General features: G+C 39.3%; 1 long non-coding RNA gene across 5 annotated transcripts; it reads right to left on the bottom strand.

Annotated features, from left to right (window-relative positions):
- Positions 1 to 10,069: 10,069 nt before the first annotated feature.
- Positions 10,070 to 89,199, bottom strand: LOC112148890. 5 transcript variants are annotated; one of them, XR_002919708.2, is made up of 6 exons: positions 89,086 to 89,199; positions 88,690 to 88,892; positions 78,175 to 78,264; positions 42,005 to 42,232; positions 22,605 to 22,666; positions 10,070 to 12,556 (listed from the first exon to the last, which is right to left on the bottom strand). It is a non-coding gene; the product is annotated as an uncharacterized LOC112148890 (long non-coding RNA). The 5 variants fall into 5 exon arrangements; XR_004948445.1 differs by lacking the exon at positions 10,070 to 12,556 and having other exon boundaries at positions 20,728 to 22,666; XR_002919709.2 differs by lacking the exons at positions 10,070 to 12,556; positions 22,605 to 22,666 and adding an exon at positions 35,635 to 37,467.
- Between the last annotated feature and the right edge of the window lie 24,174 nt (positions 89,200 to 113,373).

Below are 113,373 nucleotides of genomic sequence, written 5' to 3' on the forward strand. Positions count from 1 at the left end.
CAGAAAACAAGGCTCCTGCCAGGATGAACTCCCCGGAGACAAGACCTGGACATGACGGTGTGCAGTCTGGGAACAAAGGAAAAAGGGAAGAACTGGGGGAAAGACGAGAGGCTGAAGAGTGGGCCTATGACAGCACCTGCAGAGATGGAGAATTTGATTATGTGTGTGTGTGTGTGTTGTGTGTGTGCCGGCATGTCGGGATTACTGTCTTGTGATTGCACATGCCCGTCAGTAAAGCATGCCTTTAGTAAAAGCTGCTTGATTCCATGTAACCCCAATCTGACGATGTTTTTCTTATTTGCTTCAAATCCAGAATCATTTTCCACCAGTATTATTAGAATATTCATCTGTCAACAGTATCCCTCCAAGGCTGCCTGGTTATCTAAACACATCTCCATAATACTCTTTATTGAGGCTGCGCAGCATTAACTGTTTATGCTAAACCTACAATGCACAAGTGAACACATACAGAACAAGAAAGCTTAAAAATGAACGTAATTAAGTCGAAATGATTGGATTTTTAAGTTGATGCTCACAAATAAAACAGCTAGGCTCTCTGGATTGGTATTTATAATAATTAATAATGCAATAAAACCCCAGTAGATGGAATCTTGAGGTTGCAAAGGTGCAACTTTCCTCCATAATCTGACATAAAAGAGGCTCCTCGTTGTCTGGTGTCATCGTTAACTGTCTTGCTTAAGTGCACTCTAATGAAGAGACTCTGACCTGTCTTTACTAATTTAGTAAAAGCACCTAAATTCTGTAATTGTACTGAAGACTCTTAAAAAAAAAAGAAAAGGAAATGTGCGTTGAGAATGAGTGTCTGTGTGTGTCGGTGTGCGTGAGCGAAAGACACAAAACTTGACCCTGCAGTCTTTTGCCAGCCTCATTAGTGGGAGGACTTGGTTCATTAAATGATGTGCGCGAGTGGTGTGGGCTAAACACAGATCACAGGCTGAGAGGCTTCCACTGTTTTGCTTCAATTAACTTGTTTTCTTTTCTCGCGCATTAGAAAATTACTCTGGAAATGACATTTCTTCAAGAGTTTAGGCTCAGGGGATGGAATTATTTAATTTCCCTCCCCAAAAATATTATGACATGGCAACTATTTTTCAGTTTATAGCATGAAAAAAACATTTTTTACCCTACAAGACTAAAAATAGTTTATCATATAATTTGCACTGTTGGACAAGTTCATTATTAAAGACTGCCACCTAAAAGCAAAACAAAACTAATGAACAAAACTGTAAACAAGCTTGTTTTTGATCAAAAATCAAACTTTTTGATATGGTGAATAAAGGGAGGTTTCTCTCTTTAAAATCTGCCCCCAGTGGTCATTTCAGGAACTGCAATGTTTAATTCAGGTTTGCCTTAAACAATAGGGAACAGAATATGGGGATTTGGTCAAAAACCAATATTTGACATTGTTATTAATTCATAAATATTGTGACATTTAAAGTAGTAGAGGATTTATATAAAAAACATTTACAATTGAAACTGCGTTTGTGAGTATTTCTTGATTCAAATTGCATTGGATCAGAAAACCAGATGCTTGAAAATGCTCAGACAAATGACGCAGCTACTGAAATGGGCGTTCCAAAGACTCCCCTCCCCCTGCTGCACCCTGACCTGCTTACGCTTAAGGTGTGTGAGACATGATGAGCATTCAACACTCATGCTGTAGCAAATTTGGATTCTGGCTCAAAACTGGAAGACTGGATTGATCCAATATTGCTCATTGTTATTTTTATCGCTGCTATTGCTAGCTTAAGGCTATAAGCTCACAGAGCTCTCATGACAGGGAGGGGGCGGGTTACTCTGTGTCAACAGTCCCGCCCACAACCCCGAATTGTATTTCTAATGAGCTCCTACTGCTGTACATAAAATATGTCTTAAAAATGACAAAGGCTTTTTGATTTTACCAAAAAACTTCCCAATCATAAATATAAAGATCACAGGGAATGATTTCATGAAAGGAAAAAAATGTGGTTTGCGAGGGATTTTAAAGAACGCATTAATGAAAAGTTGGTGAATACTTTTTATATGGACAGCCACTAATATGTCTAGAGACTGACAGGATGACATGTGAGTCTAGGCTCCACCTGTTGCACTCGATACAGGAAATGCCTACTCACTTTGAAAAATTAATTGATGAAACAAAGGAAAGCTTTGAAGCTAAAGGAAGAAAATGTGAAGTGATGATACAAAAATATATGTAGAAATATTGCTTCATGAAAAATGAATCGAAAAGTGCAGTGACAAATGCTGCTCCTGCACGGGCCTGTGCATATGCTTTCCCTCCGCTAACATATTCTCAGCCTAAGGCAAGAAACACATTTCCAGGAAATCCATTTTCATCACTGTTCCCTGGACAGGTTTGGGTTGTCCCTTCAGAGTCATCAGAGCCATTTTGGAAATTATATCAATATTACACCACGGTCTTGAAACAACAGTATGCGGGAGAGTCTGTCTCGGTTGACGGCTGAAGCAGAATCGGCTTGTTTAGCTCAGCAGGTTGCAATGATTTTGAGTCATCCGGGTTGGGGGATTCTAATTAGGACAATTTTGTCCTATTTAGAATGTAAACACATGCTGCTCCCAAAACCCCAGACTGCAAGAGAGAGCCTTTTGTGCTGCTGAGTCCACCGGCCGGGGACTGTGCAATCTTTAACTCCTACAAATGGAAACTGCTGTTGTGTGCAAGAAGATTATTTTTGAAGAACAACAGCTATTTATATATGATTAGATTTCATGTGTTAAGCGTGTGGAAGACTGATGGATCATTAAGATTACTAAAACATGGATCTGATCATCTTTTGATCCAGTCTAAAAGCCTTCCTTGTGGTTTTTGGTTGTGATTATGCAGATTTTTGCAAAAATCATAAAACCTGTGTCATTTCTAGAACACAGTATCTGCAGAGATGCAGGGGTTCATTAGAAATTCAGCTCTGAGTTGTGGGCGGGACAGCTTGGGTAGAGCAACTCCACCCCCACTCACCGTCATCCATCTGTTTTCTCTTCTGCTATTATACAGATCCTCAAATCTCTAACATAAAGTTACCAAAGCAACAAACATTTAATAGAATAGAGTAGAATGTCTTATTTCTATTGTACTCCAAACATGCTTTACATAAGATAAAAGAAGGATATAAGAGCTATCCAGCTGTACAGTTTTGGGCCAGACACCAGCTCAAATGAGGAATTCAAAGACGTACATAGATCTAGATGTCTATTAGCTGCATCAGAATGGAGCAGAGCAGGAGACCTTGGAAATGCTGAATGAAGCACCTACATCTTAGCTACAGGCTTTTTTCAATGTTATTTTTCCATCTGCTCCTGATTCACAAGAATTTAAATAAAGAAATACTCAGAAATGCAATTTTGAGCATAATTTTCTTCATAAATGTCCTCCATCATCAGAAAAATAGCACAAAAACTGGTCTTTAAAATATTTTTTTTTCTCAATTTTAATGTCAGACTTTTGCAGCTAAATGCATACAGTTCCATTTGGAGATGCGTTCCTGTTAAACAGCAACATAACACTTTGCACATCAAACTGACTCCTGAATGCACTCAAGCTGGTCAGACACAAATTTGCAAGAACTTTTCTCAGAGTTATTGCCATCATACTTCTAAGAAAATGTGCATTCCAATTTGTTCAGAGCACTCAGCTCAGTACTGTAAGAAACAAAACAGAGGTTCAAAGAATTCAGCACATTCTGTGCTTTCTGAGGTAACTCACATGTGCAGTTTATTTTCTTGATAAGCCAAATTGTGAACTTTAAATCAAGTTTGGGGATGGTTTTTACTTAGTTTACATACATTTAATGCTGAATTTTGTAGATCAGAATTTTTACATTAAAAAAGACACTTTTTTTGTGATAGTTTGCTTTCATTATCCTCAGAATGAGCACAATGTGGCTGCAGCATGTGCAGTATGCACACATTCATCACCTCATATGGACTAACCTTTGATAATTTACCTATAGACAGTGATAAATCTTTTCCATCATCTCCTTCTTTGACCTAATGTGTTTCTATTTCTGTTTGTTTATTTATTTAAATGGACAGAACTAAAAAAAAATTAAAAAGTGCAGACTAGTTCCCCGAGAGTAATCAAAACAGTAACAAAACAACAAAGAGAAAAATATTAATATATAAAGTACATGTTATGTCATAAACTCTATAGCTAACATGTGTTAGCAATGTATTAGCTCACAAGTAGTAGAAATGTTAGCTTTGATTTTAATCCCCCACATCTGTCATGGAATATGTGGCAAAGACAGAAAGACATAGAAATCTGAAAGAGTCCTAGACCTTCATCTGCTGAGGATGCTGAGGAAGGAAGCTCAGTCAGGACACGAGTTGCTGTTCTTTCATCCGTCCATCCGTCCGTCCATCCATACGTCTGTCTATCCATTCTACCTGAGCTGATCTTGGCTACTGTTGGGCGAAGGCAGGATACACTCTGGACAGGTGGCTATTCTGATGCAGGGCCAATCACACATTCTCTCAGCTATAGACATCTTTAGAGTCCTAACATAACCTGTGAAGCATCATTTTGGGCTGTGCGAGGAAACAAGAGTGCTCAGAATTCAAGCTAAGGCTTCTTGTAATAGGCTGCTCTGTAATGTAGTGCCAACCACTACACTACAGAGCAGCCTGTACAAGTCAGTTTTTTCATTTAAAATTGAGTGTAATTAACAAAACCTTTGGTTTCTATTTTCAATGACAAAAATATTTGCTGAAAATAGAAATAATCTTAACAAATCACAGAAAAAAATGACCTCGCAGTGTTCTCTTTATGACGAGCTGCACTTTAGAATCCTACATACAGAAAAGTGAACATTATTATGTATCAGTATGTTCTTTTACCTATCATTGGTTTCTGTAAAAACAGTTGGCAGTTGAACATTGGTATGATGAGGGGGTAATTGTATCTACACCTATTCATCAGAAACTAGAGCGATTACACTACTCTGTGGCTACACACTCTCCCCTAGTGCCACATAAGCAACCTAATTGTCATGCCACTTCCCATTACACACGTCATTCTTCTTGCCATGCTCCTGTGCCCATGTGCCAGCGCAGCTGCTCATACGCAGGTGGAAGGTAAAGACAGGACAGGGTGTCACAGTAACCCAGAATCTCCCACCATTCAAACCTTTTTAAAAGAACAGCTAAATATGCATTTGTGGTTTCAATAAAGTTTTATTAAAAATGTGATGAATACATATGCACATCTCTTAAGTGTGTGACATATGGGATTATTGATGCAAACACCTAGAACTGCTTGTATTTTATATATAGTTTTGGAATTTGTAAAGAAATTGTGTCCTTTGTTTTACATTTTTGACCACATCACGCTGTTTTACAAAAATCCTGTTTGTGATTTTTTTCTTCTCCTCTCCCAGGAAAAGTAAATTAAGTTTAGATAAAAAGCCCATGAGCAAGAGTATGTGGAATTTGGCATTAACCTTGAAATAAATTGGAAGATTAAAGTATGTAAAGCTAGATATTTACTATTTTCTTCCTATATATATTTTCTTTTTATATCAAAAAATCCACTTTTTAGCTTCATTTTAATTTCTTCTAGCAACCTTTCTCCGCCTTAAGGTGTCGTGTGGACAAACACACGAGGGCTTGTCAGGAATGAACCAGAGAGAGCAGGAGAGAGGAGTCTGAAACCCTGACCTGATGATCTCACGTCCTGCAAGGTGGATCCTGTCGAGAGACGAGCGATGCTGCTGATGAAAGAATTGCCTCAAGCAACTACAGAGACAAAAGGTCTGTGGTCTGATGTTAAGATAAAGGTGTAGCAGGTATGACCAAAAAAGAAAAAAAAAAACAGACTTTAAAAAAGCCTGTAATCCTATTTTTCCTCAAAGCATCACAAAACTGTATAACCAAAGAACAGACAAGTATTTTAGTAAACTAAATAGATCATTGCATTAAAGTGTGTGTGTGAAATGCTACAAAAATCTGCTCATTTTGATGATTTTTTTAAAATAAAGATATGCAAATCCTATCAGTTTTCATTAGTCTCTGATATTTCTTTGCAATTTCTATGACATACAATTTCCATGTTTGTACAAAAATATTACTTTTTAATGTCTCTTACCATTTTAGCAGCCCATTTCTTGATATTTTGTTTAAAAAAAAAAATGTATTTTTACAACACTCATCAACTGCAGTTAAGTTGAAAAACCAAAAAAAAAGAAAAGAATTTTAAAGCCTTGAATAACATTAACAACTTTCATTTGTTCAGCTTTTTTTTGTGATTCATTGTTCAGACAAAACACATACACAACTTTTCAGTTTTAGATAACCTTACCCTTTTAATTTTTTTTTTTGCAGTTTATAATTTAATTGTGTACTATTTTCAGTTGTTTATTGGACTCAAACACCTTAAACTAAAAAAAAAAACTATGGCCAGCACTGTATTAGAAGACAAATGGTTCTGGTTGTTTGAAAGCTCCTTTATAACTGCAGAGAATTTGTTTTTTACATTTGTTTTTCCATATTCAAAGATTTTTATCCTCTGCTGCATCAACGTTAGCTCAGGAACCCCTGGAATAATATCTTATTTGAGTGAAAAACATCTTAAGATCAACTTCCAATGAGGTGTTTGTGGCCTCTGTGAAACTAATATTCAACTTGACCTTTTCTTTGGGTCTTAAATAGTTTAAAACCAAAGTCATAATAATGTTTTTGACAACATTATTGTTCAAACGCACATGCTTGACCTTTGGGAACAACTCTTCGTACTCTTCGGTGACAGATCTAGGACAGTGACATCAGCAGATGAGACTTCTTTAAAAATCTGACCTCAAATATTGAAACATTAGCTTTATGAAAGATAAATGTGGTCTTCAATAGTTTTTAAAAATAAAATTGAGTTGTGAACAAAATGCCTTTCTGACCATGATGCCTATAAAATCTATTATAAATATTCATTGGTATACACAGATATCCGTTTTCATTTTTTTAAATATATATTTTTAATATTCAGTCTGTTCACAAAACAGAGATGTCTGTATTGAATCCTGCACCAACGAAAGTCAAATCCTGTCTATAGGCCTTTCTGTGTAAAGTGTATGATTTTTTCTTGCACCTCTATAGGTTCTGTGCCTGTGCTTGACTTTCATTTTCTTTTTTTTTAAATATGAAAAGGGTTTGAAACTAAAATTGTGCTTCTTCTAAAAACAGACAAAATATTGTATTGTGAAGACTTTTTGCAGTTTGTTTAGTTGTGCTCTGTCTTCAGGATTTCTACTTTTCCCGTGGTCACAACAGGTTTCAGTCATCCATCAACTCATCTGCTGTGTTAGTTAATTGACCTTGGAATGGACCATGTTTTTTTTGTTACTCTCTGTCATGACATATTATTTTGTTACATCATATGTCATGTTTTTCCATATTTGAGTCTGTTTTGTTTTGATCTGTCTTATCTCCTGTGTTTGAGATAACATCAAGAACCATGAGTTCACATCTCCTTGTGGAGTAAGTCCATGAGAGTTTTTGCTTTCTCTAATGGATGTTTTTTTTAAGTATATCAGTGTCCCATTTTGCTGTTATAAAACACTTTAAAAAAAAAAAAAAAATTCTATTGCAACTTTTTGGGCTTGGCTGACTTTTAAATGACAGCATTTTGATATGTAAGTTAAGTTTTTGAATTGCAACTGAAAAAAAGACCAAAACCAGCTTTTTTTCTGACAGTCACCATTCTGGAGGTGAGAAAATGATGAGAGAGATCTGTAATGTTCATCCCAGGTACATTCCAACTGTGGGAAACAGAATTGAAGAAAAAAAAGAATCCAGGAAATCCCATTGTAAATGGGACAGAAAATAAGTATTTAGCTCCAACAAACAAGCAATAATTCTATCTCTCACAGACTTATTCCTTCTTTAAGAAGTTTTTCTATTCTCCACTTGCAACCTATATTAAAGTCACCTGTTTGAACTGGTTATCTGTATAAAATACATCTATTCACACCCCAAAGCAGTCAGACTGTAACCTCCCCACCTTGACCAAGACCAAAGAGCTGTCGGAGGAAACCAGGAACACGATTGTAGACATGGACAAGACTAGGCTAAACAAATCTAAAATAAGCAAGCAGCTTGATGAGAAGACACCCAATCTCCCTTCAGCTGGGGTTCCATGAAAGGTCTTGTTGAGGTCCATGACCTGAAAAGAACTGGAACCTTAGACACAAAGGTTAGTACTAGTAACACAATCTCATCCTGGGCTCAAATTCTAAAATGGTCCAAGGGTTCACCTGCTTAAGCCAGCACATGAATCCTTTAGAGTTTGCCAGAGACTATCTGGATGATCCAGAGGAAAATTGGAAAAAGCTCCTGCATGTGGTCAGATTAGACCATGATGGAACTCTTTGGTAAAAGTGTCACTTGCCATTTTTGAAGGAGGAAAAATGCTGAGTTGCATCCCCTAAACACCATGCCCACTTTGAAGCATGGGGGGTGTAGACATCATGCACTGGGACTGCAAATGGTACATAAATGAATCTATATTGAGGGAAAGATGGCTGAAACAAAGTCCTAGCCAGCAAGGCCAAGTGGACCCCATACAGTTCAAAAGTGGGCCACCTCAGACACAATCGGGGGCCAACATTTTCTGCCCACTTTTGAACCATATGGGGCGCACTTGGCCGTGCTGGCTGGGCGTATGGTGAGAATTTGGACCTTCCATCAATGAGAGCACTAAAACTGATGAAAATAATCCCAAACACATTACCCAGGCAACAATGGAGTGGCTGCGTAAAAAACATCCCATGGTTCTGGAGTGGTCAAGCCAGTCTCTGGACCTCAATCCAATTGAAAGTCTGTTACTCAGAAACAACCCCAAAACATCACAACTCTTGAGAAGATCTGCATGGAATAATGGACAAAAGTAGCAGGTACACAGTCCTTTGATCAAATGTTGATCTCCATCATTGCCAACTAGGGTTACATTATAAATCCATTGAGGTGAACTTCTGCTTTTGACCAAATACCTACTTATATTCTGCCCCATTATTTATATAAATACATTCTTTAAAAATGATAAACAAAGTGATTTCCTGTCACAGTTGAAGTGTAATTATGATGAACATCAGAGATTTCTTACATTTTTTTGAGTGATACAACTTTCAGAATTGATAACTGACAAGTACTTCTTGTTCCACTGTACATGCAGAAGTGATTGACAGCTGTTCCTGGTCTAAAATTGGAATAATTCTCATAATTAAGGCCAATTTGAGGTAAAAAAAAAAAAGACTAATAAGGTAAAAGTCAACTGACATGATCTCATTTAACACAATAATCAGTGAATTGGCAGCAATGATTGAGCATCACAGATTTGTCAGGTCCACATAAACTGTTATTCATCTGAATTATTATCTATTTGAATCCGTAAAAAAAAAGAAAATCAAATTATCATTATAAAAGGCATCAGTGAAAGCATTGTGTGAGCAGGGGATAGATTATGGACTGAGAGATCGTTGAAAAGGAGGAGCTGCTGTATGTAAAGCTTTCTTGTGCGGCTTCCTCTTTTATGGAATGACCTTTCTCTTAATTGGCTGCCATGTCTTTATGCTCAGATTCTGTTGGTCTCCCAGCCAAGTAATTTCTTCCCTTCTTCCTGCTAAAGTGTCTCCCTCTGACCCATAAATTGGAAGTGCTTTAACCTTTCCTGAGTGTTCACTTTATGGTGTGCTCTTTATTCTTTTATTATGCAGATGAGATGAATTTTCAGGTTGGAAAAACGGACTCATATCAGTCACACGTTCTTTTCATTAAGGTCTTTTCTTCTCAAAGGTGTGTAGTACAGCTGGATCTAAAATAATACAGAAGAGAGAGAAAAAATAACATAATATCTCCTATTTTTAAGTCTTTTTTGGTTTAGAGTAAATGTATGCTTTAAATTAAACCTATTAAGGTGAAATGAACGGACCTATATTGAATCTAAAGATGATTTCTGATTGTCACTTCTTCAATGGTACATGCAAAAGCCATTGCATGTGCATTAATCAGCCATCTACTCAACTAAACAAGGCTCATAATGCATGTGTGAGAGTGCATGTGTGCTCATAGTGTAATATACTTGATGTATTGATATGTTTATTTCAATTTATTTCAGGACCTCCTCCTGCAACTGTGACCCCAAAATCAATGCTTTCATTTATGGTCCACCGCCTTCAATCAATTCTGCCCCGTCTCCTCTCCACTGTGAGCCGCTCCATGAGAACTGGACACATGTAAGCGGAGCTCCTGCTCTCTCTTTTTCTTCAGAGTCACCGTGCGATGGAAGGCAGTAGGTCACTCAAATCTAAGGTTTTCCACTGCTCATCATCCTGCAGTTTTTTTTTGTTCTATTTCTTCTCTGTCCTTTCACCTCCCTCTCTATGCGCATGACTGGCAGCTATATGGCTCAGACTCATGATAAACACAGCAAGGTGAGAAAAGCACATGGCGAACAAATGCAAATGGATCTTCGTTCTGTCATGAGCTCTCCCCGTTCCGTTCTACTGTTCCTAGCATATGCATAAGCAGAAATGCATCATCTCCCTCCACTGAAATATGGACAAATGCTGATATGTCCTGCATGCTTGTGATGGCATTGCAAAGCTGTCTTCCTACCAACAAAAGCAAAGTGGCGTGGGCCTTTTGATGGAGATTTAGCCTCTTAGCCCCAGTCACCTCCTCGAGAAAAGGATGAGGTTGAGAGGAAACCAGGAGTTTTTATCCTACTTAAAAAGCATGCACGAGCTTGCGGTATTGCTCAAACAGCCCTTTGCCTCCTCTGGATTTATTAGCCAATTTCCACTACCATTGTCTTTCACTTCAATCTCAGAAGTGAGGGTGCAGCAGGGAGAATATAGGGCTGCAATCATCCGAGTGTGTGGCGACAAAACCTCTTGCGCTTGCACCTGGAACTCAATAGATATTCATGAATGTTCTCGTATTTAGAGAAGGAAATAACTTAATACCGACAGTGTCGATGGAATAATAGCCATTTCCTGCCTGACTTGCAGCCCCTCAGAAAATGAGATTGCGCCGGCCGTCATTTTTCTTGTCTGCTGGGTGTTTCCACGCACAAGTCTATGGCTTCGGCTATGCTCCCTGCATTGGAAATGAAGTACAGATAGAGCGCGGCAGAAGAAAGGGGAGAAAAGGGAAGGAGAGCAGGGGTGACTTCAACAAAGAAACAGAGGGTTTGTTGTCAGGTTTATCATGAATAAATATGGAGGTTAAGCAGAGAATAAAGCTGTAAAGTTGAACAGAATTCTAATGCAGAATTTTTGAATCCTGCCCTTTGTTCTCCTTCTGTTTCTGCAGGTAAATGACCTCAAGCTGTAGCGCAAACAGGACACAAGTGAAACCCACATCCTTTATTAGAAGGCAAATACTATACGGGCACATTGATTAGGTCTGATTTATCTAGAGAGGGAAAAAACAAGAATGTCTTCTGTGCAAGAGAGACAGTAAAAGAGGAAACCGAACTGTGTGACCAAAAAGACAAAAGAATCCTTCAAACTACTTCTAACCATTACTCGGCCTGTCACATTACCTCCACCACAGGTCTTATAAATTAACCATCTTCCTGAGGACCTCACTTCTGCAACCCTCTCCTCTTCCACAATTAGGTTTCTCCTCTTTTCCTTATCTCTCTCCCTTACCTCAGCCTTCAACAGCAGAGACATGCATCATAATTTTCTTTTCCAGATTTTCAACCTCACAGGTGCACTGCATTTATCATGGCTTTGACTAGATTAAAGCGGGAGGCTCGTACGACTATGGAAAATCCATAAACATACGTCCAAGAAAGAAAGTGTGTGCAAATCCAGAAGGTATTTTAAGGATCTCCCTGGCCATAATTTGTCATGTTAAAGTCACCCTGCTCAAATGCTGCGAAATCATAAAAAATGACCAAGCAGCAGCAGCACCAGTGTACGGCTGCTGTCCTCTGGAGTGCACAAGTGTGGTGATTCCCTTTGTGTGTCAGTGCAGAGATGGAGTCGGTTGAGCAGATCCAGGAATAGGTGCTTTTCTCCCTGCTGGACACACAGACAGCAGTCTGAGGAGTCATGCTATTTTTATTTAAGTTGAGAGACACAAAGTGGGTTTCTCTGTGAGAGGTAGTGATGGAGAGACAGTGTGTGGTAGCTTTTGTCGTGCAGGGAGCTATTTTGATTTCTAGAGTTCAGAGTTGCAGCTAAGGGGACAAAAGAGAAGCGGTGGGAGCGCTTTGGGAGTTGGGGGTGCTGCTTGGGCTGCTATTTAAATTAATTTGATCTTGAATGCCTTCATGACAGAGCTGGTGCGAGGTAGCCGTGGACCCGGGCGGAAACCTGAGCAGATTGCACCACTGTTTTGTATTCCAAATTAATTGGCCTCTGAAGATCGCCCTCTGCTCTTCACAACACTACTGATGCACATTTTCCTTACCTCAATTAAAGACTGTACCCCACGTGCAGCTCTCCACCGGTTTCAAATGACTTCCCTAACTCCTTGTTACGGGGAACAAACCGCTCCCTCATATCACAGCGCAGCATGACTGTGGAGAAATAGAATAAAATTAGAGGCTTGAAGAATTATACAGACTCTGAACTCTGCAGAGACAGAAAGTCAAATGAAAAGAATCTTATGTTATACAGACTGTATCTCCTGTTGTCTAACACTGACGGTGTGTTTTACACAATTCGCCCGGCATAGGCGTCATGTTTCAATGGTAAGTCAATGTACAGATGCTATCTGAGGTCCTGCAGCAGAGTTGGGCATTGGGTGCGCCAAGAAGAGTTTGACGCAGTGCATCAACCAATCAGTGACTTAGCTCTTGGCACGTGACATTTTCAGTGACTCGATCAATGGGTTGAAAAAAAATCCAATATGGCTTCTTAATGTGAGTATTTTCGTCCTGAACTTCCATCCATTTTCTTAACCCACCGGGACACAGTGAAGCTCTCTTCACTTTGAGTTTACAAAAATGCATTTAAAAAAAGTGTGTTTTTTTATGAATAGCAGTGAACCTGAGCTCTTTGGTGGCAGATAAATATATGTTTTTTTGTAAGAAAAGAAACATATTGCTACATACAAAAGATAGTTTAAAATTATTATCTTAAAACATAAAATTAAAACACACCTGCTCATATGTCTCTGAGAATATGTCAAGCTGTATTTGGCTTTTCTGTGCAAAGCTTAGTTTAAGAATCTCCAGCAAGTCCCTCTTAATGGTGTTGTTATTTTAGTAATTGTTTTCTCTACTTACAACTGTGAAATGGGCCCACAGGGACACCACTGACTTGCAAAACGCAATTAATTAAAATCTCCTAAATGGAGAAAATAGCTAAATGAACCACATGAGTCATTCCATGTCCATGGAAATGGCTCATGTGGTAGGTAGGAATATTTTGTGTAATGTGATCTGGACATTCTCAATATTTTGGTGTTTTTTTCAATCTTTTATTTGCTATAAAAGCTTTTAGATCAGCAAAATGTGCTTTATTGTTTCCCTCAAAATACATGCAGCTGTTATCAACATCATATAACTTTTAATATCTGCACAGAAACGATATCTGCTACAGCAAAAAGGAAAGATGAGCCCACACAGATGCAAAAGAAAGTAAAAAACTGTCTTACATTTGTGATTTGTTTGATGCCGTATAGCATAATCTTCTTTGTAAAGTCAATAAAGTGGAAAAGTAATTTGTCTTCAGGAAAAAGGAAAGCTGGGAACAAAAAACCCCTCACATCTGACATATTTATTTATAAAAGCTTAGAAGTTTTGAGGGGAAATAAAAATGTAGGATGAATCTATTTATTGAACAAAGGACAGCAAAACACCACAACAAACATCAGGCACAAAACACAGAAGATCCAAGTTATTTCAGTCAGGAGAGAAACAAAAATGCTCTCAAAGGAGAATTGCCCCTGCGGACAACAAATGCCAAAACAACTCTGACAAAGAAAGAAAGGAGGAAAATATGAGCGAACAGAAGGAACAACAATTATTTATGTAAATAATGTGCCATTGCTGCTTATAATTAGTGGGAAAATTAAGCAGGAAAAGAAAAGCAGGGGGTGAAAAACATCATGCATGTCACCCAACTAATTTTTCTTATGCAAATTAACAATTGAAATTATAAATGGAAATGGTGTTGTTATGATCCAGGGAGAAAAAAGTAAGCGAGCACTGTTTTTTTTTTTTTTTTGCTCGCTCTTTTCTTTTCCTAACTCTGTTTGGAATTTATTTGCCAGAGAAGCAAACAGACGCAAATGCGCTTCGACACAAAGGGTGAAGATGATGGTAGCGGCATGATGAGAAAACTTTAAAATTATTGTTTCAGACAGAGCGGTCTTAAAAATAAATCAGAGAACGTTTTTCTTAGAAATCTTGACCCTTAAAGCTTTGACTTTAATGAAGCTGAAGACAATTTTAGATGTCAGAAAATAGAAATAACAGGAAATTTGGATTTCTGCTTTAGTTTTGGCTCCTTTTCTATTTTTAAGTTTAATTTTTAGAGGCTTACTTGTGGTTTTGGAGTGTTTTTTTTTCAATCTCAAGCAGAACAAATTAGTTTATATGTAAATTATTATGATTATTTTAAGGTTCACTCTTGCATAACAAGGAATTTTAGTAAGCATGTAGGAAAACAACATTTTATCTTGTTTTAAAGATAAAATGAAAAGATTAACACATAAAACGGATAATGTTTATTATAAAGCCAGTTTAGAATGGTCCGACAATTCAGGAGAGAGTTTCCACTCAAAGTTGGGAAATCACAGCACATGCGAGGAGTAGACTGATTGCATAGCTTTGCATCATAGTAGTGTGACTGTGGCAAAAGCAAAGCTATCGACAACAACAATGAAGGTCATCCAGCAGCTCGTCTTTTAATTGCTTTACTTTTTGTACATCATGTACAGGAATTTAATGTTGTTTGAAAGAAGATTGCGGGCGGCTAAGAAGAATACTGCCGTGAAGAGGACCTACAATGAATGGGAGCCCTAAAGAGGTATGGGTTGGTACTGTTTAATTGGTATATTTTATGATGGAAACGCTCACAGTACTGTGGCATACCGGATCGGTCCGGACGGTATCGAAATGAGTGGAAATGAGGCATTTTGGTCACTAGTCTATATTGAAAACGCCTACAAACAACACAAAAGGCCTGTTGTTTGTAACAACAATGACCTCCATTGTTGCTGCTTTTCTATTCGTCACACTACAATGACATTATTCAGTGGTCTACATAACACATGTGCCACAAAAACAAACCGCTCAGTGGAAGTGAGGCTTAACTGAATGGAAACGCTCACCAGAATTAACTGGACCGTACCGTACCACTCCTCACCGTTTTGGACCTCATTGAAACAAAGCTTTATTCAGGCATTTTTTTCCTGATAAGACAAAAAAATGAAATGGGTTTCCTCGTGTGACAAAAGTCGCTCTATGGACCTTCAACCAGTAGGGGGCCAAAAAATGGTGCAATTCTATTTCATAATGGAAACGCTCAAAATATTGTATTGCTCCATTCAGTGGAAACGATGTTTAAGAGACCCTTCTTTGTCTATCCTGACCAAAAGCAGCCAGCAAATAAATGTCCCAGAGCTTTTTTTATTATTTTAAATGTTCTTTTATCTCTTGTTCCGTCGATTTCTAAAATACATGGTAGATTAGGCAAATGAAACCCGTTAAAGCGCTTGCGTCTCTCCTCACCAGATGGTCGTGGCTGCTGCTCTGTTTAACAGCCTACACAGACAATTAAACCAGTAAGTGTTGTTCACCATGTTAACCCAATATTTGTTAATGTCATTCATATGGGCTCTGGTGTCCTGGAGGAGCTGCGGCTCAGGAGGTGGAGCTGATGTCTGTTAATCAGAGGGCTGATGTGTCCTTAGGCACTTCACCTCACGCTGCCTTCTGTGAGCGTTCAAAAAACACACACACTCCATTTCCCGTGTCCTGCTTTTGGTCCCACTGCGTGTCAAATCTAACCCGTGGTGTAAGTCTGTGTCCCCTCAAACCCTGATGTGGTCAAATGGGATTGCGTTGGAGTTTTCAGATTCAACCCCCCCACTCTCCCCTGTTGCTCTCCCAGTCAGAAGCGCTGCTTGCAGGGACTATAAAGGCTGTGTCAATGAGGGTGTGATAGCTGCGAAGCGTCTGTCTACACGTGTCTCCTGTCGGCTCATCTACCCCCGTGCCTCCTGCGTTACCGCCGGCGTCTCACACACACGCACCGTGACCTGCTTTTTGCCTCCCCTCTGTCACCGGGAAGTGTTTTTAAAAGAAGGAGCCGGGATCAAACAGAGTCGGAAAAATGCCTGTCTGGCATTGGAACGACAGCTTGAACCCTTTTTAGTTGGTTGGGATGAGGGGGGGGGCACGGAAGAAGAAAGCAAAGGGGGAATATAGGACATGTTTCGCCCAATTTATGCAGCTTAATTTTCCAGCCCCCTTTACCAACTGTTTGCGGTCCTCAAACTTGCTTCTCTTATTTTCTACCTCTCCCTCCCCAACATCCTATTTCCCCTGTTACCCCCCACCTCTCTCACGGTGTAGCTTGCATTATTCAGATTTTTTTTCATTTTTTGCCTTAAATGCCTTTTTTTGTGTCACAAGTGAGAATTCACTCCCTTGGGGTGGCTAAATTAGCCGTTTTCCACACAACAAACAAACAAAAAAGGCAAATATCAGATATGAGTAAAAACAAAAGGGGTCAGAAAGGGGCTGTCGATGTTAAATAATGCACAAAAATGGAAGAGTAAATCTTACAGTTTTATATCTTAGAACTTGAAATAGTCTGCATCCATTCATAGCTGCAGATATTAAATTACATTAAAAAAACACACAAAAAACATGTTGAAATAGAAGTTGTTTTCTAAGGTCTGAAGAGCTTGTATGCCGCGGTGGAGAAGACACTCCAGTGGAAGCATAACCTGAACACCACAGCACAGTGCCACCTGTCATCTCCCTCCAGGGACCAACATCCAAGTGAAACATTCAAGCAGGATAGGAGTGTGGGTGGCTGCACATTTGAATGCCTGCCAGAGGAGTAACTAACCTGCACAACTGCTCCTGCTCCTCCCAACACCAGTCTAAAATAAAAATTTTCAACTCTAAAAATGCATGTGGAAACAAAGCCAAGCGGAGCAAAGTTCTGACAGTTCTTGTAGTCGCTTCGGCTCTGTGCAGGCGGCACGGGTGAACACAGAAGGCTTCGGCAAGCGACGGGCCGGCGTGCACGTGGAGGCAGGTGTCTGTTCCCTAATATGTGGCGGAGATGTGGGAGGACGACTCTGCACAGGAAGAGGGGGATTGATCAGCCCCTTATCCATTGTATGTGTGTGCATGCTCATGTGTTGATGGTTGTGACATGAAGAGGGGCCCTGCTGCGCCTCAGCACGTCCTCTCTGATACATTATTAATTAGGCAGCATTTAGAGTAACGAGCAGAGCATTTGAGTCCCCCTCTTTCCCGCCCTGGGTGACATGCTCCCTGGGAATCCGCTGTTTGACTGCAGATCAGAGGAAGCGACAACACGACACCGCAACGCCGCCTTCCACCAGAACTAGGGAGCCGGGCTCCTACGGCCCACAACTGCAGAGGGCAGGAAGTACTTGAAAACCCCCAGCGACAATAGCCTTCTAGATATTTTCAAAGAAATGATGCAATGTTTATTCTTGTTTTGAGTATGCAGAATAAAGGCGAGAGAACATTTATTACATTGCTTTTCAGACTGCATTTTCACTGCAGTGTGCTACAGTTTTGTAGCAAAGACATATGTGTTTTCAAATTATTGTCATCAAAAAAGAAAAAAAAAACTTTAATGATACTCTTGATCACTGATGACAATTTGAATGAATATTTACACAATTTTACTAAAAATCATCCATCCATTTTCTTCTTTATATCGCTTTTCACCAGGGATGTCAAACTCAATCACACAGGGGGCCAAAAACCAAAACACACCTTAGGGTCGCGGGTTGATCAGGATAAACATTTATTGGACACACAAAAACTACATTTTTAAAACTATAAAAACTAAACCTTTTAACGTGGACCAAACTTCAGGATGTGGCCAGTACCGGTACCCCAACCTGGTACCCTAACCCCGGGTTCACTGGCATTACAGCTCAGGTGTGATGCGGTCTAGCTACACCAGATACAGCACCACTGGATGGCTGCAACCACAGGCTCTGCAAAACTCCGAACTCACGTAGGTTCACATGATTTATATACAGTAATCCCCCCCTTATTCAAAAAGGACACAATACATATGTCACTACCAAATCAGAGTCCCTGATTGGTCAAAGTTCAACTAGTTTAACTTTCAAAACACAGCAATGCAATCGTCTTGAATGTGGAAGCTCAAAACACACATTTCCATGTGTTTACGTAGATTTACTTAAAAATGGTTGCTGAAGCCGGTGGGAACATAGCATGAGGTCATTGCCATCTTGACAGTATGTGATGTCACCAAAATGTTGTGTCTTCAAATGGGCAACTGGGAGAGACTAACAAAGCTGTTAGTTTATGATTGGAGGTGGATTTTTTTTGTCTGGAGCAGTCCAAGGGTTTAGCAATAAACTAAACATGTATTTATGTCAATGCAATCAAGATATTTTTAATTAAAGGAGAGTCGCATAAATAGAATGCTTTAGTTCTTTCCAATGATCAAATAAAGAGATTTGCTCTTTCTACTTTTGTTAGTATTTCCCCTCTTTCTGATATTATCTGTACATGCAAATGACCATGTAAAATCTCATTCCTAGGCTTCACATGCTCTCAGATTTTTGGATCATAACCTTTTTCCTCCTCCCCAAGTGCATGCTCACATGATGGGTTTTCCTTTTCCAACCATTACAGTCTCACTAATTCAATACCCCACCAACCCCTGCCATAACCCCCTACCCCCACTCGTCTCCCCTCGTCTGCCCTTCAAATCTTTTGGGTCTGGCTGAGTCTCTGTTGTCTGCCTAATTACCGACCGTTGAGCCGTTTGATTTCTTGAATCGGCTTCTCGTGTCTTTTATTCCTCTGCATTTCTACAGCCACACCAGTAAAAAAAGGAAAACCCAAACCACCTTTATATATATTTTCCTTTCTTAAGGTAAAATGTATGCGTCATCACCGAATGCGTGGACTTTTATACGTCCTGCGAAGTGCTCAGACACTGGGTAGTGTTTTAGTGCAGCAAAGCGTGATAGTGACAGCTAAGATTTAGCTATTATTTTTCCAGAGCTACTCAGCAGAATGTAAAAAGTGCCTCCATAAAGAAGTGTATCTGAGAGCCACTGTGTGTGATTCCACACCACACTTGGTGATGACAACACCATCCTTCTTGGTGACGGATGCATCGTTGCGTCCTGCCGACTCTCTGCCTCACTCTGGTTATGAATGTTGGTATATCAGAAGTACTGGGACAAGTCTTTTTCCTTACTCGAGTCCAGTCCAAGCAAAGTAACTGATTAGAAAGCACCAAGGCAGAAAACAACACATAAAAGCAAGAAACTTTGTGAAGATATATGTTTGCCCAATGAGGCAAATTGAATTTGTGATATTGGGCTATATAAATAAAATTGAATTGAATTGAATTGAATTAGTGTTTTTGTAAACATTGTTCTCGATTTCAAAGTACATAGTCAGGAATTTGATTTGTAGGATTCAAATAAAAGTATTGTTAGAGTTAACAACTCGTTTATTTATCATTTTTTCTGTTTTGTATTGTCTTGGTGGCAAATTTAGTTGTTTCTATCTCTTTTTACACTATAAAGAACACTAATCTTAAGAAGAAAATCCCTAGAAAGTATTGAAATGATCTGTCTACACAGGGTTTTTTTTTAGCTAACAAGAAATCTTATAATTATATCCAAAAAATAGAAACAAAGAATTCCACACATGTATTCAAAAAGTAAAAAAAAAAAAAATATGAAAAAAATCAAAATTTTAAATAGTATTACTTCGAATTAGATGTTACCCAGCCCAATGATAACTATTTTTTCTGCTAGTTCTAAGCAAATGGCTTTTTTTTGCCTTTTTTGTAGCTAATTGCAGGTCCTTTTGGTTAAAGTGCCAAAATACAGTGTAATAAGTGAACATGACTAAATTTAGAACACAATGTAAACTAAATAAATTAGAAGATGATAATAGAACAAGTTGAATAATCTAAATAAATACTAATAAAAGCTCAAATTAGCACTTTTACTTGGAACATAAATCTTTTTTTTCAAACTAATTACAACGAATGCCATCCGTGTCAATATATATTGAGCTTTGAGATAATATCCTTAAAATGTTAATCAAAACGAAAGTCCAACTTGAGTTATTTGAGCCTTAAATCGAGTTTTTCTTTTGTTAAGAGTAGGAAGCAAAAGGATTGACTAATTTGAGTAAAAATGTCTTCATTTCCAGCTCCTAAAGAGACAAACAATTCTCGACTGTGCTGATTTTAAGAAAAGCTTGGAAAGATGGATGTTAAAACAACTGGTAAAACTGGTAAAATATCCCAAACGTCTCAAATTTGCTTCTTTTCTTACATCTTTTCATATAAAATGACATAAAACTTAAGTTTTGCTTTCAGTGTTTAGTCGATTTCTAATTTGTATAATTTTGACAAAATATATTTTAATGGAGAAGAAAATATCAACAGTTATTTAAGGTTTAAGTTGATTTATTCTGAAATAATACTCCTGCCTGTTTTTATTCGTATTTATGTTAAAAAGTTACTTTTTTAAAGTAAAAAATTAAAAAAAAAATAGTGTTTTCACTCAATAAATGTTAATCCTGTTCGCCGTGTGACCTAAGGTGTGTTTTGGATTTTGAGTATCGTGTCTGAAATTAGCCAATCTAAGCATTTCACACCCCTGTAATAATAAAAAGTCTGCAGTGTATTATACCTCTTGGGTTGTGTTGAGAAAAAAAAAAAGAAGCTTGCACTTGATTAGTTTCCTTTCCTTTGATTGAGTGCAGAAATGAATCTCCTGTGATTGAACTGTGAATCAGGCGTTTACAGTCACGCAGAGATGAACGAGACAAGAGGAATATATTCTTTTACCGTTCAAACTTTTAGGTTTTGTCGTTCTCCCCGGAGATTTTACGAAAAAAAAAAAAAAAAAAAAAAAGATCATTTAGTTGGAAAAATGCTTGAGTGATGAGTGCTTATGCCCCAAAAAGCTAAAAATATGTTTTAAGCACCTGCCATCCATCTGCATTCACAAGCACAAACACACTTCTTTTGCATCAGCACACACCTGCATTCCAACTGTTCATTATCTGCCTGCCTAGAGCGGTCCAAAGGGGCAGACTGCGGCCACTGCAAGCCAAACACGCTTGGAGGTTGCAAGACAGTGAAATGGGCCAAGAACCTGCCCTAGGTGTTAACAGGCCTCCTTGGCCCTGAGTGCCAGGCTTCCTCCGGAAAGAAAAGGAGATGGAGAGCCAGATAGAGAGCCATCTCATTAGATACTCCCCAGGGCTGCAACTAAACAGAGGAATGGATGATGTGAGGACCATGTCACCTTGTGGATGGCCCTCATGAACTGTGGTTAATTGAAATCTGATATATCTGAGCCCCCAATTGGAATGCTACCAGTTAAACAGCAGGCTGGGATTCATACTGCCAAGAGAAGCTTTAAAAAAACAGAAAAAAAGGCAAAGAGCTCCATCTTTTGCTCTTTTTTTCTCACATCCTCCCCAGCTGCAGCCGTGCAATCTATAGAGCTATTGATTAGTTTGCTGGCTGTGAACACGGTCCATCACTGACACTGCTTGGAGACGGTAAGAGCTGATCATAGAGCTCAGTTTGATGCTAACTTGCTGTTGTCTTTGCTGACCTTGAATGGAGCACACAATGCAGGTATGCTTCCTGCACAGAGGGGGGCATAAAGGCAGTGAAGATGCATTCACACAAAGAGCTGTTTAACTGTCCAGAGGCCCTCTGGGTGCTCCACCTCTCACTTTATCCCTTTAATATTTCATGTGCTGGCCCCAGCCATGCTCCGGCCAAATGCCTCAGCCAGGGTTACTGGAATATGGATGAGAGCGCACAGTTACCCATTTACCTGGATGTCAGTGGCTCCAAACAACACACCTCTCTTCCCCACACCTTCACCTCTGCTCACCTCGCCAGACCCAGAGCTAGCTTGTTAGATACAGGAGGAAAGATCGAAGAGGGAGAAAATAGACAGGAAAGCCCTATTAGGAGGAGCTCTGAGGAAGAAAACACACAAGAGCTGAAGGGGAGAAAAACAGACTGTAGGAGGATCATTGTTGTTTATGAGGTGAGCAGAGATGTTTTGATGCTTTCAGTCAGATAAAATTGGAAAATCAAAAATAGAAAAAAACTAATTTACTTGTTAATTTTGTGCTTTGAATTCTATTCAGGCATCAGATTTAGTTTTTTGAGTTTTTAGTACTTTTTGAACACTAATTTATTTTTTGTCACATAAAATAAAAACAATAATTACTCAGCAATTATAGTCTTTATATGTCATTTTTTTCTTTTTATTGAAAACATTTGGACTCCACACCTGTCCAACCTACAGATTTTGTATGGACTTGTGTTTTTTTGTCATTCATTTAGTTAACTATGTTTACTCACTTTTCAGTTCTTCCTGCAGGTCCATCTTCTCCGTCTGCAGTTTCTTTCCTTTTATGTGTTTGCTAGAAATCGTACAAAAAGAGAGACAACTATAACTGACTGACAACCAAAAAGAATCTGGCAATCTGAAATTGTGGCAACCTTTACCTAATTGTTGTGCAACATGTATGAAAAATAAACAGAAACATTGTAATTACAAAGTTTGCTTGAAGTCCTCTCAAAATTCATTTCAACACCCCAATCCTTTATTCCTGAATTTCAATGTTTATACTGCAAACCAGGAAGAACAAAATGCTGCAATTCCTCAAATGACCACTTTATGCTGAATACTGGACTTATAAAGGAACAGATTCCCATCCGTCCGTCCATCCATCCGTCCGTCCATCCAGACACTTGACATAATTGTGACCTTTGTTCAAAAAGTAAATTATCTTTTATTTTTAATGGAATTAAAATGTTCTGTATTCTCCACACTAGAGGGTCCCCTGGTTTATAAGGCACACTGTCACTAATGGTCTATTTTTGAACTTATGTCATGTATGGAGAGACAAAAGTTCAGAGATAAATTCATCAGTCAGTAAGACTTTATTAACTATGTTCAAAGTAAATCTAGAACTTGTTTGTAACATGCTCCACATTTCAAGTGTTAGCCTTGTTAGCTAGTGTACTCACAATACCTGTAACTCTCAACATTGTTTGCAACACGTGACCATATAGACGGATACCACTAAAAGAAAGGTTACTGTGACAACGCTACTCCCAACCTTGTTAGTAAAATGTAAATAAATAAATAAAACACAGTTCAATACTGTTACACGTTAGCATATTCGCAATAACATCCAACCAAATCACTAATCAATACATCAGGTGTATCCTTATTTAAAATAAAACAGTTTAGAATTCCGGTTAACCCTTAGGGAATCCAACAAAACTCATGTTATTCCAGTCCAATAGCACATTTTTGGAACAACAGAGTTGGACGGAGTAACTTCAAGTGCCTGCACCACTTTAGGCTTAATTTTTGCCCTTCAGAGTCCAATGTATGACATAAAAAGCAATTGGTCCTGTTTTTTATGGCTAGGATTTTCAAGTGAACTGACTTCCATATGAATCTGGTGGAAAGTACATCAGAAATTTCTTTTTAAACAACATTTTATAATAATATTAATCTATTTAACCAAATGTAAGACTAGAGAGTTGTAGTTGAATATTTTCTATTTCCCATTGCACTAGTAGCAGGAAGTTTAAGATGGGCAGCCACCATGTAAGACTTCACGTAATGCAATTAGGCAATGGCTTAATTGTTCTTTAATATCCATGCATAAAGCCAGTGCGTACATCCAGTAATTATGCCTAATGACTGCTGTGGGACAGACGAGCAGAAAGAGTAGTGTGTGGATTGAAAAGAACCAGTGAATTCTTTTTTTTTTTTTTGTCTAACAGACCTTTTGTTGAATTGGTTCCGTTCCTGTGTGATAAGGGTGTTAAAAATTAATGATTTATAACTATTGAGCCAGCAATCACATTTTAATTAGGCTGTAATTTATGACAATTTGTCTCCTTTCACAGTAGAACTGTTAATAATTGTTAATTAGCCGTTGATGATTTGTCCTTTGAACATATACACTAATGGCCGTTTTTAAGTCAAGTGAAGAAAGACCTCAGTGAGGAGCGTCGGAGTATGTGTTAGAAGACTTGTGAGGAAAGAAACATCGAAGGAATATAGAAATATTTGACAAAAGCAGAAAACAGCAACATGTCATGTCCATCTGCAGGATCTCTGAGTTGGCACTAGATTTTCTCACATTACCAGGACGACCGCGTGAGTCTGCCAAGACCATCCATCTTTCTCTGCCTCTGTGTGCCAAGGCAGCAAAGGAAGGAAGAAGACAGAACCAGAGAGTTTTAGATTCCAGGAAAGAAAAAAAGAATGCAAAGAAAAAGAAGGAGCTTTTAAATAGATAAGAATCATACCTTCATATGTCATTTCTAAGCAGCAGATGTTTGAATTCATATTTCAAGAGGCAGGAATAGTGTGCTTGTGTTTTAGCTTCAAATACTGAGTCCTGCCTACTTTAGATGTAAGTGTAAGCAGATTGCTGTTGGGGCTTTCCACCCCAAGCCCAACTCCCTGCTAAACACAACTCTTATTCCTTTGCTTTCCTTGTGGAATCACACATTTTTAGCATGCAAGGATTCTACACATAGTGGATTTGAAAGCTATATTTTCTAAAAACAGACAAATAAAAGCAAATAATACCAAATTAGGATTAAAAGTACCGGATTTCAGCTTTGATTTTAGTGGACAGAACTGACTGTGGGACGTAAAGTTCCAGCTTTAAACCGTATAACTGATGTGAACTCTTCATTCAATCTGAAATGTTTCAGCTTTCAAAGGAGCTCCGTCAAAGAGGCAAAGAGAGGAGGGTGTTCAAAAGGCTGCGACAGCCAGGGAAACTGTGGATTTAAATATAAATTTAGACTCTTTTGTAGACTTTAGCTGGTGAGTTCTTTTTTTTAAGATATTTAACAGGAATTAAAATTAATAACAAAATTTGCAAGATTTAGACTTTTCCTCAAGGACATTCGTCTTTTGGTGAAATATCTTTGTTGTCCTGCAAAACGGTACATATCGCTCAAAAGGAAAGAGGAGTTTGAAAAGGAAAATTATGTTTTTTTCACACCAGGAAGAATTTATGGATCATTAAAGATAGACACCCCTTATGACTAACATTTCTTCAACTTATTCTGTCTTCAGATGTGTTTTCTTTTCTTAACCTCTCTTTATGCATTATCGGCTGTCATTTTGCAGCTTAACCCACTTTTTTTTTTTTTTTTTTTGAACAGTTGTTTTTCCCAGAATGGCTACAAACCTGAAATCTGTCCACCTGCATTACTCAGCTTGGGTAATCCTCTTTCCACTCTCTCCCATGCCTGTGCCAAGCTTGGTTTAAATAGCGCTTTTTGGTGCCCTTTTGAAGCTGTGAGGTAAACACGGGTGGTGGTGTGGTTTGTAGGGAGGGGGGAGCATGGTGGTGGGGCAGGACAACACAACCCATTCAGACAATTCTTTTTAATGCATTCGCTGACGTGGGAGAGTATTTTTGCAGCTTTTTTATATGCGTTTTGATAGCTTTACACTTAACGTGTATTTTTAAAAAGTACCCAGTAATTACACTCAAAGACTTTAAGACGTGGATTTTGGAGTTCGTTGGGGGAAAAAAAACAACAAAATCAGGTGTTTTTCAGTTGAAATGCTGTTTTTCTTTCACCAATTTTGACGACGGGGCAAACATAGTTGCTGTTTTTCAACTCTGTGAACCGCCGCTCCTCAAGTCAAGCTTTGTGACCTGTGGTTGAAGCATATTTTTTTGTGTTTGTGTCTGCGGAATTGCACAAGAGTAATTATGCAACTAAGTGTTGTCATATGACTAGCTTTATCCAGCAGGCTCCCATGCAGGGACAGACTATGCAACTTTGCCCTGCTTCTTTTTTTTTTTTATGTTTGAAGGCATACCATAACCTTGTGTGCACGCAGCAAGGCAGCTGCTAATTAAATCAATATGAGATAATGAAGTGCAATTAGAGGCAGTGGCTGAACCAATCCTTAGCTGTAAGCACTCTTTCTCCTCCCTCTGGGCTCGCGCCTCTTAAGAACCTGTTAGTTTTTCCCTCGTCCAGGAGCCACAATACCCACAGCAACCGTTTGCGGGAGTGATCACCGAGCTCCCGAGGCTGCCAACGCATTCTCACACTCAAACAGAGCTCTGCTCTCCATTTATCCTCACCTACCTCTGCAAGTGTGAAACACTCACACTCATAAACCCCCCACTATCATCATTTTTTTTCCTTTACTCATATTTTTACCTCTACATCCAATTTCTTTTGGTTTTTGACCTCCTAACTCATCCTCCAGTTTTTTAAGAAAAGCTTTCAAAACATATATAAATACACATTTCTTTCAATAAACACACCACCTGTTCAAGATTAGATTTCACTAAATAACATATTTATAAACTGCATAAGTAGTCAGTGTAAGCTATATTCTTTATGTAAATTCCCCCTCCGGTCTTTGCTCTGGCTGCTTCACATTATCTCTTTAATTATCCTCACCAGATTTTTCAAGTCACCAGATGGCACTATTTAGCTTTGGCACCATCTAATGAACTCGAGTGCATTTAAAACGCCTGCTCCCTTCAGCGGTGGTCATGCTTGACCTCCACAGTCTCCACACAGGATCAGATTCCCCCTCTGCAGTGTTACACTTTCAAACGCTACTAAGCAGCGAGAAGCACAACAGTCGTGAGAAGTCGGCTGGCACTGGCTAAACATCTGTGTCACAGAGATGAATGGGGCGACTGTCACAGCCTGATCTGAGCGCTGCTGCCACTCTCAGATTTGCAGCATGAAATGAGCAGAGAAGTAAACAAACACTTTCAGATGGGAGAGGAAAACAGGTGAAAACAAGAACAGTTTTGGCATCAGGTCTGTCTTCATGCTTTCTTTTTGGTATCAGGAGCACTTAGCACCGGCATCTTCAACGCAGCGCAGGGGTGATGTCTAATGGGCTTTTAAGAGTTTCACAAGGGACTATTTGTGTACCATCAGTGGAGGCCTATGATCGCTACGTGACAACAGTATTTTAAGCTAGCTCCACAGAAGCGCAGGATGAGAACCCTGAGCTGTGGCTTTCCCCAGGGGAGCGTATGCTACTGAGATCTAACAGCTCAACTTTCCTACTTAGGTGTCTGTTTTTCAGCAAGACAACTGAAAAGTCTTGATTCCTCCTCTCTTTTTTTTTTTTTTGCCAGAAAATGCGTGTTTGTGAAATAGAACAAGACTAAACAGGGCACTTTTCAACACACGCTTCTTCGCAGAGGAAAGGGAAAGTTTTGATTTGTTGGAGAAGATGTTTGCTTTTCCCCAGAGGGAAACAAGGCACATTTATTATATTATTTTCAATCGACCATGCTACTTTGAAAGTATTCCTGGTTGTAGGATAACTCTAATCTATTTTATTGACGTTTTTGCCACCATAAAAGCAGCATTTAGAGTTTAACAATGGCAGAGAACAAGAAGGACATATTAAGGACTTTTAGGAAAGTAGATAAACTGACCTAATTATTCCAGTTATGACTAAGATTTGGACTATAGTTGCATGAAGTCACAACAACATACATATACATATATATGCATATGATTTGTGTATATATATATGTGACTTGTGTGTATATATATACATATATATATATACACACACACACAAGTCACACATATATATATACACAAGTCATTTACATATACATGTATATGACTTATGTATATATATATATATATATATATATGGTCATTTTTGCTCAACGACGTCACCAATACTCGCCGGTTAGCTAGCATTAGCGGAGAGCGTCCTGCGCTCTAACATAACAACAGGGTTTGTATTACTTTTAAAAAGTTATGCTACAACAAAAAGTCATTACTTACATTTAAATGTAAACTTCTGTGGTTCAGAGCGCACCCACGTGAAGAAAAGCTCTTCCTCTCCGCAGCACGGCGTGACGTGGAACCCCCTTGCGAGGGATTGGTCTGTATCCCTCCGCTCGGAGGGGAAGATATTAAAAAATAAATTTTGGACACCACAGACAAAACAGAATTGTTGTGAAGCCAAAAAATGAATGTTTTGATATTGATGAAAGAAAAATAAAGAAGAAGAATTCAGATTGGGCCTACAATTCCCAAGGCTTCTTCTCTAGTATTGAAAAGCCCAAAATGATTTCTGTAAACTCCAGAAGAAGTTAATTCAGTATCATGCAGTGGTTCAGATAAATTCAGGTTTAGAAATCTCCTCTTCACAGGACAAATTTAAAGTGCTGGTAGTCAGGAGCTTAAAAAACAACAAAATAAAGCAGGCATTTTTGTGTTAATATTTCTATTTTCTTTAAACAAACAAAGTGAAAAAAAATGTTGTCAGACCGAAAAGGGTGAAAAAGATCTACGGGGGTTGAACAGTTGATCTTAGATGTGTACTGGTTATCTTTCTATTTTCATAGCTGCTAAAGCCAAATAACCAGCAGAGGGTGGTGGGAAAGTGAGGTGTTAAAACTAAACAGAAGTCAAAATTGCTCCAAAGGTTCAAAAAACATCTAAAAAAGGTCTGAACTTTTGAAGTGTATATGTGATGTAAAAATGTTACAATCAAACCTTCTAAGTGTCTATATGTCCATTTTGTTGAGGTTTTTAGTACTTAACACTTTTTTTTTATTCAAGTCATTTTTTTTTGTTTTTGGCTTTGTGATCAATTATCCCCATTGTTTTGTTTGGCTGTATTGCAATTTCACAACAAATTTTTAAAAAGGTGATCAACTCTTAGTCCACCCTCACTAAAGATTCTTAATTCTGGAATAGCAACTGTTACTTTGTGATGTGATGCTGATCATCACTATATCTCTCCAAAAATGTTATCCAATACAGTATGTGTGAGAAGTAAAGCGGAACAAAATGAATAAGAAAAGAACCAGGTGAGTGTAGAGGTGAGCAGCTACATCACTTTAACCAAGACTTAAAGGTACAGTTTATTTTAGGATGAAACTCCAACACATAAAAAAAGAATAACCAAGAAACCGCATAATACAACTTTTTAAAGATTTCATTTATATAATGGTGCAGAAAATAAGTATTTGGTCAATAGTAAAAGTTCACCTCCATACTCCTGTTTAACAATAATAGAGGTCAAAGGTTTCCTGTAGGTCTTGACCAGGCTTACAGACATTGTAGCTTCTATTTTCTTCCATGCAGATCTTCTAAAGAGCTGTGATGTTTTGGAGTGTTTCTGGGCAACACGGAATTTCAACTCCCACCACATATTCATTGGATTGAGGTCCAGACACTGGCTAAACCACCCCAGAACCTTGAAATACTTTTTACATAGCCAATCCATTGTTGCCTGAGTGATGTCTTCGGGATCATTGTCATACTGGAAGATCCAGACATGTTTCATCTTCAATATTCTCACTGATGGAAGGAGGTTTTAGTCCAAAATGTCACCATGTACTATTCATCCTATCCTTATTACGTGTCAGTTATTCAGTCCCCCCAAAAATCTATGCTGCATGCAACCCCGTTCTGCACAGTGGAGGGTGGAACTCAGCATCATCCTCTGACATAACCATCTCCAAATGCAATCTCCAAATAAAGAAAGTTTATCCTTAAGAGGTCCCTTTTGGTCTCATCTGACCTCAGGACTTTCTCCTAATCCTCCTCTGGATCATCCAGATTGTCTCTGGAGAACTTTAGACATGCCAGAACATCTACTGGCTTAAGCAGAAGAACCATTGGAGAAATGGAAAATTTGAATCCCTGACAACATAGTTTGTTAAGAATAGTAACCTTTGTTAGAGTGAAAACTATTTCTTCACTGTTCTCTAAATCATGTGTACCCACCACCAGGTTAGATCTTACATGGATTTCCAGGTGGAGGGAGATCACTATTGATCTTGTAACGCTTCCATTTTCTAACAATTGCTCCAAACGGTGGACATATTCTCACCAAGCCACCTCATTATTGTAGACTGGATTATCCCAGACTTGTTCAGGTCTACAGTCTTGTCTCTGGTGTCCTTTGACAGCTGTTTGGTCTTGGTCATAATGGAGAGGTTGCAGTCTGACTGTTTAAGGGTGTGGACAGGTGTCTTTTAATAATGAGTGGAAGACAGAAGAGCTTCTTAAAGAAAAAGTAACAGATCTGTGAGCGAGAAACATTTTGCTTCTTTACGGACATTATGGATATTACAGACCTCTCTTATCATTTTAATAGAGCAACTTGGAGAGTATGTGACGGACAAATACTTTTGTGTCCCACTGTGTGTTTACCTATACAGACATAATACTTTTCCATTGAGTTTGAGGGAGAAATTTGATGTCAAACTGTTGATTTTATCAAAGAAGATGCCTTCAAATATTTCGACCGAAAACAAGAGATGTTTGTAGCAGCTTCGGTCTCAAAGGAACAGAAGAGAGCTTCTGACGGGTGCAGTAGTTTTATTTCGTTTGGCACCGTGAAAACTACAGCAAAATGAGACAAATGAATAAGATATAATGAACAATCACTCATTTGCATACAAAATATAGAACATAAAATAATATAACGCACCTCGCTTCGCTTGCCAAGGGTGCTAACTGCAGGGTTTCCCTCTATGTTGCTCCCACCTGCTTTACTCTGGGAGAGGGAGGGGCCGACCGAACTAAATTGCACATAAACGCAGCTGATATAATTCAATCTAATAGAAATAAAATGCACAATGTTTACATGTTTAAAGATCACAAGAGAAAACAGACATCGAAATTAAGCTCTGAAAACTAACTGAACTCACATGAGAAGACTCTCTGGTTTCTAAAGAACCGCGCATGTCAAGCTCCCGGAAATGAAACACAACTTCCGGTGTTTAACAGAAAATTACATAATTTCGGTCCTTTACAATATTTGTCCATCAATGATGTAGAAAGTAGGGCTGTCAGATTTGTCGCGTTAAAAACGCATTAATCTGACATGTGCTTGACGCAGACAATTTTTTTGACGCATTAATCGCGGACTTTCTCATACGTGCCTTTCCATACCGCGCGCGCGGGCGTCCCGCCCTCCAACTCACCGGCTGCTCTCACTAGATCACGGGCGGGTCTCCAAACACCGAGCTGCGAGCTAAAACCGGCCGGCGCTAGGACCTGGAGAGCTCCTGCACTCTAACCCGGCTCCAGTTCGCATCCAGTACCACGTCTGGTGGTACGGTCTCGCGTCCTTCACTTGCACTTGGGCTTTTGTTAGGCATTTTATGTTACAGCCTTTTATTGTTAAGAAAGTTTATATCTATACAATGTTACAAAATAAAGTAGTTCTGATGAAAACTATTAATTTTACCTTTCTTGTTTTCATAATTAATGTAGAACTACTAAATTCCACGAACCACACATTTTTTTTCCTTAAAAAAAGGCCACATGTAAATTTGCGATTAATCGCGAGTTAACTCTGGACAATGCGATTATCGCGATTAAAAATTTTAATCGCCTGACAGCTCTAGTAGAAAGTTACAGTAATTTAAGAAAAAAAATAAATCTAACTATGCACCTCTAAGGGTTTGACTAGAGTGAGTTATTTCCACAAGAGTTTACCTCATTTACTAAACAGTGCTCATGTTTTCATGGACATCTTTCTGGAACTGTTACATAGAAATGCTCAAAATAATAGGTCCCATTGAAAGTCTCTGGTCCCACTTTTATGTACAAAAACCTACGATTCTTTCTTATCCAAACCAAGTGCGCACATAAAAAAATAATCTCAACAACTTTTCAGCACATCTTTCCAAAACAATTTAGAACACCTTTCCTTTAATACAACCTAATGGTTGTGCAGGGTTTGCATATTTCCTTCCACAGATGAGATGTCAGGTTTGTTTGTGACAGTCTGTTAAGAGTTTTGTTTTTATTGTTACAAGGCTGCTGAAGGCTTTTCCTGACAGTAGTGTAGCGCAGATTGGATAGAATTACCTGAATCTGTATGTTTGGGTATTCTCGGTGCAACAGCATGTCCCAATCCTAAACTTTTTCTCTTTTCTGCTTACATCTATTTTTTACAGTCGGAATCGGCTTGGTCTGGTACTTCAGATCCTGATGGCTGTTCCACAACTTATGCGTCTTTTGACACGTTCCCATCAGCGTCAGAAAACACAACTTCATAATCCATGGAATAGCTGGTGCACAAAATCAGAACAAGAATATCACATTAAAAATAAGGAGGAAAAAATCTAACTTTCCACAATTTTTGGAGTCTGTTGCTGCTAAAACAATATCCTGCAATAGGACAACATTTCTTCAAAAACCCGATAACACTGTTGGTTTCTTGGTATGCAGAACACTAAAAATAAGGAATGCGTTTTTTATACCTCATTTAGATTTTTCCAAACATAAAACAGATAAAACATAAAGGGGGCAATGGGATGAAACAAATGTCTGATATTTGCATCAAACCAACATTTAAAAACTGAACTGACAGTGAAGGGATTAAAGTAGATCAAAGGGAGTAGCTGGCCTAAATGAGCACCTCTTATGCAGATGCATATACATATTATGATTTGCACCGGCCACTAAATTAGGTACACCTTGCAAGTAACGAGCTGAACTTCCTTTTGCCTTCAGAGCTGCTTTGGTACTGGAACCATTCCGCAGAGAGTTCGGTATATTGACGTGATAGCATCACACAGTTGCTGCAGATCTGTCGGCTACTCATCCATGATACATATCTCACGTTATACCACATCCCAAAGGTGATCTATTGGGTTAAGATCTGGTGACTGTGGAGGTCATTTGAGTCCAGGGAACTCGTTGTCATGTTCAAGAAACCAGTCTGAGATGATTCCAGTTTTATGACATGGAGCCTTAACCTGCTAGAAGTAGCATCAGAAGATGATACACTGCGGTCATAAAGGCATGGACATGGTCAGCAACAATACTCAGGTAGGCTGTGGTGTTGTAACTATGCTCAGTTAGTACTAAGGGGCCTACACTGTGCCATGAAAATACCCCCTACATCATTACACCACCATTTTGAATCATAGCAGGAGGGACCATTCAAATGTCACAGCCAAAGTTGAGACTCATCAGACCAGGCTTTTCCAGTCTTCTATTGTCCGATTTTATTGACCCTGTTTGAATTTTAGACTCAGTTTCCTGTTCTTTGCTGACAGCAGTGGCACCCGGTGTGTTCTTCTGCTGCTGGATCCCATCTGCCTCAAGGCTGGATGTGTTGTGTGTTCAGAGATGCTCTTCCCTCAGTTGTAACCAGTGGTTATTTGAGTTACTGCTGTCTTTCTATCAGCTGGAACCAGTCTGGTCATTCTCCTCTGACATCAACAAGGCATTTCTACCCACAGAACTGCTGCTCACTGGATATTTTATCGTTTTCTGACCATTCTCTGTCAACCCTAGAGATGGTTGTGGGTGAAAGCCCCAGTAGATCAGCAGTTTCTGAAATACTGGATTTGCAGTAACAAGTTGAACAAGCGTGCCTAATCAAGTAGCCAGTAAGTGTAGATGATTTAAAATTAATTATTTGTTAAAGTTATTGGTTTACAGGCTGATGGTTGACACTCTGGCCTCACAGTAAAAAAGTCCTGGTTCAAATTAGTAGGGTCTTTTCTGTGTGGCGTTTACATGCTCTCCCCATACATCCATTGGTTTTCTTCAGGCCCTCTGGCTTCCTCCAGTCCAAAAACATGCTCAATATGTTAATTGGTTACTCTACTTTGTCCCTTAGGTGTGAATGATTGTGTGGTTCTCTGTGAGGTCCTCAAATGCGAATCCCCTCCTCGTGACCCCAAATAGGAATAAGCAGGTATGGAAAATGAATGGACACTTAGTGGTCAGTAAAAACTCCTTTTGCTAAGTCTTAGATTTTATTATTATCAACAAAACTTGACAACAATGTGGTGCAGTTGGAGTCAGAATGAAGGGTTATAAACCGCACTGAGATGGCTTAGCTTTTTTAATAATTTAGCATTTTTTTGTGAGAAGGAGTAAAATTCTTCCTGAAAGCTAGTAACATCTCCAAGATCAGCAGGGCAGCTATAAACAAGCAAAGAGGAGATGAGAAGCCGATTAGGAATATAGAGCGTGAGATGTTATCACAGCCGTGAATGAGACAGTATAATTATGAGATGAAAATCATGTTAAAAGGGTAAAGTGGAATAGACTGGAGCTTATCTCGTTAGAATGGCACTTTTCTTGCCTTCTCCAATATTTATTACCAATGTCTCCATACTGAGCATAAAAAAGAAGAATCTGCTTGTTGTTCTTTTCTGCTCATCACTAATATTGTTAGATACTTGAAATCAATCTGCTATGGTTCTAGAAGCAGAAAGTTTGATGCTCTGTTTACTTTGTTCGCACCCAAGTGTGATTGTCAGAAAAATAAAGAAACAGAAGGATTGGGGGGCCGAAAAAAAAGTTTTGTGTTTTTCAAAAGTGGTTTCTTCCAATTCTTTTTCAGCTAGTTTTTAGCACAGAGCCAAGCACTCACACTCTTACATGAACGCACGCACACACATAGAAGGAATCTGCCATTTAATAATTATGAAGCGTAAAATCCTTGCCGACGGCGAACATAGTGAAGGATGTAATTATGACCTCTTTCAGAGAGCCCACGCTCGGTGGCAATGCCTACATTTCCACCCAGAGAGAGAAAAACACTCCCAAGGAATGACGGGGGAAACGTGCCCTTCATTGCAATTAAGGACAATAATTCTCTGCAAAAAATTGTTTCAATTGCTTTTCAGCCGAGGAGCAAAATGGCATTGATGGGGGTGACGGTTTGAAATAGGGGTGACAGTGGGATGAGGAGTGACATTTTAGAAGGTGGAACTGTTGGTTAAATGTGTGCAAGAAATATAACTGTTTGAGGAGCTGCAGCCAAATCAGGGGGCGTGAAGAAGAAATATTGGGAAAGTGCAGACAAAAACAGAAATGTATTCAGAGAATATGTCTGTTTTTCAGAAAGGGATTAGGCTGGGAAGAAAAATAGAAACAACAGATTTCTTTTTTGAAATGACTCTCGGCATAGAACATACATACAGGACTGTCGGTTCATTTGCTGATCACAAATCTGATTGTATACTTTTTGTCAAAAATCTTAAACAACCGTTGATATTAAAACAAATACAAATAGGCAAAATTCAAGTTATTTGGCAAACTATTAGAAAAAAGCACTCCAAAAAAATGTTTTTTTTAACGCTTTTAATATATTCTTGTTGTGTTTTTCCTGATATAAAGAAAATTAAGCTCCAAATTGCATTAAGAACACAAAAAAAGGGGCCTAATTTTTTTTCATCATTGGAAGATTTACTTTAAATAAGCGAAACAATCTCCCAATGGAGTAAGAAAATTTTAAGAATTCTTATTTTTAAGAACAAAATGTTGTTCCTACAACATGGTTTCTTAAATTAAGATTAGTGTTGCTGTTGAAAAACAAATTTCTTGCAAGACAGAAAATAAGACAGTTTTTCTCAAAACAAGAGTCTTATTACTTTGTTACGATTCAGTTTTTTGTGAGGTAGAAAATTTGCTGGGCGGGCCATAGGCTCCCTGCTCAGAGCTCTTGAGGGGTCTCTGGTCACATGCAAGATGGCGCCTGTGAAAATCTCTAGCCAGAAGTATATATATAGCCAGTTGCATAAGCGGAAATTTCCTAAACTCTAGGAAATCCTTACAAAAAATGTTATTTCAAAACTTTTCAGAGCTTAAGCTTTTAAATGCAGATAAACTGTAACTGTCTAACTGTTTAGTGTGCAATATGAGCTTCAAATGGTACAGAGAATGTGAATTATTTTATTTCTTTCAATATTAACAAGTGTTCAAATTTGTATAACTACATCCGTTTACCCCCAGAGAAAAAGCAGGAAAAATTTAGCCTTTTCTCTGTGAATCCACTGATCTCGTAACCAGTATTGGTATGTCAATGCCATAATGTTTTTTTGTGGTCGGCTCCAGCAGCGGGAGGGGCTTTTGGGAGTGGCCATTGATTTTTGAGCGCCATGTTTTTTCTCTGGGACGCAAGATCTCAGCAACAATGAGGGGAAGAGGGGGCGGGGTTACTCTATGCCAAAAGTCCCGCCCACAACTCAAAAGTACCTTTCTAATAAACAATTGAAACAATATGTCCTAGAAATGTTTTGATTTTGGGTAAAAATAGCACAATTATAATAATAAAAAAACACTGGGGACACTTAGCTCAAAGATGATCAGAGTGAGTATTTAAAGGAAGTTGGTTGAAACTCAATACCTTCAAAGGCCAATCATATTTAATGTGGTGAGTAAAGCTGCATCTTTAACTAAAAAAAGGCCAAATAAATCTTTTAAAGATCCAGAATCTCCATTCACTGCAGAGGCAGTGCATTGGGACTCTCCCTGACCTTTGCCTTTCCAGCCATTAAGGGAAAAAGATGTCTTTGAAGATCAATGTGGTATATTTGTTTACGTTCAAAGACCAGTAAATTCAATTCGGAAATGATGAGATCATGATGTTTTGACTTAACCACAACACTTGTTGTATTTATAACTTCAAAACTTAAGTTTGAAAGCTGAGTGGATGTTTTTCCTCTTCACTTTAAATGAAAACATTCCGTTAAAGAGCTCTGTGAATAATCAGGATTACGTGGGATAATGTCATAAACATGTGTTGAGTGAATCTGAAGAACAGTTTCATTTTACGCCTTAGAGGTGACAGTAACACGATTACTGATGTCATTTCTCTTTCGGGTGTGTGACTGGCCTGGAGCGGAGACCGCAATCTTTGCAGCGTGACGATGAGGACAGCGGGGACCGCGTGAGCTGCAGGTTGCAGGCGGGCGATCCCGCCTGCTTTGTTTGAAATCCTGCGGTGGGACTGCATCCATGGTAGCCAGTGGAACAAAGGTCTGGATGAGGAGAAATGGGCACCAGAGGGAAATGGAAAGCAGCTTTAGCGGAGGGAGGCTTGCACACAAGTGTTTACATTGGGCTGAATCGCTACACACTGATGCATTCCAGCACTCACGGTGGGCTCACCACAGATCCGGATACTTCTTTTCACGGTTGACTTTTTGTTGCCTAATCGTGTGCATATGTATTTCTTTTTATCATAAATTAATGCAAAACGCGATTTTCTTTTTTTTGCTCATCTTTACTGTAGTTATTTATTTATTTTTTCAATTTGTGTCCATTTTCATGCATGCTTGGTACCTCCTGACTGCCGGGTCAGAGGCACCCGCGCATCTATTTTCTGTCTCGAAACACTCAATGCCACTCATGTCCTCCCCTCGGCGGGCAGAGGGTCTGCCGCCTTTTTCTGCAATCAAAATTCACAAGAAAATGGAATCCTTTATATGCAAAACAAACAATGCGGAGGAAATAAAACATTCAGGCGAGCTGTCAGGTCCTTTCAAGAATCAATACAAGGCTTTTCATCTGCGTCCCAACCTCTTCCTGGTAATTATCCTGCATATTTTATGCTCCCTTCCATGCCTGCTTACACACAAACTGATAACTTACCGCACATTATCACACACACAGATTCTTCGACACAATTTGAGAGGACTTTTTTGTGCCTCGACGTTCATCACGCACAACCATAGTGTAGGAAATTTCAAGAAATATATCAATTTTTGTTAATTAATGTCATTTTTTAAACATGCTTGATTAATTCACATTTTCCCACCAGAACATCTCGTGCTTTAAAGTGATGACACGTAAACGACATGTTGTACGTACAGAGGGGAGAGCGGCACGAGCAGTGGCCATTCTGACACCTAGATTGGGATTAAAGTGTTGGCAGTGACAGGCTGACATGCCCTTGAACAGAATCACCCTCAAAATGTCCTGTCATCAATTTCTCGCCTCCCATTACCCGGCCGACCGGTGCACCTCTGGGACGACAGAGTGATTGGCCAAAGCCTTCCAGGTCCTAACTAGGATCAAACCCCTCTTGATGCCAGACAAGAGATACAAAAGACGAGGCGCAGATGAGAGCTTTTACCTGCCCTACAGTGGAAAATACAATGAATTGGGGAGGTGATTGAAAAATTGACAGATTTTGAGAACTGTTTCAATGTTTGGATATTAAAAACGATGAAATGAGAAATGATGGGCATCAAGTATTGCAGATGATTAGCAAACATGATAAAATAGTAAAAAACACAAAGGTAGTCATTACTTGCTAAATTAAATTTGCTCCAGTGGTATGTTCATTAAATTAAAATGGTGCAACAACTCTTTTTCTGTTTTAAAAGTTTGGTTGAGAGCATTGCCAGGGGCTGGCCTAATATATGCCACATTAACGAAACAAATTGGTTTCACTGTAGTGCTTGCTAAAAAAAAAAAAAAAAAACAAAAAAAAATAGAAGTTTTCCTCAAATGACAAGCTAAAACAAAACGTGAAACAGTATTTTGATTTGTTTCTGATTTGGTACATAAACAAGAAATTTAGCCAATGGGAGTCCTCAGAGACTGACCGCATGGTGGTACTTCTGTGCCTGCGAGACCATGATGGAAGGGCTCTAATGAGGCAAAGCAAAGAATGAAATATTAAAGTTTCTAATTAAATAGATGGACCTTCTCGCTCGCGTCAAGGTTGTTTGGACCATTATCTTGACTGTGTGATCAGTAGAGACCTGACCCGTTTAGGAGTTCCCCTGTGCTGAGGCTGACAGAGCTTACACACTTCCAGATGGGTGCGCACACTCTGCAGACTTTTGGAGTAACACACAAAATCTCACAAGCTCCTGAAGTGATAAACTACTTCTCAATTCAGTTCTTTTGAGATGGACTGCACTTTAATTGAAACTCACTGAAGATGTAATGCTAAAAAACAAAAATGGAAAGCCAACACATAATGTAAGGGACAGACGGGGAAAAGAAAATACATGATTAAAAAAGAAAGTTGCTTTTTAACGCGATGGGTTTCCAGCAGAGGTGAGCCTAACCCCTTTATCCAGCACTCTCCTCTGGTGGGAGACATGAATGTCTGAGCAGGTTGTTTTCTCAGACTGGCTGAAAATGTAAAAAAGACCTTGCTCTCTGTGAGCACTGAGGCCTGGGACAAAGAGACCCCGGGCCTGCATACCGCTATATATTAAGCAGACAGCCATTGTGCGGGATAACTACCATCCCTGCTTGAATTTTAATCATGCTGTTTTATTAAGCTCGCTGGGAACTTTGCTGGGAGTACACAGTTTTAATGATTCGTCCAGGATGCCTCGTCTGTTGCAGCCACATTTTGTTTAGGTCAAAGTCACCGCATAAAGAACTACTTTTCTAATGCAAAATGCATTAAATGTATTGACTTTTTCATCCTTTACACCACGGTTTATTCCAGTGTACTGAAGAAACTTGAGTTTAGCTCTTCATTATGGGCTAGTAATACATCTAGATTTGTATTTCTCATGCCTTAAAAATAATTAAAATAGCGATAATATTGGTGGTCTGTATTTGGTCCATGGTCAAAATGACTTGGGTTATGTTCTGTTGGGGCGAGAAGGTGTTGTCATATGAAGTTGGTTGTTAGAATTAAGTGGTGTAAAGTCTGTCCTTGAGCTCTTCATCAAAGAAAAGACATGTACTAAACATAGCATGGGCTGCATGATGGGGTAGTTGTTAGCACTCTCGCCTCTTAGTGAGAAGGCCCTCGTTTAAATTCTGGTTGGGATCTTTCTGTGTGGAGTATTCATGTTGCCCTTAAGCTTGTGCGGGTTTTCTCTGGGCTTTATGGCTTCCTCCCACAGTCTAAGGACATGCTTTGTACGTTAACTGGCATCTCTACCTGTGAATATGAGTGTGTGTCCCTACAACAGACTGGTGACATGTCAAGGCTGTATCCTACGTTTGCCCAACAGTAGCTGGGATAGGCTCCAGCAACCCAATGAGCCTAAAGTTTTTTTTTTTGTGCATTTGTCAAAATCAAAGATTTAACTCCAAATTACACTATTTGACGGGAAAGTGAAGGTGTGCACAAGTGGCAATTCAATTTCTAAGGGGTTATTCACACTATATGGGCCTGCATGGTGGTGTAGTAGTCAATAGGGACCTGCTTTGAATCCCAAATGGGTTCTTTATGTGCGGAGTTCAACTGTTATCCATATGCATGTGTGAGTTTTCTCCTGGCATTCTGGCTTTCTCCCAAAGTTCCAAAAATGTTCTTTGGTCAATTGGTCATTGTAAATTGTCCCCACATTTGGATGGAAGCGAGGGTTGTTGTTGTGTGGCGATGCAAAGGAATTGTCTGTCCAGGTCTACCCCACCTTTGCCCAGGCTTGGACAGGCTCCGGCGCCCTTGTAACCCTGATAGGAGTTAAACAGGTTTGGAAAACGGATTGTTGTATGGTTATTCACACTAAAACTGTTTGGATTGGTTTGTTTCCTGTTTGCTTTCTTGGAGAAGGTTTAAAGCTTTTCTGTACCTCAATGAAGACCAAGTAAAATCTAGTCCAACTTCACTTGCAAAAAAACTCTTGGAAGTGAACCTCTGTGTTGTTCACTTTCAGATAAGTTGCAGATAAATTGTTAGGCCAAAAAAAAGAAATAAAAAAAAAATAGCAAAGGTTTACATTCTGTGACATCCGGTGAGCACAAAATAGAGTCTATGATCGCAATCATGGTGCAGAGAATTTGACCATGTATTGAAGTGCCACTGAAAAGTTACAAAGTTGTTTGTTTTCTTTTTTTTTTGTTTAAAGGGAGTACTTTTGATTGAAAATGAGTGTTATTAAAATATATAAAATAGGTTTTATTTTGTGTAATACTAATTTGCATTGCATTGTTATATGGAAGTTGTGTATAACGCTAGCAACACGAGAGTTCCTGAGAACTTGTGGAATTTAGATGTCAGGTTCATGCGTTCGCTCTCAATCCTACACCCTCGTGACAGAGGACTTTGTATCCCTCTGCTTGGAGGGTGGAATTGAAAAAAAAAATATCCCGGACACACTTGCATTAAAACTGCCCCTTCAAATGGAGGGGAAGGGAGAAGCGAAGATTTCAGATTGGGCCCAACTGTTCTGTGTAATCTGCTTTTGTAGTTTTCACTGTGTTTCATGACAATGAAGACATTGAAATGCGCCCATACTTGGGAAACCATGTGCAGCGTTGTCATTAAGGAGCTACAGCGGCAGTTAGGCAATTGAACTGCTATCAGTGTGTGAATGTGTGTGTGTGGATGGGTGAATGGAACTGTGACTGTAAAGCTCCTTAAGCCTTCTGAGAAGGTCGGAAAGAGCTATACAAGTATAAACCATTTACTATTTTACTTTTATGTTTCCATTCAAAATGTCTCTGGTTAATAAATGTTCTATGATGATTCTACATTGCTGCTTTTTCCAGTTGTTGTTTTTGACAACAACCTTCAGGAAACCCTGGGTTCAATTCCTAGGATGTGCAATGAGCTTCAATCCAGTGTAGGTCCATAGGAAAGACCCTTGATGCTGCTCCCTAACTGGGTCTCCCTGTGCCTTGCAAATACAGGGTTGTGTCAAGAAGGACATCCGGCTTAAAAACTTTCTCCCAAACCACAAGTGCGAAGCAGTGATTTGCTATAGCGACTCTTGATGGGATAAGCTGAAAGGTAAACATCAACTTTGACTCCAGACACACTAGGATAATAACAGATTAGATCCCGGGCACCAATTGGTGTCACTATGACAACTCTGACGAAGCTGCTCCACACTCGCAAAAACTGTTTAACGAGGCTCACAAAAAACAAGCAAGCAATAATAAATCACTTCTTTGCATAGGTTTTTGTCTTAAGGTATACCTTCACTTTCATCCAGTCAACCTGCCACATCATATCAGAATCTGCTAGGAGTGATGCATGGAAAACTCAAAGAAATCCGTACCACACATGGCCCTAAACCTGCAGTCCCTCTCCAATGAACGGCCTTGATTTCAGCAAAACAGAACACCAGGAATAATGCACGGAGCCCTCGTTCCCTTGAGCAGAGCTTCAGCTGCACACAAGGACACGGAGCACTCTGTGGGTTCCTGTTGTGTTTGATGTTCCCCTCCTCATTTCCTGCTCCTCCTCTACTCCGCTCTCCCTCTGGAGGCTACAATTGGATTGGAATCTGAAAGAGAAATCGAACAGAGAGGTCAACCAGAGCCCTGAGCAGGGACGTCCACATGAGTGTGTGTGTTGTGAATGAGTTGAGCTGAAGAAAAAAAAAACATCTTTATATTTACCGATGTTCCCTTCTTCACAGTAACCAAATTATTGTTAATGCTTAAAGCACGCTGGGTGTTAAAGGTGAAGCGTGCATTATGAGTCTTCTGTTTTACAACGTATCATGGGAAACTTTATCACCATGTTATCACCTCGAGCTCATCACACTTATGAGTTACATCTTGCTGACTTGAACAGGGTTGTAACGAAGCCGTTTTGTAGCTGGCAGTATAACACTCAAAGAGGCTGCTGCGACGGGGTTAAACCCACGCTCAGCCATCTAAGCACCGTGAAGTCAATTAATTTCTGACTGCTTAATGACTTGGAACCGCTGAGATGCAGACCCCCCCAGCATCCCTTGATTGATTAAGTGGATTTCCTTGGACGTGGGGCAGAATCAACAGATATGCTGAGAAAAATATTATTGCATTGTTTTTTTTTACATTAAAAAACACATTCATGGTCAAAAGGGGGAATTTCATGCATTGGGGAAAAAGTCATAATCTAGACAACAGAACTGTATTTAGTCTGTGTTTGCCATAACCTATAAACTATATTGCACATGACATGAAAGTATTGGTGAAGGTCATGGTGTTCTCTGTACATGTGACACGTGTGCATAGTCCTAACTTATTTTTTTTCGTCCTCTGGATATCATCATTCAAACTGCGCGATGCACGGAGGCGGATAATTACGTCACTTAGGAAGCCATCAGTCCTCCATGCTTGGGTCTCTCTCCTGCCCTCTTGTCTCTCCCCCTCTCTGGCTGTTGCCCTCCTCGCCCCATAAATGCCTCCCTACATTCTTATACGTTTCCCGCGATACTTTAGGCAAATGCAAAAAAAAAAAAAAAAAAAAAGCATAAATCACTATACCTGCTGTTTAAGGCAGCTTCAAGGTTCTGGTCCGCCCCGTCTCTCCGGAGATGGGAAGGGCAGAGGAAGGGGTAATGTGGGGGAGAGTGAAATTGATGGGGGATAAAGAGGTAGAGGGAAGCGGAGATAAGGAAGATGTGGGGAAGCAGCTTGTAAGTGAATGAAAGTGTGTTGGTGAGGGAAGCCGTGAAATTGCTCCAACACAAGCGACACCGCCACACACTCTGTCTCCAGCGAGGCCTCAGCCAGTGTGCTGCAGTAGTAACCCCTTTTCCTTTTACCCCCCCTTCAACACACCTTCTACCCCCCCACCGCTTCCTCCCCCCTTTCCTGTTTGTGTCTCTCCTTCTTTTTTTCAGGTCTGTTGCACACGGGGCGGAAAAGATCGTATTTATCACCTGTCAGCATTTGGCAGCCCTGAGTTACGCGATGCAGGACAGCATAAAATTATCATACACAGGCATGAAATTACAAAACCGCCCGGGGACCCCACAACAAAATTATTTCATTTTTCCACCCCAAAAAAAAGAAAAAAAAGGAAGGAGGGTGTTTGGCTGTGAGGTGAGGGGGTGACAGGTGAGAAGTGGGGGTGATAGACAAGGGCTGCAGCAGCAGAGATGTGGCAAGTGATGTGACAGAGGAGAAACTCCAAGAGGACATATTTGGGAAACTGTCCTTCACACTCGGCGTGTGATATAATAAAGCAGTCGGGGGAGATGTGCACGCCTTTGGGCAAAATAAACTTCTGCTAGGGGTCAAATGTCTGTTTGCTGTTTCCCGAAAATGCAAACAGCAGCTTTTTTTTTTTTTATGCATCAGAACATATGAGCTTGACTGAAATAAAGTCATGAAAGTCACCCCAACATGTAAATTGATTGTAAAACTTGTGCTTTTTCCACAAGTTGCATTGAGGTGGTATACTCACAAAGCTCAAATATGAACCTGCAGATATTTGTAGAAAAGCGCAAAAGCTCCCCTAACCTCCAGAAAACTTAAATATACCCCCCAACAGTTGACTGAGCCGTTCATTTGGTTCTCACCAAGTTTCTGTAGTAGTTAAACTTTTGATTTGGTAAAACTAAATATGGGTTTATCTTCTATAACCATTCTGATGGATTTTAGGTCTAATTACTTGCAAAAACTTCAGTTCTGAAAGGAGAAATTCTCCACTGATTCTAGAAATTGATGCTTCAGCTTGATTTACTTCAATATTTTATGTACTTTTACCATATTTGAAATGAAAAATGTTTAAAAATGACAAAACATTGTTTTTTTTTCATCCAGATGCTTCAAAATATAGATTTTGAGGATTTCCATGAAAACACAGTGAAAGTACCACATGGGTTTTAAAGCTTTGAAATCATAGCTCAAACCTGTAATCGATTTTTTTCTCCCCCCATCAAGCTGCTCGTGAGGCAGTCAAATCCAGAACACGTTAACATCAGCAGACAGATCAGCTGTTTCCATACCACACGTTCAGCTGGTGAATCTGATGCAGAGCTCCGGCCCCCGCCTGCATGCAAACTGCTCAGCAAACCTTCTAAATAAGTTCCACTCTTTCAAAAGGATCTGATTTATTTGAGGGAATTAACCAAAGCTGTTCAAAATAACAAAAGTGTCACGCAGAGTAAAAAAAAATATGCTTGCAAAGATAGGAAACTTTTACAACTAGTAATATAACAATTCATGTTTTAAAAAGTTTCAAAAATATATACAATCAAAGGGATTTTTACATGAGACTTTAATTTTAATCATGTGACACTGCAAACTATTTGATTTTTCCAAATATTTAAAACTTTATTTTTAGACTTTCCAAGATGTTTACCAGGTTTGACGTTGTTTTAACTTATTTTTCTAGCTCTGCTAGCTTTTCTCAAAATCAGAACAGTCAAGATTGTTTGTGTCTTATTTAGAGCTAGGTCTAGAAATAAGGAAATGATTTTTAAAAGAAGTCAAAATCACGTTGCTTCATAATCTTCATGACAATAGAAAAACTTGATTTAACTCATTAAGACCCATTTTTCCTTAAAATAAAATTATTTTTCTGTTACACTATAGGTTCTTACAGGTTAAGAATAAAAAACGTCCTGTTATTTTTGGTCTATTTTATAGGTGTTATTTTAAATAAAGTTCAATTAATCAATTAATCTTAGACTGGCATTTGTTTTCATCATTTGATAACAAAAATGTTGATATATGTACCAAGAATAGGTGCTAGTTTTAGATTTTATTAGAATTTATTGAGAAGGGCCAACTACTAAGATCATATTATCATTTTGTTCACATTTTATTCAAAAATTTGTCATTTTCATATATTACACTAGTTTTTCAAGTTGAAGTAATTCTATTTCACAAGAAGCACTTTTAAAGCTAATTTTTCCTTTTTTTAAATGTTTGTTTGGATATCCTTGTTTCTAAATTTTTATATTTATTAGTAAAAATTACCTGTACAGATATTTCCCATTAAAACTTAATGATTTTAAGTCATAATTGGTTTCTTGTTCAAAAGACAGGAGCACTAAGTTATTGTGAGCCATGCTATTTTCTTATATAAAACTTTGTCTCAAGTTTTGCCATTAAAAAAAACCTATTCTTGTGTTACACCACTACTAACTAAGATGGCATTCTGAGAAAGCATTTGTCACCTTTCCGCCTTAAAGCCTCCTCTTGGCACTCTCTGTTTTCTGTGTCTGTGTGTGGGAGGGACCAGCATTGACAAAGGAAGAGGTGGCTTTACATAGGTTCTCCATAATGTTGTGGGTATACTAAATGCTTCATTAACGCCACACACAGGAAACGGAGGGTCAATATTTATAGACCTTGCGCGGAGCACTATGTAGATACGGGATATGTTGACTTGCATTCTAGGAAGGGGAATCAAATTAAGTCAACCAGGTCCTGGAGTTTTCCTCTCTGCCCCTTTTTCTCTATGACACAGTCAATTTCCCAACGATCGTTGGCGGTGGCTCCCTGCCATCAGCTTGACCCCGAATCTCCGGAGAAAGACACAATTTCTAATGATAACCATTAATAATGAGAAGTTAATGTAAAAGAGACAGAAATCTTCATTTGCTGAAATGTTACTTTTTCCTAAAAAACTAATTGCTCCTGAAAATTATTTTTGTCACAAACAGAAAAACTAGTGCAAAGTAAATAATGTACGAAGCGGTGAAGGTGAGTCTCAGTATTCCATTATCACAAAGGAGGGGATGAGGAAAAGGATGAGGAGGGGAGCTGGTGTGTGTTTGAGGGAGAAAAGAGTGAAGGTATTGCCATAATTCCTGTGCGTCTGCACGGCTGTTAGGAGCTCAGGTGGTTGAGCGTTTGCCCCGGCCAGGCCTCATCAACGTGAAGGGCGATCTCATCCTTTCTGCATCTCTCCTCTCCTCTGCTTGATTAATTGGGTTCCAAACACGCCGGTGGAATACGTAATGTGAGCCTCATGACAGCGCCACCCCCCCCCACCACCACACACACACCTCTCCCCACCTGAGTCCACCACCGACAGCTCTCCTACCCCTCCTCACCTGCCGCCCAACCTCATCGCTCTCCCTCCTCCTCCTCCTCCTTCTTCCTCGTCTCTGCCTCACCTCCATCCACCGCCCTCATCTCAGAGTCTCTCTCATTCTCATTCCTACCGACCTCCCTCCATCTCTGTGCGCACCGGCAATCTCCAGAACACATTAGCATACACTTGGCATTCTAGGCGGGCATTAAGGGGGGGGGAGGGGAGCGGCGAAAAAAAAAAAGAAATTTGAAAAACAATTTAACAATAATAATGACGCTGATGATAAAATTAATTATGCCCACGGATGGTGGGTGAGAAAAAAGAGAAAGAGGCCTCTGCAGCAGTTGCTCACTTAATTTGATTCCCAGACGCTCGCGGATATCAGGTGCCATTTGACAAGCATGCACAATGAGTGTGTACTGCCGTGTGTGTTGCAGCTTAAGTGCAAGTTATATCCACAACAAAAGTGCAGCCGCAGCCTCACAAAACCACACACGGGGTTGATATTCTTCCCTCTCTAACAGTATATGTTTGTAGTGACGTTGTTTATGAAGGCGCACCCTGCAGCCAACACGCCAAATGTGCATGTGGGCATGTGTACATGCCAGCCCACCCACACGCCTGTCTTTACATCAGGCTGCAAAAGAGAGAATGCCTTCTTCTTTTCAACCACATCAGGAACCGTCGCCGGCACACAACTCTGCAAACAAGTTGCAATGAGAGTTGTCGCATCCATTTACCAAATGTGGATTTTTCACAACATGTTTTTATTTTCTGAGTCTTCAGAAACATGCAGCCTTTTCCCCTGGGACTGTGATTGACACATGCATGGAGGCTTTAGGCACACGAAGCAAGCATGACTGGCTCTCTTGAGGGGGTGGGGGGTTAGCATTTCAGATATTTTTTTTTCATAACTGCTTCTCTAGTGATGTCTTGTGTAGAAAAGCCGCGTTGCGCCGCTACAGTAACTCATCTCATTAGGAGGAATGGTGAGTTCATCTTGGGTGGGGTGTGTTTCCGTCGCCTCACATCTCATGTTGCATTATCACGCCTGTCATCGTGCATGTGCCGCACCGTATCCCTTTGTGTTATTTACACCGGCGGCTTAGCACTTCCACTACTTTCCATCATAATTTTTTGGAAGTGTGAAGGTTCAGAGTATTAAAAGCATCCTTATCTTCCTTATCCGGGGGAATCTTTAAGGTGAAGCTTTCACTCTCTGTCTTCCTGGCTGGTTATCTTGAAGTGTGCGTGCTTGAGTGCATGCAGGAAAAAAAATGAGAGTGGGAGATAGAGAGGGGGGTGAGGGGCTTGATAGAAGTGAAAAGGGGCAGAGACCAGTGGCTGCATTGATTTAATTTGCAGAGGTTTGTGCAATGGCGAGGCATCCCTTTTAACGATCACTAAATTGTTTTCTGACAGAATCCCACCAAGCAATTTCTCCCCCTCCCACCCCTCCCGACATTTGATTTACATATGATCTTTAAACACCACTGAAGCCACGCTAGCTTTGGTTATCATTCAAATCACTCTCCTCCGTGTCACACTCCAGGATAGGTCACTCCTCTCATGCTGGCTCCTGAGACAAGGTGGAGAGGGAGGTGAGAGGAATGTATAACTAATGAAATAGATTGATTAAGGGGCTAAATCAATTGGTTTGCAGCCTGCAATGAAGATCTAGAGCTTAATTTGGCATTGCCTCCGCAAGTCCGGGCATTAGCAGCAGAAAGGGAACTGAAAATCTAATTGGTGCTAAATGAAGTAACGTACATTAATGGGAACAGGCACATTAAGAATGGAGATAGATCTTTGTTTAATGTCTAAGTACGCACTGTGAATACCCCACAACCATGGAGCATGTTTCTGACTGGGTATACTTTGCTGTTGATGCCATAGTGAGAAAGGGATTGCATGTGCGGAAAAATCTCAGGTGAGGTGACACACAGGCCTCCAGATTGCTAACAGTACAAGCAATACTATTTATAGATCAATATTTAAAAAGTAAGTTTGAATTAAAGGCACTGAAATAAAGCAAAACAAAATTGTGGAGAAAAAACATACAAGGGCAGCACTGGATGATGATGATGATGTCCATTCAACAGCAAAAACTAATTAAATAGCAACACAACAGGCTGAGAATCTATTCATTCTGAGCAAAGTTCCTCATAAATTATGTCTCCTACTAACTCCCCACTGGTGAGTAACAATTATTGTCTTAACACGGGTGTCAAACATCCGGCCCTCCAGAGGGTTTAATCCGGCCCAGTCATGAAGAGAAAAAAATATAACGACGTCAAAAAAAACAAAACAAAAACAATTTTCTTGCCCATTTCTGTGGCGAGTTATGGTCATTTAAAGAAATGGCAGCAATGCACAACTCCACCACTAGGGGAAGCAAAGGGAAAGAAATATCGCCATAACAAGAGATCAAGAAATAAACAGCATTTCTTTGCAAGTGCGTCCGGTCCTATGTCTGGGTAAGATGTAATTTGGTTCCCTGTCAGCCCAACCACTGTTAAGTTGCTATAAAAAGATGTGACACCACAATTACCAAAATGTCATAGTCAAAAAGAAAATAATAGTAACAGCTGTAAAAATGATACGTTTTTTGGCTACTAGGTTGTTTGAGGCATTTTTCCAACTGAGAAAAAACAAAACAAATCTACAGATAACAAGCTGACCATAAGTTATTTTGCTATTGTTTTACTGGTCCGGCCCTCTTGGTATCAGACGGACTGAATGAGTTTGACACCTCTGCCTTAACACACCCTGTGTGTGTCTGATGATTCTAAAAAAATAAAACATAAAAAAATAACCACAGCTGAGCAGAATCGCCTGTCGTGGAAAAATGTTTGTCGGGTGTAAACTGGAGTTAAAGCGGAAATTGCAAGCATTCCACCCGCACACTGCTTCGCAGCACTTCCGCCTCCGGTGTGAACCAGACAGACACTACTGCTCTTGTGGGTGGATGCAGGCGAAATATGGGCAGTATGGATGATTGGATGAGTGGCAATCCACCACAGTAGAGTCACCATCTTTGCACAAGTGTTAAGGGGAATTCACACCAAACGTGATTTGAGCTGCTGATACGGCCAGTTTCAATGTCAAGTCAATCGTATAGACGCAAGTTGAAGAACTCTGAAGTCCTGTCGTGCAATCTGAACGACGGGTGTGGCTGTCTGTCACGCAATTCGTGTTTGGTATGAATGTACCTGTAGAGGTAATGAGGAAATCCTCATCTGCGATCTGTTTTATAGAGCACAAAATAGTTTACACTGAGAATACTCCAGAACTGGATACTACAGTAAGTTAACACGTCACAGGAGGATAAGTAACGCCACAGGTTTGAAGAGTCTAAGTTCACCATGTTTACACAGACGTGTACTGCAGCAGAGACCACGCAGACCCGATGGCCTAACGAACAAGACATTGAGAATAAAAGTCAAAGCTAAGTAGTCATTAACTAGTATGAGTACGTCTTGTGGGAGGAGCTCACATCTCAGATTTTTTTTACATTTATGCCTGAAATTAAAGTTTTTAAGCTGCAACAAAATACCAGGGGAATAATAAAAAAAAAAAAACAAGGACAAGTTAAAGAAGGACAAGTTATGTAACAATCAATTGCTGTAAATAAAGAAATGCTATGTGACTATTCAACAGGCCTGACTAACATGACGCGGCGGCATATTTTAAACCACAATCTGTGACATATCTGACCCTAAACAAACAGACCTGGGGCTCAAACAGGACATTCTAAAGCTTAAACAAGCAGCCACTGAAACTAAATACAGAGAACAAGTGCAAAGATAACACTCTAAACCCTGCCTCCACAAAAGGATTCTGTACCTAAATAAAAACATTAGATCCCAGGCGCCTGGACTTGCCCCGAGTGTGTGTCAGACCCCTTTTGAGGAAATTGGAGTTCGGTCAGACAAGAGGTAGAGTGGAATCTTGAGTCTTCTGGTGAGTTTTTTTTAAGTGGAATCGAACACCAGACTTTGCACAAGGAAGTAAATATGAACAAATATGCTCACAGGGCAAAATTCTGAAAATGTTGTTAAAAAGAATTGTTCAGACCTGAGAGTGCTTCGGGCATCTTTTTTTTTCCTTCCTAGCTCCTATCATCACTATCTTTGAATGCAATCAAAGCACACCTCAACTTTGATTCTCCGTAATGTATTTAATAAGCCTGGTCGATTGGAATGAAAGTGGAAGACACAGGCAGAGAGATTTGCATGTCTTTGAAGCATAAAAGAAGTACAGCCTTTCACCTGAGCAGTAATAATCTCAGAATTTGAGCGTACTAATGGAGAGTAATGATGGAGGTGGATTTTTCTTTCTTTTGGTGAACAAATGAAATGTCTTGACAGATGAGGGTAAATTCAATTTGAACATCTCCCGAGCAACTCTAGAAGTTTATTTCCTTTTCTTGCACAGAGATGCCGCTCACCCGAGCACTATCCAGTCTGATGCAGTAATTGTTAAAAAAAAAAGAAGTCTTAAATGGGAGAGCTTTGCAGCAATTTCTAAGATTGTGTTGCCTTACAAAAGACCCATTTATAATGTCATTTTCTACTATACGGCTGCAGAGAGGTTAAGTTAAGTTGAAGCCAATTACAGTTTTGCTGAGGATGACAGGGTCTTCCTGCACGCACTGGCACAATTAGGGTTGATCTTTAAGATGAAAGACACTGCCAACCGAACCCCCCCACCGCCACACACCCCCTCCACCCCTGACCCCGTCAAAATGGAGCAGCTGCAAAGCCCGGCCGCAAAATGACATTATCTGTCTGCTTGTTCTACACTTTGCCTAATGTAAAGTGAGGTTCTGACATTAAGAGGAGTCATTCTGAATGTGCGGCTGAATGTTCCTTAAAGGCTCGTTTCATATTGACTCTTCTCATTTATTCAAAATGTTACCACTAAGAGGAGAAACTATAAATATATAACTGCGTCAAACATCTTCCATCAGTTTTCACCCCAGATGGTTACAATAAGTGTGTAAAATAAAGTTAAAAAGAGGATTCAATCAAAAACTGTCCAACTGTCTGATATTTATTAAAAGTAAATCAAATCAACTTTAAATAATCTGAAAACAACATAAATACATGATTTTTCTTTAGTTATATTTTACATTAAACTTGTTTCAAACATGTTAATTTAAATACAATCTATGTGATACAAACGTATCAATAATAATAATAATACTAATAACAACAATAATGGTAACAATGAAGAAGGTTAGCCTATTAAATTTTGCCCAAAAACGCTATAATTTTGCTCCTAGAATAGTAAAATAATTATAGTTATTATTCACAATATACAAAAATAATATTTTTTGTGATAATAGCATTTAAATATATAATTAACCATGTTCACTATTAAAATATTTTTAACTGCCTGCTCCAAACAGTAGAGCATGTATATAAGACGTGTATTTAAAAACAATTATGTTTATTCCTCTCCCAAGGCAACAAGTGGCAAAAAAACTTTTTTTTTAACTGATTTTGGTTTTGTTGGGTAGTTAAAGGGTTCACGTCCACATAAATATATTCTTATATGCTAGTATCTATTGTATATTCTTGTGTTGTGCCCATACCAAATGCTGGTCGCTATTATTAAACTATAGAATATTTTTTTCAATATTTTTGTTCAAACCTAGACCAGAGATCTGCAACCTTTAATGCTAAAAGAGCCACATGATCCAGTAGTAGTAGTTAGCGCATTAGCATTGAGCTTACGGTGCTCAAATATACATTTCGGACAACCCTGCCACTACAAATTCTCCTACAAATGGAGGAGTAGGGAGAAGGGAAGAATTTGAATTGGGCCTTGAAACACAGTACATCCATAAACCTACTCTTTGGTCTTCAAGGCCTCTTTCCTGGTAGTTCCAACCTCAGCATCCTTGAACCAACATTATCTCTGCCCATCCTCTCCATGTGTCTAAACCATCTCAATCTGTCTTACTCCTGTTCCTCTGATGTTCTCATTTCCTGATCCATCCTTATCACTCCTAAAGAAAAAAAAAACACAAAAAAATGTGTAACTAATAAAAGAGTGAAGGCATGTCTTCACCTCTCCTCCTCCCCCAGGAACAGCTTTTTACAAGACAGTTTTTAGTGAGTGCCCATAAAAGCAATGAGGAGCTACTTAAGTGCACAACAGGGACAAACGGCTGTAAGGATCAACAAGCTTCCTCAGCCTTCATATCCTCCAGAGATGTGAGAGGAGGTTAGGATAACCTCAAAAAAAAAAAAACAAACTAGAAGCTTGATCAAAAAAATGTGAGCAAAAAGGCAATTATCTAAAATTTTCTCTCAAAGTGCATGTTCTGAAGATGGAAAAAAACAGATTTTACTTGTGTTTATTTGGGTTATGGCAAAACATTCATGGATGTTTTCTCAAGGTGAAAACATGAAGCCTGATTAAAAGTTAAATTTGCTTTTATCTTCTTTTGACAGTAAATGCATATTTAAGTATCCTTGAAGACATGCGCTTATTTTTATTTGCTTGTTTGGGTTTTTTTTTTCTTTTTGCCCAGGCCTTTTAGTGAAATGAAATAAATATGGATCTATCAGCCAGCAATAAACATTTGAGTTCTTTGATTTTAATGAAGCTTCTGCTTTTGAAAAAGTTCTGCTCATCTAAGCTCAAATAAACCACCAGTAATGTGAAACAATTTTTGCCCCTGTCTTCCATATTTAATTTAGATAAATTTTGCTGTGAGCAAAAATTGATATGAGCATAAAAATATTTTTTTTAACTCTAAAATTCTTTAAGGTGTGTTATTTATGATATATATTATAAAATCCCTGTGCAAAAGATTGGTGTTTAGATAGTTTTCAGATATCACCATCAGTATTATTGTTGATGTTTACAATATATGGGGTCAAGTAATACCACTATGAAAGTATTTTATTTGGCAAAATGGAGTTATTGCTTGAAGTCCTACTACCATCATCTTTTGATGTACTATAAAAGCATTCCAAGTGGTCTTTTGAATTTTTTTTAGCCAAAACCCCAACAATCTGTGTTTTTTTCTAGTACAGATGTAGTTAATTTGAAAATTGAGTTGTGGGCATGACTGTTTGCATGGAGTGAGCCTGCCTTTAATTCCCATCATCTCTTTTTGTGAACTCTGTCCCGCTAGCTTACAGCCCTAACAAGCCCAACAAAAAGGGCAAGCAACATTGGAGCTGTACGGTTTTGGCCAAAATGGCAGCTAAGAGGAGGAAAAAGATTACATCAATGGATCTAGATGTCTACAAGCTTTTTCATGTGGCATTTTTTCATCTGCTTCACAACAATTTGAATAAAGAAATACAAAGAAAAACAGTTATAATTTATAATATATATATATATATATATATATTTAAATACAGTATCTAGGGGTGTGTGTGTGTGTCCTTCATCAATAGAAAAACGCTACAAGAACATGTTAAAAACACTAAAAACATAATTTTCATTGGAGTGGGTCTTTAAAAACATTAACACATTGCCTCAAAACTTTAAAGTATTTGTTTTTATTCAATTAAAAATAATACAAAAAGATTTATTATCTTTAAATATTTAGTTCCTGAAAACAGTCAATTTACATCAGCAGTGGTGTATAACACTGTGATTGACTTTGCTGATCTGAACTACAAGGAATCAATATTATTATTAAATAGAATGAAAGTTACATGAACATTAGATAAGTTATGGATCCCATAATGTCTTTTATTTAAAGGGCTTGTATGATCCAATGACTTCACACATGTATTTATAGAAAAAACAATGAATGATGACGAGCACTATGTGGCGCTACTGAGGAGGAGCAAGAAGAGGAGAGAGGGAGAAAGATGCTATTCTGAGTACCAGAGTTATCAAAGTGGCTCTATGCATGTGAATGAGTCTATCGATCGTGGGCCAGATCGATGCTGTATTTATAACACAGGGGAAAGCTGAATCAATGCATACTTAATGTGTAAAGAGTCAGGGATTGCTGGAGGAGGGGTGCAGGCTGAGGGCAAGACTTGGGAGGGGTGGATAGAGAGGCGGAGGCTCGTTAAATAACCAGTGTTTATATTTTCTGTTTACTCAGCACTAGCGGGTCGTCACATTGGAATGTTTTAATGCAAGAGGTTACCCGTCCATCACATCAGAGCCTGCAGTTCTGATGAGCTGTCAATCAGAAGTCCATGTGGCGATCCAGTCTTGTGCCCCCACAGGAGCAGTTCACATTAATCGTAAAGCTTTGCGGCGGTACGATGCACGTCTGCAGAAATACTGTAAAAGCACGGCTTTTTCTCTTCAGTTCAGTCGCTTTCTGCTAATGCAATAAGAGTCCTCGAGGATGCTCCCAAGAAGGCCTGCAGACTTGACTCTAGATTTTACCAACATGCAAAACAATTAGCATTTTAATTGTTTTTTTGCTTTGTTGATTTTTTTTTCTCTTTTGTTTTCCCTTCTCCTGCAATGGTTGTATGCCTCTAAGGGTGCATAATTAAAATAAAATCTTCCAGTGAGACAGACTTTTAACGAGTCTGGAAAAGAAAAAAAAAAAAGAGTTGGAGCAGTTTACAGGCGGCAATATAGCGTTGCCTCCTTTTTGTGTAATACAAGTATTGATGCATTAATTCCAAGTAATGACTTCCCAGGCAATAACTTTAACTAAACTCTTAAATAGTTCTTTTCTCCTTGCATCAGTTCTTCACAAGTGAGGAAAAATGAACAGAATTTAGCTAAAGAAAACTGTTAGTGTAAAAAGACATCTGACCTTGGTGTAAACATCAAAAGGACTAAATAAGGATTCAAATTAATTATATATCCATCAACCTGCTTCAAGTCTTTTTTTTAAGATTGGCGCCATCATGAAGAAAACAGTCGGCATGAATGTTCATAATCACATTGAATGTAGAATCACCAACTTCCATGTTTTTTATGTTTTTAGATCATGCAGCAGTCTTTTTATTGTAACAGTACAGTCAACTAGCATGCAGAAAACAGTAAAATATAAAGCTGATAAATAGAGGAATCGTCCCCAGAACCTCAAATAGTCTAAAATGAAATACAGAAAACTGGTCTGGAATGTTTCATTTTAATTTTGCTGAAGGCAGGCAAATGTTTCAAAGCACTCGCTTTCACTTTGCACTGAATTATAGATAAAAGAGCAATTAAGACTTCAAACCCACACCTGTTGCAGGGATAAAAAGGAGCAAAAACAACAGGATAAAATGTTAGCTTCATTGTTTCTGCTTGATCCAAAAATAACAATAAAACATGTCTAATTCCTAATGTTTTACTGTAATCAGGATGTAATATGTTGGTCACTGTGAGTCTTGCAGTTTTACAGTGAGCAGTTGCTAGCAAATAGTGTAATAGTTGTAAGAAAAGTTAGCCAACTACTTTATTTGTTAGCACTGTAGGGTGCATGAAAAAGTGCACTGTCATTAATGGTCTTTTTTCAAAATTATGTCCTATATAAGGCACAGAAACTATAAAGTGTAAGCAAGATGGAGAAGTCGGAATTAAATTTGTACGTCAGTCAGACTTTAGGCTATAAATTGTGTTCATACTAACTCTAGAGCTATGTCTGAATTCCTGCTCTAATCCCTAACTACTAAAAAACTATAAAGCGAGGGACTAAAAAAAAAAAAAAAAATCAAAACTCATTCAGATCTTGTTAAAATGTTTTCTAGAAGTTCTCCTTTATCAACGGACAGCAATACTTTACTAGTATCATGTAAGTTAGTAATTAAAAAAAATAATTTGTAGATGTAAACACTGCCCTTTAGGGTTACAAAATGTTATTCTTCTCAGAAAAAAATTAAACTTGAAGTAAGATTCAGTGACTTAATAACGAAAATCAGTAGGTAACCTCTGGCCTCTCGTTGCAGACGTCTCACAGACGGTCAAAGCAGACACAGAGTCATGTTGAGACTCTTCCATTCAAAGTGCTCCCGGAGAACACATAACACTTTTACTGCCTTCTCCTGGCTGGGATTTGTGTGCGTGTGTGTGTGTGAAAATACTCCTGTGGGTCTGATTTGGTTTTTGACTTTTATAGCATTCTACTGAACACTTATGTGGATTCACTAACATCCTGTTGTGCAGACAGACCTACATACCTGCAGGTGTGTTAACATACTCACACGAGCGCATAGTTAAAGTGAAAGGGTCTCCACGGACTAATTCCTGTATCTTTCTGTGGAATGTGATCTATTTCATCAGTGGGGGAATAGGACAAAGTTTCAAGACTACAATATATTTTGGTGACCATAATCTGAGGTGTTAAATGCATTAAATTCCTTAGCAAAGAAGGCCAAGAGAAGGCTTTTCTATAAGAGTTATGCATCTTAAACGCAAGTGTATGAAGTGCACAGAGGTTTCAAGATTACTTTTCCAGTATTCAATATGACTTTGGCTTTGACTGAACAATGCCATTTAACACATCGTGCTCTTGGATAGCCTGGTGTGTGCTTAAAATTGACCTGGAAAGAAAAGAAATACCTTGAAAAGTAATCTCAGCTGTTGTTAAAGAGCTCTGGCAGCGGCGAGCCATCTTACAACAGCGGCTGCTCAGCAGGAGGACTATTTCTCCGAGATTTATGTCCCTTAAAACCTACTGGGAGGGTTTGTGGAAAGCAAACAGAGGTCAGGGAGCTGATGCACTTCCAGTTCTGTGTTAATCTTCACTTCCATGTGGGTCACACCTAAAGCTGCAGGACACAGAGCAGTATGAAAACTTAATCAATTCAAGATTAATGGTCCTCGTGCGACTCAGGGCTTTACTAAAAATACTTTAAAATAAGCTGACACAATAACAATCAAAAACACAAAACAGTTTAAATGTATTTATCACTGAGGAGCCGTGGTTAGCACTCTCACCTCCGAGTGTCTAGTTCGAATCCTAGTTTGGGACCTTTTTTGTATGGAGTTTGCATGTTGGCCCTGTGCATGTGTCGTGGGCACTCTGACTTCCTCCTACAGTCTAAAAATATGCTTTATAGCAACTTGTTCAGGTTGAACCCCACCTCTTCTCAACAGCAAGATGGGATAGGCTCCAGCAACCCTGTGAAGCTTTTAAGTTACACCTCCAGCAACCCTGTGAAGCTTTTAAGTTACACCTCCGCAGATCTTCCAAAGAGATTTGGTTATTTATCATGATATAGTGTCTAAAAAGGGTTCCCAAGGTTGAAATATGTTTCTGAAAGTTAATGTAGCGTCATGTAAAAAAGCCAATTTGGATATTAAATTTAAAATGTTGCACTTGGTGTGTGTATTATAACTTTCTCTTTATAACTTGCAAAATGCAAACATTTCTTTGTTTCTTTGCATTTACCTCATCCGGACTTTTTGTTCATTTTTTTTCTTCTTTTTGCATAGGTTGGCCGTTTTCCAATACCAGCATCTGCTTTCTACGTCCTGAGCCCCTTCCAGCATCAGAAATCCCTCTTCTGGCCTGAATGCTTTTGCTCACTGGGGAAAATAGATCCTTGCAAACTGCTCTGGCATTCAGACGGTTTACAACCCAGGACGAGGTAAGCTGTTCATAATAATAAAATCTTCCGCAGCACGGAGGGTTTAAGCACAAACCAACAGAATTCTCTTGAAAAAACAAGAGGCAGGAAAGTCAAATTATACTTTAAAATACTCTTTGTTTTTGTGGGACTTTTGGAAGCTCATGCCTTCAGTTCAGAGACAGACTGTGGTTCCTGTTGCATATGACACTATAAGAACCTTATGTTCAACATTAACATTTATTCTCATCTTTACGCCTTGTATTGTCACTATAAAGGAAGCTCCAGTGTGTCTTTTAGCCTGCTGTCTTTCTGCTGCTTACGACAATACTCAAAATATCAAATGGGTTCAAAGTAAAATTAGCCTGACCAGCAAGGTAAGTCCATCCACCTGTCTGCACTGCTGACTCAAAGAGGAGCGTGCAGCAGGAAACATATCTCAGTTTAGCGTGGAATGGTAAAGTGAACATGCAAAGTGAAAAATGGGCATGCAGTTAGGACTGAAATATGGGTGTTCACAATTATGCATATTTGTCTGCTCCCAGAGTCATTTAATCTCACCACTCAGATGCAGGAAAACTGTTTCACAAGTACATTTATTCTGTGATTAATCCTGGAGCCACAGGAAAAAATACCTGTTGTCAGACAGGAGGCAGGGCACACCCCAGACAGAGACAAACAACCATTCATTCCCATGAGGAGAATTTAGAATCAGCAACCAACTTGCATGCAGGTTTTTGTACAGTGGGAGGAAGTCAGAGTACATAATAAAAAAACCTCATGCATGCACAGAAAGAGGAAAAATACTCTCAGAAGGGCCTCAGGATCTCCTTGCTGTGCAGGGACGGTACTGACCAGCACACTGTGTGCAGGCCTGCTCAAGCATTTAAAACGGTCCTCAATGATGCAAGCTTCTGGAATTCTGTCTTAAATAAGCAGGAAAAAAGTTTCCCCTTTTATATCTAATAATGAATTAACTCACAAGCTAATTTGAAGTTAATTATTAAAAAAGAAAACACAAACACTGACTGCAGAGATGTATGTTTCTTTGAATAATAATTATCTGTATAAAGCTTAATAAAAACAAAGGATTGAAGGATGAGCTATGCAAGGCAGAAAACAGACTCCTGATGTGTGGCTTAGCAAATTTCATTAAGTGAGAGAATGACCGGTGCCAAAGCCCAGACACATCAGAACAGTTTTCTTTTCATTTGTCATGTAATTTGTTATGGTGTGATTGAAGAAACTGCTCATGTAATTGAAAAGAGTCAGTGCATGTGGGAGGAAGGGGCGAGGATGGATGAGTGGAGAAACCGGCGTGGAGGTAAGGTGGTGTGTGTGTGTGTGTGTGCGTATGTAGAGGGAGAGAGAAATTAATTTAGTTATTTTGCCAAGACCTTTAGTAATATTATCACCGATTTCATCCTGTCCTGTCGTCTTCATGGGGATTTAAGGACTAGATCTGATGAGGAAAAGGGAATGAAAAAGTAAAGGTTAAGCATCAACTGGTGAGTGTTGAAGTGTGTTCACCGGGCATGTGAATACTCTGGACTATCGCTACCCAATACTAGCGTATTTACCTACAGTTTGAAGAGGCTTGGTGTAAAATGTCAAAGTGGTGCAAACCTCGTGAATCTTGCTCCAGGATTTTAATTTCACAGTTCTATTCTGATAAATGAAAGATGATAGTAGCAGGTGTGAATTTCTCCTCCTGATCTATTTGGAAGCGGTTGGGACTTCCATCAAATAAAAGGGACACCATCAATATGCCACAACCAAATCTGAGTCCCTGATTGGTTGAAATTCAACTAGTTTAACGTTAAACCTGCGTTTAATAGCCGCGTATCCAAAAACTGACTTAAAAACTTGCATAGCTACATGTGAACATGTATTACATGTGGAAGCCACAACACACATGACCACCTGAGCTTGGTCAGATCAGATCTTTGCATTTTTTGTGTCCATGTAGTTTAGACATATAAGCCACACCGAAGAAGAATGACAAAAAGATTCCCTGTGTATCAGTTCTCTGTTGTCTTGGTTGTATGTGTGTAAAAGTGCAGACAAGACTAGTGTGGAAGCTCATGTTGTGCGACCCTTCAGAAAAAATAACAATTTTCCAGACTTGACGTATTTAAATAAAAGAAAAAGCTGAATTTGTGATCTGTTGAAACCCTTTTGAATTCCTGAGGGAAACTGACAGGTGTTTTGCATCTAATTTCCTCCAAAATGCTGTTGTCTGGATGCCACTGATTGTAATCAGACGGACTGACGATGCAGGAGGCCTTTTCCCTTCAGTAACTTCAGGGGATCTTTCACCCAGCGGGAAGTCTAAATGGTGAAGCGCCTTTACCCAATCAGAACAAAAACAAACACAAATTAACAAGTATACAGCATGTTCATTTTAAATTTATGATCAGACAACAGCTGTTGAATTGTCTGAATAAAACAGTGCCACACTTAGCCACAGCTTACAAAAACACACTTGTTTATTTTGCATTAACAACTCATCGGAATCACCTGCAAAAAATGCGCCGTTGTCTGTCTTTACCAACTTCCATTTTTATTTCAACTCCGACCATCAAACCACCATGAATGCTAAAAAAATTGTTTTCATGTTGCAACAAATCACTCAAACAAATGTGACAGGAACAGAGTTGATTGATACCGACTGGACCACAATGTAACCGCCACCAAACAAAATGTTTTGTGATGCAATGAATGAGTAAACGTGCCAGAGTTTTTTTCCAGTTATTTCCTTCCGTCATCGCAGTTTAAGGATTTGATTGTCTTACTTGCCTTTACGTTAAACTTTTCTCCCCGTTTATCCAGATAAGCCACTTTCCAGGCAAACTGGAGGTAGAAGAAAACATTCTTTAGGAATTTGTTTGAATTAATTAATCAAATAAAGCAGAACTCACTGTGCTGTTCCCCATTGTTTTTACCTCAATAAATCCCATCAAAATGAATTACATGTTCCCCACATAAAGACCTCAGCGGCATTCCCCTGTTAAATTCCAGATAATGCTTTGTTCCCTGGCAGAAAAATGGAAAGGTAAACGCAAAATATCTTACTGAGACTGTCACTCGCATGCGAACAGACAGCGTTCCTAAATCTCAATGGGCGTAATAGCTTCTGTCTGTCATTTACGTGCATGATGCAGCGCTGGCAGTGTAATGTGTTGCTATGGAAACATAGTGGCATATTCTCGTGCTGTGGCGCTGTGCATTTCATCACTTTTGTTACTCTAATAAATACAATCGTGTCAATTGGGGATAGTGAGGCTGCCGCGCTGATGTCAGTTTCATCAGAGTGACCGCATATGTCCAAATATGAATTAAAGTGCACATTTAAAGAGAAATAAAACTGAATGTTTGGTAAAAAAAAAAAAAAGACAGACATCAAGAGAAGTCTGCGTGCACAAAGTGTAATTCAGCCCTTGCCTCAATTTTGCCTCCCTCCTCCTCCTCCTCTCCTCCGCACCTTATTGGCCTTGGCCACCTTGTAATGTGTGGTGCCTACACTGCCACAATTCCTCCTGGCTCTCGACTGAGTGTATATCGATTTCTTGCTGGTGTGTATTACACTCAGGAAAGGTGTCAGAGAGGCGGCGGCGGAGGAGGAGATATAAAAGACAAGGAAAAGGTTGGATGCAAGAAAAATCTTGACAGTTCACTCATATGAGCGACGACAACGCCTTTGCAACGACTCTGTAACAGAGTTACACCGGTAATCGTAACACTCCAGAGCTACAATTTAAGAGTACAGCTTTGATTGCCAAGAACATTCGTCTGACCCTATTGAACTCCTCCATGAACAAAAATTCTACTTTCCTTTTCCCTACTCCTTTCTGTGTCCTTCTCTGTGTTCCAAACTGAGTTGAGTTTCCCATTTATAATTCAGTGATACTGTATCAGGCTGTATCCTCACACTGACCTTCTTCTTTCCATTGGTCTATGATTACAACTGGCTATATATAGGATAATCAGCGTATGGGACTTCCCTCATTCCCATAAAGTGAAATGAGGCATGGGCGTGCTGGAGCTGGGCTCAGCAGAGAGCAGAGCAGACCCGCCTGCGCACACACGATTATGGAATAAAGGGGGCAGAAATAAAACAAAGGACTCCGGGTTTGCAAATGCAAAAAACAAATGTAAAATGCATTATGCTTAACCATGGAACTTACCTTTACTGAAGACCACGTCGGATGAAAACCGTGTTTTTAACACATTTTGTTGCGTTTTTCTCACAAAGGAGGACAAGTAGCAAATTAAGCTTAAAATTGTATTTCTGAGTATTTCTTTATTAAAATCATTGTAAATCAGGAGCAGATGAAAAAATGCAAGTGGAAAAACTTTGTTGGTGTGATGTGGGACTTACAAGGTAGGGCTGGGCGATACTGAGCATTTGGGTTTCAATCTGAAACCGATCCGATACCTGTCAACATTGCCGATATCAATACCAATACTGATATTATTCGTAAATTTGGTGGATGTGACTTGAACCTCAAAAGCTCAATCATTTTTAATCTTTATGAATGTTTTTTGTAAAATTTCCGTATTTAAAGTTTCAAACAAGAGTGGAAATATTGATATCTACGGGTTGGTATCGATCCAATACCGATACCAGCTTGAGATTGATATCAATATTTTGGATCGATATGCCCAGCGGTATTACAAGGACAAGCCCCTGCTCCGCTTCTGTTTGACTCCTATCTTAATACATATGATAAATACCATGTAACATACAAAAAGTTAAGTAGTAAATTCAAGGTACTTGCTTTGCCCGTACCCTGTGTAGGTACCACAAAAGACACATTAACACACCACATAAATACCCAGTAGGTATTTTATAAAAACCCCGTGTATACAGCATAAACATCCAGTTGGTACCACATAGGAACTAAATAATACCACATAAATATACAGTTAGTACTGAGTGCGTACAAAAAAGTATAACATGAATAGCACCTAAATACCATTTAAGTACTGTTCTGTAAAACAAAACGTTACCACAAATAGATCTATGTAAGTTTTTGTTTTGCTCGTCTGAGCTTTGTTCTGGCTAAAAACTGTTTGTCTGGATAGCTCCAATATTGTCCACCATTTTTGCTGCACAGGTAATGTTAGGTTGGGGGTGTGAGGGAGTGTAAGCTAGCTGGAGAGCGTGCAAACAAATGGATGATGGGAAGGGGAGGCAGGCTTTCTCCACACCAACGGTCCCGCCCCCAACTCAAAAGTGAATTTCTAATGAACTACCACCGCTCTGCAGAAACTATGTCCTTGAAAACGATACAGGTTTTTTGATTTTGGCTAAAAAAACTGCTTTTTTTTTCGAACAAGAACAACAACAAAAAACCAAGCGGTCATAAATTAAAAACACTAGGAACGCTTTTAAAATAGATCTGTGGGACTAACCATTCAGACACAGTTAGTAGCCTTTATCTAATACATTTTTCCCATACTTTCTTTTGACAGAATTGTTTAAAATATGATTTTATATATTTTTCAATAAACTGCTGTACTTGAACTTCTGTTTTTGTCTCTAGAATGGTGTAAAGAATTAAAAAAGTCTGATCAGATTCAATTGAATTCTTTTCACATGGGGTGTCTTTGTCCCACGGTCCTTTAGCATGCTACAAACACATCACTGCGGTCAAGTACAGACAGCCTCTACCTCTGAGCATCCTGATGAGGCACACATGATTCATGGTGCACCTCTCTGCTCTTCATCAGTGTAATAAATGACACAAGGCACTGAGCAGAACCTCTGCCAGAGAAACCCATCTGAATGCAAACTTTTAATCTGTTCATCTCTGTCAAGCTGAAGACTTTTTCTTTGCATTTCCCTCTCCACGCTCCCCGTTCCTTCACAGTCATTGTGGTTTGTGTTGGTCTGCCTTGAATAGGAGCGACTCTCTGTTCCGCTAAAAGGATGGCCGTGTGAGAGGGCCAGCTGGCCTCACTCTTTCATCAGCGACACTGACCTTCTGCTTGTCACCGCTTAAGCGGCCGTCACATCCACTCCACAGTCTCATTGGCCACTGCCACAGGGAAAAGAAGCTAAAGGCCTACCTTAATCTGATACAGCGTCTGAGAGCCACATAAACAGTCAGTGTTTTATGTACTGAGGAAGGAAGGTGCAGTCTGTGTGGGAGCTGTTCTGTGAAAAGGCCAGTAATGAAACTGAGCCTGTCCACCATCCCTCTGGTGAATGTTCAAGCTTTAACTGAAAGTTTGCCAGATCAAAGAATTCCGAGTTGGTGATAACAACTTTAAAGAATTATCTAAAAGTGCTAGGGCAACGAAAAAGAATAAAACTCAAATCATGTCATACAGCACCTTCATGCACCATCAATTGCAATGACAAAAAAGTTACTCGCCCTTTTAAGACTCCTGCACTGTAAGTGCAGGCCCGACCCCGGCTCCCGAACACTTACTGACCTAAAGATGCAGTGACACAAAAAGCTCAAAGATAATTAAATATTGATTTTTGTTTTCTAATCCCATATAAAAATTGTCCTGAGACTCCCAGCGGTAGTTTTCACCCTCGGTAAAAGATGGGGAAAAATTCTAGATTGGCGGTTAACCTCTATTTCATGTTGGGGGGGCGGCGTCGGCTTGTGGGGGGTGATGGTGAGGGGAATTGGGGGGGTTGCAATGCAGTGATGCTGATGCGTTCTTGGCTCCAGCCTTGAACCTGGCCCGCGCCATTACTTCCCCGCTGCTGATGACACTGATCCCCCTCTCTAATCTCTGTCATGAAGCGGACTGTGGCAGGCTGCCTCTGCACCCACCGCACGCCCGATTGATATCCTCCTCACCCCCACCTCCTACAAAACAGTATCCCTCCTCTTCCTTCACAAGTCTGCTCCTTTTTCAAACCTGTTTTCCCCCCAAACAAAGAAGCAGAATTTTGGGATCTATCTTCTCTATTTTTAACACACTTGGTGCTCAATCACCAAACAGATTTATTTGTTGACCAAAGAGCTGAAAAGTTACCCAGTGGTGATTGGTCAGTAACATGAATAAATAAAACATAAAACTGATGTAATCTAAGATGCTGTAAAGTTTGTCCATCTTTGGCATCAAGAAGACAAATATGACACACACACATGTAGAGAGGGGGTGCCCTGCAGGGGGCAGCAGTGACCAGTCCAGTTGGAAGCACCACAGTGCCTATGCATTAACTTTTTATCCCTTCCATCATCATCATGCATGCAGACAAACAAACGCTCCTCTGGGGTTGTGGGCCAATAAAAAGGCATCTTATTAGCCCCCCCTCCTCCTCCCTTCCCACCCCAGGCTCCCCGCACCATCAGTCTCCTCCCTCGCCCTGCATGAGGCACACAACCCAACCTGCTGTCGTCTCCGCCACCAAACATCCCCACCAACACACAAACGCTTTCAACTCTTACAGCGCCACCTACACCACCCCTGTGTTCAGCTTCCTGATCCTCAACTTCATTAAAAGACACTCCAGCACACGCCACCGCGGCCTTCCCTCGCTTAAGTGCTCCCCCATCATTGCTCTTAACCCCACTCTCCTGCGTAGAGCTGAATAGATAACCCAACAAAGAATTAAAAAAAATAGAAAGAGGGAGGGCATCAAATCCAGCTCCTCGTCGGCTGGCCTCAGGTGGGAAACAACACCGCCGCTTACCAGCATGACTTAACAGATGAAAGCAAATCCGTGCAGAATGTGTGAAAAATAAACATGTTTCAACATTTCTGTGGATCAAGGATTCTCATGAGCTTTTTGCTTGACATTTTTCAAAGCCTTGTGGATGTATTTTTTTAAGGAAGTATGCAAAAGCATCCTCATTTTTTATTTAAAAAGTTGCCCCTCATTTTAATTTATTTACTTTAAAAAGGGGAAAAACCAAGTCAGCACCAGGGTGAACAGAGGGAACCCTGCAACTTCCCATCCTGAGAGCGCTGGAAAGGATGAAACAAATGACACATATGTACATAGTTTTGCATTTTGATCCAAAAATTATTGAACAGAGTTTCAACTTTTCAATTTATTGCAGCTATAAAAAAAAGGTTTTTGCTTGTAAGTAGAACCTACATTTAGGAAACTCTAGAGCCAAAGTGGCTTGTCCCAGATTTGCGACAACAGGCCTTTTAAGGTTTCAAAGTTTTAGGAGAACCAAAATTGAGTGACTTGTTGCATGGATTTTATGTGCATCCCTTCACTTCAGGCCTGGATGTTGCTTCTGCATCCCGGCACCATGGATAATTCTGTTTGCTGCGTGCCCCTAGTAACTCATACCTAAGCTGTCACTGTTCCTCTGTTACACAATGTGCACTGATATGCTTGTTTTATCAAAGCCCCAGGAAATATTGTATGGGAGGAAAATGGATTGGTAAGAAAAAGAACAAAAAACAAAAAAAGAGAACAATAAATTATTCAAGCAACTATGTGAAATGCTTCCCAGCATTAGAACACATGATTGAGTGGAAAGGAAGGTTGTTATCTTTTATTAAAATCAGACAAACACAACAAGTAAATTGTTAAGTTGCAAAAACTGGAAACTTTTATTTTTTTTGTGGAGGTTGCATTCAAAGTGTTCATGTTTGCAATTTCCCAGAGTTCCTTAAGTAATTATTCTCAGTGGAGTATTGTTCTCTAAAGGTTATGATTTATTAAATGTTTTCTTACTATTTGAATCAGTTCTCAGGTAGTTGGAGAATGTATTTTCTGTGAGATTTAAAAAGAACAATCAGAGCAATCTTTTTTGTTTGTTTTTTTCTACCTAGTATTTAAAAAAAATGAGGGACTTTTTCAGACATGATGTTTTTCTTCACAATGCTTTAGTGCATGTGGGAAATGCTAGTGCAGGCTGCCAAAACCAGAGACCAAATCAATAAATGTGACTGCAAAATGGATTTTTTAATTATTGCCCAAACAAATGGCATGTCCAAGTCTAGAAATGGAGAAAAAAAAAAAATCAGAAAATGGCCACCAATTCTCCTATTTACTGAAAAAGCTTTGTGTCAAATGAAAGCATGTGTTGGTTAGTGGTGCAGTATTTTACATTTATGCTTTGTTTCCAATTTGACCTCATTTTTTGACAGAAATTATGAATTAACACACAGAAAAAGGCATAAAAGCCTAAAGAAGTTTATGTTGCCCCTCTCTTACAATAACGGGATGATGAGGACGATGACAAGGGTGTCAGGTTCACTGCTGAGCTGCGTTTCCTTTGATATTGTTGCACTGTATTGTAGGATTTTGATGGCAGACTTTGAAGAAGAAGACGTGCCTGAAGGAACAGAAAATAAGTGATAAATCAGATCATGTAGGAGTAGAACTGCAAGGGCCTGACAACTCCAAGTTAGAGAACATAAGCCTGGAAGCATAACAGCAGTCTGTCATGCATATGTGTACGAGTTAAAAGAAGCATCCATTTTAGAGTTAAATGACTTTTGTTCCAGGATTTCTCCGGAGCGGTGTCTTGCAGAATCAAATCCCGTGGATATTTCTCCCCCGTGAAAGCTCTCAGTTCTGCAAAGATGGATCTAAGTGCTCCTCTGACCACAAAGACCTTGAGTGTGCGCGTCTATTAGAGCAAAAGTCTGACTGGATCCAGAATGAATTTGTACATGACGGCTCTGTCAAACATCCATGGACTTACTACAACCCCACTAGCAACTTACCTACCAGCCCCCTCCTGTTTCCAGGCGGGCAGACAGGTGGACAGCACGCACAGGACCAGAATGCTTCTGGAGGGGAGGGTAGGGTGGATGATATTGATTCAACGTCTACTGTACTTGGAGAGAGGAGAGGGAGAGGGGGCCAACAGCACTTTTCTTACAAGGCTAACTCTAGACCAATCTCATCACACATTCTCTCAGGGGACTTTCTTTTTTTACCTTCTCCCCCCCTTTCTTTCTCTCCGCATTGCATTCTCTCTTTCATTTTTATTCTGTTAAGGCAAAAAAAAGAAGAAGAAAAAAAAAACAAGGTCGACAAAGGTTGTCCTCCCAGCTGTCATCAGAGAGAGGAGGGGGTACAGATAGCTCTCCAGAAGACAGGCCTGAGAGCCGAGATATCCCACAATGCCGCTGATAAGAAAGTGGGCCATATAACCTTTGGTAGGCACGTGATGGGAATGCAGACGGCGGCAGGCGGCATTGTGGAAAGGACGGGGATGGGGAGGGAAGATGCTGCTGAGGCTGCTACACTTGAAGATGAAGTCAAAGTCGGCGAAGGAGGAAGGATGAGGAGGGAGAAGCCGTGAGAAGCAGAAGAAGATGTTAGCTGCCAGAGAGGCAGAGGGGATGAAACGGAGGAAAAAATGGCTAAAAATAGGAATGTGAGCGCTTTAGAGGTATTTCCTGCAAAAATAAGTTTCATTTAATGACTCCAAATTTTCCTATGTTTAAAGAATCCACTAAAGTCATCTTTTGATCTATTTTAAAAGCATTCATAATTATGATTATGGAATTTTTAGTCATGATAAAAAACTGCTGATTTCTAGGACGTTGTTTCTGCAAAGGGGCAATAGTTCATCAAAATTCATGTTATGGGCGGGACTGTTGGTGTGGAGTAAGCCTACTCTTATTTCCCATCATTCCTCTATTTAAACTCTCTCCCGCTAGTTTACACTCCCTAACCCCAAAATAACATTACTGGAATGGAGCAGAAGACGGAATGCAGACCTTGGACTAATGCTTTAATCGTGTAACTTCACCTTACTTTTTCTTAAAATGTGATTCATGTTAATTATTTTTCCGATTCAAAAATTGATTTATGTGCAGAATATTTTTATATATTTTTTACATTAGAAAAAATATATTTTTATTGAGGATTTTCCAAATGGAAAGAAATTAATAATAATTATCATTATTTGATAATTGTTATATATATATATATATACAGTATATATGATACTTGAATTATAAAAATGGTTTTTAGAATAATGTTTCCTGAATCCTAATCATTGATCGGCATATGCTGTGATAAAGTCTGAAATAGTGTCATGTCTACTGATGAGAAGTTATGAACGTGAAAATGATCATTCATCGAGTCGTGATGGGATTATATAAGTTTGCTTTCTTCCTCTCCCTTTCATGCAATCTATAATATGATACCTAGTTATCTTATGTATGACATATCTTTGTAGGGATGTAAACCTCTGCTGATTGTATTGCACGTGCATTCTTGCTTGATTGATTGAAATAGACCATTTCAAGTGAATTTCAAATCAAATAGATGTTTTGTCTGCTACTGATTCACAACTATTTGAATAAAGAAATAATCAGAATTTAATTTTAATTTCCATTTCAGCATCGCTTCCTTTTACGATATGGTACCTTAGTGTATACGAGGTACTTGCGCTGTACCTATGACGTACCTACATGGTTCATAGGTATTTACGTGGAACTTAAGTTGTTGAGCTACTAACATGGTACCTTCTGAGGCTTTTATGAGGCATTTGTGTGGTAAGTTAATATGTCTCTTGTGGTGATTGGTATTTATAGCTACTTTTGTGGCGCATTATGACATGTTTCATGGTACTTGCCAAAGGTAAGAATAAAATATGTACATGGAAAGTACCTGTTGAATACTTGTATTATTGTATTGTACTTTATTTTATTAAAGCATTTGCTAAACAGTAGGAGGACCAGCCCCTTCTGATGACACATCTCGTTTTTCCACTGTATAACTTAGTTATACATATCCTCCATCATGGTGTTAAAAAACACGATTTTCAAAGGCATAATTTCCTGTTTATTATCAAAAGAAAACCAGATCAGACTCATTTGTGTGACTCAGGGATCACAGAGCAACATATCTACAGAAGGGAAACAGCAGCTCTCCCCCCCAACCACATGCTCCCACATATCAGTCTGATTTGCTCCACTGTGGGAATAATTGACCCTGAACAATTATTGCACTGAGTGCTCTCATTTTTCTTCTCCTCAGTTCCACGCAGTCATGCAGGGTGGGGCCTCCCCTTGGTTTCTGAAGCGAGGGCTCGCTGTGGTGCAGCAGGATCCCTGTGAAGACGCCTCACAAATGAAGTTCTCCTCAATCTCTGGAGACTCCATCGCCATTTGTTTTCATTATTTTGACAGCCCGTTTTAAGGAGCTCTCCTCTTCAGGCTTCACTCGCCTCCCTCTGCAACACTTTCTGCACCCCCCACCCCCCATTTATTTGGAGCTCCTCCTGGGTGAGGTGCAACGATGTGTTTCAGTCACAGCTCCCTGCCTCAGAAGGCGGTTTTGGGGGTGTGGGGGGGGCAACAGAGAGGCACTTCCTCACCTAGATGAATAGACACCTCCTTTCTCTCCTTCCTCCACCACTTCATCTCTGCACAGCGAGTGCTGCGGAGTTCTGACTCTGTCCAGAGTGAAGTCGCTTTTCAGCTTAACTTTTTCCACCTTTTATCATCAAAATAACAACAAAACTGTAAGTAGACGTCCCTCACAAGGCAGAAAATATATCAGGCATGTAATCAACAGAACAACTTGAATGTGAGTTTTACAGTCCGTGCTGCATTTCATGCTGAACTGGAATTCCCTCACGTCTGAGAAAAGCAGCTGAGAATATAAGAAAGCGAAACAAAGAGCTTCTCTGTTGCCCGTTTCCCATGCAGCAAGCTCATGTTCAAGCGAGAGCTTTCTTGTCAGCCCCTGAACTGAGGTACCAAAGTTTCTTAAACAATCTGATTTGTATATTCCTGAGACAAAGACCTCCAACATCAACACTTCATCAAGGATAAACAAATGGACCCTTTGCTCATCTGATTTCACCTCCATCGCGCTGAGCATCCTGTTTCAAAGCTGGTCTTGATTTGTCTTTGGTTTCCCCTTGTGCTGCAGAACACACTAACAGAGTGATGCATGAACTGAAAAGGAAAAGTTTAAATTTTGTGGGAGGGCAGGCTGTTGACACATCTGGCCTACACAACCCAGCAAAAAGACAGGCGAGAGATGAGCTTTACATGAAACGTTTTGATATTTCAGCCAAATGTCTCTATTAAATCAAATATATTACTTCCCCTTAGGCCTTATTCAGGTATTTTTATAAATAAAACAGTCCTTGTTATAGTGTTAAGTATTTGCTCAAAAAAGAGAATAACATTTTTTTAAAACAATTGTTTGATGTTTTTAGTTCCGTTTCAAGAATTTGCCTAAAAGTTTGGTTGAGATAAATTATTAAAACAAGCCTTTAATTTCCACAAAAATATTTTTTAAATATCAAATGTGCATTTAAATAAAAAACAAATAATTTTTTTTAGGTCTGGCCAGTAAGGTATGAATGATCAGCCGCAGCTATTCATTGGAAGGATATAAGGATAAGAATCCCTCAGAGGGATAGAATAAAGACAATAACATTGATCGGGATTGTGTCCGTGAGGCTTTTTTCTGATTGGTCTCCAACTATTTCAGCAGTAATCATACAACCTGCAGAACAGTTTTTCAAGTCCAGGCTTTACCTGTAAAATATATTTCAAAGTGGGTTTTAAGAATGCCTGAAATTAAACAGAAATACAAGTCTTTCTGTTCAATCTGTTTCTAATTTTACAGCTTAACTGCAGTGGTACAGGCTCCATTTATTTGCAAAGCTGGCAAAAAGAATATATTCATTATATTTTTATAAATATGTGCATCTTCACTCTATACATCTTCACCTGTTTTCATCCACATGCATGTCTTTCAAAAACGTAAATAAATGAATGAGTGATCTGAATAATGCATGAACAGTGAACATAACTTATCCTAAAACAGGTGAAACTGGGAGATCAAAAACTGGTTAACAGTTAAATTTTCCTTTTTGGGGTTATCTCATAGGTGAAATGGACTCAGTCAAATCTGCCTCTTTCAGCTTTAAGAAGAATGGATCATCATCCATAAGCCTCATCCTGTTCTATCAGAGCTTCACTTCATTGGGTCGCTCGTACTTTTTTATGTGAATGACATTCATACATATTTAAAAAAAAAAAAAACTTGGTGATTGCTGCTGCTGACTCGATGAAATCATCTGGTTGGTTTAGCACAACTTTAATTATTCATTTAATCCTCAAAAGATACTTTTCATTGTTGTCAGAAGAAACCAGAAAAAGAGACGCAAAAATGTTCAATGTTCATTTCAGCTTATCTGGAGAATATCGGTTCACAAACAAGGTTGATCCAAATAAATAAATAGACGTTTGTTAACAATAAACATTCAGCAAAGGCAAAAAAATACAATAAATTAATTTTGGTATAATTTAATTTTCTCCAAGCCATTGCTATATATTCTAATATAATATATCTTATTTTATCTAATGAACAATTACTAAGGTGAAATAGCCCTTAGCTGCAAATGAAAAGACCAAACCATTACTCCTCCACCACCATGTGACCATGTGTGCACAAGTTGGGCCTGCTGCCTTTCAGTAAATTAACAGCAAATCATTCCATTACTATCATTAAACGTAATGATTTAAATAATGAGTATGATTTGATCAAAAGTAAAATGATTTGTCAGCAGCCACTGGATGAGGATAAACACAGACTAAAAGATGTGCAGCAACCAGGAAGTCCTTGCAGGATCTCACTCGCAGCAACAGTTAGTCTGCCAGGAAAATGAGTAGGTGACACCAGAGTGGGAGAAGAAAGAATCAAGTGCTGCATGAAACCAAGGATGCGAGCAAAAAAAAAAAAAACAGGACTTGATGTAATCCTACAATAAAACACTCCTGTTCTCGCTACAGTGACAAGTCCCCCGGCCTCAACTCCTCAGAAAACAGCAGAGGTCAATGACTCAAATCCTTCCAACAGGACAAACAAATCAGATCCACAACCCGAACCCTCCAGAGAACCCAGAAAAAAGAAAAAAAAAAGGAAACAACAGGTCACGACTAAAAACCAACGCTGGTCAGAGACAGAAAAACAAGTCAGACGCCATGAACAGCAACCAGAGACTCTGCAGCAAACAGAAGCTGAGACAGTCCGACACCAGTCACCGCTCCACAAGCTCCTTACAGAGGAAGCCTCACAGGTGAGAGTAATAACACTGCTTAAAAAACTCAACTAAGCTGCAGTGGGGAGCACGGGAAAAGAAGCTGAAGAAAGATGACATTTCCTTTAAAGAAAAAAAAAGAGCCAAGAGTGTTGATAATAAAACTACCAAACATTTGTAGTAAGCCAGCAACAGAAAACATGCGTAATCCAGCTAAGTTTACAATATTTCTCTCTGACTGGGCTCCCAAAGAGCTGTTGATTTCAAAACATAGACACAGCATGTTGGCTGAAAGTGCAGTTCCACCCAAAGCTTTCTTGTAAATGATCTCTGGTGGATAGATGAGTCTTTGATCTTGATCAGCCTGGTTTTTCCATCAGCGGGATTGATCCCATTCTTGCCGTTGGCTTTGTTCGAATCAGTTTGTTTTAACTTTGGGAGGGTCATTTCAAAGTCCAGACTTTGTTGACATGGACCGTTTGAACATCTTCCAATCATTACAAATCTCTCTGTCAGCAGAATGATGCACATACACACAAAAAGAATAGAACATCACTGGAAAATGAGCCTGTAATAACTAGCAGATTAACAAACAGCTGAAGAAATTCCTGTTTATGTTTTATTTTACAAACAACTAAATAATCCACATCACCAAAACACCCAAACATGTGTTTTTTTGAACTAATATTTTCTAATGAACATCTTTTTATCAAAGTCTCTTCATTATCAGATCTGGCAGAGGCAGAAAGTGTGGATGTATTTTTACTCACAATGTTTCTGTGTTTTGGCTAAACTAAAAAATGTATAACATAAGAAAACCTCATAGTATAATTTCTGCTAACTCTTTCTGTTCTGATGCATCCACTTGCAGATAAAAACAATCATGGACATCTTTGTTTTCCTCATCTAAGCTGGCAAATGTCTCAAAACTGTACAGTTGGATAGCTTAAATATTGCTCGCCATTTTTGTAATGTTAGTTGGAGTTGTGAAAGGGTGTAAACTAGCTGGGGAGCATATATGGATGATAGGAAGGGGAGGTAAGCGTACTCCACGCCATTAGTTCTGCACAAAACTCAGAGTTGAATTTCAAATGAACTCCTGCCGCTCTGCAGAAACTATGTCCTAGAAAATGACAGCTTTTTAAATTTTGGCTAAAAATGGGACCATCATATTTAAAAGGCTACTGGGAACACTTACAATAGATTAAAAAATGACCAGATTGGGATTTTAATATTTGGTCAAATTAGGGTCAGTTTGAAGTGAATTAAAAACACGGATTAAAAACATGAAAAACAGGCATCACAAATTTGAAAAAAAATTACATTTGAAAACAGTTTTAAACTCAAAAATACATATTTTAAACTTGAAGGAATTACTGAAAATGTAAAAAAAAAATTACATTTGAAAAAAATAATATTGTAAACCTGAAAGAAATACAGAAAATAAAAAAGTAGATTAAAAACTTGAATAAAAAAGAAAAATAAAAAAAATTTACCAATTAAAAAAGGTTCATTTGTACTTTCAATTTTCCTTTTTTCGCTTTTCCTTGTTTGCTTTCAGTTCTCCATTTTCAGTTTCCATAATTTTCAATATTTCTTTCAAATTTGCAATATTCTTTCAAATCTTCAAGTTTTTTTTTCAAATGCTTGTTTTCAAACTTTTAATCTGGTTTTTCAGCATATTTTGATTTTACCCCATACGTTAACCTAACACAATCACATAGGAGAATGTTGCTTCAAAACTATTATAAATAAAATAAAGTAATAAATATGCATAAAATCGAGAAAGCAAATTGATTAAAATATCTTTATCTTCCAACTCACTTTATTGATCGTCCAATAGATATTTTTTAATTTTTTTATCCCACCTTTCACCTAATCAAAGTTGACTATAACATGTTTTGTTAACAGTGTAATCGTGACATTTAAGTTCAGGACCTCTGGGTGACCACATGCCTTCTGTGTTTTAGGAGAATCGAGTGAGGAAAAGAGGGAGGAGGACTCAGGAAACGCTGCAGGCCAAAACAGGGACGGCGTACCACCAGCATTCTTTTACTTGGCAATGATAGCCAGTGAGGCAGAAAAGTGAATTACCCTGCTAGTCCAGCGCTTCTTAATCTAATATCTCCAATGAGCGGCCTCAGCTCTGAATGGGAGCTCACTTTCGTGCTGTGTCACAAAACATTAGACACTGTTGCTCTGTTCATTTCTGCACAGTAATTCTGATACACCTCTTAGTCTTGGCGCCGGGGGACATCTCCCTGCCCTCCTACCATTTTCAATCTTCTATTGGAAGAATTATTATCCATTTATGTATATTTAGTTTACTTTTGTCAAAGCTCAGAGGGCTATGTGGCGGCTGATTGAATAAAAGGGTGTGCGTTTCCATTTCTCATCCAGTTTACCCTCATTTTTGTTTCCCCGTGAAGGAACTTATGCTCCAGGGTAATAAAAAAAAAAAAAAGTGTAAATAAAAGAAAATGGATCTCGTTGCTGGAGACTGCTGTTCTTTCTGTGTTGATGTTTGAACAAGCCAGTCTTCCGGAGAGATCTGGTGAGTCAAAACAATGGCAAAATGCCAGGAAATGTTAATGGCTTAATGATCGCGTTAAAGTAAAAAAACGTATTTGGTCTTTAAACGTGAGACGGAAGAAGCTTTATGACTTCCAGCTATCAGGAGGACGCTCAACCATGAGGTGCTTCCCTCGCACAGGATCGCTGTGTGTGGCAACTTTCTCATTGCCGAGTACTAAGTGTTGCTGCATGCATGGTAGGACTTCATAACCTGACCCCCCTCCACCCCCGTCGCTTTCTTCATAGCGAGGCAATTGGCAGGCAAACAGCTGCTTGGTCTTAGCGGGCTGCATATCAATGGCTCTAATTAATTGGATTAATGGAGAGGGTTCTGGGATTTGGGGAGAGGCTAGAGGAAGCATTTCAGCGGAAACAGAATTGCCATCCCTGAGGGCAAGGGGGATCGTGATGGAGCTGTAAGGGGAGGTGTGTGTGTGTGTGTGTGAGGGGGGCACACACGAGGCTGAATATGGATGAGGAAAAATTGAGTTAAAACAGAGGAGACTGCAGCATTCATTAGACCGCCCACCCTCTGAAGTAGCTGCTTAATATGCACGCTATTACTATGCAAATCAGCGATAATGAAACGCAGAGGATTTTTTTAATCAGAGGAAGAACAAGCAGATGTTGGGAGGGCTTGGAAAGAAGTGTTACCAGTGTTAATGTGTGTGTGAGAGAGAGAGAAATACACATTGTGTGAAAAAGTGAGTATATACATACCAGACCTGCAAGGTGTTGAGTCTTAATTGAAAAGAAACAAAACAAGGAAATCGGGTCTTCAAAAGAGTTCTTTGTTGAAAGTTTGCGAGTGAACTGTCTGAGGCCTAACCAAGAGTGATTAGTCCTCTCCGCAGGAAATGCATTAAGAAATCAGAATTAAGAACGTCTTATTTATTGGAGAGATTTGTGCGGATACCTTGGGGAGAGATAAAGCTTGATGGACTCACACCAAACCCGCTGTGCCGCGGTAAATCCCCGCAGCAATCCTCCCCAACCGGAGAGTCAACATTGGGACGTACCAGCTGCGGTGGAGGATCTGGACCTGATCATCAGAGTGTAGGGAAGATGTGCGGATGATCTATGTGTGGGAGTCTGAGGAAGGTGCTGTGTCTTTGTGTCATCACACGTGCGTCAGGCGGTGAGTGTGTGACTGGATAAAGACTCCTGCAAAGAAAGCTTCTCCTGGTAAGTGGTTCCCCGTGGCTCTGTGCTCTCGCAATTTAATCAAGGCGTTTCTCCGCGGGCCTGTTACATTAAGCGTTCTCTCAGCACAAGTGGAGGAATCAGACAGACTAGATGAAGTCATCGATCACGGAACAGCTGCCTTTTTAGCGGGAGCTGCCCCGCAGCGCCGAGCTGAGGCAAGGTGTCAGGCCTTCTGAGGCCGCTCGGACAAACAGTTTTCACCAGTCACTGATGTCACGTGTGGGTTTTGTTTCCTTGAGCTAAAGTTAATTGAGACAAATTAAAAAAAAAAAAGACAGATGACTTTATCTCCCTTTAGATTAAGAACCAAAGAACCCAAAGACTTCTACAATAAGATTCTGAACCACAGAAGCTTAGTGTGGGTATGTGAGATGTTCATATGTATGGATGAGAAAGAAATAGCAAGAAAAGAGCGGGAGAGTAAACAAATTAAAGTGTCAACCCCTTTGCTTCAATATATTGTTGTCATTTGGTAGAGAATGTCAAGTGGGTCCTCTTTAGTAGGCTGAGTAGAATATTACAGGAGTGAATCTCCATCCTGTTTGACTCCCCATGGCATAGTAATAACAACAATCTAATGACGCACAATACATCAGGTGCACTGAAGTCCCACTATCCTGGAGCCAGGCTGGAATTTGATCTTAGGCTTGATAATGAGAATGGTGATGATGATGAGGCGGCTGAGTGATGATGATGTGGTGTGTGTGATGATGATGGTAGTCTCCTCTTGTTAGTATGTCTCAGTCCTAATTACACAGGGTTATTACAAGGCTAGATTTAAAAGCTACTGTAGGTAGACCAGGCAGACTCAAACGGTTCCCACTGATTAACAAGCCTTAAACAGAATCAATTTCTGCTTTACAAGCTCACCGCTATGGTGGAGGATTATTTTCGCGTGCTCCAAAGTCAAGATGTTCCTCAAAGATTTACTCAAGGATTCACAGGTTAAAGGAAAACTTTAAAAATTAAAATTCTGGGGAAAAAATTTGGATTCTGGCAGTGAGATGCAAGTTTTGATTTGTCACATAAGATACATATGTTGTTCTATTGACATGTTTGTCATTTCTAAATTATAATAAATTAATGTTTAATCATTACAAAGGACATTGTGCGATGGTTGTGTCTGTGGACAGGCCAAGCCCTTTTGGTAACATCTGCATGCACATGTATCTATCATAAATCTCAGTCAACTTGTTGCCTCTTTTTATTCGTAATCTTACCTAATGATTCTTCAGCCACATTTCCCCTGTTTCCGTTCTTGTACCCTTTCCCACAGATCTCTACTGTCCCACTCCGCTCTGTCTTCTGTCCTATTAAAACAGAAATGCACAAAAAAACCCAATAAAAAATAAAGTTAACCTCACGTAAAAAAAGGGGTTTATACAAATGTACGACTCATTTGACCAAAGTGTCATGACCCTGATTGTAACAGTAAAACTTGTAAGATGCCCTCAGCTCTCACCTGCTGTTCAGGACAAGTTAAAATATAGTATTATAATGATAAAAAGGCTTGCCTTACAGTATGGACTTTGTTGTAACTGTCTTAGAATAGAATATAACTTTATTGATCCTACAAAGGAGAAATTACATTGTTAACATAGCTACTAACAGCAGATAGATGATAAAAACATTTAAAATACACTAAAAACATTGATAATAGTTATTGTCCAGTGTCTATGAGGCATAGTAGAATGTAATAGCTGGAATGAAAAAGGATCAGTGAAAGTGCTTCTTCCTGCAGCAAGGTGTTAAAGTCTCTGACTGAAGGACCTCCTCTGCATGTACCATACGGTCTCATACAGAGGAGGATGATGAAGAGGATTGTCCATGATGAGTTCCAGTTTCTGACACACAGTCCACCACATTCACAGACCAGTCCCAGCCACCGGGCTGTGGACCGGTACTGGTCCGTGGATCAATTGGCACCGGGCTGTGCAGGAAATAATTATTTATACCGTTTTTTGTTTTTTTTCCTTTGAGTCCCAACAATCTTTTATTTAAAAAAGGCAAAACAACAGATTATCTCAGTTAAACTTTCAATCACTTAAACTGTAAAGTTTAGTCAAGGGGGCAAAGTGACGATGTCTGAACGATCTTTTATTCTGAAAAATCTGTTGATTTTGAAGATAACCAGATTATCTTGGGTATATTGACTCACTTGAGCGCTAAAAGTAGTCCAGTGGCGTGCAACACAAGAAAAGTTAGAGGCCTATATGGAACGTTTCTTTGCAAATGGATAAGAGGTTAGTGCAGGAATGGAAGAACAAACAGTAAGGATTTTAATTTAATTTAAAAAAATAAATAAATAAAAAAAATAATAGGCTATGGATTTATCACAACAGGAGATTCCCACATGTTTGCATAATATTCATAACATTAATTGGCAGATAATTTGACCAAAGTTTGATGTTCCACCGGTGTTATTATATAGTATTATTATTAATATTAATAAAATCATGTTGCATTCAAGTATACTGTTACTTTGTCATCCCCCCGCAACACAAACAACTGCCATGGTGATCCAGAGCAGGATCGCCATGGCAGTTTGTCGATCCTCTTTCTGTTCCTGTCAGTGCATCCAACCCCTATTGAGCACACTCCGTAGAAAGGAGCAGATGCAACAATGCCATCAAAACTGAACTATTTCAGAGTCCTGCTAACTCTGAAGGACCCCAGTCTCCTCAGCCTCTCCTGTCACTTCTCTAGGGGCATTTTGGTGCTGCCGAGAGACAACAGCGATCACGTAAATAATGAACCCCCAGATCACTGCAGACCCAGAAGTTGGTGGAAAATGGCCCAAAAAGTAGCACTAGGCATGCCGCCGCACTTATTACAGTATATGTACAAAAATCCATCCATTAGAGGAATTTTGAGTTTTGATGAAACATCACATTAAATCAGCTGCCTAATAAATGTATTTTGACCAAAATATATGAAAATGATTATTGATTCAGTAGCAAATCTGAGTAGTATTTCTAAAACTCATCGACTGACATGAAATGTGTTCTGAATCCTTAGTGTGTAGCACCAAGCAACAATGTTGATAAGTTGGGCGTTTAAGGCCTCTGAGGACGTGACACTACCTCATCCGACAGCAAACTCGAACCGTGAAGGGCAAGGAGGATAAACTCTGATATGCTTTATCACTCCAAAGGGAAACTTCTGCATGTGCACTCTTGTGTTTATGAAAATTCATTAGGCAGTGTGGTACTCTGGTGAAATACCTAATAAGGTCTGTCACTTTTTTTCAACATTTACAAGCGGAACGGTTCAAAAATAATCTTAAATTTCACTTTTTTGTATACAGTCCAGAAGCCTCCATCTTCAGAGATGATGAAATAACAAAGTAATCCAAAAATGTGTGTTTTCAAGCAATATATTGTCATTCCTGCACGAGTTTTAAATTCAATTATCTGGAGGGAAACAATTAAACAGGCATACAAGGAGTGCCAATGCTGAAAAAAGTCTTAGCATAGACTGGACATTTTGCAGATATTACATAGAAATCACTTCCTGTCACATAATTGTTTGTAGCCCATCTATCAAGTGTATGTGTTTCCGATAGTGTTCTCTGGAATGTGAAGCTGATTTGGACCTCGGTCTGTGCCGCCATGCCTCGGTTGTCTTTGTCAGCATCTGGCCTTGGCATGAAGGGCCTGGGAGCTTTGGTCGGAGGCGCTGGCTGATGTTGACTGGCCAGTGGATGCATGGCTTAGTCGCATCAGATTGCCATCACGGGCCTGCTGTGGCCTTTGTCTGACGTCCTCAGTCCCTCATGTCCACCTCCCTTACCCCTTTTTTCATGAATAACTCCAGCCTCTTTATCCATCTGCGATTTGTTTACTGGCAAACTTGCAGCTTATTAGTCAAAATAATCACATTTATTGGTGCAAGTAATTACATATAAATATATACCTACACGTGATCCTCCTGATTGAAAGAACCGATCTGGGCGATGTGCAGGTGGGTCGCAGTTCTAATTTCACACAAGCCAAAATCTATTTATTTCCAGTTGAAATCGTTCAATTTTTTTCTTCCTGCAGAGGGAAAGCATGGACGTCCTCCATCTATTCTGCTTCAATTAGCAACAGATGCCTCCTTGCAGAGCGCTAACCCTAATTGTACGTGATGAGCAATGCTAATCGCCCTGGTGCTGCCTGACCTTGCTACAGCTGTGAGGGGGAACTTCTCCCACGGCCCCTTCACAGGCACATGCCAAACAGACACACTCCCACACACACACATGCTCACAATATCTAGAACTGAGGGCGGCTGGGGGCACCGAGGAACGGGGCTGCTTTGCTGACCGCAAATTAGTTGTTGTAATTGCATATCCATCCCAGCACCCATAATTTTGCAGGCCTGTATAGTGCAGTGAGGAGATTTTGTTTATTTTGGTGTCAAAATCATTTAAAGTCAGAATGAGGACCTCCGGCGCACATGTGGACCCCAGAGTGGTAGCCTTAAATGGCCGCACCCCTCCACTGCAAAGTGGAGTGGGGTGGAGGGGTGACAGTGGAAAGCAGCTGACGTGCTCACTGCACACATGAACACAGCCCGCAGTTAGCTCTAAAGGTCGCGTTACATCTTTTCCTCAACATTGTACCCTTTGAGCTAAACAGAACAAAATGGAATCCTCGAAGAAGAAGAGTTTCTGAAAGTGTGGCCCCCACTCTTACAGTATCTCCGACTTGCTGGAGAGGCTTAAGCGGAGCCTCCATGTGCTCCACAGTAAACTCAGGCTTCGTGTGGCTTTAGACCACCAAGCAAAGGAGTCCGTGTTAGTCTGACTGAAGAGTCAAATATTTCCTATTTACCAAAGACAATGATTTGCAGATGATGGTGCTCTCCTCAAAAATGTGCTAGCTAGCGAGAAGCCAAACAGGCACAAATCAGATTAATTAGCCTTGCAGCTTCAGAGCAGCCCTCTTGATGCTTCAGTGGTTTCGGTGAGATAAGAAATCCGTATGCCTTAGTGTAAATACAAAAAGCAAATCAAGATTAAACAACAAAGAGTAATTAGAGCGTGGGTTAATAATTTAGGCATATATTTAGATTAGGTATACTCATGAGTATCTAGAAAATAAACATTGGTTTAATCCTATCTGAATCAAAAATGCTAAATTACCTGAGTGAATTCTTTTTATCTGAGGCTTTATCTGTGATTTAATCCTCCCTTCCTCTGAACTGTAGATCCAACCAAGAGACACTTGAAGGCAGCAAGAGGAATTCTTTAAATAAAAAAAGAAATGTTAACATTTTTTATGTCAATGTACTTTTTATTTTACTTGTTCTTTCAATTGTTTTGAATGCTCCATGGGAGCTGAATGGCATTCGAGCATGACAACTCGGCTTTAAGAGGATTTCTGACGAAAGGCAGAATCTCCGGAGAAAAATATTAAAGAAAGTAAATGCAAATTATCTATAACTCACAGATTCATGGAAAAGAAATTAACAAATTAAAATAAAAAAATTACTAAAGTACAAACATAAAAATAATTTTTTGATTTATTTTTATTTATTTACTTATTTGTGTATTTCAAAGGTTTTTATTACTTAAAAATCTCTTTTTTCACTCTGTGTTGCTTCATAAACATTTATGTACCATACAGAAAAATACAAATGGCTCATCTGTCATTCTACCCTGCAGGATCGTGTCTTCGTGCCCACAGTGTGGGAGTTATTCTCCACGATTCAGTCCATTTGTGCGCAGCATAACCTAAAAGTATTTTAGCAGTTTCAATGTCTAGTTTTCAATGAGTTGCTTTCAACAAGTTGAAAAGAAAGATAATTTACATATCATATTTGTTTGTTTGCCTTTTCCTTTTTTTCTTGGCAATTTTTTCCTTTGCATTGTCTAAACATTTATATTTATTTAAATGTTTTTGTTTCTATTTTCTGTTTAAAGTTTTTTTTAAACTGTTAAATACTTGAGTTCATTCAGTAGATCAAAAAAGTTAGTAAAGATGAATGCAAAGTTATGCTCACACAAATAAAATAAATGTAAATATTTTACTTTTTACATTTTTTTAAATTAAATATTGTAATAAATGTATATGCCGTTTCTGATGTTAACCAGTTAACTTATATATAGAGAAGATGCTTCATCTAAAACAAGGGTGTGGTGGAAATATGTGATACTATTTTAACAACATTAAATCTAAATAAACTATTTAACTAAGCATATTTTGCAATTGCATTTATTTAATCTCTTCCCATAGAACAAACACATCTACATTTGTCAATTTTGTTAACACTTAGCTTGTCGTAAATGTCTTGTCTAGTTATGCCTCTTCATAGAGGATATGAAAATGTTATTTAGCCAATCACAATCAAGAAATTGTACACAGACTTTAGAAACTGTGGGGGGCTCCATATTATTGATTTTATGATAGTAACTTGCAGTCTGCTGGGAATTTTAAAAGCAGGCTGGACTTTAGACATGCCTGATCTAAATCAAGCTCCTGGTTTTGTTACATTCATTCATTCGTGCATTTCTTAATAATTTAGTCACTAATTCTGACAAGACAGACAATAATCAATTTAAAGTATGCTTTTTTGTTTGATCTTTTATTAAATTTTGCCGCAATTAGAGAAAAACAGAAAACAGAACAGAGCACCATGCTGAAATGAATCTGCAAACTTAAATTATGATTTAAAGTAAAATGATCAGTGTTGTGCAGTTTGTTTCAAAAATAGACTTCGATTACAAAGTACTTGTTACTGGAAATTATTTAAAAGGAATATCTTATTTACAACAGAATTGTCTCAGAATAGTAATTTTTAAAATTTTTTCTTTTCAAGTTTTTTTTATACTTGCAAAAGTAGAACATAAAATCTGAAATGCCTCAAAATACTGGAAGAAGGGCTACCTAGTACTACAAAATGAAACAGCTCAGTGAAAAAACAGGGCAAGGCACAGTTATTGGATGAACACTTGGGTTAATGAAGCCTCACAGTAAGTTTGGCTCAATAATTTACATTGACGTAAGTAAAAAAAGTTAAAAATGACTATAAAAATAAGGAGAAAAGCAACAAAAGATGTAATAGTGGCTTTTTTAACTACTTTTTATCTGTGTAGTTTTGTTGCTTTTACCAATTATACTTTAGCTAGTTAATACACATTACTGAGCATGTAATGAGTAAAAGTATTACTCAATATTTATTAACATTGCTTTACGCTACTTATTTACATTCAAATTGACAATAAGTAAAATTGATACAATGTTTTTGTACTCCCTACACTAAAAGTGATGTACATAAAATGTACGCTTCAGTGAAACCTGATCAGAGTTGATGTGTGTGCTGTTCAAGCTCTCTAGAGCACCACAGCTGTAAACTGTTCACTCTTTCACACATGCTGAGATTATTTTACCAAACGGGAGTCTCAACTGACCACATCCTTTGTCCACCACAAGTTAACACTACTTTGGCCACCATATGGCAAAACGAAAAGCTCAAAATTCCCTTTTTTTTCTTGGGTAAAGGCAACATATACATTTTCTGAAAAGAAAATAACATTGTGTCACAGAACTATACAAATACAATAATAAATTAATAAGAAAATCAACTTATGTCATAAATAATACTACGTTCAAAAAATGAAATGCCTTAAAAATGCAAATTTTCATCAACACTATCGTAAAAAAAAAAAAAAGAAGTGGCTTATGATTCTGTATCTCTCACAATACTTTGCTAAAAGAGATCACAGCTCAAATCACAAATTACAACATTCGAACCTACAGTGTTTAGGAAGTGTCAACTGTCAAATTAAAATGTGTTGCATTCTGTTGTAAAAAGGAATTGATTTAACTGTGCCTAATTAACTAGCATTACACTTTCCAGCTAAAAAGCCACGCTTTTTAAAATTTCCTCACTCTCACCCTCCCAGATTCAAACCCTCACCCATCTGAATAGTAATGCCTGATGACATCTCCAAGGGTGTTACCTAACAGGAGAAAAGCAAAAACAGATTGTTTGAATATCACATCTGCAAAGCTAAAAACAATGCCTAAAGGACCATAAAAGTTGTATTAGTCGAGTTCTATCATTTTAGTTGCCATTTTGACAGTCTTGTTTTTCTTTTTAATTATTATTATGTATGGACCTTTCACAAAATACTTAATCAGCTGATCAATGTATGCAAAGTTACATAACAAACTGTATATATCACCTGGCTAATAATCAACGAGAGACAACAAGTATCTGACAAACATCATTTTTGAAGATGACAAAAACAAGAAAACAAAACAGAACAGATCAATCCTCACACCACAATTCGCCAATCATCCAAGATGAAGCTATTTGGATGAGTGGAAAAGGGTTTCAAGTATACAACAGATAGTAAGTCCATATGACTTATTTTCAAGACAGCAATGGTTCATCCATCCATAGTCTTAACCCGTTTTATCCTTTAAGGGGTCACGAGGTTGTCGGAGCCTTACCCGGGAACTGATAGGCGATTGCGGGGTACACCCTGGACAGGTCACCCGTCCATCACAGCCCCACAATCAATTTACACCTCAGGACAAAGTAGAATAATCAATTCTCCTATCTAGCTTTTTTTTGGAATGTGGGAGGAAGCAGGAGAAAGCCCGTGCATGCAGGGGAAGAGAAAGGTCCCAGCAGGGACTTAAACTGGGACTAACCACTGTTCCACAGAGCAGCCCTTGAAACAATATATGGGAACAATCAACCTTGTTTCATTGTATGCAGGAAAAAAGACAAATGCATTAAGGTGAAGAACCCATCTAGACTTGGACGTGGACTGAATAAGTGAACTCTGGTCCTTTTAAAAACATGAGTCTGAGGGTGTATTCAGACTGGACACATTTGTTTCACTTGAAGTGAAACAGAGTTCATTTCCCCTGATAATCCAGAAAAAGTTTCATGTCTGAATACACCCAAACGGACGCTGGTCTGGGAACAGGACTGCCTTCTGACCTATCTTTTGAGTTGGTCTTGGTTTGTCTCTAATCAGACTGAGCTCCAGTTCGCTCTGAGTTTCCTCTGTCTGAATAGGCTCTATGATCGGAGCGGACCAACAGATCCAAAACGGCCATCGTAGCCAGTTATTACGGGATGTAACTATACTAGGAAGGAAGCTGCAGACAGAAGTGAAGAATGAGACACAGCAACTCAATGAAATGTGGTCGGATGAATGCAGGTTCATTAAAACAACTTTTAACGTGTTACACATTGCTTCTCACGATGTTTTCCCAATTACATATGTCATAAACAATTGTCTCTTCTTCATCATCTCCTCAGTAACTGTTGTGCCTGACGTTCAAAATTGGTGAGCAAAATATAAAGCTTGAATAAGTGAACTATCCTGACAAAGATTGCAAAGCTTAGGACTTCCATTATTCTTTCTGTTGTTGCTTTGCCCCACCCTTGTAATTCCTGGTGAATGTCACATGCTTTTGTTTACAAGCTTTAGTTTGAAACAGAAATTTCCAGTTAAAAGGCTTAATACAGACCAAAAAAGCAAGGTTCAGGACTAAATCTGGACCAAATTCGGCAGACTCAGTCCGGACCAAGGGACTTTTCCAGTCTGAATACACCCTGAGTCAGCATCATGCAGTTCATCAGAGAGCAAACACACCAGGACCTTCCAGCAAAAACAAGTGGAGAAAGTAATGGAGTTTAAGAAAAGACAAAAAGAAAAATGAATTCATACTACATTACAGAAAAAGCATAACTCCAGAAGACAATGGAATATGTCTTGGCAATAGTGAAGCAGGCCTTTAGGTTGTTACACAACACACACGAGAGAAGTATGAAAGCAAAACAAACCAAACCAAAAAAGTGTGTATTTCCAGCCAAAGCTGTTCTGCTGTGTGACCTTGCACTGAGCATTCCCTGTGTGATTTGCACTAAAATGTGATTTAGATCTGAATGAAAAGAAAAAATAAAAGCTTTTTTCCTTAACGTGTCCTAAAATTTCTTGTCAACTGCATTTTAGTCGATTTTTGTGCAAATTCAATATTTGTAGACTTTTGTGTAATGTTGTGCGCAATAGTTATTTAAGATCAATGTCAAATTAAAGCATGTGGCCTCTCTATACTTAAACTGATGTATGCTTCATAATATAATGTTGTGGTAACAGTTCTTTATTGGCATAAAAAGAGCTTTTATACTAAAAAAAAAAAACAATGAATGGCAAGAATTTTTCTTCCAAAGTCACAAACCAATTAATTTTTCAGAGATGAGGCTTTTGCCCCTTTTCCTATTTAATTGTTGCCTTTAAAAATTCAAGTGAAATTTTTCAAAAGCACAACTGTCAACGTGCACTTTAGGAAATGCATAATAAAAATGTGATTAAAGATTTGGGAACAACGTTCAAATGAGTAGCAATGAAAACTCAAATCGATGTTCTCAGGGTGTATTATTTGTCTTCAAAGCCTGAACTAAAAGCTAATCTGCGCCTGAATTTCAACATTAAACGGCAGTCTCATCACGTCAGCTACTGTAACCATTTCCCCAAAAGTCCCTTTGAGTTCTGCTTGTGGTATTGCCCATGCTCTAAAAATGTCAGTCACACTGAAGAGGTTAACCCCGGCCCAATAAGGGAGCTGATGGAAAATTACACAAATAGACAGACTGTATCTGATCCCAGCTCGGCATGTTGTAAGACCATCCTCTCCCAATCTTGCCTCTCTCTGTCACCTCATTAAAAATACAAAGAGGGTAAAGAAGGGCCAGTCCTGAGCAATCTCCATTAAAGCTGCCAGTGAATGCAGCAGCGTTAATGTCATTTAATGCTGTTTCATCTGAAAAGTCACATTAGAGTCAGATTCTGTAATCTGGGTTTGCCCATGCTCGTCTGTGTGATGTCATTATGCTAAACTGACCTTTATAGCCAGATTAGGAGTGGTGAAGGGAATAGAAGCAGGCTTTGGAAAAGGAATTAACAAGAAATGAAAAATGGTGTATTTAGCATATGGATGATGAAGGATTCAGCAGCATTTTCCACTTAAGTGCCATCGATTGCAAATAAGAATGAAAGTGACATGTGAAAGTGGTTTGATCGTCTCGTCCCATATCTACAAATTAATGCTCACTGGTTTCAGGAATTCCTGATATTACTTTTTTCACTATATTTGCCCCAGAAATTCTGATAAAAAGTACTTAAATTACCTAAATCAAGCCATTCTCAAGCCTTTTAGAGTAAACTATATTCATGTATGTGTAGCACCCATCCCATGTAGCTATTTATTATTCTTAATTTATTGGTGACAATACTATGGGTGGGGTCCTGGGTATTTTCTATTTAAACTTTAGTACGGTAAACAGGAGATACAAGTTAAAATTAAAGTTCCAAATTATTAAGGATTTTAGACTTACTGTAATTTTAGGTTAATAATGTTGGCAGTGCCCCCACTTAGCAGGAAAACCAAAGGGTTAATTTAGATGAAACTTCCTACTAAGAATAATTAGTTTTATAGACAACTGAATTTCTTTTTGCAAAATAAAATAAATGAATTACAACACACAGTCTTGATTAAAATATATAGAAAAAAACTTTAGTGTAAGTAATAAACAAAATTATGATTTAGCAAATGTTCACAATTCAATTACATTGATATTTCCAAAATCTCTTCCCTTTTTTTTCACATCTTATCAATTTTGTTGAAGCTGCAGGCCTGAATCGTTGCTTGGGGTCGATGTGGCCTAAAACAAAATGGCCCTTTCACTTGCAAAGCATGCAAATCAAATAAAACACGTGCACGTACTCACGAATCCTTCAACTTGGAGAGCAGTAGATGTTACAGTGGCTCCACACGTGGTTAGCAGGTCAGCACAGCCGACGCACACGAGGCAGGAACTGGAGTCAACGCGGGAGGACAGGCCCTCTTCTGGATAGCAGCCAGAATCTCTTTTGGAGTACTTCAAAGTTCACCAACCGGGTCCAAAGAGACTGGATTCCTCTGGTCCACTGTATAAAAGTGTCTTTTAGTCTCCCAAAAAAAAATTTACGTTCCAGGTCTTACATACTTAACATATTAAAGCTTGTTCCAAAAATTAGCTTCATTGCTAGCGCGCTAATGCTAATCACAATTAGGGTACATTCTCTGAGTCAAATTTATGTTTTACACACATCGCAGCAATCTCAGACATGTAGTACTTACATGTACGGTGCTTTACACAAACAAAGCAAGTAGACTCAGCATCAACTTATTTTAGTTTAAAGAAAAAAATTGGTCAGCGTGGATCGGCTTCCTACTCCTTCGCTCGTCTCCCTGTTCTGCCTGCATGTGAGACCTGGGGTTTTCTAAGCTAACACCTTCTCGCTCCTGATTGGATAGAGGAATCACTTCATCCAATAAGCATCCAGAACCGAAAGATTGACATTAACAAGTTAGTTAAAAAGAAAATACATTTGCAATGAAATTGCAAATCAAACAAACTTGATAATGAAACAAGATTTCATAGAAAATAAAATTAAATTAAACAGTTTAAATAATGTTAACAAATGTTTCTCCTTTTTTTCTTTTGAAAATAACATTTATAAATCTTTCAAATTTGACATTTTAATGAACAATAACTTATTTAACCATTTCAGATTATTTTTAGCAATGATGTCTGCTTAGTAATGCTCACCTTTCAAAATTATGGATTACTTTTGATTGATTGTTTTACAATACTTAGTCTGAAAGTTAATTTTTAGACAAGGCTACATATCATCATATATTACCGTTCTCACCCTTAGTGAAAACTGAGTTATACATGACTCATTTCCCTATCTAAAAAACTGGTAACATCAACCCCGAAGCTCATGAGTTCAGATTCACCACAAGATCTTGTTTTGTAATGTTGCTGTGTAGAGCTGCTAAAAAGGAGGCTCAGTGAGTTGTGCTGCCAACTTTCAGTTGGGGGTTTAAGTGGAAAACAAAAGTAGGATGTTGAAATACTAGTTTGCTTATAAATTATTAATTAAAGGGGCCATACCATGATTTTCTTAAGTCTTTCAGAGTAAACTATATCCATATAAATGATCATATACTACCTTTGGAATGCTAAAAAACAAATTATTTATGAAATATTAGTTATTTTTGCAGACTCTTTTTATGGCCGGAAGTAAAACGACTCGATCTCTGAGGCACCCCCTTTCACTCCCTGAGCGTGCCACCCACTTCATGATGCCATCCTAAAGCCAGCGTTTCACACATGAAAAAATGGAGGAAAGAATAAATAAAATAATGATGTAGGCCTACATACAGTGCAGCTCGGGCGTTTATCCCCAAAATGTGGTACAGACAGGGTGGTGATGGCTAATAAGTTTATTTTGCAATGAAATTTGGTCAAAAATGCAAACAACAACACCAAATAAACATTTCAGGATTTCTTGAAATGATGACATATAATCTCTGTATCAAAAATTCTCTTTGCTTTCATGCAGATCCTTTTACCTTTCTGCCATTACTCAAAAATTCCACGTTTAAAACATTTCCACCAATTTGTCGCTCACTTTTTCCACCAGGAAATAGTCTGCTCCCTTTGTCCTGCCGTCTTCCCAAAATTACCGTCTGCTTGGATACATCTAGGATCAATCTCAACAAGTCATGGGGTTTTCTCACCAGCCGATATGCATTTGCTCCTAAGCCATTGGACGAAGTTTGAACGCTAAACCGAAAGAGCTTTTCTTGGCCAGCTGCACAAACTCACAACACAAGTGTTTGTGTTAGCCTGGGGGCGGAGCAGACTCTTCCTGAAAGGGGCTGTCTCACGTTGCGTTGTGATGTCAGCACGTAAGGATCGCCTCGTTTCTGTGGGTATGGAAGGGGCTGTTGCTGAGAGTGCAGGTTTTTAGAGGATTACTTGGAAATGAGTGAAGGAATCAAAATACCGCTTTGGGGTTCTTTATTGGGCAGAATAACCAATATAGTACACTTAAAATCTAAAAAAGTTGTTTTTTCATGGTATGGCCCCTTTAAATATAATCTTGGCAGCATTTTAAATCAATAAAAGTATCGCAATGTCACTCAATCAATGTTTTCTTACACCCCAAAAGCACAAAAGTTGATTTTGTATGATCTAGGCCCTTTAAAAACATTTCTAATCCCTATTGGGTTTTAAATATGTTGTCTTTTTTGCATTTATCTGCTCTGCTAAACAAATGAACGTTTCCCAATTCTTCCTGGCCTCTCTGCAGAACAACTGCTGGTGACTCATGTGACCGTTTTGGAGGTTCTGGGTGGAATTTTGAGGGAAGGCCAAGCCAGCAGCTATTCAGAGTAGGTGCCATCGAGGAGAGAGTTTTTCGCACAAACCTCAAACATGTCATCACAGTTCCACGCTGGATTAAAATATTTACACTATGCTTGCGGACAAATGCGCAGAGTCAGAAATAAAAGGACCTTCCTGAGCAAAAGTGACAGAGAGGGAATGAGTTGAATTTAGTACTCTTACAAACTGAGATGACATGCTAATAGTTTAAGTTGTTTCAGATGGTAAAAAGCTTGCTCCTCATTGGTTTGGATTCTGAGTGGATTTCAGCCCTGCACTTCATCAGAATTCGTTTAAACCTGATTTAAAATGTGGCGTGTAAGCCTCTAACCTGTGGTTAGTAATAAGAAAATGTTTCGCTCTGCGGAAATGTAGCTTTGAGAGAATTAACTAAAACGGGGGCTCTGTTTCCGACTATAATAAAGTGGTAAGCAGTGTTGAATTGTGGGTATTCCTACATAAGTGTTTCCATCCTATAATAGAAAAAACAAAAAAAACACACCTTCCTTTGAGAAGTACACATATGACAAAGAAACTGTTCACAGATCTTCAGTGTACACACAACAGGGACAGAGTGTGTTTTCACACAGTCCTGTGATTTTGCTTTTAGCTCACCAGAGAGCAGAGAAATATAAGAAATGAGGTTTGAAAAAGTAAAAAAAAGAGACTTTACAGAAGCACAACAAAAAAGGCTGTATTTGGCAAATCAGCTGATCTTTGCCATGCAACCTAACATAACTAAACCAACTGCATTTTTTTCCATTGTTAAATCTTTTCCAGTGGCTTTTTAATTAAGATTATACCGTTTTTGGCAAAAATTAAAAATCTTATTTCATTTGTTTAAGGAGCATTTTCTACAGAGCGACAGAAATGCTCATCTAGGTTGTGGGTGGAACTGTTTGACCAGAACTTAGCTTTGCTAATTTTCCCATCAGGCTTTTGCCTACACCCTTTCCTACTATAGCGACAAGCACCTTAAGCCAAAGCAAGCAAAAACAAAACAAAAAAAACCCAGCAAGATATCCAGCCATAGAGTTTTGAGTCAGATGAAAGCTCTGACGGAAGAAAGAAGGTGTAGATAGATCCAGACAACGTAGAGAAGTTTGAAATGGTCTACAGCCAATCAAGATGCAGAATACAATGCACTGAAAAAATAAAAACATGCAAAATTACACTAAAACTCCTCAAAACTGGAAAGGTGAACTGTATTATAGTGAGAGGTCACTGCCTTGCATTTTATGTGATTCTGAAATTCAGGAGTATTAAGGAACATAAGAACATAAGTACATATAAAGTATTTCTATCTTTGTATCAAACTCTAAAAGTGCAGCTTTTGTATAGCCAGCAAAACCTCTGCAACCCGCATGACTCATTCTGAATGTTTGTTGTTATTTCAGGACACAGATTGTCTGCAAGATCTGAGGATTGTGAGAACTCAGAAGTAGGTCAAACTGTGCGGAACATAAGGAGTGATTTTTGTGCCTCAAACATGAGAACAGAACGTACACTTTTGAAAATCACACTTTCCTAACAAAATGTGGGAACATCAAAGATTTGCCAATGTAAACCGGTCTTTGGATCGCCGCTGCTCTAGTAGTAGAGTTAACTGAGTTAAATCGCATTGCTACAGATTTTCTTTGGTTGAACTGGAGCTTTGGAGAGTGGCCCATTGAGTTGCAGCACTGCTGCTAACTTCTGGCATCAATTTTGATGGTGATATAAATATAAAAAAAAGCTTTTTGGATGCTTTTATTTTTTATTCCTGCCAACAGTGCTAGGCTGTATGCAAGACGTTTCATTAAATAAGTTTGAATATGGTCTGCATTTGGTAAGCGTGGCCTAACTTGGGATGCTACTGATTAACAATGCATTTTAACTGATTATTTTTTGGTCCAAGTCTTGGGGAAAAAAAAGAGTTTAAGTTGAAAGCTACTGAAGAGCTCCTGACATACTCGCACAGTTCTTTACATTGAGGCAATGAAAGCAAACGTAGTCTCTCCCACTGATGAGCTTGTATTCCTCTTACTCTTTCTTTTCCTGTCGTTATCACAGTGTCATGTCATTATCATAATTATAATCACGGCACGCTCTTCTGGGGAGAAAGTAATTGATGGCTCAGTCAAACGTCTTTAAGGCAAAGGCATTTGCCTTGTTATTGCTCCGGCAAAATTACTAGGTGAGCATGTTTGAGGGAAGTTACCGGGGTGTCATGTCAGCACTAAGCTGTGACCACCGGTTGCTGGAGGATATGCCGGCGCGAGAGATGAGGGCACCTTTGATTGCAGCTCACAAAGTGCAAAACGCATCCAGACGGCTGGAAGAAACAGAACAGCAAAGCAATATCCTGCAGACGGGAGAAAACAGATCCAGCCAAGTCTGTTTTCTTTTGCTTCACCCTGTGGGACTCTGCTGAAATGAGTGCAGAGTTGTTTCAGCGCATGGTAAATGGACCGCCGCCTTCCTCCTGCAGAGCCACCACGCTTCACTATAACGGCCAATCTCCTCTTCAAGTGGGCCTGTCTCGCCTGAAGCTGGACCAAGAATCAGGCAGTATTGATGCACGTTTGTTTCCAACTATCATGTGTGCATCAGCGACGAATTCCTCTATGTTTGACATTCTGAAGGTATAGAGAAACAACACGTTAAGCAGTTAAGACAGGCAGGTAAATGCTCTATCAGATTCCAAAGCTTCGACACAACAAGACGTTGCACAGCGTGAGTCACAGTTCATTTTGTCACGCTAAGCCTGGATGTTCCCTGTCAGTCTGTCTGTCTTCACACGCAGTAGGAATACCCAGAAAGAAAAATGTATATTATGCTCCTCTTTTTAACCCCTTTTTTCCTTTCATTGCTTGTCAGTGACGGTGCCTGTGAAGTCAACAGCACCGTCTCAGAGAAAGATCAGCGTGACAGACAATGGCAGCAGCGCCGGTGACAGTTAAAGGGACTGAAAGACTCCCATGCTCAGTGCTTACGCACTATTCCATCATTAGCCAATGAGACTCTCATAAAAGTGAGTTATGTGCCACAAGAGGGGAGGTTCCATATGGCACAAGTGATCCAGAAAGGCAACGTGTCACAAAAGACCCCTAGAGCCCAACAAGTCAGCTTTTACAGGGGCCTCCCTCCCTGTCATTAATTGATTTTAATAACAGGCTGCGAGGGGGCAGAATGCTCTCATTCATGGGGCTGATGGGTCTTTTCCCGGGTCCCTCAGCGAACACTGCAGCACTTAGAGCTGTTTGTTTGGATTGCCTCTAGTGTGTGTGGATTTCAGGCCAGCTCCGTTACTCAGTCAGACACAAACTCAATGTCCCGGTCCTTCATTCACTTGCTCACTCACTCAAACATTTGTTCATTTACCCACTCAATAATTTCTTCACTCAATCACTGGCCCGGTCATTTACGCACTCGTTTATTCATGCCTGCCTTATGCGCTCACCGAGAGCCATCACTCTTGAGAACAAGTTTCATGTGGTCGCGTTCGGCGTCTTCAGCGGGGGCGGTAATCTGACCAGCGAGTGAGACTGGAGGTTTACAGTATTTCCAACAAAAGACCAAAAGGATTTTCTTCTCGTGCACCTCCACACTGTCTTTTTAGAGAGGGGTCGCTGTTCTTTTTTTGAAGCCTTCATCACATCTCTATGATTTTTAAAGACTTTAAATGTGTGTGAGGGTGTGTGTGTGTGGGGGGGGGGTCATTTTGAGTGTTTTTAGTTGTCTGAATAAAGGGGGACGGGGTGGGGGGCTGTTTGCTGGATGATGGGGATGGGATTGGAAGAAAGCTAGGCATGTCATAACTGCATAATACAACCATTACTCCTGTGCAGCAGAATTACCACTGATGGAAATTGGATTTTGGAAGATATATGGAATGTAATTATGATATACATATATTCATAGCTTTTAACTCTTAAAAAGGACCTTTAGTGTTATACTTTCAGGTGGCACATTATTGTGCATTAACAAATGTGCAGCCTTTTTGATATGCATGTTTCTCTGTGTGTGGAAAAAGAACACATTATTTAAATGCGTGTTTCCATTGCTTTTGTTATTAGCTTAGGAGTGCTGTAGAAGCCCGTCGGAATAAGTGTAATCTAAACACCAAAGAAACTTGCTTTGATCCTGGTGTAATATAAATGTACTTTGTTGTAGAGAAATTGCATACACTTTAATATTTGAGTGCATCATGGAAAGAAAAGTAATATGGCAAAAATGTTGAATGGGAGTTGTGCATCTTTTTTGTCAAACCACATTAAATCTTGTTATACACAATGTTCAAAAAGTAAAGTAAGAAAAAGACGAGGTTGATGGATGACAATGGATGAGCTCCATTGTTGTTGCTTTTCTAGTTGTCACACTATGACACGCTAGCGGTCTACACTACGCATGCACCACGAAAATAAACCATTCATGGGGAGTGAGGCTTAACTGAGTGGAAACACTCACCAAGATTAACTGGACCGTACCGTACTATTCCTTACCGGACTGGATCATACCGGACCGCTCAGTTGAAACAAGGCTTTAGAACTAGAGTTCCTGTTGATCTCTGCAGTTTGCTTAAAAATTTTTGCTGAAGGATTAACATTAATATTATTATGTAACAACAAATATAAAACGTTTTAAAGATTTTTATTACATTTACCATTGAGGTTACACATATCGTAATGGAGGTAATATAGCACATTTTCTAGACAAATAAGTCTTTCAAAGCGGTTTAACGGAGGAGCGAACATCTCCTGCTCTCAGTGCAGCAGGGAGGGGCTGCTGCAGGAGCCTGTGGTTCTTATTTACGGTTTATGCTGCGAGTGCTTTGGGATGAGGGCAGCTCCCGCTGCGTGTTAAGAGTAAGAACGATATAGGCTCAATATCAGTCTTTAAAAAATGCAAAGAAAACCACAAAAGAGTCACTACATGTATTGATTTACTTTAAAGTACCACTCTGATCATCTTTTGATCTATTTTTAAACTGTTCCCAGTGGTCTTTTTATTATGGTTATGCAGTTTTTAGCCAAAAAAAAAAAACAAAAAAAAAAACTGTTGTTTTCTGGGACATTGTTTCTGCAGAGCATTAGAACTTCACCTCCATCTGTTTACTTGCTCTCCCACTTGCTTACAGCTCCTCACATCCCAGTCTAACATTACAAGTGCAGCAAAAATGTTGAGCAATATTGGAGAACTATCCATCTCTACAGTTTTAAGCTAGATATCCGCTCAGATGAGATGTACATGGATCTATTCATCTGTTAGTGGATGCATCAGAATGTAGCAGAGCAGGGAGCTTGTGGCCTGCTGTAATAACTTGTACGTCACACTTACAAACTTTTTCCAATAAGCGTTTTGCGTCTGCCCCCGATTAATAATGATTTGAATAAATAAATACTCTAAAATGCAATTTTAGGATTGATTTTCCTTGTATATGATCTCTATCATCAGAAAAATACCACGTAAAAGCACAATTTCTATCAGAGTGGGTATTTGAGAATTATCAAGAGTCTGACAATTTGTTAAACTGAAGTCTCTAAGTGCTGCAGATGTGCATCAATTTGTGTCACAAATACTAGGTCAAACATAATTATCCAAATTTTGTTTCCTGTGCTCATAATTTTTCCGGCCCCTCATGCAGATGTGTGATATTTTGAAAAGTGACATAAGGCCTCTCTGCCTTTATATATGTGTTAGAAGCTGTTTTAGAATCCTTTCTATTCAGATCAGCATCAACTCTCGTTTGAGGTTAACCCAGCACTGAACGCCTCTTTGAATCTCTATAGTTTAAGGTCTGGCACTTCTAAAAGGCAAATGGATTCACGCTGACTCAATCATGCAGTGAAGCTGTCTGAAGAGTTATCATCCTCTAGAATATCAATTTTTCTAACTCCTTCAATCAAATAGCACATGCAGAGCAGTCAAATTTTTCTGCATTGACTTATGCTAAAACGAGAGATGGAGAATACTCGTTATCATACCTACACTTTGAATAAAGCCATTAAAAAAAGTTATTTTTCTATAATAGAGCCTTGAATTTCTTTTTTTCCATATTCGAAGTGTGCATCTGAGGCACGCAGCACGACAGCAGGAACTTGAGGTGGAATGTATGGTTTTCAGTTGTTTTACCTCAGGCAAAGGGGCCTCTGGAGGAGGTTTTCTTTGGAAAGCACCTGGGTGTGAAAATAGGGCCTCCCAGTCTGGCCTGAGAGGCTGTGTAAACAGAGGTTCCAGGCGGGCCAGCCTGCTCTGAATTGGACCTCTCCAAACAGAAACCATGAGTCAGCCTCAGGAACCCATCCACGTTCCTCCTTCTGGGATAATCAGCCAAACGCAGTCTGGAAAATGTACAAGCTGCAGAAGTGATGGAAGAACTCCATACGGTAAGAACATAAAGAGCCTTACAGACACGAGGAGACGTTTTTGAAAAATAAGGGACTCATTCAAAGTGATCACTTTTATGTACAAAAATATCATTGCATGAATTGGTGAAAAGAAGATTCTGTTTTGTTGACGGTTGAGCCACAAACTTGCAGGGATCTTCATGTCGGCATCTGTTGGAGTGGAGGAATTCGGAGTCTGACTTTGGCAGAGGGAGACTTTCTCCTCATCTCCGGTCTGCGTGAGCGGAGAAGCAGGGGCCTCACACTCCACTAAGGAATATTTATCTTTCCAGCTGGTTAGGTGGATTAAATGACCATCCCGCCGAGCGGGGAGAGAGCCGGGAGGACAACCAATGTTTGAAAGGGAGAAGTGAGGGGACGGAGAGAATGCTGCAGAGTCGGGTCATGGCGAAAAGGGAGCAAAAGCTCCAAAATGTAATCTTCATCTACAAGGAAATAAAACAATGCGAATGACTTAGCAAGTCACATTTACCCCCAGCTGAGAAAAAAAATATGATTGTGACTTTGTCTTCTCTCACTGGTGGGGGGTCATGCAAAAGCACATTCATGCATGCACACATGCAATTAAACATGCACGTGCACACTCAACGACTTACAAAAAAGCACAGAGCTAATTAACTTCCTGACACATTTGCAGAAAATCATTTCAAAGACTGAACGCATATGTTCATGCAAATGTGATGAGAAACTGTTAAATGTGGAAATATCTGAGGCAAAGGGAAAATAGTTTTCGCTCACTTTCACCTTTTTTTTAGTGGGATTTTCACTTTAGGGCTCTAATTTCAAACACCGGTTAACCTTTCGTTGTCCAGGGACTTTTAGAGCATTTTTACCACTTTACAATTTACTCTAATAATTTATAAGACTGTTTTTTGTGGCAATGCTAGATATCTGTCACAAACGGGCAGCAGGTTTATTACTTCAGAAAGGAACTTAGCACGACTTAAGCGAAATCAGGGTCAGACAGGCCGAGGTCAATGACCAACACGAGATCATCCAAGAAGAGACCAGAGTTGTGTTAGTCCAGGTGAGGGTCAGGGCAGGCAGCAGACAATCGGAGATAAAGCAGGGTCAGGTACACAGAAGATCAGATTGTCAGATTGGAGACAGCTGAGCGGCATCCATGAACTGTGTGTTGGGGTTGCTGGGAGATGTAGTGAAGTCAGAACTGTGGAGACTGCTCCCGCCGGTGACCAGTGAGAAGACAGAGCGCTGACTCCTGACAATATTGATCTTTTTAGCACAAACCAATTGCCCAGTATAGTGATTCTCCTGCTTCTTTTTGTTGTTTTTGCCAAGTAGAAACTCAATCACACTTTCAGTGATTTCAGGAATCTTGGTATCAAAACTTTCAGCTTGTTCAGGACATTACTGCTTGTATTTTTGGTATTCATAAACTTTATAGTTTTTGAAATATTGAGCAAAATATGCCCTATTGGAAATGAATGAGAAAGTCTTCAAATTTCAATTTTTTTATTAGATTAGCAACAAGCCTTGAAATAAATTCATGGGCTAAGTTTTTAATCTTTTATAGTAATAAAAAAAAAAACAGTTTACCAAATATTTTAGGAACATGCTTTGGCTAATTTGTTATCTACTGTGGTTTTTTGGGCTAATTTAGAGTATAGCCTCTATTTTAGCAATAGGCAAACGTTTTTGACAAATTTAGTTTACTGAGAAATTTTAGGCTATTTTGGAGTTTAGCTAATATTTAAGCAAGTTTTGACAACAAGCTAATTTTTTCTGGATAATTTGGGATCCATTGAGGTTTTTTGGGTTAATTTGGAGTTTAGCTCATATTTAAGAAACACACCTAATATTTTTGCAAAATTGGCATGTATTAGAGATTTTTAGGTAATTTTACTACAAAATTTTCAGAAACTTACGTCAACTTCAGTGCTCTTTCATAGATCTTTAACTAAATTTAAAATTTTGCAAATAACTTTTGCATTTTCAGCAATCAAAGTAAGTTGTGTCACCATTTTCATCAAAAAGCATCAGCATCTTTATCAGTGACTACTTTCAGCAAAAAGCATTCACACTAGCATTATCGCAGGTAATGCAACTTTTCTAGTTTTAATTATATTACAAAACAGTTCCACATTGAACCTGAAATTGTTAAAAAAAAAAAAACTCAATTTCCAAGTGGTAAATGTGGTCAATTTTTAACTGCTAAACCCACAAATTTTGAGATAAAACAGTTTTTATGTTTTATTGCAAAGAGAAAACATCTAGAGGTTACATAAAAATGTGTAAATCTAAAATCAAATCGAAGAAAAAAATTGAAAACCAGGGGGAAAAAAACATTTGAATTTCCACTAAATGATACCCAAAGTTCCAAGGATTCCAAAGAAGTATTATGTTTGTTTTAAATAAAAAAAAATTCAAAGCTAAAAACCTTTCTACATCATTGTAAAAAGCCAATGTGATTATCAAACTCACCGACGTGTTGAGAGACTATCCTGAAATGCTTTTTTTGGTTGACCTCTTCCTTATAAAAGTGGGGACAAAAGACCTATTACATGGGTTTATATCCTAATGCACAATCAGCTTACCTACGAGAGTTCAAACGGTAAATAAAGGACTTCCATGGCAAAGATCCGTCTTATAAAACGTGATGCCGCGGTCTAGAGGCGGGATTGTTGGATGGACAGTTTCTGTGCCTGTCTGATTATGGTTTAGGGGAAGTGCAATCTATGTGTGGCGCCCAAGTTATGCAAATGTTCCTCTACTAAAGTGAAGCATGACAATGGATTTGGAGAATCAAGACCCTCCGGATTATGGATATCACATAAATCCCTCACATCAAAATTCAAGCATACCACATTCAGATCAATTTTAAGGGTTAAGGATCCAGTTTGCCACCTTTTTTTTTTTTTTACTCCTTTAGATATAGGATCAATTCCACAGCATTACTGTATGAATCCTGATGTACACAGCGGTAAACAGAAAAAAAGAAGGCGGGGAGTCGCCTTTGCACAAGCTTATCTCACATACACACTGCGGTCTTAGTTCTGCCATGTCCCTGTGCATCTGACATCAGCGAGGTGCTATGACTGTTGGCAGGTTGTCATGAAACCAGAGGAAGCGCTTCCTGAGCTGCCCTGACCCCAGCCACCTCAGCTATGGCGCTCTCTCCCACAGCCAGCACTGCATCATCTGGAGCTCTAAAGCATTAGAGAGGAGCTCCTGTTGGAGGATCGATCGACGTGCTACAACAAGTTCAGCGTCTTTTCACCACCAACCCCCTGCCGCCCGGTCACCAGAGTTACACGTGTTTATGAACGCCGCTTGTTTGTCTTTTCTCTGTGTTCACTTGAACACGCATCAACAATAATCAGCAGTTTACACACACACATAGACACACACTGCTATTTTCTGTCTGTCTGAAGAGAGAGCTCCAGCTCCTTTCCTCTATTAGCCTGCTGTCAAAGGGAAGGCAGGGATCATATATAAGCCAAAGGGATTATGGGGCAACAAAGCGGCAGGCCAAAGACTTCCTTCCCAACCTTGTGGCCCAACAGAGGCTCTTTTGCTGTACAGAGGTTGAAAGATGCTACCCCGCCAACACGCCGCGCGCCTTTGTGTCCTGTCGATGGCTTTTCGACCACTAAATGCTGTTCCTCAAGGGAGATCAAACACTTCTGGGTTTTTTTCTTCTTTTTGACACTCTCCTGTAACTGATATGTATTTTCAGGATTTGCATTTCTCAGCGGGTGCAAGCACCTGCATCATCATCAGCCTGATGGGTGCCTAACAGCAACACAGCTCCCTGTATAAAGTGTTGAGCTGGAAGTGTATCTGCGTGATTAATCAGGTCCAAAGCTGAAAACATAATAAGAACCCCCTTTATATTAATGTGCAGCTCATGGCTTGAACAGCTCTGCGGAAAGGCCATTAGTCACCAGCTCCCTGCAAAGCTACAATTAAGCAGTCACATATTACTCTCTTTCTCCCCCTCTGTTTCCAACTTTAATCACATCGCTGTCTCCATCGTTATGTATTCTGTTCCAGGGCGATCGTGTCTTTAGGCCAAGACTCGCACGAGGAAATGATTTTATTTTCCTATTTGTTAAGCTGTGTATTAACAGAGGCAATGTTTTGGCAAAGCTTCGGTGGAGGGAATAAATATTAGTTAGTGCAAAAGTTTTGTGTTCATGTGAATGAAAAAAAAACAGTTTTTTTTTTAATTTAAGAAACAGATATTATTTCTGAGTGCTTAAGTAGTACATTTTGTACTTCATCAGTCACAGCTCTTTGAGTAAGTGGGTGTATGAAAAGAGGGGGGGACTGACAGATTTTTTAATTGTTAGAGAAATCTTGTTTGAATTGAGTTGCTTTTGTGTCTTGTGAGGGACACTTGAAAAAGCTGACATGCACACCAACCAGGCATTTCCTTTCCCACCTCCTCCCTTCCTCATTTCCCCCTCCCCTCTTTTTTTTGTGATATCCTCTAATTTTGCCTGCGCCTGGGCAAATTTGTCGCAAAGCGTGGGCCTGTTTGATTTCATTAAACAGAATATTTAAGCATAAAAATTGTTTAATCGTCTCATGTCATTAGGAGATGGATTTCATTTTGCATATATTTGCATACTTCCCCCTCAAATTAAGCCAGGCGAATATGCAAATGAAGGGGGCCCAGGTTATGGCGGAGGTGTTTATTGTCATCACTTCAGGCAGTTCCACACTGCAGCGCCTCTCCAGAACAGGGGTGACAGCAACATCTGGAAGCCCGAGGGCAGGGAGGGAGGAAAGGGTGGAGGCAGAAGGTGTAGGTGTGGGGATGAAAGTGTGTAATGCGCTGCTGTTCAGCTTTTGGCATTTGCACGGAGATTCGCGGCTGCAGGAAAAACTAGAGCACCAAAACCTGACTGTCATCACACCTCACTCGCTGCTTTAATTACCGACTTCATCCCCTGTGCTTTGGTCGTCCCTCCACTTAAATGTATAGTGAGCCAATAAAGACATAAAACAAAGCGATGTTCTTTCAGCTGTAGCCCCTGCATGTGTTTTTATCAGCTGTTCCGCTGCTATTGTCCACATGGCTGAGCACTGTTGCTAATGAGGCAATAATTAGCAATAGCGTAACGCTTCTTCACCCGTGCTTAAGTCCTCCCTCATTTTTCATTTCTGCTCTGTAATTTTCTCATACGGCAATTTCAGGCATCACAGCAGGATTTGTTCCAGTGCTTTGAAAGTTTGTGGCCCAAACAGGGAGCAGGGCGGCACACCAGACCAAGTCAACCTCGCTTCGAGCAACTGAAATCTGCACGGTTCAACTTAAACTTTCATGATATTTGAAGATCTACTCTAATGAAAACTGTGTTTTTAACTAGTGGTATTTTTGTCATGATGGAGGACGTTTATAAAGAAAACTAAGCTTGAAACTGCATTTTGGAGTATGTCTTTATTCAAATCGTTGTGAATCAGGAGCAATAGAAAATAAAGCTGTTGGAGAAAGCTTGTAGCAGAGATGTAGGTGCTGCAATCGGCAGGCCACAAGCTCCCTGCTCTGCTCCATTGCAGACAAATAGATCCATGAACAGGGAAGTAAATAAGTATTTGAAAACCCTGTGATTTTTTTAAGTTCTCCCACTAAGTAATCAGGGAGAGGTCAGAAATTTTCATCTGAGGTGCACGTCCACTTGTGAGAGACATGATCAGAAAAAAAATGAAAATCACATAATGTGATTTAAAAAAATGTTTATTGTATACTACTGCTGCAAATAAGTATTTGAACACCTAAGAAAATCAATGTTAGTTTTTGGAACAGTTGCCTTTGTTTGCAATAATACAGATCAAACATTCCTGTAGTTTTTCACAAGGTTTGCACAAACTGAAAGAGGGATTTTGGCCCACTCCTCCCCACAGATCTTTTCTAGATCAGTCAGGTTTCTGGACTGTCGCACAGATGCTCAGATGAGGAAAAACAACTACACACATTAAAAATTACGCACACACAAAACCACAAATCTAATTTGAAACTCTTTACACATCTCCAAGATTTGTGTGTAAGTGATGCATTGAAATGCTTTTAGAATGCTGGGTCATCAGAGTTTTCTCATGAGCTGCTTTGAACTAAGATTGTGAATAATATCTGGTGAAAACTTGACATTTTTGCCACTTTCGTAAACAGATTTGCCCCCATTAATTAGCGTAAAAAAGTATGAATGTGCATCTTTAAAACACTCAACAATAGAGTTTCTCTATTCTCATCGCTGCCTCGTGGCTGAACTTTCCCTGCAGCGCCTTGACCAAGGAGCTCTTCTATGAGAAGGCAGTTTGAGGTCCTCCTTGACACCCTGAGAGCAGGAGGGCGGACATAGTTGATCAGCCCTATGTCCCGCTCCCTGGGTGTGGAGAAAGACCTCACACTGTCTGCTCCCACCGGATAAGGAGAGATGGAGCCGCGAATGAGTTGATCGGCTCTACGCCCGGCTCTCTGGGGCAAGCAGGCAGTCAAAGAGTCTGCTCCCTGGGTGTGGAGAAGCGTCAGGTCCTTCACCACTTTTGTTGCCCCAGTAATATCTGCTTGGGGTTGTGAGGGGCTGTAATCTATTGTAAAAGTGTGCACGCAAATGGATGATGGGAAATGAGCGCAGGTTTACTCCACTCTTATAATTTTGCCAACAACTCTGGGGCCAATTTATGATGAACTACTGCTGCTCTGTGGAAACTATGTCCTTGAAAATTACTGTTTTTTTTACTATTTTGGTTAAAAACGGCATAATCATAATTAAAATACCATCGGGAACTATTTTAAAATAGAACAGAAGATGATTGGAGTGGGACTTTAAACCTTATACATTAATATTTGTTAGACCGTTTATTTTGAAACGAGTTTGTTTAAAAAAAGAGGACATATTAAACATTTGCTGATGTGCAGACACATTTCATTTTTGTATTTTCTGGAGAAAAAAAACCTACAAAGCATGTCTTTGGACCAAAAAGGGGACTGACAGAGTTTTTCTTCCACGTGTTACAGTCCACGTCACTTAAAATCAGAGCAAAGTGAGCCTGAAGGGCTCTAACCACGCATCACCCTGAAATGCGCAGGTCTGACCATCATCATGTAGCTGCAACAGGAACCTTCTGCAGATAGCAGGAGCCAAAACAAAGGGTGAGAAACAAGGGCCGTGTAGTGACTTTGCAGAATGGCAGAGGCCCGGTGACAGTGGCAGGGACCGGGGTAATAAATCACAGCCCGTGGCAGTCAGATAAACGGTGTTGTGAAGCTGATTGGGAGAAGAAACTGTTGTGACGAGTGTGCGATGCCGAGGAGGCATCGACGACCTGTGAGAATAAGGGTCACCGCTGCACAGACGCCGACCCAAACATCTCCCTGTGTCTTAATTTACCCTGAAAAGCCATTACCGCCACTCAGCTTGCTTCTGCCTGACCCTCCCCTCCTCTCTCCCGCCGCTCCCGCTGGCAGAGGAACAGTCTTTCTGCAGAACCTCGATGGCCCTTGATCAGGCACTCTGAAATGAGCTCCACTGTCTGGAAGCAGGCGCTTTACACACTGAGGAGGTGCTGTCTCGCTGAGCAGAGGCCCCTCTGCTGGTCATTGAGGTACTTCTAGACCCATTTATATAATATAGTATTTTTATTGGTTTTGAGCACTGCTTGCATTGGCCCCAAAAAAGGGAGACTTTGTTTTGAATTGTTTTTTTTTTTTTTTTCCATAGATGTACAGTGTAGTTATAATACGAGCCAATAGAATGTTTTGTTTGTACAGAATTGTGGTAACTTTAAAGAAAAATGAACTTTTTCTCCTTTTAAGAGCTTCATCTAAGTAAGGCTCACGCAAAAACTTACATTTGATAAATTTAACATATTTCATAAATCATCAAAAATGCGAAACCAAACCAAAGTATTCTCAATTTCCTAAACTCATCTGAAAACCCTTTTTTTGGTAACTTTTCTCAACTGTTTATGTTGAAATGTGATTCGCTGTCTCTAAATTTACTTTTTGTGCCAGTTTTTATTTGACAGTCGGACTTTAAAACATTATTTACACAACTGTGATGTATTCTGGGCAGTGATGCAAGACATGAAGTATGTAATGGTTGACTCCACGTCAGCATAGGAAAAATGTTGGCCACCTATAGAGCAAGAAAAATGCAAAAACCTGAAGATTTAATTCACAGATGGACATTTTTTGGCACATAAACCCAAAAATAAATAAATAAATAAATCTGTACCTTGTGTAAGATGTAACTCCATCATAAATTGATTATCCTGTATTTCATGTCAAAAATTGTTTAAACAAATAATCCACAATTAGGTGGAATATCTGTAAAACATTAAGTGGATCTAATTAAACATATAAATAAATTTGATCAAATCCTTTTAATTGCCTTTATAGAAATTTCATAATACAAATGCATGTTTCCAAATTCTAAAAGGAGACCTTGCAGTGAAAGGTACTAAAAAGAATTAATCATCTCTACTTTTCCAGGAGAGCTGTGTTTAAGTGTTGCTTTTGAAAATGTTGGCCGCTTCAGCTTGGAGCACACACTTCTTGCTGTTAAATAATTAGTTTAAATATGAATAAAGTAGGCCTCCACTGGCAGTGTTGGAATTATAAAGCGACCTTTGTGAGTCACAGCATCGGCTGAAGCCAGCACAAACACTGGTGGCGTGCCACTTGGCAGAGTCAATACTGTAACTCTGCTCTCAAAAGAGGGAAAACAGCCATTGCTCTCAATCTTTACAAAAGTTGTTCAAAAAACGTGCAGTTACTTTGAAGCATTAGCAGTAATGACAAAAGGGAACATTTCCATTTGTGCTAGTGTTTTTTTGAGTGTCACGATATATAAAATACACAGAGGTGGCAAAGAGATGAGAATAATAGACCATCATCCCTCACTGCAAATGATTTGATACTTGCAAAGCTGTAAAACCTTGTTTTTAGACATCCAAGATCATTTATTTTTACTCCAAATCTTTCCAAGTGTTTCTAAAAATCAGCACAGTCGACTTTTTTTGGTTTCATCAAGAGCTAGGATCTAAAAATAAGGAAATAATTATTCAAATGAGTCAGAATTATTCTGCACCATACTCTTGATAATTTAAAATTTGATTTAAAACTCAAATTACATTGGTTGAAGAAATATTCATACATAATCTAAATGCATTTTACTTAAAAGGATTACTTTTGACATTGAGAGAACCAACATTCAATCTCTCAGAGAGTTTTGTAATTTTTGGAAACAAAAATTGTGATTCATGTTCTAAGAACAAGTGCTAGTTTTAGTTTTAATTAAGTTTATTAAGATGGGCCAACTTGTACTAAGATTCTGTTCTCATGATGTTCTAAAAAATTTTTTTCACTTTGACTGCACTTGGGTACATGAAAACTTAAAACATACAAACAATTTGCTTAGAACTTGCAAAAAAAATGCTTATTACTGGGCTGTATGTAATTTAATTTGAAGCGATTCTATCCAACAGTTACCCATTTAAGTGTATTTTTTGCCTTTTTGAATGCTTGTGTGTAACTCTTTCTTTCTAGATTTGGATATTTTATTATACACTCTTAAACTCAAATCTTTAGTTCTTCCTTATGTTTAAGGGTTGTTTTTTTGAGAAATACTGATTTTTTTTTGATATTATGGTTTCCTTTTGTTTTTTTCCTGAAATTTTTTTTCCCTCGGTAAAAAAAATAAATAACCCAGCAAAAAGTTAGTCCCTTTTTAATCTCAGAGTTGGGTTAAAAGCAACCAAAGTTGTAACGCTTTTTGATATGTATCAGATTTCTTAAGTAAAAATTACATACTGCATGGACAATTTACTACTTTTCTTTTTATGATTAGTGGATTCCTATCATGCATTAGTAGATTTTTATTTTTAAGTCTTTTGGGAGTACACGTGAAAGATCTATTTCCTTCAAAACTAATCCAGCAGAAGACAAGTTTATAATGTGTCCATGTGCCACAAAACAATGGAATTTTTTTTTCCTATGCTCTAGAAATACATAATCTAACTCATAATTTCAAAGTAACAAGTGTCAATAAAGCAAAAGCTTTCAAAAATGACTTTTAGGAGCCTAAATGTTTTTACTTTAGCTATCAGTTACTGTTTCATTTAAAATTAGATCTAATGATACGACCAAAAAGGACAAACGTGTTTCTAAATGTTTCTGCAGTGAGAGTTGAGCGAGGGTGTCCTCATGAATGGTACATTCAGTCCATCTTTGTCTCTTACAGCAGGCGGACAGAGGCGTGAGAACAGCCGCATCCAGAAAAGAGGCTGCATTGTTTGCGGTGGCTCATCTAACCAGCACCCTGGCGACTCTCTCTCCCCATCGTGATGCCTGTCAGTGACACTTTATCAGCTGCCTACATGCCACCAACACCCCCTCTGCTTCACCCCTCTTTGTGTGCTCTATCCCTCTTCCCACTTCTGTGCTATCTTGCCGCCTCCTCTCTCTTAGGATTGTTTCTGTCCTCTTCTGCTGTCTCTTTCTTACTCTCATGGCCTCAGCTTCTTTTTTTTCCATGTCAACACTCCTCCTCCTCCTTTTTTCTCTCAATACGAGTTGGCCCTTTTTAAAAGTGTCTTTTGCCTTAAATCCTCTCCTCTCCTTATCCCACCTTTTTCCTTCCTTGTCACCATCTTATGATTAGATAAGCATGGGTGCTTGTGGACTCTGTCCCATTGGACGATGGCGCAGCAAGGATGGATGAGAAGTGTGCAGATGTGTGTGCGTGCCCGTGTGTGTGAGGTTTCCATTTTCTATTAGAACAAAACATGCCTGTGGGGCCAGCAGGCGTCAACTGGAAATGCAATCTGGGCCTTTGAGTTGACACACGGGGCGGGGGTGGAGGTGCGGCGCAGGGGAACAGGGGTCTCCGTTGTGTGGCTGGACTCCAGAGCCAATGTTATCATTCTCTGGAGATCCCGGGCTGCCTCCACGGGCCATCTCCTTCCTTCAAACTCAGACACCTTGGGGAAAAGGGGTCCCAGTGGCCTGCAATGAGAAGGGCTAATACCAAACACGGTGCCCTCTAGCTTTTCCCCTTCTCCCATCCTTGCTACAGTCAACACTGAAAACCGCGTATTAGTCAACGATTCTCGCTAATTAGCTATTGATTAAACAAGGTGCTATCGTCAGGATCAGAGGTTTAAGCAAAGCGGGGGACGGACGAAAGGAGAACATAGGTGGTGGGTCTCTGTTGGGCTGGTGTGAATGCAGAATGGGAGTTCCTGGACATGCATAATTCACCACAGGGGAGATAGAAGAGGAGGTGGGTAGAAAGGACGGGAATAGAAGGGTGGGTGAGGGAGAATGAAGGCAGGGGAGGAAAGAGGGAGGAAGGAGAAAGAGGAAAATGAGCAGTGCGTCTCAGGCAGCGTCAGCGTCTACAGTGAGGAGGTAATTAGGGAGCTGTCACTTGTTTCTGTCAGGCAGCACTCTCGCTGAAACATTGAGTGTGTGTGTGTGTGTGAGCGTCGTGTTAGGTTGTTCTTGTGGGGGAGGGCTAGGGCTTGTGAGCGCGCATGTTTGCGGATGCATCCAAGGTTGCATGTGTATATAAATTGCGTGGAAGACAGTGGAGAGAGCGCGGTGCAAGTGGAATTCAAATGAGACAGAGAAACCAGAAGGAAACGGAGCAAAGTAAAAGAGTCGCTGCAAGGGAATTGTAATTATGTTGGATAAGTATGACTTAAAGGTGCACAGCTCAAGAGTTGGAAGGGAAGCCATGGAAAGCAGAACCTTTTTTTTCTCTCCAGGTATTTGGACAGGGACGAGGATTGATAGGGATAATGATGGATTTGATAAATTCTACTTATGAGTTGAGGCAAATGCACACATTTGGGGTTTGAGTAAGACAAAATCTGTCATAAAAGTCAAGTGTTTTTGTGCTAAACGTATTTGCACGGAAACACGATCAACACGAAACTCTGTCAAAGCAGCTAATGTGTCTACTGTCACCTCACTGCCTTCAGATTCCAATCGCGAGTCAAAAACACAACAAATGTTACTTATCAATACGAACAATATCGATTATTTTGACAGCACACACAAATAGATGGGAACCAAAGACGGGTGCAGTCAGGGAATGCATTTAAAGCTGTGAATGCCTTTCTAATCTGCAGCTCCTAAGGAGACAGTGGCTCAGCATATGAGTGAATCAGTGTGGGCCTGTCTGCGGTGTTTTCATTGTGACACCGGCGCTCATACCACACACTGGGTGTTCCAATTAAAATCCACCCCTGCCAGGAGAGCAACAGCTCTCCAACAATACTCGCCCGCGCACGCACGCCCCGTACATGTGCACACATGCACAAGCCGCTGACAGACCACAAACACAGTTGGGCTGACGATGATGGATGGTGTGTGTAACCTGGCTGGTGGTATAGACTTTGGCTAAACAGCTCAGGCCTTCACCGGGGGTTTGTCCTCAGGCAGGTGGTGCACTTCCACACAGGTGGTTCACCGGTGATGCTCATAATTATTTAGCAGGAAATTTGCCATGATATAAAGAGCTGTGACTGATGTGTGGTGTTCACCCGTAGGCTGACTTGCTCTGGTAAAAGTTTATGTTTTAAATGTTCCAAAATGTTAAAAGGCAAAGGAGGGAAACAAGCAGCAGAGACGAACCAAAAAACATGAACTCGAGCCTCTTCCATCAAGCAGAAGGAGCTGAGCATAATAACCACCATAACGATTTGTAAAAACGTCGGCGCGTTGGTTGTTTTACTTGCCGATTCTATGTAAACAAGACCTATTGTGCAGTAATGTCACAGAGTGAGATGTGCCATTTTCCCTGGGCTGGCCCATAAAAGACTCATTAGGACACTTCAGACGTATTTGCACTGCACGGGGCTGCCATTAAACACATCACAAGGCCTAATAAATGCATTATTTAAAAGCTGTGCTCCAATTACTAACTGATTAGAGTGGAGCAGCTCATCAATAACACAGAAGCGGCCCCTTCAAATCAAAATACACATGATTTATACATGAAAGGATTTAAAAGGGATAAGTTTTCTGCTAATGAATCATAAATGTTTTAAACACCCAAATTTTTGCTCATGATGTGAAAAAAAGAGAAGAGAAAAAAAAATCAAGGGCCTGTCAAAATGTTTCATGCATGCATGTGTGTGTGTGTTAAGGTGTGGGTGTGTGTTTGAGTGTGTGTGTGGAGGCAGGAGAGGTCTAGAGTTTGAAATGTGCTCTGCAGACACAGAAACACTCGTCTCTCCCACTGGGAAATCAGTATCAGAGAGGCACCAAAAAAAAAAAGAAAAAGTGGAGAAACACAACAAATTTTACAAACAAGAGCTTAATCCACAAAAAAGTGGAATTGCTTTGCATTCTAACCAACTATTGTCCCTATAGGGAAAGTGCTCTCGTCATTGAATGTAATCTGTCCATTAGTGCTCTAATGCAAAATTAATCGCACAGTTTTAAAATATATGCTTAAATGAGTAATTTACAATCAACTTGAATAATTTAATAATAGCCTCAATGACATTCAACTCTGAAACATACATATTGTAGTGTGGCAGATGAAAAACACAAGAAATTAACTCTGTTTTTAGCAGAAAAAATGTATTTAAGTCAATTTAATGCATGATTAATTTAGAGTTTTGTTGTATTATGTATAAACACACAATTTGTGCATGGATGTCTGTGATGAAGAATATTGACTTTAAAATGAGTGAAACAGCTATATCAGTTCAAGAGTTTCATGTGTCTCTCTTTCCTATTGTTGCATATTGTTCAAGACGTTCTGGCCCAGGTGCGTATTGCTCATTCTACCTGTGATCATAGCACTGCAGTGTACCTCGCAGGAAAGAAAAAAGTATCAAGAGTAGTGCAGCACAAAAACAAAGAAATAATCAAAGGCCTGCACCCCACAAGAGCTGGAGACCCTGAGGAGAGCCCAGAAAACGATTAGAAAAGAGCTCTCTCCAGATATCAAACAGCATAGAATGTAAGGGGAGTTTACTGTGATTGTCATCCATGCAATTCTTGCATGAACCCTGCTCTACCATTGAACATTCAACTCTCTGAATCATTTATATAAAGCATTGATTTGAGATCTTTTTCAGCCAGTTAAATTATGCAGTTAACTCAGTCAAAACTAACTGTATGGACCATTATTACGAACATGGTATAAACGGGAGTGTAACCGAAACGACAAGAAGAAAAACCTACAAACTTCTTTATCCCCCTTAAAAAATGAAGAAAGAATGAAAAATACTCCAGACTATGAGCAGATTTTGTTAAAGTAAAATATTGATTTCTTTATTTAAGTGACATTTAAAAACTAAATACTTTTAAACACAGCATCATGAAGCCCTCTCCACTTTGATCAAAAACAAATACATTTTTTTTTACTGTATATCAAATTCAGAACCTCAGATAAACTTTAATTTGATCCTATTTTGTTCAAATAGTTTTAGTATGAAGGTTTTTTAATGTTGGAAATAAAAGTAAAAAAAGGTCAAACCACTGCTTTTTATTGTTACTTACAAATTCCTGATTTGTGCATCTGCTTTACCCCTCATGGGGACACTAATCTAAACAAATTCGAAATGTAATCAAGTTCGTTTAGAAATCCAATTTTGCCCTTTTTTTTTTCTTTTTCTTTTTTAGCTGACACCTGCGACTCCTCCTGTTGCAGGAATGAGTCTGTTGTTGTGTGAATCTCTGTTGTGTTGGAGGGTTTCTGCTGGTGGACCACAATCCTAAAATCACAACACGGGTTATTTATTTATCTATTTTTTATGTAGAATGAGTTTAAGCACTTCACTCCCAGCAAACATTGCAATGTGGGCCCCATTTGGTTTACATTTGGGTTGAATTGTTCGGCCCCAGATGGGTTTGTCCACGGGTTCCATGGTGGCTCTCAGTAGTCTGGCTCGCTGGGCAGCGAAGCTCCCTAACTCACTATGCTTTCCACCAGCAGCTGGTTAGAGGAGGGACCCAGACTCTGAGTGCCCACCTAAGCCAGTGTGGGCAAACACAGATGGGGCCCCCATGGACAAACCCACCTGGGGCCCACCAGTACAGCCCAAAGGTAAACCATATGGGGCCCACATTGAAATAGGCTATTATAATTGATGACAACGGAATTTTCTCCAAAGACAATAAAGAAAAACATCCCAGAAATGGTAAATGGCGTGTACTTGTATAGCACTTTTCTACCTTCCTCAAAGGCCCAAAGCACTTTCAGTCAGAGACCCATTCACCCACTCATTCACACACTGATGGTGGCTCTACTGCTGAACACTGGCACCAGCCTTCCTCCAGAGGCAATGTGAGGTTCAGTGTCTTGCCCAAGGACACTTTGACACCTGCAATCTTCCTTCAGGAATTGACCGCCCCATTATTGCACCACGGCCGCTAACACACGAGTAGTCGGCCGACAGAAAGACACTATTATCATATTTTTAAAAAGGAGATGTTTTCATCAATGAGTAGACTCTGATAAAAGTAGTTGCATCTCTGTTTGTTTTCTGGTCTCATAACTTTCTTGTTACCTTGTTTAAAAGTTGTTTTAAAAGTAATCTGCTCCTACCATGACATCAAATACTGTGCTTGATACTTTAATTAAACCTTTAATTCAAAAATCTCTAGAAACCGTCTGCAAAGTGTTCTCTATGTTCTGTTTTGCTTTTCTTTCTGTCTTCATGGTAGTGTCTATTTGCTTGGTGATGTTGCAGACATCTGTATCAAACATACATATGGTGTGGGACTTGCAATGCTCAACGGTAGTTTTACAAGAAACTGCACAATTTTCAAAAGTAAACAACTGAATATTCAATTTAAGTTTTGACATA

The sequence above is a fragment of the Oryzias melastigma genome, linkage group LG9, assembly GCF_002922805.2.
Source record: "Oryzias melastigma strain HK-1 linkage group LG9, ASM292280v2, whole genome shotgun sequence".
NCBI classification, from domain to species: Eukaryota; Metazoa; Chordata; class Actinopteri; order Beloniformes; family Adrianichthyidae; genus Oryzias; species Oryzias melastigma.